Source organism: Plecotus auritus (genome assembly GCF_963455305.1).
Source record: "Plecotus auritus genome assembly, chromosome: 5".
Taxonomy (NCBI): domain Eukaryota; kingdom Metazoa; phylum Chordata; class Mammalia; order Chiroptera; family Vespertilionidae; genus Plecotus; species Plecotus auritus.
In genome coordinates this window covers 88417742-88561920 of record NC_137776.1, presented here as the reverse complement: position 1 = coordinate 88561920, position 144179 = coordinate 88417742, and the positions used below count along the sequence as shown (strand labels likewise).

Below are 144179 nucleotides of genomic sequence, written 5' to 3'. Positions count from 1 at the left end.
CCCCACCGCCCACTGCGACCACTCCCCCTCCCTTCTCTAAACCAGAGCATCACACTTAAATGCGAGGAGCCACCAATACCTGTTTGAGGAGATGGCATTTAATTAGCACACTCCAGCTGCCATTAACCCCAGTCCTGTCCCCCCCTCCCCCTCCCTCCCTCCCAGCGCCCTCTCCCAGCGGCCCTGCTCACCCCATCTATGTAAAGAAGCCATAAAACCTTTCTCCAATCGCCTTCTCCAGTTTATGCAACCCCCAGAACACGGGTTGATTGGAAAGGTCTCTCTCCTGGATAACAACAATTCAATGTGCCCTGACATTTTAATAGCCTGCCATCCTGGTGAACACAATCGAGCAAGGCAGCGAAGCAAAAATCATTAGGTAAGCAAGATAATCTAAGCGGAATCTGCCGCCTGCACTCACATCTGGGGCAGGCTGCACAGCTGGGGCCGCCCAGAAGCCGGCTGGTCTGCCCACCCCTTTGTATGATTGCACCCACACAAGCACTTGGGGGGGGGTGGGGGGGGGGACACGCACCTCTGCAAACAGGGTTTGGGAGATAAACACACTCAGGCAAGTACAGTCTCACTGAAACCCCAATATGAAATAACAGCTTGAGAGCACGTGAATCAAAACACCTGCCACACACGAAGCCACCACAAATTAAACGCACTGCCCCGGGCTTGCTGCAGCGCTGAGCTCAAGGCCAATATGTGTTTCCACGCACGTGTTCATTTATATAAAGGTTTTGAATATAATGCCATGCTTAAGCATATAATTTAAATATAAAGATATGATATAAAACATTTATGCCTAAGGTATGCAAGACACTGTTATAAATGCTTAATCTATGAGCTCATTTCATTCTTAAAACATCTGTAAAACCCATTTTACAGATGAGGTAACTGATCCACAAAGAGTTGTAGCCACTTGTCCAAAGTCATCCTCCAATAAGTGGTAGAGCCAGTATGTGGATCCAAGCAATCTGGCTCCAGGGTGATATGGTGTCTCATAAATAATAAATCACACGAATAAGTATAAAATACACTGCCTGTCTTTATGAGGTCTGCATTCCTTCGGGAATGTGTATATTTCACACACGCAACACGTACTTATGTGGATACTGAAAAGGTGCCAAGCAGTATAAACTGACTTCTTTTCCACACTAATACCTGCATTTATGTATGCAGCCATATGCCCATATTGAGCATCTTGTGAGTCCCAAGATCATGTGTTGGTACTGAGGATATAACAATTAATTAAACACCACTGCCGCCCTCAAGTAGCTCATAGCCTCTGGGGAAGTCAAACCAGCAAACACATGCGTGACCTTGCGGGTGAGAGGTTAGAGAGTGACATGGAACTGCAGAGGCTGAGAGGACCCCCACCTCACCCATCACCTGCCTCACCTGTCCCCCCATCCCAGAGTCTTCTTGGGAAGCCATACGCCTACTCCCATGAGGTTGCCATCACTCACAACACCTGGAGAGCTCATTTGGACATTGCCTTCAAGACCAGTTTATAAGCTGCCCAAGAAAATGAGCCTTGTTACTTAATAATTACATAGCGCACAAACTCACACCCCTTTCTTAGGAAGGAGGCAGGAGTGACATCACAGAACCCGGGCCAACAGATGTCAGAAAATTCTCCTGGTGGATCCCAGCCCTCCCAGTCATCCACGCTCCTCCCTGCGGCGCGGAAGTCCCCACATAGATCGGTTTCCCCGGGCGCTGACTTGCCAAGCTATTCGCTTTATGAATATGACCCTCAGAGGGGAGAGCCCCTCTCAGTAGCCCCCGAACTATGTTATCACCGTTATTAAGGAGCTTAAAGAGGAGCTGGGAGGACGAGACACCATTGGAATTGCAGCTTGATTGTGATTGATGTGTTCCTATTAGCGCCTCAGTGTTATCTCTCTGGATGGCAGGAACAGCCAGTGGCTTGTAACACAACAGATTACCTGAGTTCTCAGCCTTAGAAGGATGTTTAAATAAAATATAGTCCCTCTTAGCAAGAGGCTCATTTTCTCCACGAGGCTCCAAGACTATTTCATGTCAGCTCTGATTCGCTGCGACTCTCCTCAGTAAACATGTCTTATCATTAATAATTCTTTACAAGCACAATCTCCAAGAGTCTCTCTCTCTCTCTCTCTCTCTCTCTCTCTCTCTCTCTCTCTCTCTCTCTCCTCTCTCCTCTCTCTCTCTCTCTCTCTCTCTCTCTCTCTCTCTCTCTCTCTCTCCTTCTCTCTCTCTCTCTAGGTGGCTGGACTCAGACACATCACGCCCCAGTTTGGGTTCCAAGGTGCTTCTCTCCGGATTTTCACCTGCCTTGCCAAAAATGATTGATTACGCCGGGCCGACTGGGTGTCCAGCAATACCCAACAAATGACTTTGGCCCCTAACAGCAGGCCTTGGCCAGATAGAAATCAATATTTCACCATTAAAATCTATCAAAGAAGAGTTAAGGCACCATCTGTCCCTGCCGCCTCTCTATGGTGTGTGAACATTAAACCCGACACTTGTACTACACGGGTGATCAATATATAGTGGTTCACAGATCATTTGTGGTTCCCTTTTAGCAGTGATGGATGTCTGGAATCATAGTGATTCATTTTGTCAGACCATTAAACAGGATTCTGTCCAGTTCCTTCCTGATTTCATTTAGAGGATCATTCTTCACAGTTCATAAGAGGGAAACGGTTTTACCAATCTGCTTCTATTTCAATAAGTCACTTTATAGAGATTTTGTGTCCTCCAGACTGTAAAAATTCCGGAGAGATAGTACAAACAGACCTCTAAAACTATTCACTGCATGACATATGCATAAAGTGTGAAGAGAGGAATGTAAATATGTTTACCTCTTTATCTGCAAATGTTGGTTTTAACCCCCTCCTAGCTGGCGTGCTGGCCCAAGGGCGCTCTGGGAAGAGTTTGCCTGCCACAGAGGCAAGGCTGGTGACCAGGACTAATTTACAGAGGCAGGGGACATCCCCCACCCTCTGTGGCATGGCTAAAAGCAGATGAGAGTGGCTGTTCCAGAGGTCACCTTTCGGAGACTTTGATTTCTATAGTCAAGATGAGTTGCCTCTTCCCCAAATGGTTGGCAATGCCTGTCTGTGCTCCCCTCCCATGCAGCTTGCCCGCCCAACAGAAGAAACACTGGTCATGCCCTTGAGGGCAACTGTGGATGAACATAAGCCCCTGCATGACAGTATCAGTTACCATTGGTGAATGCCCACCTGTGCCAAGTCTCATCCTAAATAATTTTACGAGGCAGACACCATTCTCCCCACTTCCCAATGAGGAAACTGAGGCTCAGAGAAGTTAAATCACCTCCTGAGATTACTCTAGCCAGGGACCGTGAGAGTCAGGGCCCAGGTTTGTCACCAGAGGCCACATGACTGTGGTCAGCTCTTGGCTGGTGGTTATACTTTATGGATGATTTTGTTTTAAATCAAGTGAATTTCCTTCTGTCCTCCTGGGAGTGCCCCCACCCATCAAGGCACTATTAGAAAATAAATGTTTATTTTATTATTATTTTAAGTAAAACTACAGGAGTCACTAAATAATGCTCTCCAAAGGCAAATAATTGACATTAATTTATTTTTTGTTTTTGGATTATTGAGCAATATTACTGTAGCAGATATTAGTGTAGATAAGCAGATGTTTATTTAAATATTAATAGAAGCATATATTAGTATATGTATGTATATATACAGATATATGCACATATATACTTTATACCTAATTATTATATTATACAATAATATATAACTTGAAAAACTTTAAGATATATATATATTTTTATTCATTTTAGAGAGGAAAGGAGAGGGAAGGGAGAGGGAGAGAGATAGAAACATCAATGATGAGAGAGAATCTTTGATTGGCTGCCTCCTGCACGCCCCGTGCTGGGGATTGAGCCTGCAACCCAGGCATGTAGCCTTGACTAGAATTGAACCTGGGACCCTTCAGTCCGCAGGCTGATACTCTATCTACTGAAAGACTTTAGAGATAATTAGCTTTTTTATCTCTCCCTTCCTTTTGAAATTAAGTAACTCAAAAAACTGAGTTTCAGAAAGAAGAAAAGCTGGTCCTGGGGTAAAAATCTTGCTTCCTGACTTCCAAAGGAAAAAAAAAAACTGTAAGTAATAAAGTGTTACTCAATTGTTTTTGGGTTTTTTGTTTTTGTTTTTGTTTTTGTTTTTGGTGCTATATTTGATAAGGACCAGATAAGAGTAGTACCAATTTTTCAATTGAGCAGTGGGGGAAACCTGCAACTGCTCAATTGCAGTGAAATTCCAATTCTCTAACCACCATGACCCTGCCTGAGGTGAGCATTCCTTACAGTAACAGCAGAAGGTAAGGCATGACACACCACTTCAGACCCAAGGCCATCTGGCCACGGCCATGCTGGACAGCAGCACCCAGGGAATTTCCAGGCAAAGACACTATTCAATGGGGTATGGCAGAGCAGAGAGATCTTGGAGTTAGGCTCCCTAAAGACTAGGTAAAAATCCATCTATGCTGCTAATTAACTTTGTCACTTCAGATAAGTCACCTAACCTCTCTGAGCATCTGTCTCCTCATCTGTAAGAGTAATTCTAATCACACCTACCTCCCAGTAATTCTAATCACACCTACCTCTCATTGTGAGGATTCAATGAGACAAACTTGAAACTTCAGCACAGGCCCTTCCTAGCACAATGCATGTTAGTTAGCATCCTTTTATCCCTTTCTTCTTCCCTTGTGTTCTCCTTGACATTGCTCCATAAATTTGTATTATACTATATTTCAACCTCCAATAAGAACTTGTAATGGGATCTGCCACATAAGAATTTATTTAAGTCCTTCTTGATTCTAGAAACATAAAACCTAGGGATTAAATAGAGAATTGAGAGGTCTTTGGTCCAACCATTGACCCAGTGAATCACATTCACTACCTGCCTGGCAATTCATTTTCAATGACCAAGAACTCACGATGTCACAGGAGGTCTGCCTCATTGCTGGACAGTCTTTTTCTGATAAATTTCCTGCTAAACCTGCCTCTGTGTAAATCCCACCCATTATTCCCGGTAATAATTCCAATCCATAATCACCTCATGTTCCATATAGTAATTTAATAGAATGAAAAGAAATGTTCCTTTTAATTTGTGGTAGAACTACCTCTTGAAGCATTTTGATTATTGAACTAAAATCCAAGAGGCTTGTGAGTGTACCCAAGTTGGCTTTATGCATGTCTTTCAATTTTAGCTCTGAGCACATCCCAGCTCATCTTGAATGTAGTGAAGAGTTGTGGTTTTTTTTTTTTTTTCTTTTTCTTTTATGAATTCTCCGTAATCCTTGTAACTGACTGGGTTTTCTGTGTCTCTGCATTTCCATTTTTTAAAAAATATATCTTTATTGATTTCAGAGAGGAAGGGAGAGAGAGATAGAAACATCAATGATGAGAGAGAATCATTGATTGGCTACCTCCTGCATGTCCCCTACTGGGGATCAAGTCTGAAACCTGGGCATGTGCCCTTGACTGGAATCGAACCTGGGACCCTTCAGTCTGCAGGTTGATGCTCTATCCACTGAGCCAAACCAGCTAGGGTGCATTTCCATTTTTGAACATGAAACTCAGGACTGCACAGAGCACTCTGATTCAATTTATACTTCAGGTTTCATCTACTCATTTCTCCCTTCCTTCTTTGTTCCTCTTATCCACTTTTCTTCCATCTACCTGTCCTGGCATCCATCCATCCTTCCATCTCAAATATTTCAGTCACAACAGGAATGTACACCTTAATAATGGACTGTGGTAAACTCCAGAACTAATAGCAATGGTGGCCTCAGTAGCTGTCGAAGCATCTGCTGCCCACCTTCACTAATAATCCAGATATTCGCATAGGCATGAGAGGGGGGCAGGCTCACATCCATGCCAGGGCCTCAGGTCATGTCATTATCTCTCAACTGTTCCCACCATTCACACACTCCAAAATCACAGAATCAAAGTCAACGATTCTATATCAAGCATTACTAAGTCAGCCACACTTATCTCTCCTGGTCATTCAAGCCAGAGTGGCCATCGAGAAGGCCAACAGGCTCTCTCTGCCAGATTGCCCAATTCTGTGAGCACTCCTGTCACACTAAGGTTAATCTTGTAGGCCCCACTCAGGTCCCATCCCTCCAGGTAGGTCCTACTCCATGCTAATGTGTCATGTCCCAAATGTTATTATCTTGAAATGCCCATTTTTTGCTGCCAGATTCTTTGCCTGTGTACAGACCTCTGAGTCCAGCATCTCCTGACAGCCTTGGGCAAATACAAAGTCTTTCTTTTAAGTGTGACCTTATTAGAAAGATGGGCCTCAGCACTGGTTCTCTTAACAAGGTCTGCGCATGTCAACTTGGGTCAAATTGCATGGTACTTCCTTGACCAGGGGGTTCTGGAGCCATGGGCAAATTGGAAGCCAGCCAAACCCACGCTTGCCTGCCTGGCTCATGCCTGTGCCCATCAGATGTGCAGTGGCAGGTGAGGACCAGCCGTCATGTACAGTCATCTGAGGTAACCTGGCCTCGCTCCCTCTGTTGGGGTAAGCCAGGATTTTCAACCTTTTTCATCTCATGGCACACATAAACCAATTACTAAAATTCTGCAGCACACCAAAAAAATTTTTTTTTGCCATCTGACAAAAAAAAAAAGTATAATTTTGATTCATTCACACCAGATGGCTATCTATGGCTGTGTTGGCTGTTGTCATTTTCATTTTAAATGTGATTTTATTGATTTTAGAGAGAGAGAGAGTGGAAGGGAGAGGGAGAGGGAAACATTGATGTGAGAAACAACCATCGGCTGCCTCCTGCATGCCCTCTACTGGGGATGGAGCCCTCAATGGGGCATGTGCCCTGACCAGGAATGGAACCAGCAACCTTTTGGTGCATGGGACAATGCTCAACCAACTGAGCAACACTGTCCAGGGCCTGTTGTCACTTTTTATTTTACAATCTAAGGGGAAAAAAGTCAGTGCCCCTGGCTAAAGAGTCAGGAATTGTATGTTTTAAAGATTCTTGCATCACACCAGTTGAAAATTCCTGGGTTAAGCCATAGATTTCCAGGAATTGCAGACATTCTCTTACTCTTTATTCTAAGGTAAAGCAATACATAAATTCAAGCTATTTTTTCAGAGCTAACTTTTGCCTATCTTGCTCTAATTTAAGCCCATTTTATGGGCTTAAGATTTTTGTCTTTTCATAAGCTATTGTCCTTCCTAATAATAGCACCATTAATTGCAAATCTACCATCATATTGGCTGCTTTGTGATCTATTTTTTTCTCACAATAGCACTCTGCAAAATCGGTTTTATTTTCCCCATTTTCAGATGAGAAACTGAGGCTGCAAGAGGTTTAGTAATTAACATAATATCATGCTGCTGCTAATGACAGAAATCTGATTCAAACCCAAGCCAGACTCACAGCCAAAGCTACCAAATATGGAGCTACATATCTACCAGAAATATATAGTTTAATATATTTACCTTATAATTGTAGTGGTATTAAAAAAGAGTTCTGAAAGCAGAACCTAGGTCCAAGTAGTTACTCTTATAGCTACTAAACACATCTGCTTGACTTATCCCCCAAATCGTATCCTGCTGTTTAAACATCAATACTTTTTCTTTCTTTTTAAAATTTTATCTATATTGTTGAAAGTATTACAGATGTCCCTTTTTTCCCCACTAAACCCCACCACCCAAATAATATTTTTTCTAATTCCACTTTTGACTTCTGAACACAGCCTATAAGATCCTAAAAGAAGGGACACAAGACTTAAATCATCCTTTTCAACTCAGAACCACATGCGAACAGAGGATCAAGGAGAGGTCAAGGCATTTCACCGCTTTCCAGTTGTAAGGTCCCTTGGCCAGCAGGTGATGGACAAGGATTTGGGAGCCAAGCTGGTATCTGCCACCCGTGGTAGGGGAGGAAGGTGGGTGAGTGGACCAGGCTTCTGTCACAGGTCATCTCAGACCATCAGAGGTTGTTTCCAAAAAGGCATCCTGATTCCTGGACTCCCACACTCTGGAGAAGGGGCTGCAGAGAGCCATTGAGGGATGTTACAGCTGAGGAACTCAGCCAGGGGTTCTCAAGTGGAGTGGGGAGTGTAATACCTCCCTGGGGCACTCAGAAATGTGACAATGAATTGTTGCAGTGACTGAGGTGCTGTGGGTAATTAGTGAGCAAAGCAGGTTATGCTAAATGTGCTCTAATGTGTGAGACAGTCTCATGAATGACAAATTGCCCATTCAAAATGCCAGTGATACTCCACTGACTGAGTCTAACTTTCTCACTTTACAGATGAGGAAAGATTTGAATGATCTCCCCCAAAGAGACCGAGAGAGAACATTTGCTCTTGCTGTCAGTGTCTATTCATTCAGCTCCCCGAGGAAAGAATTTCATGAAGGCTGCTGCTTCTCCTTAAACTCATCAGTGGGGGCCACCATCCCTAGAAATGGCAAGGGAAGTGATATTCAGTGAATGGACCAAATCCGGAATTAAGTGCATTACTTAATCCAGATTATCTCATTTCTTCTCTGAAAAACAAACAAGAAAAAAAGTGGTACTGGAGGAAAGATGACTGAGACACAGAGCCATTAAGTAACCTGACAAGGTCACAGAGCTCATTCCTGCCAGAGGCAAGATTCCAACTCAGTTCTCTCTGCCAGAGAAGTGCTTCCTCAGAACCACAAAAGCAGCAGTACCCGCCCCACCCCACCCCCAACCACCACTACCACCAAACCGTACCTCTCTCTGGACACAGCAAAACGCACTGCAGGTTTTCTAGAGACTTCACCAACCTGGAGAGGCCTACTTCATTTATTTATGATTAATTGATTAATTTTAGAGAACGGAAGGGAAAGAGAGGGGGAGAGAGAGACATCCATTTGTTGTTCTACACCTTTATGCATTCATGGGTTGATTCTTGTATGTGCCCTGACCGGGGATTGAATTCACAAACTTGGCATATCTGGACAATGCTCTAACCAAATAAGTTGCTGGGCCAGGGCTCCCTTCTCTCCTTCTCATGTGTTTCCTTCAACCAAATCCCTTCACCACCAGAATAAGCCAGGAGAAGCTGGTATTGGGTTATTGTTGCCAGGAATATTTGCTTTTTATAAGTAGAACATCTATATTAATAAAAGGGTAATATGCTAATTAGACCGGACAGACCAGACGTCTTCTGGACATCCTTCTGGACAAAGCCACAGTGGTGGGGCTGAGGCAGAGGCAGTTAGGGGTGATCAAGCAAGCAGGCAGAGTGGTTATGGGCGATCAGGCTGGCAGGGGAGCAGTTAGGGGCATCAGACAGGCAGGCAGAAGGGTTAGGGGCGATCAGGCAGGCAGGCAGAGATTGTTAGGGGCAATCAGGCAGGCAGGCAGAGGCAGTTAGGGGTGATCAGGCAGGCAGGCAGGCAAGTGGTTAGGAGCCAGCAGTCCCGGATTGCAAAAGGGATGTCCCCCGAGAGGTCCTGGACTGGAGAGGGTGCAGGCTGGGCTGAGGGAACCCTCCCCCACCCCGCGTGAATTTTGTGCACCAGGCCTCTAGTTCTATATAATAAAAGCCTAATGTGCAAATTGACCAAATGGCCAGCTGGCAGGAGGGCAGGGCCAGAGAGCAGGTGGCACCAGGCCAGCTAAGGTGGATGCTAGTGGGAAGAGGGAGGTGTCAGCAATGAAGAGGTGGTGACCAGCAGTGGTGGGGTGATGAGGGGCAGGGCCAGTCGCTTGCTGGCAGGCACCATCCCTGTCATCTCCTGCAGAGGCAGGCCACCAGTGGCAGCAGTGGGGCAGCAATGGGGGGCAGGGCCATCCTAGCAGTCACCTCCTACAGAGGGAGGCAACCTGTGATGGTGGGGCAGCGATGGGGGGCAGGATGACGATGGGGGACAGGATCGGCAGCAGAGGGAGGCCAGACTGCAGCTTAGGCCCACTCTCCATGGTCAGTTCGACATCCCCCGAGGGCTCCCGGGCTGCAAGAGGGCACAGGCCGGGCTGAGGGACCCCCCACCCCGAGTGCACAAATTTTCATGCACTGGGCCTCTAGTAATGATATAAGAAAGGAAGCTCTCGTGGTTGAATATGAATGGAGAGAGCAATTAGTGCTAAGAAGTAAACATCTTTCTAGAACTGTGGCTGCCACAACTTTGCCTTCAGTAAACCAGCCTTTGGGACCTGCTACAGAAATAAACAGGCTTTTGCCTGGTGCTTCTGACCAACTCCAAGGGATTCCCTTTCTTTCAAATTGACTTTGACCCATTCAGTACAGGGAGGAGGGGAAATAATAGTGAAAAGAGAAGCAGAGAAGGTAGGGGAGGTGGCAACTCAGGCCCTAAGACCTGCAAAGGACCAGGCAAATGGGAAGGCACAGCAGTGCTAATAAGACAATGACCCATCTTGGCAAGTTTTGAAATCTTTATGTATTGACTCAGAAAGTGGCCAGACTGGGATCCCCATTCCATCACTTCTTAGGGTGTGAACTGGGCAAATGCCTTAACTTGGCTGAACTTCATATTCCTCATTCATATAAATGGGGGTCACTTCCACCTCACATTAAGAGTGAACACACTAGGCCCTCAGTAAGTGGAAGCAGCTAGGACTGATTCACTGGAAAACGGAAGGCATAGGATGGATTTGGATAGATGGGTGCAAAAGAGTTCATCACCTCCAAAGCTCTGACGTTGCTATTGTCAACCTCTTTTTTCTCCTAAAGAGTGGGCAGGGGTGGGGGAGCAAGGAGAGGAGTTCAGGGTAACAAGACTAATCAGGATTTCACCATCAAAGCAAATACATCCAATTAACAGCTATTAGAGAAGCATTTTCTGGCACCGTGCACAATGAAGGCCATGCTACCTAGTGGAAATTAATCTTAATTATTGGTACCTGCATACATACGTGCAAAAGGAAGCAACTCACATTAATCTACATTAAACTTAATAGCAGTCCGTGTATTATCTATTCTGAGTCAAAATTGACTGCTGGCCCCTGCACAGATATCTGCAGTGCTAACTCAAGTAATTACAGCGCAGTGGGTCTCAAAGACACAATTTGTTCCCTATATAATAAATCAGCTGCTAGGGCTTTTATAATTAAAAACCAAAAGGAAAAAAAAATAGAACTGTACATGCAAATGTCATTCTCTTCTGAGGGAAATTAGGAAAAAAGGAAATATGTCTTCCTGATGCTTAGTCTGAAAGGAGAAGGAACACCCACCCCTGATGGAATCCCAGACAGAGAAATAAATACAGTGGTAGGTTTTCAGAACTGTGAAAACAATGTTTTCAGAACCTCAAATGTAAGGTGTCTAAGAGGCCTTCACTTCCTTTCCATGGAGACTGGTAAGGCTGTGTGAGAGAGATGTCTTATGTTAACTGGAATTTCCAATAGCCTGGGTTGGGATAGAAGGCCAAGTTGGTTTTATTAAATTCAACTTAAGAGGGACCCCCTTTCTCATTAACCATGAGAAAAAGGGAAATGATGACTATGTTCTCCCTTCATATCAGGGCATCGAGAATTTATTCAATAGATCAATTTTTAGAGGTAACCTGCCCTTCTGTAGATCTCCTTCACTTTTGTCATTTCTGTCTCCAGAGACCATGGTCCTCCCTCTACCTCGACTACTCCAGTTAGTTAGGGCTTTTCTTAGTTGCCTAGAATCATACACCTACTGGTGTCCCGCGACCTCCGAGGCTAGCGTTTCCTAAAGTGGGGCCTGCACGCCACCACTGGAATGGGAAGATTAAGTCATGCTCAGGTAACACAGTGACTTCGCTTGCCAGGTGCCGACCACAGGCACACGTTCCACATCAGTAGGACGGACCATACAACCTCTGCAGTTAGGAGATAAGCTCACCCAAGCCAGGTATTCCCAGACCTGCACCCCACCCCCATCATCTAGACACCAGCTCACCCCAGTATAGGACCCTTCCTAGTCCCTACCTCCTCCCTGCCCATTCTCAACTCTCACTTCTTGGTGCCCCTAAGCCTTTCCTCAGCCCGCCTAGACCTCTCCTGAGTTCCAGCCAGGGCTGCCACATCCAGCTATTGAGATTGTGCATAATGAAAGGTGCCTTCTAGAACCATGTAACGCAGTAGGCCTGACAACCACTTGCCCGTCACCAGCATCTTGCTTCAGTCCCAGCTCTCGGCCCTGTATGCCTCCTCTGGCCTCCCCACTCCTTTGCACACAGGTGCTGTCCTGCTCTCAGCACCCAGGACTCCTTCTCCAGCCAAAGCCATTCCTTACCCTTCAACTCCTCATTGTAGGACATCAAAGTCTGTCTTTGACCCCACACTTGGATCCTTCCCCCCAATCCCTGGTCCAACCTTTCTCAGGCTGAACTCACTCTTGGATCACTGATCTCCTCACTGCCATGGTTTTGCCATCTCTGCTCTTTAAGTCTGAGTGTAGCTCTTGCTGCTCCCTCCTTCCTCTCACACCTGTCTGCTTTATGCCCCATTATCAAAGAGTGTCATTTAACACAATTTTTAAAACAAAAACCATGTATATGACCCCAGAGAAATTTTAGAAAATAAAATAGAAAAAATTTTAAAAGTCAGCCTCTTGGTGTTTACTACTTGTTTCTTTCTATAGATATATAGCATACATTCTAATATATAAAATGGGCACATCATTAATACTGATTTTTTAAATTATTTTTATTATTTTAATAGGCAATATATGCTCTGGTGTGTCAGCATTTCACTCCAGAAGCTATTGTTATTACTTGCTTATTTTATATTTTCTAGTAATAGTATATATATATATATATATCACAAGTGATGGGATATTTCACTTTCTGACATTCTGTTACAACTTGCTACTTTTGCTTAATGCATGTTAGAGATCTTTTATATTATAAGTGTAGATCTGCATTAGCTTTCTTTTTAAATATATCTCTTTAATTAAAACAGTAACTAAATAATAACACATTAGAGTTAAGATATAGAAAAAATCATGAGAGAGGTATTTGCAAAATTGAAGTTTAGAGCAGATTGTTCTGCTCTGTAAATGAATTCTGTCACCACCCCTGACCACCCAACCTTACCCATAAGTGACCCTTGAACCTGCTTGAATACCTCCAATGATGGGGAACTCACTTCCTTAAGAGGTAGCCTTAGGTGGTGAGATTCTCATCCTGAGCCTTCTCCTCTTTTTATTGACTGAAATCTCTCCACCAGTTTCCCAGATCCCTTAAACCCAGTGATCTCACCTTATAGGAATTCCTTAGCATCTAAAGTCTATTTCATCCATTTGGACACCTAAAAGCTATTGTTTGGCAGTGTTTCTTAACTATATCACAGGAAGCTGTCTTGCCCTTCAGCTTAATTTTAAGCTTCCAAGAAGCAGAGAATGAGGCTTGTGTTTCTCTTGTGTCCCCATCCAGTGCCTCCCACAGTGCTGCCCACACTGCCCTTAGAAAACAACTTCTCTTCCAGGCCTCAGCGGGTCACCATTTCTCCAGAAAGCCTTTCTCAGCACTCCAGCCCCAAAACCTTTCCAGTCCCTAACTGTTTGTGATCTGTATTCCCAGTGCATGTAGCAGAGCCTGTCATTGGTTTTAAGATATATATATTTGGCAAATAAATAAATGGACATATGAATACTAAGAAGGTAATCAACTATATCTTTTTCTTGAAAGACAGCAAATAGCATAGTGTTAAATTACTCAGGGTTATCTTGTAGCATTCAAGTGCTAGGGACAGTGTCCTGCAGGACCCCGGAACACGAATGGGGCTACCTACCACTTGCCATGCTGAATAGTCCCAGGTGTTTACGAAGCACCCAATCATAACAGAAGCTTCAGAAATACAAAGTAGAAAGCTACATTTCTAGGCCATGCAAGCTTCAGGAAACCAGGTCCCTTGGAGGGTTCTTAGAGAAATTTCATAAAAGTTTTTGAGGGCCATAGAGAAGAGAACTAACATTTATTGTGCCCCTGTTTTGTGCCAGAAATGGAATTTGTGGTTAGAGACAAACTTTTTCTCTTGCAGGGATGAAGGGTGGAGTCCTGGAATGAGCCCTAAAAAATACTCCCCTTTCCTGCCCCACCTCACAGAAACTGCACCCAGCTATAAGTTAGAATTTTCAGTAAATCTACCAGCAAGCATTTCCTGAAACTACCCCACACACACACACACACACAAAAATGACCAGTTTCACATCTCAACACTCTAGGTAGCAATATACAGAGCATTTGCATAAAGAGCTAAACAACCTTGTAAATAAAATGCTTCTTAAAACATTCATGCAAGATTACTGTGGAGGCAGGAGCACAGGGCTCAAAGGACAAAACATCTGAATCCTGGCTTTGCCACTGCTCAGCAGTGCGACTTGGGAAGTTCTTCAGCTTTCTGAACTTTACCTCTGCAATTTATGTATATAAAGGCCTAAGCAACCATTACAACCTAACGACCGAAATGACTGGAATGACTGGAATGACTGGTCGACCAGTCGCTATGATGCACACTGACCACCAGCGGGCATACACTCAATGCAGGAGCTGCCCTCTGGTGATCAGTGTGCTCCCCTGCTCAGCTAGAAGCCCAGCTCATGGCTGGCAAGCACAGCTGTGGCGGCAGGAGCCTCTTCCGACTCCCCGGCAGTGCTTCTGAGTGGCGAACCGAGATGAGCTTAAGTGGCACGGACCGGCTCGGACTCCTCTCTGGCCGCCTGCAGCTTGGCACACTGCTACAACCCTCAGGGGTTCCGGATTGCAAATCCATGCACTGGGCCTCTAGTGTAAGTAATAACGCCGCCTCACAATTGATAAGATTACATCCAGGAGGAAATGCACATGAAATCTACAGAGTGAGGGGTCGGAAGTAGGGCACAGAAGGAGAGGTCATCTGTGTGGTGCGATGAAGGACCCTTGGCATCCTTTTAGTCCTGTCGCCCACAAGTGTTCAATGAGCATCTACAAATGGTGAACTAGTCAGACACGAGCTCTGCCCTCATGGAGCCTGCAGTTGAACAAGGACACAGACACAAAGAAATGACTTGAATTCAATGGGTTCAGTGCTCCCAGATGGGAGACTGTGTGTGAAATGGGAGTGACTTCTAATCCAGGTAGGTGAGTGAGGAGAGACTCAGTAGAGGGAGGTGACATCTCAGCTTTCAGAGGCAAGTAGAGTCCAGGTGGGGTGGAACAAGGAAGAGGGGTGGGAGTGGAAGGTTCTAGGGAGAATGGAGGCTGAGATCTGCACTCCCTCAGAGAGTGTAAGAGAAGTGACCAGAAGACAGAGTCATGGTAATGAGTTTGGACCATATCATAACAGCCAATATAGGGTTTTAAGCAGGAGAGTGGCACTCGTGATCATTTTAGAAAGCAGAATGGGTTAGAGCAGAGCAGGATAGAGATGGGGAGACAAGTTAGAAGAGAGTTGCAGGAAATTAACTAAGGGAAAGATTATAGGGGACCAGGGAAAACAGAGAGATGTTTAGAGAATATGATTCACAGCATCCATGAAAAATTGGCATGTAGGTGAGGAAAGGGAAAAGTCAACAGTGATCAGTTTCCTTCCATAAATGCCCAAACCAGGAATTGAACCCGAACCCACAACCTTTTGGTGTATGGGCTGAAACTCCAACCAACTGAGCCACCCAGCCTTTTTTAAAAATCATCCACAGATACCAGATATCCAAGTGCTGTTGTGAAAAAACAGATGACTATGCGGTCCCAAATCAGTAAGGTTATGGGTCAGAGACAGAAATGTGGGAGCATATGGATCATAAATGGCTGTGCATGAGATTTCTCAGAGAGTAGGAGAAAAGAGGAAGAGAGGAGAGCTGGCAGAGAACCCTCTTCGAGAAAAGGAAGTCAATACAAGAGACAAAGTCAGCTGGAGAGGTGAGAGGAAGCCCCACAGAGAGTGCATAGTTACAGAAAGCCAGAAAAGGAGAGGCGTCACCACAGTGAGATAAGATTGGAGAATGATTTATTGGGCAGGGCAAGATGACCTGGGAAAGTTCCAGGGAATGCAGACTGCCAGTGGGGAGGTGGAGAGGAGACAACTAGTGCAAGCAAAACTTACTGGGAACTTCCTATGACAGTAAAGATGACAGGCAGGGAAGTACTTGGAAGGGGATGAGCATAGGGAGGATTTTGGAATAATGTTGTTTTTAAAGGTGGGAGAGTCTTAAGCATATCTCAAGAGTCAAAAGAAAAAGCCAATAGGAAGGAAAAATTTAAAAAATATATAGAAGAGAGGAAGGAAGCAATGATAGAGGAGACTCTGAGGGAAATGGATAGAGACAGGATCTAGAAGGTATTTCACTGGAACAGGATTGAAGAAGATGCTGTATCTGTTAGAAACTCTCTCAGGATCAAGTAACAGTACATCTCTAGGATCACAATCCTCTAGGATTGTGACTTGAATTCAAATTTTAGAAGTCAGGAGGCAGCTTTTTGTACTGTTAGAGGCAGAAAAATGACACCAGGTATTAACCTCAGTTCCGCAGCCTCAGTCCTTGAGTTCTGGCTAGGAGAGAATTCAGAGTCAAGACTCAAAGTATAAGAGAAAGTTTATTCAGAAAGTCACAGAGGTAGAAGAAGTGAGCCATAGAAGAAACAGGCTCAGGAAACAAGTTAGAGAAAAAGAAGGGCCCTTGGAGCTAGCGGGGAGGGAGAGAGACAGAGAGGCCTTGAGAGACAAAAGAAGGAGGAAAGGTTCCATAGAGAAAGTTTTGCAGAGTCCTCCAACCTGAGGGCTTTTGTCTGGAGGTCTCAGGGGAGGATCTCAATAGAACATTCATCAACTTTCCAGGTGTGTCTCCTCAGGGTCATGGTCTCCACTGATTGCTCAGCACCAGGGCAGGGGGTCATTAGTCATTGCAGCTGGTCCTGATGTCAGCCATGGTGTCACTCAGCCTCATTTTACTGCTTTTCTGGTCCTGGAGCTGAAACACAGCTGAGGCCTAGATGTCATCTCCAGGGGTTAATGCTTAAGGGAGTGGTCATACAAGAGCTTATAGCTTTGCCAGTTGCCAGGCACTGAGTCTCCACTCTGGGACCCTCTGCATCTGGCCATTGTTCCTGCTCTGCTCATGCTAGCCAACTGCCTACTACACTACCGTTAGTTAAGCAGTACAAGGTTGGCAGAGCTCAGAACAACCTTTGTGATTTGTTTCACTTTTGCCTCATGCTTGCAAGATGGTTGCAGCAGCAAAGCCCTCTAGCAGACTTCTTGATACATCACATCACCTAAAATCGGCACTTAAGAGTCCATCCCTACACCAAAGCTAGGCCCACTTCTCTGAGATGAAGACATCTCCACTCAGCACCCAAGGAGAATCAGGACTCCACTGGCAAATAGGAGTGGTTTAGGTTAGAAACAGCAGGGTCTGTCTCAGAGGTACAGATAAAGTAGGTTAGTGTGTTTCGGGGCAGAAAGCTGAATGAGTTCTCATCAGGTGTATTGCGTGCTTTTTGTGTGTGCATTTTTGTTTTGTTTTGTTGTGTGTGGTTTTTGGAAGCTTGTCATCTTCTAAGAGCAACAGGACAGAGCTATTGGGATGTGGGGTCTGACAGAACCTCTAAAATAACCACTGTGGAGAAGGGGAGAGGGAACTCATCGAGAAAACATCTACAATCCCAAGGAGGTCCTCAGCAGCGAGAATGCTTAGGGAAGAAATCACAGACCAAGGAAAGCGGAGAGGCACAGAAGATTGGCTAAGTGATAGCTCTGCCCAAGTACTCACCAGGGTTTCCCAAGCTCGGCACCATTGGCATTCTGGGCCTATTCATTCTTTGTTGTGAGAAGCTGTCCTGTGCATTATGTTTATCAGTACCACTAGATACCAGTCACCCCCCCCCCCCCGCTCAATGTCTGACAACCAAGAATATCTCCAAACATTGCCCAATGTCCCCTAGGGGTAAGGGGGGATGGTCTTAATTGAGAACCACTATTTTATTTAATCCTATGGAGCCAGGATTGTGGTTCTGCTTTCAGGGATAAGATTAAATGCCAAAGGACACACAACTAAGAAGAGATGGAACCAGCGTTCAAACAGATGCTAATTGGAGACACTCCTCCCTCAGGCCCTGAGCTTCCAGCCTGCAATGCACAACTAGCAGCACCAGTAAATGAGAACTCCGTACCCTTGGCCCTGGCCTCAGCCTTCCCACTGGGCTCTTCACTCATAGAGTCACTTTGAGCAATGATCTGTTTTTCCGGAAAGAATTAGGAAACTCATAAAAATTAAATCTTTACAGGACCTCTGTATACTCTTTTCCAGAATGTCAATTATTTGGGTAAAAAAAAAAATGTGGCAACATTTTCCCAAGAATAGGAGGAGGAAATCACCATCTAGAAAGGAAAATCTTTCAAACTGGAATGTGCTCTAGGCTGCCTCTTTAAATGAAAAAAACACAACATTATATGCTTGGGAAACCTTATATCTGCCAAAGCAATATGAGGGTCTCGCTGTAATAATGATAGCGTCAACTCCATGCAGCCTTTCATCCTCTAGACTCCAAGAGGGCCTTAAAGATGAAATTTTATACAAGTGCACACAGACACACACACACTCTTGGAAAAATTCACACATATATCACTTTGTCTACCTCTCTAATGAAGGTGGAATGCAGTGGCAGATGTTTCACAGCTGCCAGACCCTCACCCTCCAGCAGTTTAGGACAGGAAGCCAAGGACACTCGATCCAAGAGGGATTGCAGGGAGAGTCCAGGGAGGTAAAATCCAATCCTGCAAACTGGGATTCAGTAAATTCATGGAGTACCCCCCACATCATTGCCTCTTCCCTTTCTCCAAGAGACTGGATGGATAAAAATGGCAGGCAGGCATCCTTCTACAGCAGAAAGGCCACGCTCTCCCGGTGAAGAGATTGGAACTAGAAAACATCCCTAACACTTGAGGCATACATTCGGTACACACAGCCCATAGCCAGCCCAATACAGTCATGGTTGTAGGTTTGATCTCAGGTCAGTTAGATATCATTACTCTCTTGAGTTGCCATTGGCTGCATTTCTATTGCACAGGTAGCTGACAGCCCCATTGCAGGATAAATCCTTTTGTAAAGAATCATGTACAGCGGTAGGGTAGAAGAGGAGGTGGGGTAGTATCTTGTCTAGAAAGGCCAGGCAATATGAGGTGAAAAGAACTAATATCTGTGAAGCATCTAGCTCAGGTCAGCCCCTGAGCAAAGAGCTTTGCCTATGTCATCTCATTTATCCTTAGAAGGTCTTATTATCTGAACTTTACTAATGAAGAAACAGATTTTGAAAAGGTTAAGAAGTTTGAGGCTTATACCCCTAATAAGTCAGGATTCAAGCTCAGGTCTGCCAACCCCAAGTGAATACATCTGTATTACCACCCCCAGGACTTAGAATATTGCTGGCACCCCAGAAATCGCCTTTACGCCTTTTTCTCTAGGGAACTCCTTCTATTACTATAGATTAATTTTGCCTGTTTTTTGGTTTTTTTTTAATCCTCACCCAAGGATATGTTTTTATTGATTTTGAGAGAGAGAGAGGAAGGGTGAGAGAGAGAGAAACATTGATTGGTTGCCTCCAGTGCATGCTCCAACCAGGAATGGAACCTGCAACCTTTTGGTGTATGGGACGATGCTCTACCCAACTGAACTACCCATCCAGGGCAGTGGTCGGCAAACACATTAGTCAACCGAGCGGCAAACCGCGGCTCGCAGTTTGCCGACCACTGATCCAGGGCTAAGTTTTGCCTGTTTTTTGAACTATATGAGTGGAACCATGTAGTATGCATTCTTTGATTCTGACTTCCTCTACTCAGAGATTCATCCATGTTTTTGTGCATACAATAATTTATTCCCATTGTTATATAGAATTCTACTGTGTGAATATATTATTATTTATTTATCCATTCTACTCTTCATTGGCATTTAGTTTGTTCCATTGAGGAATATTATATATGAACCAGGGGCCCAGTGCATGAATTCGTGCACCTTGAAAGGAACTGTGGGCCGTGAGGCTGCAGTAGGCACAGGGGTTGGTCTTGTTCCCCTGTCTGCCGGCAGCCCCACTTCTGCCGTCGCTGCTCCCACACGCTAATGGTGCCAGCCCCGCTTGCACTGCTGACGGTGCAGAGCGATTGAGGCTAGTGCCAGCAGTGGGTGAGAGTGGGGCTGGCACCGTCAGCGGGTGCGAGTGGCAGCTGCTGCCCTGATCACCCTTGAAGAGCAGGGGGAGGTGGAGAAGCCCTCAGGGGCAATCAGGGATGGCAGCTGCCACTCGCACCCACTGATGGCGCCGAGTGATCGGGACCAGCACCGGGCACTGACAGCAGGTGCGAGCAGCAGCTCTGGCACCAGCAGCAGGTGCAAGCACTAGGCAGGACTGCAGTGTGCAGGAGCAAAGAATTTTCAGTAACTACCAGAGGCTCAAAGAATTTTCAGTAACCTGAGGCTCACCCCAATGACAGCGACCAGCACCCTGCCTTGGTCTGGCACCCCTGCTCACTTGCTCCACCAACCCACCATGGTCAACGCTCGCCATGTTCCGCACACACACCCTGGTGGTCAGCACACGTCATAGCGACCGGTTTTTCGGTTGTTCCAGTTGTTCCACTGTTCAGTCTATTTGCATATTAGCCTTCTATTATATAGGATAATGTTGCTACAAATATTCTCTTGACATTTCTTTTGATGCCCACATGTTTGCATATGTACACCTAGGAATAAAATTGCTGAATCACAGAATATTTATTTATTCCCTTTTAGTAGATAATGTCAAATAGTTTTTCAAAGTGTTGTACAAATTAACACTCCCACCAACCGTATGAAAAAGTTCCATTTGTCCCACATTCCCCAAAATTGGTATTTTGAGTTTCATGTTAAATTTTAACCATGTTGATGACTGTGCAGTTGTATCATGTTGTGGTTATAATTTCCTTGAAAATATATTTATTAGCCATTTGGACCAGTCACTTGTTCGTGAAGTAATTGTCTTTTTTTGTATATTAGTTTATAAGAGTTCTTTATATATCTGTACAAAAGTTCTTTGTTGGATGTATGTATTTCAAATATCTTTTCTCATGATGTGGCTCTTTGAAGTTTTTAGTTCTTAATTTTAATGATTTTAATAAAATCCAATTTATCAACATTTTTGTTATGATTTTTTATCTGGCTTAAAAATATTGCCCAGCCGGCATGGCTCAGTGGTTGAGAATCGACCTATGAACCAGAAGGTTGAGGGTTTTATTCCCAGTCAGGGCACATGCCCAGGTTGCAGGCTCGATCCCCAGTGTGGGACTTACAGGAGGTAGCTGATCAATGATTCTCTCTCATCATTTATGTTTCTATGTCTCTCTCCCTCTCTGAAATCAATAAAAATATTAAAAAAAAATATTTGCCACCCAAAGTGATACAGATATTCTTCTATGGCTTCAGAAAACAAGTTCTGAATTGTTCTCTTTTTCTCTAATTTCTAGAAGAGTCTGTGACTAGTTGATCTTATCGTGTCTTTAAGTAGTTGAAAGAATTCACTGGTGACACTCTCCGGGTGTGGTGTTTTCTTTGTGAAAAGGTTTTTATTTGCCTGGAGGAAAAACAAGAGAAAGAAATAGATAATAGAAGTAGATCCATAAGTAATCCAGATATTAAAGTTATTTGTCACATCCTGAACTGTGGTCAATCTGTATCCATTAGAACACATGGGAAATTCTCCACTTTATTCTTTGTTTTCTAGTTGTCCCATTTCTTCACTCATTTTTTATTTTCCCTTTCTCAACTCCTTTTGGACTAACCAAATATTCTTATTATGCCATTCTCCCCCTATATTAGTATTAGGCTGTTAGTTATACTTTTTTTTTAATTCTTCTTTCAGTGGTTATTGTAAAGCAGTGGTTCTCAAACTTAACACACAACAGAAACATCTGAAAGACTTTTGAAAATGCAGGATTCAGGGCTTCACCTCAGATTTTCTGCCTCAGCATGTCTAGGGGAAGACCCAGTATATTATCCTATATAATAAAGAGCTAATATGCTAATTAGACCAAACAGCAGAATGACCATCTGGACAACATTCTGGAAGACCGTCCAGGCAACCTTCCAGACGGAGCCGGGGCTGCGAGGGCTGAGACCCTTGCATGAATTTTGTGCATTGGGCCTCTAGTACTTCTAATACATTTCCAGGTGATGCTGATGCTGCCTAAGAGATTGCATTGCATACCCTTGATTTTCTAGAGCCTACTATAGATTGATACTTTTACTCTTGCCCAGATAGTGCAACAACCTTAGATTTATTTAGCTCTCTACTCTTATTTCTATTTTTATGCTTTAATTTTCATGTATTGTAATTCTTTTTTTTCTTTATTGATTAAGGTATTACATATGTGTCCTTATCCCCCCATTACCCCCCCCATCCCCCTACTCATTCCCTCACCCAACTGGGAAGAGATTACCAAAGATCTTATATGCATACTAGAGGCCCAGTGCATAGATTCATGCACCAGTGGGGTCCCTTGGCCTGGCCTGTGGGTATCGGGCCAAAACCACATCTAAGATCCCCTGAGGGGTCCCAAATTGCAAGAGGGCACAGGCCAGTCTGAGGGATCCCGGATTCGTGCACCGGACCTCTAGTATTGTAATAACTATATATGATGCCTGGTGGGTACTGGACTTATTGGGGGGATCACTTAATAAATTAAATGCATGTCTAACTATTATACTATATACCTGAAACTAATATAATATTGAATGTCAACTGTAATTTTAAAATAAGTTTTAAAATTTTAAATATATATACATATTTAAAAGAAATAAATGCATCAGAAAATATTGAGCTCAAATTTTCCCTAGAATCTTGGACCTATAAGGCCTGGCTGCTTGGCTTATTCTCCAGTGCCTTCAGGATCTTTTTTGTCCTTTGATAGAGATTTCACAGTTATCTTCACTGATGAGTACATTGTCATACAAGCTATTCAATTATAGCCAGAAGTGGAAGTTGGTTGTTTGTTTTAAAGTCTATAAATGACTCTAATCTGTGATCATAGTTAATACCCACTGACCTGACTTTTCACACTTTCTCATGTGTGTACATGTAAATTCTTCTGCCAGGAACATCATATCACATCCTCTACCTGGCTAACCTTTAGAGGTAGCCTTTTCTTACCAATGGACAGATGTGATTAGTGGCAGTTCTACATAAGCCTACAAAACATAATGACTACTCTATTTTATCTCTTATTCCACTTTGCTCTAATCTGCACTTACCTTCTGCAGCAGATTGTGAGTTCCTTGTGAGTAGGGGCCATCTCATTTTTTGTGGCATTTTGTAAATGTTTGAATAAGTGATTCTGAATATATAGTGCTCTTCAGTCCTCGCTGTTCTCAAACAATAGTCCTCTCTCGCCCTCCTGATTCCATGGAACAGCTTTTGGATCCATCCCAACATATCTGGCCTTTTGATCCTCTGAGGCTAATTCAACTCCTCACCTTCACTGTCATATATGCATAGCATTATCTTTCTGCTAAGTATATATATGTATGCTTTTTTGGTGTGTATTAATTCAATTAATCAATAACTATGTATGAATTTAGGTACTAACATATGCACCAGCTGTGATAGAAGCTGTGATAGAAGGTGTGATAGATTTCATTATTCAAAGCTTAGCTCAAAAGTCATTAGTTTTGGGAAATTTCTGTCTGGGTATGTTATTTTGGGGGATGACAATGCTCCTCTATCCAGAGTTCATGGCCTGGTTGGAAAAGCAAAATGACCCCATCCTTCCATTCAGAAGAGGATGGTAATGCTTCCTGCATTACCCTGAATATTTAGCTGACTGCTGAAATAGTGATACCCCATTGGAATTTTTAAGATATATCCTGGGAGAATGGTGGAGACGATGATCAAAAGATGTTGACAGCCCAAAGAAAATATCTTCCCACCAGAGCAGCTGTTGCTAGGTTTAGTTAATGTGTGTCCTGTCAGTGAGAAAACAGGAGCCTTCCCTAAACTGTCTTTTTTGTTTGATTGCTTGCCTCTTCCAGCACTGATTAGCTTGTTTTACAGGTGCACAGTTTGCAAGAGGTGTGTGTGTGTGTTTGTGTGTGTGTGTGTGTGTGTGTGTGTGTAAATGTGAGGAAGAGCATCTTTCTTATAGTTGTGACTCCCACTAGGCTCCTTCAGTGTCCTTACTACATTTTCCCCAATGCCATTGCACTAGTGCTGTGGACAGTAATGAAATGGTTGTGGAAATATAGATCCTGGGACCACTCCACGACAATCTCTCAGAAGTCAACCTTAGATTCAGTAAAGATACCCTGGTAGAGAAACCTACAAGATTTCAAAAGGAAGGATCTGAGCAAGTAGTATATTTCTCCTTCCAGAAAGCAGGGACACAATTTATTTACTTTTGTATTTCTCGTGGTACCCATTACAATGATTTCCACTAAAATAAAATAAAAAAATGGGAAACAAATCCAGACAATGATAGAGATCAACATAGATTGTCATCTGTCCAAGGGGGTTTGATTCTGACCAGAAGTAGGAGGATGGAGAATATGAGCTCCTAGATTCCTTTCGGCCCTGAAAATGACAATGAGTAACCCAAATTCCCTGTCACACTTCACCTATTTTTCTCCCTCTTAATGCTCTGTATTCACATTTTTTTTTGTAGATTGACACCAACAACCATACTTCAGACTAACTTCTTACCCGTGATTGCAAGTATAAGATACCTTTTAAATGACAAAAAAACATTCTCCTTACTCATGTATGTTAGAAGCTGTACTTTCAGAATCCACTGGTTGAGAAAATACATGACAAAATCAACTATGAATTAGGTACTATTTTTGAGAGATATTTAAATTAGTATAACATTTACACATCTGTAAAATTAAGAATAAATGTTTATGTGTTTGATATTATACATTAAGCACCCAGACAATATTTGATGGATTTTCAATATATCTGAAATAACTCCCACTGTTTGTTTTCTAAACCTTCTCTCACCACCCCCTGCTCACACTTCCTTCATCCTGTGACTCTCTTTCTCAAGGCTCTCATCCTCCTTGCCTTTGCACTGAGCCTGTCTCCCTCCTTTGTCAGGCCTGTCTTCTTGCTCCTTTTCAATAGCCATTGCTTAGCCATCCCTTCCTTTAAAATCAAATTGTTTCCTGTATTCTTGTGGGGACTTCTCAAACTTCATTGGCCTTGTACAAACTTGGCCCTACTCCGGGCCATCAGCATCTCTCATTCACCTTGAGTCAACTGAACACAATAAAAGGTTTTCTTACACCGTGTTCCTTATTTGATTTTGCTTTCCTGTTCTGTCTCTAATTGGTTTTGCTTTGTAAGTACCTTTTTTTAAAAAAAAAAATTATTAATGTAAGAGCTTTGTGAAAAACTCAGATCTAGACCTTGCAGCTTGGAGGGATCCATAATATTTGTTGGAAGGGTGACATTATAAAGTAGGTGCCATTTGTATTCTCAGGTGTGCCCTATTTACAAAACCTAACTAATCTATGCAAATTAGATAAGAACGTTTTTGTTACCTACAAGGGAAACTGCCTTGACCTTATTATCTAGGCCAACACCAGGCCAAGCCAGAAGAAAGAGCAAGATAACAAAAGCCTGTACTTTGCCATCCTATTATCTTTATTCCTATATTTTTTATTTTGCTTCATGGATCCTACAGAATAAGCCTGACCCCTCTTTCAAAAGACAGCCCTCCATAAATTAAATGGCAATTTTTCTGTTCCCCCCCTTGTCTTCTCACTATAGGTTAAACTACCCCAGTTCTTCTTACTGTTCCTGGTATGACTGCTTACCTGGTCACTCCCCTGCAAACATACCTTCATTCATCCTCATCCTTCTTAAAGCATAGTGCACAGAATGGAACATGCTACCAAGATGCAAAGAGGTGACACAGAGCATGAGGAGCCATTGCCTCCCCTATTCTGATCACTGTGGCCTAAATCCACACCTCAGCCTGGAGAAGCAGTGCTGATGTCCTGTCATGATACTTGTCATTTATAATCACCTATTAGTTGGATGTCTTTGAAGAGAATTTCTAACTTCTCAAGGCCACAGATTTCCAACTAAAAAAGTGCCCAACTTCATTTGTTACTAGGTAAATGAAAATGTGAAGTCACAGTTCAGTACACTGAATCCACCAGGAAAGTTAAAATGACAGAGAGACAATACCAAGTGATGAGGAAGACATGGTACAATAAGAATTTGCATACCTTGTGGGGAAGAGTAAATTGGTACAACCATCTTAGAAAACTGTTTGACAGCATGTACTATAGCTGGCCCAGTAATTCCATTCCTAAGGAGAAACTCAAGAGACGTGAGTGTACAGGTTCACCTAAAGACAAGTTCAAGGATGGTCAAAGAAACATCTATATATATAAAAGCCTAAGCGACCATCGCAACTGAAACAACTGAATGGACGACCAAACAGCCTGCATGGGGTGACCAGTCCGGCAGGGAGGTTAGTGAGGGACGACCAAATGACTGAGCAGCGGGCTGTGTGGGGTGACCAGGCCGGTAGGGGGGTTAGTGAGGGATTGACCAAACGACCAAACAACAGGCTGCGTGGGGGACCAGGCCAGTGGGGGGTGGGCAGTTGGGGGGGACCAGGCCAGCAGGGGGGGACAGTGAGGGGCGACCAGGCTGAGGGGGGGGGCAGTTGGGGGTGACCAGGCTGGTAGGGGGTGCAATTGGGGGTGACCAGGCCATCAGAGGGGGCAGTTAGGGGTAATCAGGCAGGCAGATGAGCAGTTAGGAGCCAGTGGTCCCAGATTGTGAGAGGGATCGGGCTTAAACCGGCAGTCAGACATCCCTTGAGGGGTCCTGGATTGTACAGGGTGCAGGCTGGGCTGAGGGGACTTCCCCCCGCCACCCCGCCCCATGCACAAATTTCATGCACCGGGCCTTTAGTTATTCATAATATCCCTAAATTAGAAACATCTCACATACCCTCCAACAATAGAGTGAATATACTGCTATACCCACACTGTGGAACACTTTAGACATGTATTCATAATAAGTAAACTTGAAATACAAGCCACAGTCTGGATGGATCTCACAAACAATTGGTGAGCAAAAGAAACCAGACACAAAAGAGCATTAATTTACGATTTTATTTACATATAGTCAAAACAAGTAAAACTGATCTCAGGTGTTAGTAGTCAGAAAGTGGCTGCCTACAGGGTAGGAATTGCTCTGGTCTTGATTTGGCTGCTGGTTACATGAGTGTGCTCCAGTTGTGAAAATGTTAGTTGTCTGCTTATGATTACTCACTTTTCTATAAGTATGTTATACTTCAACAAAAATATACATAAAATGCAGGACAATAACAATAGCGATAAAAACTAAGACTGGTAAAACTTCTGTAAAACTACCAACAAGTGAAAAGGGGAAAAACAGCTAGTGCACATCCACTCAATTTTTGCTCTAAGAGCCTGGGCCCAGGGCTAAGTCCAAAGGGACCATCTCTTTCTTAGGCTCCACCATCAGCCAGGTCAGTTTTTCACCTGCTCTGTGGGCTCAGGCTTCCTCAGATTCATATCTGCTCTGCCTTTGAAGGGAGGACATTATATAGTGGAAAGCATAGTCACTAAAACATATTAAGCACTTACTGTGTGTTAGACAAGGGATTTAGTTAACATTAGTAGAGGCCTGGTGCATGAATTCGTGCACAGGTGGGTTCTCTCTGGGTGACGTGCAGGGATCGGGCCAAAACCCACAGTCCAATGTCTCCTGCAGCTCCTACCTGCCGCTCCCACTCATCCTGGCCCCACTGTGCCTGCTGCTGGCTCGTGCCCAATTAGTCCCGATTGGGAGAGGCTCCCACTGCAGTAGTAGCACTCACCAGCTGTGAGCCCTGTGTCTGGCACCCTCCCAAGGGGAGTGGCCTGCGGGATCAGGCTAAAACCTGCTCTCTGACATCCCCCGAGGGGTCCCAGATTGCAAGAGGGCACAAGCCAGGCTGAGAGACCCCACCGGTGCACGATTGGGGCAGGGAAGGGATGCAGGAGGTTGGCCAGCCAGGGAGGGACTGTGGGAGGGCTTCAGGGTGTGTCTGACCCATCTCACTCAGTCCTGATTGGCCAGATCCCAACAGCAAGCTAACCTACTGGTCAGAGCGTCTGCCCCCTGGTGGTCAGTGCATGTCATAGTGAGCAGTTGAGTGGCCTTAGCATATCATTAGCATATTATGCTTTGATTGGTTGAACAGTCACCAGATGACCTGACACTTATCATATTAAGCTTTTATTATATAGGATGTTATTGTATCCCCCCAATACCTCTGTAAGAAAGGTGCTTAATATCTACTTTACAGATGAGGAAAGTGAGAAATATTAAGTTGTCCAAATAGCCACTGGATTAGGATCTGGATTAGGGCTGGGACTGACACAATACTTTCTATCACTAGCCTTTGAATAGGGTCATGACACCGTATTCAGGTTGTTACGTGGACCTCTCTCAATGGTTTGCTTTACCCCCACATATCTGCTGCCCCTTCAACATGCATGCTGCCTCTCTGGTTGGTGATATCCTACCTGCTCTGACCTCTAGCAATGGCAAAACTCCAGAGTCCTGGCTGGATAATCAGAATGGCTGCGTACTTCCCGACAATGTACTGGGTGTTCTGATCCTGACATCACCTGGTGGCCTCTGCTCATGGATCTGGCATTGACAGAATCCACTATGCCAACCAAGGAACCAGATGAAAAGAGAAGGTCATGCCCTAAAAGAAGGTCTATGGATCCAACAGGAAGTTCCAAGTTTAAATCTGCAAATCTCGGTGGGGTTTTCACCCTTCATGGCTGAGTCCAGAGAAGAAAGTGGACTGACAGCTGAAGACCACCTCTTGATAAAATATTTTGTTTTAATATAAAGCAAGTTCTCAAGTGATCCTACTTTTGGCTTTTAGCTGTATGGTATTTCAGAGATTTCTTGTTATTCTTAAAATCTGTTAGCAATCTGATTTCTTGTTATTCTTAAAATCTGTGAGAATCTACAAACAGGCTTTGGAATGGGCGGGGGAGTGAGAAAGATTGTTTCGGGAGCAATCCCTCTGTAAGAAAAGCCAAAACCTAAATTGGATACAGCTGAAAACATCTCAATCCTGCAAGATTGGTCCTGACACAGCCCTGCAGCAGAAGCATTCTGCATGTTCAAGGAATTACTCCAAAGGTTTGTCTTTCCTTATCGAAACTTCTTTTTCTGAGAAGCCCTCTTCTGCAACATTGTGTTTCACACTAATGCAAAGCCTTTGGAGTTATCATCCTATTCCAATGGGAGACATTTTGCTGGGGCCATGAGTAAGCAGGCTCCCTGGAATCTAGGCTGACCGGGGCGGCGTGGGGCCTCAACACTTCAAGACCCAGCCCCAGCCAGGGAAAGTGACACAGTGAAACAAAAAATCACACGCATTAAGACTGGTCACTTTGTAAGTTATATAAATGTCTAATCACTGGGTTGTGCACCTGAAACTATACTGTACCTCAACTCTAATTGAAAAATAAAAAATATTTAAAAAAAAAACCTGAACAGTCCCTGGCCAGCATTGCTTAGTGATTAGAGCGTTGACCTGCACACCAAATGGTTGTAGGTTCAATTCCTGGTCAAGGGCATGTACCTGGGTTGCAGGTTCGATCCCCAGACCCACATCGATTTTTTTTCTCACTCTACCCATCCCCCTACCTCCACTCTCTCAAAAAAAAAAATCAGTAGAAAAAACGTATCTATCCTCCAATGAGGATTAACAAAAAAAAGAAAAGAAAAAAACTGAATGGGACCTATTAAATTATTGCTTTGTCCCCCACGGAGCAGTCCTGGTTTCCAGCTTCACCTCTTTGGGTGGTGATGGTCTAATACCAACCCCTCACCACTTCCTCTTTGAAGCTGCTCCAAAAGTCAGTGTTTTGCACACAGGGAGAACGTTTGCTGGGTCTTGATTCAGGTCAATGGAATGATCTATCGACACTCATTCTCAAGAATCTTTGTTCTTGTCTCTGTTTGGGTGTCAGTTTTCCTGCTTTATAAACAGGCGGACAGCTCAAATAGATTTCAGTGGAAAAGGAGAGAAGTGGAACTTCAGTCGATCAGGCAGAATATTTGCTCTTATTTCAAAGGTCTGGTCATACTAGTGGCCTGACAACCAAGTGGGCTACAGGACATCAGCAAATGAATAAACAGTGTCTGGAGACCCAGTCAAACTCTGACATTTCTACAGGGAAAAATGTTGGTTCACTTCTTCCATACACCACCAAATTGAAATTTGCGAAGCCAGCCAGATCTATCTGAACTCTCCTGTTTGTCCCAGCTATCTATAGTTACTGTCCTCCTCCACAGGGTCCGTTCCTTGGGCACATTCTTGAGGGGAGTCATATAATCTATTGGCATAATATACCTTTTTCAAGAGAAGTATTCCATTTTAATAAAAAAGTGTACCACCATATTTAATCAATCAGGCTGATTGACAACAGCAATATGCAGCAGATGCTTCTGCTACCTCATTCTTATTCCAGTTTCATTTCTCAATCAAATCCATGTGTAAAAAACATAATGTGCTGCCAACACAACGTAATAAAACCTCAACTGAAATGCACACCAGCACGACAAAAACTGATAACTCCAAGTATGGGAAAAGTTAACTTCAGAAAAATCACTTCTGACACCCAAGTATTCAAGTTTTATGGACAAGCGATGCATCGTCTCACTATAGCTAACATGAAGGGGCCAAATTCATGGATTTGTCCTAAAACAGAAAATAATAATCTCCAAAGCAACCTTTTCCAAAAGCTGGCAAAAGAAGCCTTTTAAAAAGCCCAGAAATCATCCTAAAATTGGCTGAGTTTGTTTGAGATGAACCATTTGTGTCATAGAGCAATAAATTAGTACTTGAACAGCATTTTTTCATGGTGGTGCACACTGGTTAAAGATGATGTATCACTGGTTGTCACAGGTCGAACCAGCAGTTTTTAAAGTTAATGATTCAGAGAGGAATAAAGGTAACCTAATTATAGCAGTACCAGGGACAGAACCCAGTTACTGTACTCACATTCTGAACTCCTCCAAATTTCAGACTTGGGGAATTGTAGGCACCTCTGAGGGACTTTATTCTTAGAAAGGCCCCAGTTAGCAAACAGAAATAGGGGTGCCTGGAAAATGAAATGGATCCACAATCTCGCAAACTGTAAGCTCACTGGGTTGACTAGTGTCCCCCCAAAATTCCTGTCCACCAAGAACCTCCACATGTGACATTATTTGGAAATAGGGTCTTTGCAGATGTAATTAATTAAGAGGAGGTCAGACTGTATTAGAGTGGGCTCTATCTACACCCAATAACTGGTGCCCTTGTGGAAAAGTCCTGTGAAAACATAGACACACACAGAGGAAGACAGACATGTGAAGACAGAGGCAGAAATTAGAATGATTCAGCTACAAGCCAAGTAATGCCAAGGATTTCCAGCAACTATTGGAAGCTAGGAAGAAGCAAAAAATGTATTATACAATTCAATAATGCCAATATTTGAGCAATAATGTGGGAAGAATTTCCTTCAAGGAGATCATTCATAATTGGGCTCAAAATGGTCAAATCATCCATGTCGCAAAAGGATTTGGCATCACAGAGTGGCTATAGGCACAGGTAACATTTGGCAATGAAATGCAGGAAGTCTGCAGGAAAAAAAAATGTTTTTTAGTAATGATGGGAGATTTATAAGGTAGCACTCAACACAGGAGTTGTTCCAGCCAAAAGTGAGGGAAATCCACAAAATTATTGCAGCAGGCCATGCACAAGAAGGCCACATGTAGACATTGCTGCAGGCAACTGCACTTAGAGGATTTGCTCAGCTCCGCACATGCCTAGTGGAGCAATCACAGCGAGGGCTCCAGGACACGGCTGTCTGTGAGGCACTCTCTATCCCCATCTCAAGCACTTGCAGCCGGGTGAGGAGCCTGTGCAGTCAGCACATAAACTTTTACAGAGGCATTGACCAGCCCATTGTGAACTGACCTGGTTCCACATGGGACGATGTAGAAGAAAATTCAGGGGAGGCACACTAAGAATTATATAGGATTGAGTGAGGCTCAATGGCAGTTAACCGCTGCCGTAGTCACTTTTGCATCTAGTTACTGCACATGTGTACTATCTAAAGCCCATTGTTAGCAAATTAGCCAGGGGTTTGTCTCGACTCAATATTTCTCTTAACTTTATGAAGTCCTCAGAAAAGAAGCCTTTTAAATGTGGTGAAATAAAAACAACTGCCTCACAGTTCAGATGATAACCACAGTCAAGACACCCACGGTTCAAGCAAGCAGACCTTTGAATAGTTTGAGGAGTATAGGTGTTAGTTCCTCTTTGAATTTTTGGTAAAACTCCCCTATGAAGCCGTTTAGACCTGGGCTTTTGTTTGCTGGGAGATTTTTTTTATTACTGCTTCTATTTCAGCAGTTGTTATTGGCCTATTCAGGTTTTCTGATTCTTCCTGATTCAGTTTTGGGAGATTGTATTTTTCTAGGAATTTGACCATTTCATCCACATTGTCCAGCTTGTTGGCATATAATTGTTCATAGTATTTTCTTACAATCCTTTGTATTTCTGTGGTGTCAGTGATTATTTCTCCGCTTTTGTTTCTGATTTTATTTATTTAGGTCCTCTCTTTTTGTTTCTTGATGAGGCTGGCTAACGGTTCTTCAATCTTATATATCCTTTCAAAGAACCAGCTCTTGGTTTCATTAATTATTTTTTCAGTCTCTCTGTCATTTATTTCTGCTCTCATATTTATTATTTCCTTCCTTCTACTTACCCTGGACTTTTCTTAATGTTCTCTTTCTAGTTCTTTAAGTTGTGGGGTTAGATAACTTATTACCAGCCTTTCTTGTTTTTGAGGTATGCCTGTAGTGCTTTGAACTACCCTCTCAAGACTGCTTTTGCTGTGTCCCAGAGATTTGAGGTTGCTGTGTGTTCACTTTTATTTGCTTCCAGGAAGTTGTTGATTGCTTTCCTGATCTCATTGGTAACCTATTCATTGTTTAATAACATGCTATTTAGCTCCATGTGTTTGAATGTTTTTGGGGTGTTTTTACTGTAGTTGATTTCCAATTCCATTCACTGTGATCTGAGAAAATGTTTGATATGATTTCAATCTTCTTGAACTTGTAGAAACTTGTTTTGTGTCCTAACATGTGGTCTATATTTGTGAATGATCCATGTGCACTTGAGAAGAATGTGTATTCTGCAGCTTTGGGGTGAAATGTTCTATAAATGTCAATTAAATCCATCTGATCCAGTGTGTCCTTTAGAGTCACTGTTTCCTTGTTAAGTTTTTGTCTGGAAGATCTATCCAGTGAAGTCAGCAGGGTATTAAAGTCCCCTACTATGACTGTATTGTCATCGATCTCTCCCTTAAAGTCCTCCAGAAGTTTTTTTATATATTTAGGTGCTCCTATATTGAGTGTATATATGTTTACCAGGGTTATATCCTCTTGTTGGATCTATCCCTTTAGTATTATGTAGTGAGCTTTGTTGCCTCTTGTAATGGCCTTCATTTTGAAGTCTATTTTGTCAGATATGAGTAGTGCTACACCAGCTTTTTTTTCTTTTCCCATTTGCATGGGAAAAAAATTTCCATCCCTTCACTCCCATCCTGTGTGTGTCTTTTGTTCTGAGCATATAGTTGGGTCCTGTTTTTGTATCCATTCAGCTACACTATGTCTTTTGATTGGAGCATTTAATCCATTTACATTTAAGGTTATTATTGACTAGAGGCTGGTGCTTGTATTCATGCATGTATTCACAGCCTGGCAGGCGATCGAGGCCAATTGGGGCCAGCCAGGGGGAGGGGTCATGGGAGGTTGGCCAGGCGGGCAGCGGGACCGCAGGAGGTTGGCTGGCCATGGGAGGTTGGCTGTGGGAACACACTGACCACAAGGGGGCAGGTCCTATGTTGAAGTGTCTGCCCCCTGATGGTCAGTGTGTGCCATAGCAACCAGTCATTCAGTCGTTCGGTCACTTAGGCTTTTATATATATAGATAGGTACTTATTTATTGCCATTTTAATTCTGTATACCTAAGTTTCTCTCTCTCTATTTCTTCTTCTCATTACAGCAGTCCCTTTAGCATTTCTTGTAATGCTGGCTTGGTGGTGATGTATTCCTTTAACCTTTTTTTGTCCAGGAAGCTCTTTATTTCACCATCTATTTTGAATGATAGCCTTGCTGGATATAGTAATCTTAGTTTCAGATCCTTGCTTTTCATTACCTTGAGTATTTAATGCCATTCCCTTCTGGCCTGTAGAGTTTCTGTTGAGAAATCAGGTGTCAGCCTTATGGGAACTCCTTAGTAGGTAACAGTTTGCTTTTCTCTTGCTGCCTTTAAGATTCTCTCTTTGTCTTTAATTTTTGTCATTTTAATTATGATGTATCTGGGCATGGGCCTGTTTGGGTTCTTCTTGTTTGGGACTCTCTGTGCCTCTTGAACTTGTGTAACCTTTTCCTTTACCAGTTTAGGGAAGTTTTCTGCCATCATTTCTTCAAACACATTTTCTATCCCTTCCTCCCTTTCTGCCTCTTCTGGCACACCTGCTACTCAAATATTGTTATGTTTCACATTGTCCCACAGCTCCCTTAAGCTGTCCTCCTGTTTTTTAATTGTTTTTTTTTTTTTCTTTTTGGTTCTCTGATGGAGTGATTTTTTTCAACCCTGTCTTCTAAGTCACTGATTTGATCTTCAGCTTCCCCTAATCTGCTATGTATTCCTTCTAATGTGTTCTTTTCTCCCTCCCCCTATCCCTTCAATATGATATAAAGGACTTTTTAATGACTAATTTAATAATAGTAAAGAGAATAGGAGGGGTGCTGTCTTTGAGGGAGAAATTTTGACAGATTTCATGAAGACAAATTGTCATGGTAGAATGTGAATGCAGTTGTCCATAGTCTTAAAGCTCATGAAGTGGGTGACAATGGAGGACAGTGGAGAAAGAAGTGCATCTCCAGGCAGGACTTCAGGCTTAAACCCAGCTCCCAAAAAAGTTTTTCATCTAAAGATCCCAAAGCAGGGCCTTCTTGTTTAGGAGGGGTAACCTGAGAGCAGCTTGCCTATTGATCTGACCTGCTCCCATACACTGAAACTGAGAGTGATTCTGTTCCTCCTTCTTAACAATGAGTTGACAGCTGAATGTGAACAAATGTTTGAGGGGAAAAGATTGACAAATTATAAAACAGCGTTTTGATGTATTCATTCTTAAAAATTAATGGACAATTAAAAATGAACAGATATTTGAGAAAAATAGAAAAATACACCATAAGAGGTAGAAAGAATTCAAGAAAACAAAGACTTGAAGAGACATTATATCCATAAGGTGAAACCAGGGTTTTTTTGTTTTTACAACAATGTGTACAGTAAATACTTCTGAGAAATTAAATAGCCAAAATAAAAAAATAACTAAAAATAATAGGAAGATCAGAAAATATAATTGAGAAAATTTCTGATAACATTAAGCAAAAAGAAAAAAAAAAAAAAAAACAATAGAAAAACAAGAGGCATGGGGGATAAATCCAGGAGGTTTTAGCCAATTAAGGGAAGTTCAGAAAGTAAGAGAGAAATCAGAGAAGGAAGGTACCAAGAAACAATACAAATAATTCCAAGAGCTGAATAGAAACACAAATATTGATCAGAATCAGTTAAAGGAAGAGCATGACCTTGACATACCATGGTACACATATAAAATCACCCAGGAGAGCATTGTTGAAATTGCATGGGGAGAGGGGAATATAAAAAAGTAACTAAAAGGGAATTTGAATCAAAATGAATGAGACTTCTCACCAGCAATGAAGGATGTTAGAAGACATAAGCATAAAGTTTTAAAAATATGAAGGTAAAATTATTTTGGACCTAGAAATATATACATGGAGTTCTAAAGTAAAGAATGAGGAAGAGACATCATTTTTAGACATTCAGATGTTCAGAATATTTTGCCTCACCCATACACTTTCTAAAGAGTTTATCTGAGGATGTACTCCCCAAAAAGAGAGTAGATAATGGTAAAGTGGGAAAAACCAAGAAAGGGAACTGTGAAATATAAAAAAATTTAGAGCTAACAAGGATTCCTATGATAAGAAGCCTCTGGGGAGTAATTTGGCCACAAGTCTTGAAAGCAATTATCAAAAGTCATTGAGTTTCAAGAAGATTGTCTTAAAGAAGAAAAATAAAAAGGATTCCAGGAAATTAATAAGATGACTACAGAACTATATATGTGGAATATAGTAAGAATGTATGTGGTTTTTCTTCCTACAAAAAAAAAAATAAAAGTCAGAAGTTAAGAAAATAAAATTTGTACAAAATAATCACATCCTAAATAGAAAACAACCCAAAATATGGCACAATTTTAAGCAACTTGGAGTGGAGGAAAATCAAAAACACTTTTTACTCTCCTTCTGACCCCTCATCTCCTGCTGATACCTCTTACTGGCCAAACCTAGAACAGTGCTATCCAGTACAGGAGCCACTGGGCTTATGTAGCTATGAAATTAAATTAATTAAAATTAAAAATTCAGCTCCTTAGTCATATTAGCCATACTTCAAGCACTCAATAGCCACACATGGCTAGTGGTTCTCATATTGGACAGAACAGATATAAAACATTTGCATCCTTCCTAGGTTCTAATTGGACAAGGCTGATAAAAGGCAAGAGAGGGCCACTGTCCATGAAAGTCAGCCTCTTGGGAACACAGTGAGGTGGAGAAGGATGGGAAGTGGATCTGGAAGAGAAATAGGAGATATAAAACATTTTCAACATTTCCAAAAACCTGTTTTGCAAGATACTCTGTATAAAAATATAATAAAAGTTTAAGGGCGGAGGGTCAGTCAATGGTCAAATAAATTTGATAAGCTCTACATACTATTTTGTTCACGTGGAAACTCAAGATTACATCGGCCTAGTCACAGCTCTGAGAAAACCTGCACATCTGCTTACCTTTGTTTAAAAACATGTGTTCTTCAAACTCTTTTGGCTAAGAAGACCTCTTTTCTTTTCTTTTCTTCTTCTTTTTTTTTTTTTAATGGGAAGAGTTAGAACATCTTTCACAGAGTTCTTTTTATGGTGGACATTTATAATTTGGACTTCCAAGATCCAATTAGTCTTTTTATTTGGGGTGGGGCATCCTGAAAGAAATAAGAAGTTTAGATAATTGGCCTGATTCAGACGCTGTGACTCAGGAGAACAATCAGATGCCCCCACCCATGTGGCAGCTGTGAAAAGGCCTCACTCAGACCTGTTGCTCTAGGGCAGCCTTGGGCAAACTACAGCCCGCAGGCCGGATCCGGCTGTTCTATCCGGTTCTCTTGCTCTCCCCTCCACTCCTTCACTTTGAATTTATATTAGTTCACACAAACACTCCATCCATGCTTTTGTTCCAGCCCTCCCGTCCAGTTTAAGAACCCATTGTGGCCCTCGAGTCAAAAAGTTTGCCCACCCGTGCTCTAGGGAGACTAATTGACTGCCAGCTCCAGCTGTGGCCTGTCTGATCCAGCCTTGTGTCCATGCCACACTTCCCCTGGGCCACACCTCACCATGGACTGACCCATATTAGTGCAGGTCCATTCCTGCTGACAAGGGACTCCTTTAAAAACATATTTGGCTTGAGAACTCCTCATTGGCCTGGCTGAGACTTTCTTGGGACTTCCTTACATCCTGACACTCCTTCTATGCACTCCCTCTTCCTCTCCTGCCCCCAACTCATTTCCAAGGTGTCATACCTGTATCTCAGTCTTAAGACTCTGCCCATTTATTCTGGCTTTTTGTCTCTTTTTTTTTTTTCACAGGCATATCCCAATAAATCTCTCTGTTATGTGCCTAATACTTAGAGGCTGCTTCTTGGAGGACCTGAACCAACACAACTCAAGATTAGAATCTTAAGTAGTGTCTCAAAGATATGGGAACACGTAGTCCGAACATGGAAAACTCTTGGACACATTTTATATGACAGGCCCAGTGTTCTGTTTTAAGTGAGTCAAAGTGCCTTTATGTGCTCTACCCAAACCCACCATTTGCTATGAGTGTACATTCATACCAAATAAGTTGTCATATGACCTGCCTGGCACATGCAGACATTTGAACTTGGAATCTCTAACTTTATTTGCCGAGGCAGTAAGAAATCATGCCAGATCACTCACAGCTTTTCTGAATCCTAGTCCAGGGACCCACTGACTCCTACTCTTTACCCCACTAATCTACCCAGATTTAGAGACCATTATTTCCTAAGCAACTTATTAGCTCCAGTTTCCTTTTGCTCTCTTCATTGGGCCTATCCTGTCAGCTCTTTTGTCATATTAGAGATTCTCTTTTGAGAGGCCTCTAAATGCCCCTTACCCTTATGAAATTATGCCCTCAGAACCTAAGCCCCAAGCGCACATCTTTTCAGTGTCCAAGCTCTAAATACATCATTCCTAAGTATCTTCCCTCTCTTCTTCTCACCACATCCCATCCATGCTGCCTAGCTTAAGTTGCCTTATTGATCCGCCCCTTCAAGGAGCACTTGCCAATTACCTTTACCACACCATGGCCATCTTGTATCTCTTCAGCCCTTAGTGTGAACCCTAACAACCTGCCTGCATTCTTATATCAGTAATCTTTAAGGCTCTTTGCAGGGTTGGATATGATCACATGTGCTGGAGCTTGGATATCATATTAAGCAACATTGAATCATGTGAGAAAACAATTTCTTTTTCAATTCTGATTATACTAAAGATAAAGTCTTAGTTTGGTGTTAGTTTGGTGGCTAGAATACCAATTTATCTCTAATTTCCATTTTCAATACAGAGCAAGTTGACTTCAGATTCAGAGGTTTGGGTCAACAACATTGGCCAGAATTTAATCATTTTTATTGTACTTATTTTCAGCATTACCTCCTTATGGCAAGAGACATGATTTTCCTTTCATTAAAATTTCCTTTTTTTTTATCCTGATACTTTGCTGGTTACATTTATTAGTTCTAACAGTTTTTTAATTAAGTTTATTGAAGTAACATTGGTTAATAACATTACATAAATTTCAGCTGTACAACTTTATAATACAACATCTGTAACTCTGTTGTGTGTACAACTTTATAATACAACATCTGTAACTCTGTTGTGTGCTCACCACCCAAAGTTTAGTCTCCTTCTGTCACCATATATTTGACCCCCTTTACACTCTTTGTTTTCCCTGTACTTCCAGTCCCTCTGGGAATCACCATTCTGTTCTCTTTATCTATGACCTTGGTTTTTGTTTTGCTTGTTTCTTTGTTGCTTTTTTATTTATATCCCACATATGAGTAAAATCATATGATTCTTGTCCTTTTCCATATAACATATTTCACTTACCATAATACTCTCAAGATCCATTTACGTTGTTGCAAATGGTAATATTTTATCTTTTTTATGGCAGAGCAGTATTCCATTGTATATATGTACCACATCTTCTTTATCTCTAATCATCTGCCGAAGGACACTTAGATTATTTCCATATCTTGGCTATTGTAAATAATGCTGCAGTGAACATACATATTTACAAATAAGTGTTTTTAAAATTTTCAGGGTGATACCCGGTAGAGGGATTGCTAGGTCATATGGAAGCTCCATTCTTAACAGCTTGAGGAATCTACATACTGTTTTCATAGTGACTGCACCAATTTATATTCCTACCAACAATGTACAAGGGTTCACTTTTCTCTACGGTTTCTCCAACACTTGATATTTCTCCTCTTATTGATAACTAGTGGCCCGGTGCACAAAATTCATGCACATTAAAAGGGGATTAATTCGAGGAAATAATTTAATATTGCTATTTGCCCTTTCTCTATAATAGAAGTGTCAGAGATGAAAGAAAATTAGTAAAATGTATATGAAAACCTTCCTCCTGTCAGAGTCTGGGGTGCACCATGGGACCCAGAGTCAAGTCCCTGCCCACCCACATGCACCTCAAAATCGCGTGAGACCCAGACCCGGCCAGCCCCTGCCCCATTGGGCTAGATCCAGACCTGGCCAGTCCCACCCTTGTCAAGCCCCGCCGGGCAGGGGACATAGCCTCAGGTCCCCTGGCACGGCGCCAGGACGGGGGGCATGGCCTGAGGTTCCCCAGCCCAGACTGGGGCGGGGGGCATGCCTTGGGGTCCCCCGTCAAGCCTCACCAGGTGGGGGACATGGCCTGAGATCCCCTGTCAAGCCCCGCTGGGTGAGGTGCATGGTCTGAGGTCCCCCATCAAGCCTCGCCATGCCACAGGGGAGCACAGCCTCAGGTCCCCCATCAAGCCCCACTGGGCAGGGGGTGCGGCCTGAGTTCCCCTGATCCAGCACTGGGGGTTCACCTTGAGGTCCCCTGTCAAGCCCAGCCAGGCAGAGGGGTGCAGCCTCAGGTCCCCTGGCCCGGTACTGGGGCAGGGGGGCACAGCCTGAGGTCCCCCGTCAAGCCCCGCTGGGCAGGGGGTGCGGTCTGAGGTCCCTCGGCCTGGTGCCAGGGTAAGGGGTGCGGCCTGAGGTCCCCCAGCCTGGCGCTGGGGCAGGGGGAGCAGCCTGAGATCCCCTAGCCCAGCACCAGGACAGGAAGCGCACCTTGAGGTCCCCCATCAAGCCCCGCCAGGCGAGGGGCATGGCCTCAGGTCCCCTGGCCTGCGCTGGGGCAGGGGGCATGGCCTGAGGTCCCCCAGCCTGACACTAGGGCAGGCAGGGCAGCCTGAGGTCCCCTGTCAAGCCCTACGATGGCAGGGGAGGGCGTAGCCTCAGGTGCCAGCTGATTGCTCATTAAGGCTCCTTATGGGAACTTGGCTTCAGCTGTGGGTGCAGCTATCTTTGTGATGGAGTGATGGTCAATTAGCATATTCCCTCTTTATTAGATAGGATAGCCATTCTAACACGTGTGAGGTTGTGCAAAAGAATGAAACTAGACTGTTATCTGACACCATACATGAACAGTTAACTCAAAATGGATTAAAACTTGAATATAAGATCTGGAATAATAAAATACATAGAAGAAAATGTAGGCACTAAACTAATGGACCTCGATCTCAGAGGGAATTTTGTGAACTTGACCCCAAATGCAAGGGAAGTAAAGGCAAAAATAAATGCATGGAACTAATCAAACTAAAAACCTTCTGCACAGGAAAAAACAACACTACAAAACAAAAAAAGCAACCGACCGAATAGAAGGTATTTGTAAAGGATACCTCTGATAAAGAGCTAATATTCAAAATATATTTTTAAAACTCATACAACTCAACAACATTAAAAATCTGATTTTTTTAAAAGGGGAGATAACCTCAAAAGATACTTTTCTAAAAATGACCAACAGATATATTAAAAGATGCTCAACATCACTAGTTATAAGGAAAATGCACATCAAAACCATGCTGAGATACTGCCTCACATCTGACAGATATTTGGTAGAATCTTTCAGGCTTTTACATGTAAGATTATATCATCTGTGAACAGGCTGATAATGTTACATTTTTATTCCAATCTGCGTGTATTTTATTTCTTTTTCTTGCCTAATTGTCTGACTAGAACTTCCAGTACTGTGTTTAAAGAAATGGCAAAAGCAGGCATCCTTAACTTTATTCTTTGTCTTTTGTCATTGAGTGTTATACTTGCTGTGGATTTTTTAGATATGGCTTTTATTATGCAGAGGTAGTTTATTTTTATATCTATTTTATTGTGTGTTTTTATCATGAGTGTTGAATTTTTTCAAATGTTTTTCTGCATTAAATGAATCATGTTTTCTCCCATTTTATTGATGTGGCATATTACATTAAGTGATTTTCATATATTGAGTTATCTTTGCATTCTAAGAATAAATTGCACTTAATCATGGTGTCTAATCTTTTTAATATGTTGCTGAATTTGATTTATAAATATCTTGTTGAGGATTTTTGTATCAATGTTTATAAGGAATATTGGCCTGCAGTTTTGGGGTGTTTTTTTTTTGGGGGGGGGGCGGTAATGTTTTTGTCTGGCTCTGATATCAGGGTAATGCTGGCCTCATAGACTGAGTTAGGGAGTGTTTCCTCCTCTTCAATTTCTGAGAATGTTTGAGATGGATTGGTATAAGCTTTTGTAAAATGTTTGCTAGAAATTCCAGTAAAACCAGCAGGTCCAAGACTTTTTGTTGAAAGATTTTGATGACAAATTCAATAACTTTACTGATTACAGGTCTGTGCAGATCTTCTAATTCTTCATAATTTAATCTTGATAGGTTTTGTGTTTCTAGTAATGTGTACATTTCATCTAAGTTGTTTAGTTTATTGGAGCATAATTGTTCAGACCACTCTATTATTAATTTGATTTTAGTCATTTGATCTTCTCTTTTTTTCTTAGACACATCTAGTTAAAGGTTTTTTGTTAATGTTTTTCAAGAACCAATTTCTTGGTTTTGTAGATTTTCTCTATTCTATTTTGATTTTCTATTTTATTGATCGTGATTCAACCCTTCTTTATGCTGGCTTTGAGTTCAGTTTTGTTTTTTTTCTAATTCTTTAAGTTATAAAGTTAGGTCATTTATTCAAGATATTTCTTGCTTTTAAATAGCTATAAATTTCTTCCTTAGTACCACTTTTGCTGTGTTCCATAAGCTTTGGTATGTTATATTTTCATTTTCATTCATCTCTAAGTATTTTTCTATTTTCTTGGTGGTTTCTTCTTCAATCTGTTGGTTCTTTAAGAGTATGTTATTTGATTTCCACAATTTTATAAAATTCCTGTTCCTTTGTTATTGAATTCTAAATTAATCTCATTGTAGTCAGAGAAGATACTTTGTACACTATCTATCTTTTAAACTCTATTGGGACTTAATTTGTGGCCCAACATATGGTCTGTCTTGGAAAGTGTCCCAGGTACTCTTAAGAGTGTGTATGCTGTTGTTGTTGGGTAGAATGTTCTGTATATATCTGTCAGAACTAGTTGATGTGTTGTGTTGTTTAAGTCTTCCATTTTTAAATTTATCTTCTATTTAGTTGTTCTATTCATTTTGAGAATAAGATTTTGAAGTCTCCAATTATTAGTATGAAACTGCCTATTTCTCCCTTCAACTCTGTCAGTTTTTGTTTCATATTTTTGATGGTCTGTTATTGAGTTCATAAATGTTTCTTCTTGCTGTATTAAAATTTTATCCCATATAATAAAAGGCTAATATGCAAATCAACCAAACAGCAGAACAACTGGTCGCTATCACACACACTGACCACCAAAGGGCAGACGCTCAACACAGGAGCTGCGCCCTGGAGCTCAGTGCACTCCCATGAGGCGGGGGAGGACACCACTTAGCCAGAAGCCAGGCTCATGGCTGGCGAGAACAACGGTGGTGGCAGGAGCCTCTCCCGCCTCCTTGGCAGTGCTAAGGATGTCCGATTGTGGGGAGCGGGCTGAAGCCATCAGTTGGACATCCCCTGAGGGCTCCCGGACTACGAGACGGTGCAGGCCAGGCTGAGGGACTCCCCAACTCCCCAAGTGTATGAATTTTGTGCACCAGGCCTCTAGTTAATATATAAGGTCCTTCTTTGTCTAATAAACTTTTTTATTTAAAGTTTTTTTTGTCTAATATTAGTATAGCCACCCCTTTATCTTTGGGTTACTATTCTAATAAAATATAATTTTCCATTCTTTCACTTTTGACCTATTTGTGTCTTTATCTAAAAAGAGTTTCTTGTAAACAGCATAGTTGGGATCATGTGTTTTTATTCATTCTACTAAATTGACTGGAAAGTTTAATCCATATACATTTAAAGTAATTACTGATAAAGAAGAACTTACTTCATGTATTTGCTATGTTTTTTCTATATGCCTCATAGCCTTTTGTCCCTCATTTCCTATACTACTGTCTTCTTTTGTATTTGGTTGATTTTTTTAGTGAAATGTTTAAATACCTTACACATTTCCTTATGTGTATATTCTACAGATTTTTTTTTCTCTTACCATGGGAATTTCACTTAACATCCTAAAGTTATAACACTTTAAATTTAATTTTATCAGTTTAACTTCAATAACATACAAGAATTCTGCTCCTTTATAGCTCTCTTCCCAATCCTTTCAGTTGTTAATGTCACAAAATTGCATATTTATATATTGTGTACCCCAAAACATAAACTAATACTTTTTATAAATGTGTAGTCTCTTAAACCACATAGAAAACAAAATGTGGAGTTACAAATCAATTATAATAATACAAGCTTTTACAATTGCCTATGTATTTTCCCTTATTGGGATCTTTATTTATACAAATGACTTCAAGTTACTGTCTAATGTTTTTCATTTCACCCTGCAATACTGCCTTGAGCATTTCTTGCAGAGCAGATCTAGTGATAGTGAACTCTCTCAGCTTTTTTTTTTTTTTTTTTTTTTTTTTTTTTTTTTTTACCTGGGAATGTCTTAGTTTCTCACTTTTAAAGAACAGTTTTGCCATATTTAGGATTCTTGGTTGCTGGTTTTTCCTTTTAGCTCTTTGAAAATATAGGCCTAAGGTCTTCAAAAAAAAATGTATACACACTTTAACAGCTGATAACTCACTTAATTTTCACTCCTTTTCAGGTTTAACTGATTTGAAATAATAGGTGGAGCCAGACTAAGCTTTGAACAAAGAAAATTTATCCTAAAGTGCCACTAGACTTTTTTAAATGGGGATACATAAAAGATAAAGTTTATGATACAAAACCATCAACAGTTGATGAATTGAAGGCATACAAATATCAAATGAAATGACTCTTGATATTGTGATTCATTGCTTCATGTTATTAACAGTGCCTGGACCAGAATGGTCATCAGTTTGAAAATAGGCATTGACAAAAAAAAAAATAATTCATTATTTTAAATTTTGAAAATGAACTGTATGTTAATAAACACTGACTTTATAATCATTCAAAGTGCATATACATTTTGGAGGAACCCACCGTATTGGCTCACTACTGTCAGGCCTACAAGGTTTCTAATGAGAAATCTGCTGATAATCTTAGAAGAATTTCTTGTATGTGATAAGTCACTCTCTCCTGCTGCTTTCAAGATTTTCTCTTTGTATTTAGAAAGTTTGATTATAATGTGTCTCAGTGTGGATCTCTTTGTGTTCATCTTAGACTTAATGGGGCTTTTTGGATATTTATATTAATTTCTGACATCAAATTTGGGGAAATTTTCAACCATTATTTTTTCAAATATTCTTTGCCTTTTTATCTGCTCTCTCTCCTTTCTTTCTCTCTCACAGTATACATGTTGGTCTGCTTTATGTTGTCCTGCACATCCCTTCAGCTGTGTTCACTCTTCTTTGGTATTTTTTATTTCTGTTCCTCAGACTCAAAAATGTCCATTAGAAAACTAATATTTCTTTAGTGTGATTATGTGCTAGTCATTGTGTTGGGTGCTTTAATCTGTCATCATAGTTGATACTCACAACAATCTTATGGGTTAAATACTTTTTACTCCAATTAGAAATTAAGCAACAGAGGTTCAGAGAGTTTAATTTTATTAAGGCCACTCAGCAACTAGCCAAGCTAGGCTAATATCCAGATTGATTAATGGCCAAACTCATGCTATTAGGCAGCTAGGATTGAGACCAGTGGTAAAATAGGATGAGAACATCAATGTGAATATGGTTTATAACATTTTAGGTCCTATGAAGGGCATTCAAGAGGAATTTATGAACAAAGGGAGAATTATGTAAACAAAGTTGGTACATGGCACAATTTCACTAATAACAATATTTCTACAAAACTTCAAAGAGAGACAGTAACTAATTAAATCTGACATTTGTTTGCTGGAGACTAATAGACAAAGAATTTATAATAACTTTTCCCAAATGAATAGTGAGATACATGATATGTACATGTTGGATAAGAAAAGTATTTGATGCCTTGTTTTAGTTAACATTGATCTTTAACACTAATTATATGATAGTCCTTCAAATACAAATAGCAAGTGAGGGATAGGAGAGGAGAGGACAGACAAGAAAAATCCTGATTAGTTGTACAGACCGGGGTAATTTGTTGATCTAAAAGAGGAACTCTTTTACATGTACTTTCTTTCTACTGCTATTTATCACCTGGGAACACTTCTATAATCACAAAGCTTATTTGAAAATCTGACCTTGTACAAGCAAGATCTCATACCAAAAGGACCAAACCTATAAACACACTTATGGTGAACTATTCATAAGGACTACTCATGCCCCAACCTGCCTGTGGGTTCTCAATCCCATTACTATTCCAAGTGATATGACACATGGTATCAGGTATCATGTAACTATTGTTGTGTAACAACAACAACAAAAGAACACAAAACCTCAGAAGCTAAAACAACAAACATTGATTTCTCACCATGATCCAGCAATAGATTTCTCACAAGGGCCCAGCAATGATCCAAACTGGGCTTGACAGGACAGTTTTGATGCTCTCAGTTGGAATCTCAGCTTGGTTAGGGTTTGGTGGATCAAGGCTGCCTTTGAGTGACTCAGCTCTGCTTCATGTGTTGCTCATCCTCCTCTGGAATCAGTGGGGCTGGCTCAGGCATGCCCTCAGAATGATGGAAGCAGTACCAGAGGAAAAGTGAAATATGCAAAGGGTCTTGAGCTCCAGTCTCAGAACTAGCACACTATGCTTTGGCCAAAATAAGTCACAAAATTGAGCTCAGAGTCAGAGTAGAAAAGCATTACAGAGATGCGTGGCAATGGGTATATATACAGTGGGAAGATGGGAACCATTAATGCAGTCCACCACAGGCCCCAATCACACTGATCTGCCAAAGATTTGGCTCTCAGTTTGGCTGAAAAGAGGTTTCTTGAGGGCAATAACCATATCCATTTTCATCATTTTGTCTTTACAATTACTCTGCAAAACATTAATAGGGTCTTCATTTTATAGATAAGGATATCAAGGCTCAAAAAGATTAGTTGATAATTTCCAAAACTGCTTAAAATGATCTGTCCGTTCTCATCGGATAGCCCTGGGAAACTGAACTCTTAACACCAGTGTCAATTGCTAACATGCTGTAACCATGACAGGAAAGCACCAGTGCCTCATTTGTGATCCACAGCCTGGCTACACATTACCCTCATGATTATACTGAGTGAGACGTTCCTGGTTGAGGTCACTGAGACTTGTAGTCTATGGAGAGCCAGACTTTGAGGAGAAGAAAATATTATGAATACAAAGCATTTTCTTTGTTTCCTAAAGATAGATCATATCATAGAGTTTGAGGACATACATTTAGCATGAAGGCTCAAAAGGGGTTGCCAGCCTTTTGAAAGGACAAAGCACATTTTTCTTTTCTTTTTTCTTTTAGAAAGATGGGGGTGAAGGAGTTGCACTGACAGCTGCTCATGGCTACCTACAGCAAAACTACCTCAAACCTACAGATCTTCCTGTGGAGGTGGAGGCCAGGATGGTGCTAGAAGGTGGGAAATGGGGGTGTGTCTTGCTCTTCCCAGAGGTGCCATCGTGGTCTCCCTGGGGAAGGTTGAGAAACTATGGGAAGAGTTGAGGAACAAGGCCCAGGAACTTCAATGGTGGGATCAGATACGAGGGAGGAGTCCTGGCCAGCCCCTCCCTTCCCCCCCCCCCCCCCGCCACATCCACAGTACATCTATACCTATGATCCACATCATATGCCACCCTGTTAGCACACCACATGCTGAAGAAAACAAGTTTCAGGTAATTTTAGTCCCATTACCTTCACAGGCCAGTGCCATACTAGGCATGGGAGATACTGAGATAAATCATAAATGGTCCTGCCTTTAAAGAGCTCACAGAGTACTGAATACACTAGAAAAAGAGAGAAATGCCATGGGTGGCACAGATCACACAGTTGGGGCAGCAAGCAAGGGTCAGGGAGGCTCCCCAGGAGCAGTGACTTTGAAGCTGAAAATTGAAGTACAAGCATGAGTTTGCCAACCAACATCTGGAAAAGGAACTTCTAGACTAAGAGAAGATGCTGACCAAATCTCAGCTATTGAAACACCCAAATTCCAAAAGCATGAGTCTTAAAGTCAGAATAATTGGTTTGAATTTATCTCTATTGTTTACTCCTCCAACAAATTGGTCATCAGTTCAGCACCAGGGCCTCGTATGGAGATGGAGGATTCAGAGATGATTAAAGCAGAGCCTTGCCCTCAAGCAATCACAGTCAAATAATAATGGTGTTATTATTTTGCACCACACTCTGTCCCCAGACCTCTCCATATATTGACTCATTTCATCCGCACCACAACTTGAGAAGCAGGCACCATGATTATGCTCTCATTTTGCAGGTGGGGAAAATGAGGCACAGAGGGATTAAGAAACTTGTGCCAGGCCCCACAGCTGATGGGTGGTAGCATCAACATGTGAGACGTGAGGTGGCTTTGGAGCCCCCACTTTTCAGCACTACCTCATACAGGGAGCTGGACAGGTAGGTAACCATAACCCAATGTCATAAGTGCTATGATACAGTTAGTGTATTTGATGTCTGGGGACAATAAAGGCGAGTAAGTTGAGTGAGGGGTGAGGTGTTCTCAGCAAAGGTTTCTTAGAGATGGTCCCTGAGCTGAGTTCTGGTGAGGAGGTAGGGGAAGGTATGCCCCGCAAGAGGAGCATGTGAGAAAAGATGCTGAGGGGTGAGAGCAGAGTTTCTGTCCTGTAGTATGGGAGGGACAGGGAGAGAAAAATGGGAGGGAGCAGGATGTGGTTAGAGGAATGAATAGGACCCAGGTCCTGAAGGGCCTTGGGCACCATGCCTAGGGACCCTGACTGTCATCTGAGGACAGCAGAGACTGTGTCAAAAGGGTCACGCTGACTGCAGGGTGAAGGGCATATTGGGAGAGGGGATGGGTGGTAGCTAAGAGCAGAGAGACAGTTTGGGGCCACCAAGGAAGTCTGGCTGCAATTACTAGTGTCTGAAAGTAGACTGAGCCAGTGGGGATGGAAAGTCTGAGAACTATTAAGATTCAGAGGAATGAAAGAGAAAGAAGAGGAATCAAGAGTGACTTCTGGAGAAAAAAAATGGCGGCAGAATAGACAGACGTGTCCCGAGCCTTGTCCCTGAGCAGATAGAAAGAACAGCTGAGGGTCGCACGGGGAGTCTCTGTTGGTGAGTTGAGGGACAGCTATACTCCAGGAGAAGGTGGGGGACTGCTGGACGGGGCTCCCCTGACCGGGCAGCCCCCACTGCTGCTGGGTTCCCTCCCGGAGCCACCGGCTCGGATGTGGAGAAAGGGGAAAGTGGATGTTATCGGAAGCCTAAAAATCTACAACTGCAGCACCCACCGAACAGCTGAGAACCCCAGAGCACCGGTCCCCAATTGGCGCAAACACGCGGATTCAGAGGAGCTCTATACTCCACCACAGAAAGATCAGATTTCGCCTGGGATAAGGTGAGGTCTCTGGTCCTGGCAGGACAGAGAAACGGGCTCACTGCGGGAACTGGAGAAACTGAGAGAAGTCTGCACCTAGAAGAATCCGTGGCTGTTGGGGCTGGCGTGATCCGTGAATGTGGAAGGGGGTCCTCAGAGCTGCTAACAGAGGGGATCTCTAAAAAGCAACCCATTTTGATATGATGCAGAAGGACAGCCTAAAAATTTTAAAAGTGTGCTGGTTGCTTGGGGGTGGGGGGGGCAGAAGGGGTGGGAGAGGAAGGACTGTGCAGACTTGCATGCAGCCCCAGAGTTCGCACACTTGCGCTTTCTCCTCTTTAAACCTTGCTTTTGATTGCTAAGCCCAGTGCATGGGATCACCCAGTTGGGGACACCCTAGAAGACTGCAGGGGAAAGTTGTTTTTCTGGAACCTGGGGATCAGAGCGGGGAGTGACCGTCGGAGAACCAGCTCTGGGGCAGCCCACTCCCACAAACTGGTATTTAGTGCCACAGGGATAGCAGGATCTAAGCACAGGCTAGAGAGGACCTATAGACCCAGAGGTCAATCCAGAAATACTGCCACCCAGGGGTTGAATCACAAATTGACTCTTGTTTAATCACAAATAAAGGAATACAAGAAAGTAAGACACATTGCCTGCTTAAAAATCAGGACTGGCTTACAACACTGAGGAGCAGTGGAATGCAGGGAACTGAAATACTGTCCTGACTGGGAAACAGGCGTGCCAAACAGAATAAAGGAAGTGAATGACCTTCACTACTGCACATTTTATTTTTATTTTATTTTTTATTTTTTATTTATTTTTATTTTTTTATTTTTTTCATATTTTACTTAAGAAACTAATTTTTCTTCTTTTTTCCTCACTTGATTTTACCTTTTTAATTATTACATTTTTACTTTCAATCAGTATTATTACTACTACTATTTTACCTTTTTTTTTAAAAAAAGTGTCATTTTATTTTCTCTTTATTTGACTTTGAGATTAGTGTTCTACATTCTATTTTCATCTTTCCTTTAGCATCATTCTACTCTATCTCAACTCTACCTTTATGCCACCACTCTCTTCCTAACTTTTCCCTTTTTGTTGTCCTGTTTCTCTTACCCTTCTCCTGCTTTAGATTTTCCCTATTCTTTCTTTTTACCCCCCGTCAAAATTTCACCCTACTTATATATCTAATTTCCAATCCCCTACTCTGAGTTCATACACACCTCTCTCTTCTCTGTCTTCACTATCCATAAAAATTATTTTTCTCTCTGTCCTTTTGTTGTTGTTTGCTTGAATGTTGATTATATCGATTTTTTATGCTTGTTTGTGTGATTGTTTTGCTTATTCTTTTTTTTGTTTTTTGTTTGTTTGTTTGCTTTGTTTTTGTTTGATTTTTGCTTCTGTTTTTCCTCGCCTCGCTTGATATTAGTGGTTGTTTGTAGTTTGTATTCATCTCCAGGTACTTGTTGCTGGCATTTGCTGGGATTAGTGGTTGTTCTATTGGAGTTTTCTCCCCATATATATAGTTTGTTCCCCTTTTCTTTCTTATTCTCTTTCTTTTCTCTCTTTTTTTTTCCTTTTCCCAATTTCATTTTGGCACTCTTTTCTTTTTTTTTTTTTTTGTCTCTCTCTTCTGCTTTCTCTCCTATCCCCTAATTTGCCTTTCTCTGGTGCTCACCTTTATTTGGAGTTATTAATATCGTGAATACATTTCTATTCAGTTCCTTGTGTGATGCACCTGGTTGTGTTGTATTTTGTGCCTTTAAGTCAATGCAGGAGAGAGAAAACTACATAACGAGACACCCGGAGAAGAGAGACCAGGGGGGGACAAAGAAACAGCCCACATATGAAAGAAAAGCAGGCATCACCAGAAAAGGAAGTAAACAAAATGGAAGCAAGAAACCTGTCAGAGAAAGAATTCAGAGAAATGGTCATAAGGTGGATGAAAAGAATGGAAGACAAATTTGACAATATGAGTAAGAACCAAAAGGAAATGAAGAAAAACCAAGAAGAAATGAAAAATGACATTGCTGCTGTAAGAACTCAATTAGAAAGCATCAAGAGTTGACTAGAAGAAGCAGAAGACTGCATCAGTGAGCTAGAAGACAAGGTAGGAAAAAATACCCAAGTAGAGCAACTTCTAGAAAAATAAATTAAAAAGCAGGAAAGAGCCTAAGGGAACTTAGGGGCAACAAGAAACAAAACAACATCTGTATAATAGGGGTTCCAGAAGGAGAGTACACTGAGCAAGGAATAGAAAACCTGTTTGAAGAAATAATGTCAGAAAACTTCCCTGATATAGGGAAGAAAAATCCCACACAAATTCAAGAAGCTCATAGAGTCCCAAGCAAAATGAATCCCAAAAGACCGATGCCAAGGCACATTATAATTAAACTGGCAAACACCAACGACCAAGTAAGAATCTTAAAAGCGGCCAGAGAGAGACAGAAAGTTACATACAAAGGAACCCCCATCAGACTAGCAACTGATTTCTCAACAGAAACTCATCAGGCCAGAAGGGAATGGAATGAAATATACAAAGTCATGCAAAGGAAGGGTCTGAATCCAAGAATACTGTACCCAGCAAGGCTATCAATCAAAATTGAAGGTGAAATCAGGAGCTTCATAGACAAAAAAAGACTAAGGGAATTTATTACCACCAAACCAGCAATGCAAGAAATGCTAAAGGGTCTGCTGTAAAAAAAAAAAAAAAAAAAAAAAAAAGAAAAGAAATAGGAAGCAAAGAAGGAACACAGGGGTAAAGAATAAAAATGGGGACAAATAAGTACCTATCAATAATAACTTTAAATGTAAATGGATTAAATGCCCCAATCAAAAGACATAAGGTAACAGATTGGATAAGAAAACACGACCCATATATCTGCTGTCTACAAGAAACCCACATCAGAAAAAAAGATGCACACAGACTGAGGGTGAAGGGATGGAAAAAGGTTTTTCAGGCGAATGGAAATGAAAAAAAAAGCTGGGGTAGCAATACTTATATCTGGCAAATTAGATCTCAAAGTGAAGGACATAACAAGAGATAAGGAAGGCCACTTCATAATACTGAAGGGAGCAATCCAACAAGAAGAAATAACTCTGGTAAACATATATGCACCCAATACAGGAGCACCCAAATACATAAAAAAATTCCTGGAGGATATCAAAGGAGAGATTGACAGCAATACAATCATAGTAGGAGACTTTAATACCCCACTATCACCATTGGACAAATCCTCTAAACAAAAAATCAGCAAAGAAACATCAATCCTAAATGACTCACTAGACCACATGGAATTAATTGACATCTTCAGAACATTTCACCCCAAAGCCACAGAATATACATTCTTCTCAAGTGCACATGGGTCATTTTCAAAGATGTTGGGTCATAGGCAAAGTCTTCAAATTCAAGAAGATAGAAATCATATCAAGCATCTTCTCAGATCACAGTGGCATAAAACGGGAAATCAACTACAATAAAAACGATCCAAAAAAATCAAACACATGGAGACTAAACAGCATGCTATTAAATAATGACTGGGTTACCAGAGAGATCAAAGAAGAAATAAAAAACATCATGGCAACAAATGACAATAAAAACACAACAATCCAAAATCTATGGGACACAGCGAAAGCAGTCTTGAGAGGGAAGTTCATAGCTCTACAAGCCTACTGCAAAAAACAAGAAACAATGGTAATAAATTACCTAATCCTACAACTCAAGGAGTTAGAAAGAGAGCAACAAGAAAAGCCCAGTGTAAGCAGAAGGAAGGAAATAATAAAGATCAGAGTGGAGATAAATGACATTGAGACCAAAAAAAAACAATACAAAAGATCAACAGAACCAAGAGCTGGTTCTTTGAAAGGATAAACAAGATTGATGAACCTCTACCCAGGCTCAGCAAGAAGCAAAGAGAGAGGACCCAAATAAACAAAATCAAAGAGGTGAAATAACAACAGATCCTGCCGAAATACAAAGGATTGTTAAAAAATACCATGAACAACTCTATTCCAACAAACTGGACAACCTGGAGGAAATGGACATATTCCTAGAAAAATATAACCTTCCAAAACTCAATCAAGAAGAATCTAAACATCTTAATAGGCCAATAACTATGGAAGAAATTGAAGCAGTCATCAAAAAGCTTCCAGCAAACAAAAGCCTGGGGCCAGACGGCTTAACAGGGGAGTTTTCCCAAACAGTCAAGGAAGAACTAAAACCTATCCTACTCAGACTATTCCAAAAAATTCAAGAGGAAGGAACACTTCCAAGCTCATTCTATGAAGCCAGCATCACCCTAATACAGCCGTGGGCAAACTACGGCCCATGGGCCGGATCTGGCCCGTTCGGCTGTTCTATCTGGCCCGCAGAGCTGAAAGAGCGGAGGGTTCTCTTGCTCTCCCCTCCGCTCCTTAACTTTGAATTTATATTAGTTCACACAAACACTCCATCCATGCTTTTGTTCCGGCCCTCTGGTCCAGTTTAAGAACCCATTGTGGCCTCGAGTCAAAAAGTTTGCCCACCCCTGCCCTAATACCAAAACCAGATAAAGACAACACAATGAAAGAGAATTACAGGCCAATATCCCTCATGAACATAGATGCCAAAATCCTCAACAAAATTCTAGCAAATCGGATCCAGCACTACATCAGAAAGATCATACACCATGACCAAGTACAATTTATCCCAGGAATGCAAGGATGGTACAATATCCGCAAATTGATAAAAGTGATACATCACATAAACAAACGGAGAGATAAAAATCACATAGTCATATCAATTGATGCAGAAAAAGCATTTGACAAAATCCAACACCCTTTCTTGATAAAAACTCTCAGCAAGGTGGGAATAGAAGGATCATACCTCAACATAATAAAAGCTATATATGATAAACCCACAGCTAACATCATACTCAATGGGCAACAACTAATACCATTTCCCCTAAGACCAGGAAAAAGACAGGGATGCCCACTCTCACCACTCCTGTTCGACATAGTACTGGAAGTATTAGCCATTGCAATTAGACAAGAAGAAATAAAACGCATCCAAATTGGAAAAGAAGAAGTAAAGCTGTCCTTATTTGCAGATGACATGATATTGTACATAAAAAAATTGAAAGACTCCGTCAAAAAACTAATAGACTTAATAATAAATGAATTCGGCAATGTAGCAAGATACAAAATTAACGCCAAGAAATCTATGGCATTTCTATACACCAATAGTGAACTTACAGAAAGAGAGACTAAAAAAGCAATCCCATTTACCATCGCACCAAAAAAAATAAGAAAAAATAAGATACTTAGGAATAAACTTAACTAAGGAGGTAAAAGACCTATACACGGAAAACTACAGGACACTGAAAAAAGAGATAGAGGAAGATATAAACAGATGGAAGAACATACCGTGTTCATGGATTGGTAGAATCAACATCATCAAAATGTCCATTCTACCCAAAGCAATCTATAGATTCAAATAAATCCCCATTAAAATACCAATGGCATATTTCACAGACCTACAAAGAACTCTCCAAAAATTCATCTGGAATAAAAAAAGACCCCAAATAGCCACAGCAATCCTGAGAAAGAAAAACAAAGTAGGTGGGATCTCAATACCAGATTTCAAGCTGTATTACAAAGCCACTGTTCTCAAAACTGCCTGGTACTAGCACAAGAACAGACATACAGATCAATGGAATAGAATAGAGAATCCAGAAATCGACCCAAATCACAATGCTCAATTAATATTTGACAAGGGAGGCATGAACATACAATGGAGTCAAGACAGTCTCTTCAATAAATGGTGTTGGGAAAATTGGACAGATACATGCAAAAAAATGAAACTAGACCACCAACTTATACCATACACAAAAATAAACTCAAAATGGATCAAGGACTTAAACATATGATGAGAAACCATAAAAATACTAGAGGAATCCACAGCCAGAAAAATCTCTGACATATGCCGAAGCAATTTCTTCACTGATACTGCTCCTAGGGCAATGGAAACTAAAGAGAAAATAAACAAATGGGATTACATCAAAATAAAAATCTTTTGCTTAGCAAAGGAGACCATCAATAAAAGAACAAGAAAGCCCACTGCATGGGAGAATATATTTGCCAATGATATCAAGGATAAGGGTTTAATCTCCAACATTTACAGGGAACTCATGCAGCTTAACAAAAAGAAGATAAACAACCCAATCAAAAAATGGGCAACTGATCTAAATAGACACTTCTTGAAAGAAGACAGAAGGAAGGCCAAGAGACATATGAAAACCTGCTCAAAGTCACTAGTCATCAGAGAGATGCAAATCAAAACAACAATGCGGTATCATCTCACACCTGTCAGAATGGCTATTATCAACAAATCAACAAGTGACAAGTGCTGGCGAGGATGCGGAGAAAAAGGAACCCTCGTGCACTGCTGGTGCAGCCACTGTGGAGAACAGTATGGAGTTTCCTCAAAAAACTAAAAATGGAACTCCCATTTGACCCAGTGATCCCACTTCTAGGAATATATCCCAAGAAACTAGAAATACGAATCAGAAAGGATATATGCACCCCTATGTTCATAGCAGCATAATTCACCATAGCTAAGATTTGGAAACAGCCTAAGTGCCCATCAGCAGATGAGTGGATTAAAAAACTGTGGTACATTTACACAATGGAATACTACACTGTGGTAAAAAAGGAGTTCTTACCATTTGCAACAACGTGGATGGAGATGGAGAGCATTATGCTAAGTGAAATAAGCCAGGCAGAGAAAGATAAATATCACATGATCTCACTCATTTGTGGAATATAATGAACAACATAAACTGATGAACAAAAATAGATCCAAAGACAGAGAAACATCAATCAGAACGTGAAACCTCAGGGAAGGTAGGGGAGGGTGGGGGTAAGGGAGAGAGATCAACCAAAGGAGTTATATGCATGCATATAAGCCCAATCAATGGACACAGACACGGGGGGGGGGGCATGAATGGGAGGTGGGGGGTAATGGGGGAATAAGGACACATATGTAATACCTTAATCAATAAAGAAATTTTACAAAAAAGAGTGACTTCTGGGTCCTGGTCTGGATAGCGGTGGGTCAGAGTGGATGCAGCAGACCCTGAGGAGGAAGACCTGGAAGGTGCCAACATTTAAGAAAGGGCATAGGAAGCAGAGCCCAGAGGCAACTGACAAAGGTTGAGCAGAGAGAAAGGAGGAAAACAGCGAGTGTCTGCCCAAGGAGCCAAAGCAAGTTGAAGGTTAAGGTTTTAGGTCAGACACCAAGAATTTCCTCCCAACAGAGTCCTAAGTCCTTAAACCCAAGCTTAGATATCTAAATGGCGGTGCTGTCCCTTGTGACTCGGTCTTATTTTTTCCAGCCTTCATTTTCCAAGATTTCCATTTCACTACCCACTCATTTAGTATGTTCAATTAACTTCTCAATATCTTTGTTTACTCATCACTGCTCCCTGCACACATAGACATAATAGGATGAAGGAGGAGGCTCTGTTGATTGGTATTTGTAATGTGCTGAGGCTGATGAATGAGCCAATAAGCACACCATCACCATCACCAATAATAATAGCAACCCCTATTATGAAATGAGTCTCCTCTCTTGTTTATTGAGCAGCTATTATGTACCAGGTGTTGTGTTATGAGTTTTACACACATGGCCAATAAACAGAGTAGACATGACATTTTTCTTTTATAGAGGGAGAAACTAAGGCCTGAGAAGTTAAGTGAGCAGCTGGAGATCAGGCAGTAAGTAAATAGCAACTGGGCTTATGTGCACTACCCGCCAAGAGGAGAGTCTTCAGGCAGCCCTTTGAAATGTGTTTGCACCTGAACAACCGACTCCCTTGATATCCTTGCTATGGTTTATGGGGAGAGGAGAAGTTCTGTGTGGGGAGTAAAGAGTAGGGAGGGAGCAGAGCAAAGAAAACAAAAATAATTAAGTGGACTCAGGTCAGGGTATTACTGTTCCCAAGTATTTTAAGTTTAGTCCTGCCCTCAAACACTCTGCCCCACATAGTCCCTTTTGGAAATGAATAAGCACACGAAGAGTTTTCTTGCTTGCCAGAAAGATTTATCCCAAGAAACAGGACATGCTGAGGCAAAACTTCCTGGCCCACTTTCCTTAAAGAACACAACTTACAACTCATTTATTCATTTAACAAATCTTTACCAAGCAACAACTGGATGCCAAGGAATGGGCAAAGTCCTAGGGGTGCGTGGCGGACATGATCAAGCACACGAGCCTGGGTGGGGCAGAAGGGCAGAGGGTGCCCTTCTTGAATTGTCATGTGGAGGGGACTTGAGGGCTAGAGTGGTCTGAGGGGAGGTGGAGGGCCTTTCCACCAGAGGGGAGGCTTGAGCCAAGCCCTCTTGCTCTCACTCTAGGTTCTCAACACTTCTCCCTGCCTCTTTGTCTTGCAGCTCCAACTTCCCCATAAAAACTTGGGAAAGCTTGGCTTGCTGGAGCTCCCTGGCTGCGTCCCCCTGTAACTTTTGTACGTGTCTGCAGAAGCAGGTATTAGTAGGTAGCCCAGCCTGTGTCCACTTCTAGTCTGAGCCTTCTGCAGGAAGGGGAGGAGTCATTTAGCTCTGTGTCCCTGGTGCCAGGACAGAGTAAGTCTTTGATAAACGCAGGGCAATGCCTATAGCATGCTGGAGTGGGTTTCTAAGGACCCTTTAGATAGTCCTGAGCAACACGGCCCATATAACCTCTTCACTGTTCCTTTCTAGGAAGGTAGCTGCGTGAATAGAAAGATTGGACACTGCATGGGAGAATGTATTTGCCAATGTTATATCCGATAAGGGCCTAATCTCCAAAATTTATAGGAACTCATACATCTTAACAAAAGGAAGATAACAATCCAATCAAAAACTGGGCAAAGGACTTAAATAGACACTTGTCAAAAGTGGACATACAGAAGGCCAAGAGATATATGAAAATATGCTCAAAGTCACTAATCATCTGAGAGATGCAAATCAAAACGACAATGAAGTACCATCTCATACCCGTCAGAATGGCTATCATCAACAAATTGACAAACGACAAGTGCTGGCGAGGATGTGGAGAAAAAGGAACCCTCATGCACTGCTGGCTGGTGGGAATGCAGACTGGTGCAGCCACTGTGGAGAACAGTATGGAGTTTCCTCAACAAATTAAAAATGGAACTCCCATTTGATTCCACTTTTAGGAATATATCCCAAGAAATCAGAAAGGACATATGCACTCCTATATTCATAGCAGCACAATTTACAATAGCTAAGATTTGGAAACAGCCTAAGTGCCCATCAGCAGTGAGTGGATTAAAAAGCTGTGGTACATCTACACAATGGAATACTACGCTGCTGTAAAAAAGGAAGAACTCCTACTATTCACAATAGCATTGATGGACATGGAGAGCATTATGCTAAGTGAAATAAGCCAGTCAAAGAAAGATAAATATCACATGATCTCACTCATTTGTGGAATATAATGAACAACATAAACTGATGAACCAAAGTAGAGCCAGAGCCAGAGAACCATTGAACAGACTGTCAAACTTCAGAAGGAAGAAGGTGGGGGGGGTGGGGGGGGAGGAAGCGGGGGGTGGTAAGAGATCAACCAAAAGATTTTTATGCATGCATATAAGCATAACCAATGAACACAGACACTGGAGGGGGGGGGAGAGAGCATATGCTGGGGGGTGGGAGTGGCTGGGAAGAGGTCAATGGGGGGAAAAGGAGACATATGTACTAGTAATACTATATGCAGTGCTTTAAACAATAAAGAATTAAAAAAAAATTGGAGGCCGGGCTGTGCCAGAATGACTTGAGTATATCACTTAGGGCTTCGTTTTCCTCTCATCAAAGACAGGAGAGACCAGCATTGTGGACTTGGGACTACAGAGGACTTATCAAAGCCCACGAGCAGGATTGTTTGTGCTAAAGCAAGAACAAGGTCAGCCTACATCCTGTGGTCAAGATGGCACAGAAAGAGACAGTCTAGAAGGGGAGTGATAAGCACATTTGGTCTTTATTTTGGTTACCTCTGACCTACAAGGGATTCACTGGAAGCTTCATTTTTCAACAAAAACACAGTTCAAAGTGCCTGGCATAGAATTCAAGGGTAGCAAAAATAATAATATTTGTCAGTTACAAAGAACTCTAATTTTCAAATGGCTAAAAGGATCACATGGCTCCAAAAGAAAAACGATATAAGAGGTACACTGAGAAACTTGCCCACTCATGCTTGCCTCTGCCCCATTTCCTTCTCCTGCTCTCTGCCTCATGATCACCCATTTCATTAGTTTCTCAACTGTCCTCCTAGTGTTTCTTTATGCAAATACAAGCATGTGTGGATTTTTGTCAAATGCACCTTCGGTATCTATAGACATGATCATATGATTTTTCTCCTTAGATCTATTTTGGTGAACTGTCTTTTGTTCTTAGAATAAGCGGCACTTGATCATGAAGTATTATTCTGTTAGTGTGCTGCTGCATTCTGATTGCTAATATTTTACTTGGGATTTATGCATCAATATTCATGTGTGAGATTCATTCATCATTGCTTCTTTGTACAGCATCAGTTATCAATGCTATCTTTGCGGGATAAAAAGAATTTGGAAGTTGTTCTTCATTGTCTATGTTCTGGAACAATTTAAATAATGAGCTCATCCAGTCTTTAGGCTTTGGTTCAATTTGCCTGGGAAACTTCTAGCCGTGGTGCTTCTTAAAAATTAATTCCTTTACAATTTTCTCTTCCTTTTTCTATGAAAATTAGCTTATTTAGATATTCTGGAATTGGTTTCAGTAAATAATATTCTCCTGGAAAAGTATCCACTTCTTTCAAATAAAGTTATGCAAAATTGTCTTTAAAATTTCTTTGCTTCCTGCATTATTTCCTTCTTGTTATTTATTTATTTACTGATTTATTGCATTTGTTCTCTCTTTCTTGGTTTCTGAGAATGCTTACCTATTTTACTGATTTTGCTTCAAAGATCCAGGAATTCATTTATTTACTCTGTCTCCCCCAACCCCTATTATCCAACTCATTATTCCTTTTATTTATTTATTTTTTGTTGTTCATTTTGCTTTCCTTGGATTTTTCTCTTTTTTTTTTGCTAATTTTTGAGGTGATTCTCAGTTTCATTCCTTTCATACCTTGTATGACTTTTTCTTTTCTATTTTAGCCCATGACATTTTCTATGAGTGTTGCTTTAGTTCTAGCCTCTAGATACAGAACACACTATGTAGTCTTTTCATTATCAATTTAATTTACAGATTTTTAAAATTCTATAATTTGGATTTGTACTTTCCCTTTAACCCAGAAGTTGTTTACATGACAACTTTCTTAAAACTCTGATTTTTACTTTATTTTTAAGTTTACTGCACTCTGAACAGAAAATGATCTCTAGTTTTGAAATTTATTGTGGTTTCCTTTGTGGTGGTCAATGGTCTGGTCAATTATTGTGGTTGTTCCATGGCACTCAAAGCAAAAAATATATTCCCTACCTTCAGGGCACATAGTTTGATTTATATTCATCACATATACCTTTATGTTCATGTTGATGTTGTCTTTTGTGTCCTTAGTTAATTCAGGTTTAACTAGTCTGAGAAAATGTATTGCCATCTCCTGAGATGTGGAAAGGCTGATCAGGAGCCAGTTCCAGGGGAAGGGGGAGTGGAGAAATCATAAGGTCTGTTGGGTCCATTAGATCATCTCCAACCAAAATTCACTCTTACCATAAGAAAAGGGCTCCCTTAATTTGACCAAAGACTATATATTTTTTATTTTTATTAGTATTACTTGAAAGGAGGAAGAATAAACTTTTAATTTAATTAGATAATTTTGTAGTTTTCTAACTTTTTCAGGCATAGATGTGGTTTCTGAAATCATGTTGGAAAAGCCAGTCCTTTTATATATTTCCATGGTTGGCAGGACAAGATCCTTTCACGGGTTGGAGGGGTTTTAGATGGAGATGTTGCTAAATAACATTTTAACACTTTCTGTGAGCTAAAGATCTCTTCTAGGTGCTTAGATTATATAATGTCTTAAATTATTTAATCCTCACATCAGCTCATAATATCCTCATTTTATGGGTTAAACAACAAGGCAAGTGGAGATAAAGAACTTGCCCACATTCAACCTGCAATTGAGTAGCACAGTCAGGATCCCAACCTTAGTCATAATGCTCTGTTGCTCTTTTAGAGACCAGTGGTTTCATTTTAGAGGTGAACTTAAGTTGTTGAGTCAGCCAGCAAACTACCAGCAAAGCTAAAAATAAAACTATATCCCTGATAGTTGGACCTTTATTTAGAGCCTTCCCACCATACAGCTCTGCCCCTCACTATGCATAGAAGCAATATCTTGTAATTTGCTGGATGATATGGGCTAATCGCTGAATACCAACTCCTGCCCGCTTAATTTCATAGGGCTGCAGGGCTAACACCACAGTCAATGCAGAGATGTTTTAATCTAGTGCTACCTAAATAGAGTATACATTTTTTAAAACAATTTCTTTTTATTTTTCAATTAGAGTTGACATACGATATTATATTGGTTTCAGGTGTCCATCCCAGTGAGTAGATAAATCTCATACCCATCTGACACCATACATAGTTATTGGAATATTATAGACTACTAGGGGCCCAGTGCATGAATTCATGCACCTTGAAAGGAACTGTGGGTGGCGAGGCTGTGGTGGGCACAGGGGCAGGACTCAGCCCATCCTCCACACCCCACCCGGCCCCTCCCGCTGCGGCCCCCAGTCCCCTGTCTGCCAGCAGCCCTGCTCACGCCACCGCTCCCATGCACAGATGGCACTGGCCCCGCTCACACCCACTGACGGTGCAGAGTGATTGGGGCCAGTGCCAGCAGCGGGTACAAGTGGGGCCAGCACTGTCAGTGGGTGCAAGTGGTGGCTGCTGCCCCGATCACCCCTCAGGTGCAGAGGGAGGTGGAGAAGCCCTCAGGGGCAATCAGGGCTGGCAGCCGCTGCTTGCATCCTCTGATGACACTGAGCAATCAGGACCAGCTATGGGGACCAGCAATGGGTGCGAGCGGCAGCTCCGGCGCCACATGCAGGTGCAAGAGGGGCCAGTGCCGGCAGCAGGTGCGAGCACCAGGCAGGACCATGGCACATGGAGCAAAGAATTTTCAGTAACCACCAGAGGCTCGCCCTGATGACAGTGACTGGCACCCCGCCTTGGTCTGGCACCCCTGCTCACTCGCTCCACCATCCCACCGCAGCTGATGCCCGCCATGTTCCGTGCTCTGCTGCCTGCTGCCCACGCCCTCCATGTTCCGCATGCATCCCCTGGTGGTCAGCGCATGTCATAGTGACCAGTTGTTTGGTTGTTCTGCCATTCGGTCTACTTGCATATTAGGGTTTTATATATATAAATATTCCTTATGCTGTACTTTACATCCCCATAACTATTATGCTTACCACCAATTTGTACTTCCTAATCCCTTCACCCTTTTCACCCAAACCCCCAACCTGCCTTCCATCTGGCACCATGAAAATGTTCTATCTCCCAGATGGCATGCCTCAGTGGTTGAGTGTTGACCTATGAACCAGGAGGTCATGGTTTGATTCCCTGTCAGGGTGCATGCCTGGGTTGTGGGCTCAATTCTCAGTGTAAGGTGTGCAGGAGGCAGCCAATCAATGATTCTTTCTCATCATTAATGTTTCTATCTCTCTCTCCCTTTCCCTTCCTCTCTGAAATCAATAAAAATATATTTTTAAATATTCTATCTATCTATGAGTCTGTTTCAGTTCTGCTTGCTCATTTATTTTGCTTTTCAGATTCAATTGTTGATAGATATATATTTATTGACATTTTATTGTTCATATTATTTGATCTTGCTTTTTTTCCTTCTTTTTCTTAAAGAAAATCCTTTAACATTTCATGTAATACTGATTTGGTAGTGATAAACTGCTGTAGCTTTTTCTTGTCTGAGAAGCTCCTTATATGTTCTTCAATTATAAATGACAGCTTTGCTGGGTAGAGCAATCTTGGTTGTAGGTTCTTGCTTTTATTGCTTTGAATATTTCTTGTCAATCCCTTCTGGCCTGCAAAGTTTCTGTTGAGAAATCAGCTGACAGTTTTATGGGAGCACCCTTGTAGGTATCTAACTGCTTTTCTCTTGCTGCTTTTAAGATTTTCTGTTTATCTTTAACCTTTTACATTTTAACTATAATGTATCTTGTTGTGGGCCTCTTTAAGTTCATCTTGTTTGGGACTTTCTGTGCTTCCTGGACTTGTATGTCTATTTCCTTCACTAGGTTAGAGAAGTTTTCTGTCATTATTTTTTTAATTGATTTTCAATTTCTTGCTCTCTCACTTCTCCATCTGGCACCCCCATATTGCTAATGTTGGCACACTTAAAGTTGTCCCAGAGGCCCCTTATACTATCTTAATTTTTTTAATTCTTTTGTTGTTGTTGTTCTGATTGGGTGTTTTTTGCTTCCTTATATTCCACATTGCTGATTTGATTCTCAACTTCATCTACTCTACTGTTGATTCCAAGTAAATTATTCTTCATTCCAGTTAGTGTATCCTTCATTTCTGACTGGTTATTTTTTATGGGTTCTGTAGGGAGTGGCTATAGGGTCAAGCCTCGGACTGACCTGTGGCAGGGCCACAAACAAGTCCCAGCTTGGAGGGCAGAGCCTTCCTGTATAATTAAGCTCAACCTTATAGTCCTCCCTTGTTCCTTCCTAGGTAGCTAATGGGCTATGTGAGGTGCAGCAAGTGCTGCCAAAACAAGGTGAAACTTGCAAGAACATTGTAAACATGTTGACCACTTCCCTTGTTTTTCTTTGTGTGCTCTGACTATAAAATAAAGCTTCAGCTTACAAGCTGGGTCTCTCTGTGTCCTCATCCAGACAAAAGTGATCCACCTAGCCCCAACTGTATTCTCTTGTGTGTCTTTTTTAATGCTTCACCACCCCTCCTCAGGTTCACCCCTGGCTGTGCTGGACATGTTTCAGGATTCCATGTACTTTTTCATGCTGTTGAAGTTCTCACTAAGTTCCTTCAAATTTCACTAAGTTCCTTGAGCATTCTTATAAGCATTGTTTTTTGTTCTTTTAAAATATATTTTTATTGATTTCAGAGAGGAAGCGAAAGGGCGAGATAGATAGAAACATCAATGATGAGAATCATTGATTGGCTGCTTCCTTCCTGCCCCCTACTGACAATCGATCCTGCAAACTGGGCATGTGTGCCATGACCAGGAATCAAACTATGACCTCCTAGTCAATGGGTCACAATACTCAACCACTGAGTCATACCAGCTTGGCCATAACCATTGTTTTGAAGTCTGTAACTGGTAGTTTGCTTGCCTCCATTTCATTTAATTCTTTTTCTGGAGATTTCTCCTGTTCATTTGTTTGGAACCTGTTTCTTTGTGTCTGCATTTTGGCTGCTTCCCTATGTTTGTTCCTATGTATTCAGTAGACCTGCTACATCTCCCAGATGTGGTAGAGTGGCCTGTGTAGTATGTGTCCTACAGGGTCCAGTGGCACAGCCTCCCCATTCACCCAAGCTGGGTACTCCAGGTGCATTCCCTTGTATGGGCTATGTACACCTGCCTGTTGTAGTTAATCTTGGATTACTGTTGGCATGTTAATGAGAGAGATTGACCTAAGGCCAGTGGGTTGCAAGGACTGGCTGCAACCACTGTGGAGGATCAGCTGTGCAGAGGCCAATCCCATGGAGTAGGACTTATTTCAGTGGGTCTCTGGTGCCCACTGAGTCTGCCCCTTGAGTGTGTTGCTTGTGGAGGTGCTTGGGTAGTGCTTCAGTGTGATCTGAAGCTGTCCACCAGGTGTATGGGCTTTGGGGCCTTTCAGGAGGTGCAGGCCAATGTCAGCCACCCTTTGTGTTCTGCCCGGGACCACCTGGCATGAGCTACAAAGCTATCTACAAATGGCTACTACTTGTGCTGGGCTTGTAGGTGCCCAGGAGAGGCCAAGCTACAAACCAAGGCTGGATTACACTAGTGCTGGGTCTGGGGCCACTTAGAGAGGCTACAGGACACATCAAGGCCAGATGCTCCTTGTTTGAGAGATTTGAGGAAAGTCTGAAGCATGAGCCAAGACAGGCCATTAGTATGAAAAAGCCACTGAAAACAGCTTGGGTGGGCCCCCAAGTTGGTGGATCAGCGTCTCAGGAAATCACCAGGGTGGGGATAGCAGTGATAGCCAAGTTGATAAAGACTCAAATATGGTACCCATCTGCTTGCTTTGTAGGAAAAGGGGCTCAGAAGAGAAACAATGGCCCCTGCCAGCACTTCTGTCTGGGATAAAGCTGTCCCTCCAGCTCTCTCCCTGATGTCAGACATTTCAGTACCTCCCTATATGTCTCTTTTGAGCTGCTGCCCAGTACTGGAACTCAGGGAGTGAGTCCAAATAAGCCCATGAGTGTGAGCCTTTTAAGAGAAATGTTTGTGACTCCAGCAGCCTCCATCTCCCTCAGCCACAATCACTGCTATTTTTATTATTATTTATTTATTTCAGAGAGAGAGAGAAACAGCAATTTGTTGTTCCACTTATTTATGCATTCATTGGTTGCTTCTTTTATGGGCCCTGACTGGGGATAGAACCCGCAACCTTGGTGTATCGTGAGAACACTCCAACCAACTGAACTACCCAACCAACCAGGGGAGGTCTTTTCCTGGCACTGAAACACTAGGATGAGGGGCCTGATGTGGGACTAGGAGCCCTCACTCCTCAGGGGTACCTTCACATATGAAATATCCCTTCCAATTTTTATCTACCTCAGGTGGGTGTAGGACCAGCCTGTTCAGCATCTCCGCCCCTCCTACCAGTCTCCATGTGGCTTCTTATTTATATCTATAGTTGTAGTACTTCTGTTCAGCTAGATTTCAGGTGGTTCTGAATGATAGTTGTTCTGTAGTTGTGTTGTATTTTTATGTAGTTGAGGGATGATATGAGTACCACATTTACCTATGCTGCCATTTTGACTGGAAGCCAATAAGGTATACTTTTTAATTCCTGAATAAATCATGCAGCTAAAGAATAAGTTCACTTTTAATATGATTAAGATATTAAAATGACAGAAAACTAAAATTCTATATGGGATTAATCTTTCTTGGAGGCTGTATTTTTAATAGGCATCTCCCATGCACATGACCTTCATTATTTGTTTATGGGTCATGGGTGTCAGGCGTGGAAACAGGCACTTTCCCAGGACAAGTAGAAACTAAAGATAGCCAATGGAAAAGAATACTAATCAATCCTCAGGGGAGAAGATGATCATTAAAAACCAACACATAAAGGGGTGAGATTCACATATTTCTTGTATCTAAGCCCAGTTCTGAGAGCCTCTCTCTCTTGCCAAAAGTGATCTAACATCTCCCTACATAGCTTGGCTTCAGATGGCAAGATTTTTTTTTCTTTATTCCATACTTATTCCAGTAATTATGAAAAGAGAAAGTAGTTTATGACATTTGGAGGGAGACTGACCCAGTCTATCAACTTTACTAAGAAAGGACATAATGGTGTTGGCAAGATAAGAGAATTTCATTCTGAAATTGTAAAGATGTCTTATCCCAGTGAAATTATTTGGCTTGCCAAAAATCAAAGTTATATAACTTGCTAGGGCAGGGACCTAAGCCATATGACTAGATGTGGTATTCCTGTACAACTCCACACAGAGGCTTTCGAAAACTCAGGTTAGGGAACCTGATTCTGATGTTAGAGCTAGTGTTGTTCCACTTGGTTTCATTCATGATGAGCAAGCAAGATGGGGTCAATAAGCAGCCCTGGAAATCTGTCCTCTAGTTGTACGGAATCTCTATGAAGAATGAGAACAGAAACACTGATCTTTCTCTAAAATCAGGGCATCAGGAAAAGATTTGTCCCACCAACTGCCTACTTTGGGGTCTGCAGCTAAAACTGCATAAAATGCATTCCTAGCATCTTAATGAGCAAATTGATCTTCCAAGCTTTCCAACCTAGAATTTGGTAAATTCCAAATAAGGATAATTGCAGGTGAAAAATTGGGATCAATTTCTTGGAGAATTTCTCACCTTCCCCAATTTTCCTAGTTTTCAAGAGATGGAAATGATTTGGTTGTGGCCTAGCTCAGGTTCAAGGGAATTGCTTCAATGGTGTCTCCGGGCCCACTGACTAAATGTTCTTATTTGCAAAAGAAGAATCTATTTAGAAGGAGATGTGGGCAATTCATGCTTTACAGCATAGGTTATCAGGAGCCTCCTCTTCTACCAAGTGAGAAAGTTGAGCTGGGAATTCTCTCACTTGGTTTAAATTCAAGTCATAAATGACAAGGTATCTGATAAAAGTGATGGAAGTATTAAAAAGGGTGAATTTTGCATGAAACTGAGTGTAGATATATTCTGAGAACCAAACACCCTCAGAACCACAGGTTTCCTGGGGCCTCCAAGACCATTTAGTTCAAACCATACATCAAATTGCTCCAAATAATCTTTGGATGCTTTAAACAGGCTTCTCTTCCTATTGAGGAACACAAGTTATCTGTAGGGCATCTATAATTTACATATTACCCAGAATCCATCCTGACGCAGTAGAGGGAAAACTACCTCACTATCTTAGTTTTGGTTATTTAGTTAAAAGAACAGAAAACCAGTGAGTTTAGATACTTTTTATGGGATTTATTGGAGCGAAAGCATAGGTTTCATGGGAAGTAGGAAGATATCAGATGGTTTTTCTCTCTCTTCTCTTTCCTTATAGTCTCTGATTCTCTCTATAATTAGCAACTTTCTCCTGCTTTTGCAGCTTCCACTTCAATATTACTTTTTGGCTCTGATAGAGGACACCTTTTTTTATATATATTTACCCTTATTTTTGTCATCATATCCTATCTTCTCTGTGGAGAACCAGCAATGGTGATTGATTTGGCATTGGACCTGACCTGACCAGAGCCAATAGATATGATGAGACTTTTGCAGAGACTACTGAGAGATGGATGTGGATGGGAGAGCATCTGAGGCTGGAGCTGCCTACACCATCCTGCCTCTGTGAAGCCCAGACAAATGCCAATACAGCAAATAGAGCAAAGGGATGAAAAGAAGCTGAATCCTGATGTCAGCTTCTGCAAACTGAATCCTAGCTATAATGTGAAGCCAGTCCTGCTCTTCAGTTTCAAGCCAAAAACTTTCTTTCTTGCTTAAGTCATTTATGAACCAGGGATTCTGTCATGCATAACCCCTAAGATCCCAACTGATAGAGCTACAATAGGTCAGTAGGCTTCCCACTGAGCCAGCCGACCCATCCCTCCACATGGCCTGTGCCTCTAGTCTCCTGATTGGCCTAGTTAGGAAGGGCGTGGCTAGGGAGGAGTGAAGTTTCATGTGGTATGTAGGACTTTCCTTTTTGGATATAATTGTAGGGCAGAGGGAGAGGAAATAATTAACCTCTCGCATTTATATTCATTAATTAGAGTTCCCACTCTGATAATTAGCCTAATCATATTTTTTTCTGTCTTGCCTTCATAAAGGTCATAAACTTTAAAATATAAGGAATAATATGCAGCAATTACTTCCAATTTCATCAATAATGTTTGTGATTTTTTTTCATATGCAATTCTAATGGGAATTTAGAAAATAATTGGTCTATTTCATTATTATTTTCTTGTGGACATGCTAACAACACTTTAATGTTTTAGATATGCCAACTTCAGTTTTAAAATTGAAGAAGACAGAGTGGCATATTTAAGTCATAAATGAAAATGTATCTGCTGCTTTACATCCTACTTCATTATGAGAATATTTAACCCAATTCCTTGATTTTAAAATATCTCTACTTTAATCTCATGATGCAAATAATGAGGGCTCACACCTCTCTTTTAAGACATCCAACTTATTTCAGCAAAAAATAGTGATTCTCAGGCTCAGAACCTGTTGCTTAGCCAAGAGTTGTACAGTGAAGTTCATTGCTCCAAATGAAATTAAAAATTGCTTAGGAAGGGCAAGGGCATGATTTTCACATATATGTTTAAGCTCCACATCCCATTTCATAGGAATAAGCCAAGTTCCACCAACGTACTCCTGTGTTGACATCACAAGCAGTGCAGGTGCAGCCTGGGGACAGTGCGGGCTGGCTCCCTCCCCAGCTGTATTCTCCTGCGTGACATCGGCAGGTTACGTTTGATCTCTGTAGTTCTGTTTCTTTACATAGAAAGGACTGACTTTATACCTTACCCCATAGTTTAAATGGGTTATTAAATCAGGTGGTATATGTAAAGCATATAATAGATACTCAATGTTATTTACCAGTTGTAACTTAAGGTAACAAATAATTGTCCTTCATAATAGAAACATTCATAATTCATGAGTGTTCATTGCCTACCAGTTGTCAACATTGCCATAAATCTTCCATAGTTATAAAATTAAATCTACCTTTTTCATGAATTGAAATGTTAATGCCCTGTTAAAGCGACTAAAATGTCTCTTTCTGCCACTAATTGGCTCTGTGACCAGGGACGAGCACTCAACCAATGCCATTTGCAAAATGACAAGACTGGGTGGCCCTGGGTGAATTTAGGGTCCCTTTCAGCTCTACCAATCTTCTCTGTGAACCTTACAATTCATTAAGTGGCTATGTGACAGATATGAATCGGCATGGGATCACTGCATCCTGACACTACATGAATCCATAGTCTTCTTAGAAGAAAAACGGCTGCACTTTAAAGCCAGTCTCCCAAACAAATATCAGCCTCAGAAATATATATATATATATATATATATATATATAGAGAGAGAGAGAGAGAGAGAGAGAGAGAGAGAGTTGCTAGCTTAAGAATTCATATGTTCAGATTTCATAATTTTGAAAATCTCTAAAAATTATTTCTCAAAATTTAAAGATGTATTTTGTGGCATAGGTGTAGTTAAAGCAAAGTGTGTTGCAGGGCCTGGTGGGCACTTATCCATTAGGTTTATAATCTGCTGCACATAGAAAGCTCCAAGCCCAAGTTGTCTCAGTTATCAGAAATCCTAATGACTGGTATATGTCTATTTTTCTGAAACTGCACAATGGACTTGTCTAATTAACCATTCCTTTGGTATTTATTTTGAAACCAACCGCACATTTCTTGGCCTCTTCACATACAAATAATGCCAACTCCTACACAGTTCCATGGAATTCTTACTCAGTTCTCACTCTGCCCAATTTTTTTATCCTCCCCTCTGTTACCTCATAAATGGTGAACATTTCAGAAATGATGATCCCATTAGAAAGAGGTGTCTACATGTTCGTCTGTAAGGCATTGGAGGAAAAATTCAAAAGATGCCTTCACCCAACAGTAGGGAAAAGGGGCACATAATGAGGTGTCTAAGGGACACAGCAACAGAAGAGATCGCTGTGTGGGAAGAGCCCGGATTCTCTCTGGCAGGCGGCACACAGTGCATGCTGCTGGCTGGGCAGTTCTCGGGGGTTTGCTCCATTGCAAATGCAGAAACAATAAAACTGCTTATTGATTTTCTAAGAGATCTGTAATCAAGTATGACATTCTAACAGACAAAGGTTTACCAGGGCAGAACAGCCGGATTTAAGGGGTCTTATAATGGGATACTACTTAATTGATACAAATGTCATCCCTAGGATGGCAAAACTTCAGGGCTCTGACGTGTGTGTGTGTGTGTGTGTGTGTGTGTGTGTGTGTGTGTGTTTATGTCTGTGACTACACAAATGTGCACAATTAGTTCTAAAGTGTTAAGTGGTATGTGCCCATTTGAAATTGCATCAAGCTTAGAAAGGTAAAGGTCGCCCCCTTACATTCAGCTGCCTCGGGCGAGCAAAAATATATCTGTCAAGACCCAGGTCTCACTACTAAGGCTGGAGTTGAGAAATGCCCTCCGAATGCCTTCAAGTCAACATTAGCTATGACAGAAGCAAGACTATTATTTAACAGTAGCAGCAAATGTCAAAAACAAACTGTGCCTGGCGTTTTGACAAGGCGCTATTGAAAGAGAAGCACTTCTTCCGTACTTGTGTAACCTGGGAGAACTTGACAATTACTATCCTGAGGTCTGGTAATGGGATGCACGGGATGCTTGGTGGTTTCCTTCTGATACAGATGAAAGGGGTAGGCAGGTGGCGGACATGGGCAAAAGGAATCCGAACTGCTGAGGCCTCAAGGAGAGAACTGATGCGTTAGAAATCGGGTACCTTAAGGCTAATTAAAATGTAACTCTTCCTCAGGACACTGCACTCTCACCGTGGTGCCATTGTAAAGTATGAGGACAGAGCCATCATCCCTCGTCAAAAAGAAGATGCTGACAAAACCTATCTACTATTTCCCACTCCTTCCTTTCCTCTGGTGCCCTCCTGCCATCCGGTGGCACCTTGCCTTCCCCTCCCGGGAAAACACCCCGTCCCTCCTGGCCAGACCTCCAGCCCAGTTATCAATTACTCAGCATAACGCCACCAGCGAACCTCCCTGAGACTAACCTGAGTGAAGCAGCTGCGCCAGGTGGCAGAGGGCACAGTGGACACAGGCGCTGCGCCGCCTTTGACTTGGACAGAAACATCAGGAGGATCCGCACAGAGGAAATGCTAATGTGCTCTAAAGTAAAGAAACAGCGGCAGGAAAGGAACTAATATTTCACTGATGTCCGTTTATATATTATCACATTTAACGTTACAGCCCTCAAAGAAAGGTGGTAGTGTGTCTCCATTTTACAGAAGAAACGCTGAAGATTAGAAAGCTGGGGAGACTCGCCCAAGTAATTCACCGGCTGTTCAGGTCTGGAGTCCGATTCCAGGGCCGACTCTCTCCCGACTCTGCCCAACTTCTGATCACATGCTGATCAGCTGCTGGCTTTCTTTCTCAGTCAAAGTCTGATACCAACGTTAATCGCGGGAATGCTGTGGACTGTGGTCATGCGGCAGCCCCGACTTGCAGGCCTCCTAAAGGGAACCTCAGGGCCGGTCTGTACGCTGCCTAAGCAGAAGCACGTCTAATTCTAGGCTTCATGGGAACCAGTGAAATGCCCCAAGAGAAGTAAATCCCCTTGCAATTCCTGCCTCCCGCTGCCTCTTCCCCCCTCGCCCCCCCCCCCCCGCCCCCGCCATCTTCACCCCTTCAGAGTGCGGCCACCTGTCTGTCTATGTGGTTTCCTGTCCTTCCCACCCAGAGAGCAATGCCCTCAAGTCCTCCAGCTGAGTCGGACCCTCCCTTCACAGCCGGTCAGCACCTGTGCCCAGCCTTTCAGAGGCCGGTCCTGACCAGCATCTTACACTTCCAGACCTCCACCTACACGCCCATGTGCATGGACCCCACAAGGCCAGTACTCAGGTCTTACCGGGCACATCCAAACTATACCACCCGGTACAATAAATCAGACTCTCTCACACTGAACTTTTCAAAAGGTCAGAAGTCAAAGCCTGTTTAAAAAATTTATCTCCTTCTATTCTGTCTGATTTCCATATGGGACTGTGCCTGTGGAGGCTGCAGCAGAACATCAGTTATGGGGAGGCGGGAGGCCCAAGGCCCGGCATTCACCGAGGGCTGAAGTTGCTCGGCTTTCTAAGAATGCTGTCATTAATTTCTAAAATCCAGACTCCATAGCATATGTCTGTGAAGTCGGGGTGTATGTGTGTCAGCAATGCCCACAGTGCCAAGTCTCTCCTTTTAGCGACAGCCTTGGAAATGTGTTGGAATTGCATGTGAGAAACTGCTTGCAGGAACTTGCAGAGACGGTACAGTGTGGGGACAAGGGGAGTCCTGGGTCACTGCAGTGAAGTCAAACTAGAGTTTGAAACCCTGTCCTGCCATTCAGAAAAACATCAACATTGGCAGCTGTAAACTCCCAACATCTGCAGCGTCTGGGGGGGGGGGGGGGGAGGTTCGTAGGAGACACCAAGGAAATGCTTGAGTCATTCCTGCCCCTCACTTCTCCTTTCAGAGGTAAAAAAAAAAAAAGAAAGAAAAAAGGCGAGTGAGCCCCTTCCTTCCTTCCCACCACTCCAGGACTGGAGTACAGATTATAGTTTATGTATTGTAAAGACTGTAATTTTAATTTTACCACCTAAAACTATACTTTATTTTCTTATAGTTGTGTTCATCGTGAATCACTTAGGAAGAAACATATCCTCCTAGGAAAGAGAGTGCTACAAAACACCACGCCAGATGTGTGAGACATTACGTGGCTGCCATGCATGGTGCTCCTGTCCTCGGGGAAGGCCTTGCACATACCTGTCCCCTTGCAGTGAGTTTGGGGTCAAAGGAGAACTAATCCCAACAAATTTTAAAGATCACTAGTTTATTTTTTCTGGGATAAAACACTGAACCTTCTCAACTTTGCTACACCCTATATAACAAAAGCCTAATATGCTAAGTGTCTGATCGGCTATTCAACCAATCAAAGCATAATATGCTAATGATATGCTATGACATGCACTGACCACCAGGGGGAAGATGCTCCAACTGGTAGGTTAGCTTGCTGCTGGGGCCTGGCCAATTGGGACTGAGCGAGACTGGCCAGATACGCTCTGGAGCCCTCCTACGGTCCCTCCCTGGCTGGCCAGCCTCCCGCATCACTCCCCAGCCCCGATTTTGCACCGGTGGGGTCCCTTGGCCTGGCCTGCACTGTCTCACAATCCAGGACCCCTTGGGGGATGTTGGAGCCGGTTTTGGCCTGATCCCGCAGGCCAGGCCAAGGGACCCCACTGGTGCACGAATTTGTGCACCGGGCCTCTAGTATTTTATATATAACTTGGAAAGAATTACTTCAACATATGCTGACCTGCTTTCTCTTGTACATGCATATTGACACACACTAGATCTCAGGCATAGAAAATTCCACAGAGATTTGTCTTTACACAGATCTTAAACATCACCCTCCGCGTGTCAGTCTGCAGGCTCCCCAAGCCTGGGAGCAGCCGCAGCCAGCTGCTCCAGGGTGATAAGGGGCACATCGTCTCTGTAACGCAATGCTGGAAAACTCCAAGCTTTTGTAGAAGCAGAAAGAATTGTTTCAAAACAGAACTGCCACTGTCACACTTTGGTTGAGCAGACATTCCCAGAAGATCTAGGAGTGACATGTGATGAGTATAAAGGGAATAGAAAAGAGTTTCATTCAATGGCAGAAATTCCCAGGGAATGCATTTTAGAAACTTTTCTTCTAAAACAAACAGACTTAGCCCTTGAGTTCTTTCTTTCCTCTGTCTACTCAATTGCTCATCACAATGAATTGGTCCAGGATCACATACAAGTTTCTTCAAAAACTATTTCTGGAAGAGACAAATCTTGCAAATGGAACAAGCTCATGGAAACAGTAGTGCTGGGTGAATTTATCTTCAGAGCAGTAATAAAACAGATTATTTTTCAAAGGCCGTGCTTTTCCTAAGTGCTCATTACGTTTAAAGCCCCCTCCCCCCACCCCGGGGAAGCCTCAGCACCTGAGCAGTTACAAGCCCTGCCATGAGAAAGCAGAACAGGACTCAGTGGCACACAATTTCAGTTTGGAATCAAAACTGCCCCTTGTTCATGGAAATCCTCCCAGAGGCGGCGGCAGAGGCTCGGTGAAAGGGAAACATCACACATACTAGTACATGGCAATCAGTTTTGACACGGGGCTCATCAATAGCCCAGACTTTCCCAGGCACATCATTATCTATCTGATCTGCCAAATCTGATACTTAACAACATTGTCTTCAGAACAGTTGACATCCCCTGGAAAGTCTGTCTTGTAAATCACAAAGAAAGATGACAGGTCTCACAGATTTCATCAGTGATCAAAAAGAGGGGAGGCATACAGGAACAGGCACTAGTATACTTCCTGGCACAATGAACTCAGTAAGTTAAACATATTTTGGGGGCAGGGGGGAGAATCACTGCCTCAATTTTTATTGAAACCAGGTAAGAAACCACTGACTTCACCTATTAAACTCGGCTCTCAACTAAATGGACTTTTAGAAATGTAAAGAAATATGAACAGGCAGATGGCATGATTCTGTGGTATAAAGAAGTGGTGGGGAAGACTGAGTCAGGGAAGCAGACTCATCAAGCTGTGGCTCCTCTCCCCTATCCTAAATCCATAGAATGAGTAGGAAAATGCAATTTTTTTTAAGAAAAGAAATCCACAACTATTCTGCCAAATGAGGAGAAGAATCCTCTGTAGATTAGACACAAGAACTCCCTGAAAGCAAGAAAACATTGAGAGCAGATAGATGGAGAGAAACTGCAGCCCAAACACTCAGGAGAAGACTTGCTAAAAATGAAACCAGGGACATTCGAAGCTCAAGATGGTTGGTGCCAGGAGCCAGAAATGTCAAGGACAAATGATCTGGCAAGTTTGAGCAGGCTCCTGCGGAAGCAGCTCTCTGGCCAACCCTCTGCACTTCTACTGACCCACCTTGGACTAGGCAGACAGCACCGTATCTGCCCGCCAATGCTAGAGTAAGTGTGAGCACTAATGTCAGAGAGGCAGGGCAGTGTGCCCAAAGCAAACCAGGGCCCTCACACACAGAGACAAGGCCAGTCAGGTTCATCCTGCCCTTGCCCGCAATGGTTCTTTAGAAAAGAGTTTAGAACTGTAGAATGAATATCCTCAGAAAATACAAGAATGACAACACACTTACACACACACAAAAGAGATCTTGAAAATTAAAATTGTGATCACTGAAGTTAAATTCAACTGATGGTCTGAGCACTGAATGGATACAGTTGCAGAGCAACTCATGGAGCCAGAAGATCCACTTAAGCAATTCTTCCAGAATGTCGCACAACAGAAAAAAAGTAAGGGATACACGGAAAACAGGAACAAAAGGTCAAAGATCTCTTAAAGAAATGTTAGTCCTAGCCAGTTTGGCTCAGTGGATAGAGCGTCGGCCTGCAGACCAAAAGGTCCCAGGTTTGATTCTGGTGAAGGGCACATACCTCAGTTGCAGGCTCCTCTTTGCCCAGGCCCTGGTCAGGGCTCATGCAGGAGGCAACCAATCAATGTGTTTCTCTCACATGGATGTTTCTCTCTGTCTTTCCCTCTCTTCCACTCTCCCTAAAAAAAAAAAAAAAAAAAAAAAAAAATCAATGGAAAAATATCCTCGGGTGAGGATTAACAAAAAACAAAAACAAAAAAAGAAATTTAGAAACAAAAAATAGAGAAAGTAAACAAAGGAATAAAAATATTGCCCAGAATTAAAGAGATGATGTCTGACTGAACAGGATTAATAGAAAAAGACCCACTCCTAAACATTCCGTGGTGAAATTTCGGAACACCAAGCACAGTGCAAAAAGACTAAAAATAAATAAATAAAAGGAGGTAAAAAAGACTCCTATTAAAACCTCAATGCAGGCAACCTCCTTAGATTGGGCTTTACTTTATGGCACTTCACAGATACTGCATTTTCATCCATACTGAGGCAGGACCTTCCACCAACAAAAAGATTATGACTTGCTGAAGGTTCAGATGATGGGTAGCATTTTTTAAGCAATAAGTATCTTTTAATTAAGGCATTTACATTGACTTTTCAGACAAAATGCTATTGCACACTTAGTAGACTAAAGATAGTGTAAACATAACTTACATGCACTGAGAAACAAAAAATATTCATGTAACGCGCTTTGTGATACTGGCTTTATTGTGGTGGTCAGGAACCGATCCCGCACTACCTCCAAAGTCTGCCTGTACAATCAGAGTATCTGGGTATTTCACTTACAGGTCATGAGACTACAGATGAGCCCTTCCTTTCCACCTGACCTGAGTCATTCCAAGGACACTGACACTAGTATTAACAGTCACCCAGGCCCTGGCTCTCTACTCCACTGCTGTTCATCTCCACCCACTTCAGTGAATTATGTAAACATGGTTGTTAAGATCACACCCTGGACCTCAAGATCTGGAAATGTTGCACTGAATTCCTCTCTATGAGCTCCAAACTTATCAACCCTCCCATTAAAGAGGGTTTTAACCTCCTTAAGACTTGCCCTCCATTTACCTCACCCTATTCTTTTGTGCCATCAGGTCAGCTCTGCTGATTCAACTTCCTTCTCCGATTTGCCTGGATCCCATCATAAATCTCTTGATCTTTCATTGAATCCAACATTAATTTTTCACATAGCCATGTCCCATGTCTACCAGTGAATCCCCAACTAGAATCAATTTACTTCATCATAATTGGCTTAAATTCCTGGGCTACTGAGCCCACTTAGATGGGCACAACCATGTTAATTGGCTCCAAATTGATCTGATCTCTAATTTCACCTGGGTCCTCGATGGCCTCAAAACTGTCTAACAATTCTTCATCTCTAGTCATTTCCTGTGTCCATTTTTCACAGATGTTTTCCAAATCTCCACCATTCCTTCAAGATCTCTAGCTGCCCCCAGTTCCTGTCACTTGCAATAAATGTCTTACTATATGATCAGGCTTTTCTGAAATATATTTTGTAAGTTATGTGTATACAATAAAAATATATTAAATTCTTAAGATAAAATAGGTTAGAAAAAGCATTTTTCAACATAAGATCTCACCTCCGTTCTCTAAGGTAATTATTCCTTCTGACTGCACTTCATACTACCAGTTGGGCTTTGCTTGAAACACCTTCCTGCCATGGCTTTATCCATACCACTCTTCTGTTTTCCCTCCTACTTCTGACCACACCCCCTTTATTTCCTCCACTGGTTCCACTGCCAACATGCCAGTATGCCTCAGACCTCCTCTTCTCACTGTAACATGCTCCCTGGGTGACCTCATCCACTCCACTCCCACAGCTTCATTTATTACTGCCACATGCTGATGACTCCCTCATTTATATCCAATAACCCTGACTCAAATATACCACTCTTTATGACTCATCTTTCCCAGATGTCCCCTCCATATCTCAACTTCAATACACATTCAACTCATTATCTTTACCCATTCACCTACTTGTCTGCATACTTCTTTTGGCTTTCTTTCTTGGGAAAGAAAGAAAAATTAGGTTACCTTTAATACTTCTTCTTCCTTAACCTTTACACTCCAGTCACTAAGTTCAGATGATTTAACCCAAAATTTAACTCAATGCGTCCATCACTCTTCATTTCCAAAGTCACCACTCATCTCCTCTCTCTCACCCTCCACCTTATCTTATATGCATTACACCAGTCATCAGCAACCTGGGCTGCACATTAGAATCACCTGGGGAACTATAGAAAATCCTAATGCTTAGGACACACTCCAGACCAATTATATCAGTCTCTGGGGATTGGAGCCAGGCATCAGCATATTTTTATAGGTTCCATATTATTCCAATATGTAACCACATTTAAGAATCTTCCAAAACTGAAGACATGAGCCCACAGATTGAAAGTGCATACTAAACACTAAGCAAGAAAAATAAAAACAAATCTACAACTTAACAAGTCAACATGAATAACCTTGAAGATAAAAAGAAAGTCATGTAACAGTTCCTAGAGAGAAATACAGATTATCTACAAAAGAAATTACACCAGTAGCAGACTTGTCATATTAGATGACGAGACAATGAGTTAAAAATCTTCAAAGAGCCCTGGCTGGTTTGACTCAGTGAATAGAGCATTGGCCTGTGGACTGAAGGGTCCTGGGTTCAATTCCGGTCCAGGGCACATGCCTGGGTTGTGGGTTCGATCCCCAGTTGGGGGCGTGCAGGAGGCAGTCGATCAATGATTCTCTCTCATCATTGATGTTTCTCTCTCTCCCTCTCCCTTCTCTGAAATCAATATATATATATATATTTATATATATATATATATATATATATATATATATATATATATGTATTTTTTTTTTAAATCTTCAAAGAGATGGGAGTAGGGAGGAAACTGTGAGCCTAGAATTCTATGGCCTGCTAAATTGTTCTTCAAGAATGAAATAGACTTTTTCAGACACACAAAGGTAAGACTCTACTGTTCAAAGACCATTACTGAAAGAATTATCTTACAAAGATTATACTCCATTATGCAGATAAGTGAGCCAAGAAAACCAGAGAGGTATTTAATGATGCTGACTAAGTCTGGATTCTACCTAGAAAATACAAGATGTGTGAAATGTATGCATCACTCAAAGATGTCAATGACCTTAAAGATGATAATGTAGTTCAGTGCAAACAAATGTTATAATGAAAGTATTAGCAGGGTTATGGCTAATTTTAATTGTTTTCTTGTGTAGTCCCAGTTCAGCTCCTCAATTTCTATAACTTTAGATAATAAAAGCAAGAAAGCAATGCAGCAGAGATCATCATTTCACCCAGGCGCCTGTATCGATCTCAGCTCCAATTGGAGACCCGGGCAAAAACAGGGTGGAGAAGACTCAAAACAGGATGAAGATTGCTTCTGGAGTAGTTGTGTGTGTAGAAAGTTATGTAGGACCTAGGACAACAATCCACCCAAAAGTACGGATCATAGCAGAGGCAAGACCAACAGTGATTAGTGTAGTATATGGCAGGATGTAAAGACATAACAATATGCCTTTTCTTATTAAGGGCAGGCTTGTGTGTAACTAAAATGTGTGGCCAACATTTTATACAACAAAAGAAAAGTAAATCTGTAAATTATCAGAAAAGAAAAATAAACATTTTATATAAATTATAGAGGGCAGTTACAATGAAAATCCATTACTTCTCTAACTCAGGTTTACAAAATAAAGTCAACCTGTGTTATGTTGTGACCTGCTAAGAGGACATAAACACTTGGCCCTTTCAAAAGATAGTGGTCAAAGACAAAATGTTGATGTCATGGCTTGTTCTTTGTTCTTAACTGGAGTTGAGTCTCCTTTTATAGTCTTCTGTAAGTGGTGGTAGTTTGGCAAGATTTTCATCAGGAAATCCAGCCGCAGTGCCTGGGGCTGTGGTTGCTCAGTCTGCACCTGACAAAGGCAGTCTACACCATAGATCACTGTATTCTCATGGATGACGTCACATGTATTTAGCTTGCAACAAGCCCCAATAATGCAACAACTTGTCAATATTATGTTTTTACCTACACATGCTTTTGATTCAATAACATTATTAGCTCCCATTTTCAAGGCTTGGGAATAACAGCCAACTTCTTAGGTCTGGGTTCTGGATCTTCAGTGTTAGGAGTGATACTATCAGGGTTGACTTTATTTTGTAAACCTGAGTTAGAAAAGTGATGGTTTTTCATTGTAACTGCCCTCTATAATTTATATAAAATGTTTATTTTCCTTTTCTGATAGTTTATAGATTTACTTTTCTTTTGTTATATAAAATGTTGACCACAAAACTTAGTTATACAAAAGCCTGCCCTTAATAAGAAAAGGCATACTGTTATGTATTTACATTCTGCCATATACTACACTAAGTAAAAATGTTGATGACAGAAAAAAACAAAAAGAAAGCACTGCAAATATAACAATGTTAAAAGATGTTTACCACTTACTTTTATTGCAAAAAAAGATGTAATATATCTAAATACTTATCAAAATTTCAAATCAATTTTACTTTTGTCATATCTTTTCATATTTTCTAGATGATTTGAAAATAATTTAAGAACCCCAAAATGACATCATTCAATTACTATAAAACTAAACTTAATTTCCTTTCATCATATCTTAGTAAAATCAACCATACATCTTAATTTTATTAAATTAATCCTCAGTACTATATTCTATGACTTAACACAAGAAAGAAAAAAAGACTCTTAACCAAGAATATAATTATGTATTTAATACACCTTGCTTTTAGCAGCAATATTCAAAGTAAACACATAATAGACCTTATAACTTATTAAAGATTTATAGTGCTTACAAAGTTGATTCTAAAAATATACTTTTGTTCTAAATGAATAACATTATCTGGAAGATATAATAATAAATTATAGTAGTATGTTAACCACCACTATAGTTAAGATTGTTTACATTTATGCAATATGAAATCCTCTTAGGATTTTAACACTTTCAGCCTTAAAATGTAAAAAGCATATTAAAGTTTGGCATACAAGATCTCAGTCTGACAGCAATGATTTTATATCCAAAATTTTTTTTTAATTTCTAGTTAACATGTCAAAAGAGCATGGGCACATGCAAATCCATGTATGTACACACATACATTCTCTCTCACTCAGTTCAGCACATATGCACACACACAAACACAGAGTAAGCAGAAGATTTCATTCACCCTTGTGTATCAGAAAACTGCCATCAATTTCAAAACTAAAAATTGAGGGAAAAGTTAACTAAAAATATATTCAAACCATATTTAAATGACTCTAGTTGTGTTAAAAAATATGCACAAAATTGTTATCAAGATTTCTAACATGCATAATATGCCATCTCAATAAATTCTTAAACAGGTTTGAACTATTCACTAATGGGCATATGAATAGATAGGAAATTATGTGCCCATCCCAGATACCATTCCTCTGACAATGACCCAGCACAAAGAAAGTAGTTTATTTTATACAGCCCAATAGATTATGGAACCCAAGAACGAACCCAATAGAATTAGAAACTTCATTTAGATCTGTTTGGGATTTCTTAGGTGTTCCATGTGCAAAAGCAGCAGGATTCTATATTGCGAATGACAGTTAATATTACTCAACACTTTGTGGCATTGCAGAAGGTCTTTTTGTATTTCTGTAACATTCATTTATTCTAGGTAAATTCCCCAATGGCCTTTACTTTTAATTACATATACTCTTAGGTTTGGAGGAAAAACAATTTAATGCTGATAGCCTTTTCAGCTCATCACTTTTACCTCCAGTAAAATCTGCCAAAACAGAAAATTACTGTTTGCACTCTCTCCAGTAACGCAGGCTTGAAAAATGTTCTATGGACGTTCATCTTCATTATATATTAAAACGTCCCAAGTTCTCTGAAACAACATTAAAATATAGGGTTGGGCAAAAGTAGGTTTATAGTTGTGGGTATGCGAAACAGTTTATTCTTGTATTATTATTTATTAATTATTGTATCATTTTCCATATGAACAACTGTAAACCTACTTTTGCCCCACTGTGTAGAAAGTAACTACACATTAGGGCACCCATAAGTCAAACTGCTGTAATTAGAAAAATAAACAGGAACAACATTAAGCGAAAGAGAATATACCAGTTTTCCATTTGTTTTTTGGCTTTCTTCTTATTTTATTACACTAAGTTTATAATTGTTCAAAGCATTCTTATACTCTGCATGACAGTAAGAGACTTTTGGCACATCAACATTGTGATACAATATATGGTATGTTTAAAAAATTAATTTAAAAAATTCATCTATTAATCAACATTTTTAATGTAGTGCATATATATCTTACAGTTATTAAGTCAAATACACAAGGTTTATAGCTGATTTACAGAGGAAGCAATCACAGATTGCAGGAATATATGTGTATGTGTATATATATACATATACATACATATATATATATATATATATATATATATATATATAAACACAATCACAGTAAAAACTGCATCCTGGCAATTTTACAGTCTGTAGTTTCATTGGTATATCTATCATTTACATGCCCTTTTCTTGTTTTTCTATACAAAAAATATATTTTTGCCTTCTTCATTCCTGATGAGATTTTTCTGCGATCACTTTACATTCATACTGCAAAATTAAAAAGGTTAAAAGATTAACATGTAAAGGTTTATTTTAAAAAGCAATTTAAATTTAATAAATCTAAAAATTAATTCTTTATTAATCTATGCACATTTTATTCCTCAAAGAATCTCAGAGTTAGACAACTATTAGGATTAAATGACAAATGTGATGGGGGGGAAACTTCACATTCTAGAAGTGGAGGCACAGGCAAAAGCAGAGGGAAGATGAGGTTTTCGTATTACAAGCAAATAATGACAGTATATGATTCAGATGAGTCCTAGAATATGAAAGAAAGCAAAATAGGTTTCTTTGAGTGGTCAGTAAGGTAACTCAGCACAGGAAAGGTCACGAACTTAAGGATAGGACTGACACTTTTGACTGTGAATTAAGGTAATTTTTTTTTCAAATCACTTTACAATTTAAAGAAAAAAAGAACTAATACATTAGCAAAAACTTCTAGTCAAAACAATACTAGTATTTTAAAAGTACAACTATAAAAATGTACACCCACAATTCAAAATAAAGGAAACCAATGCACTTAGAATAATTGGGTAGATAATCAAAAAGACAGCTTCACAAACCACTCGATTCTCCTACTGATTAAAGTAGCAACCATTTGGTGAAACTGGTATGGCCTATGAATGTTACTTCCGGACCCTTGTCATATATGACTGGGGTTATCAACAATGTCCCTTCCTTCTCAACTAAAATGATCAAACATCTTGATTTGCTGAAGCTAATTCTAATTTATGTCATTGTAGCAACGTCATTATTAATAAAACCTCCTTTCACTCTTAAAATTGTTCCTTTTTGAAGAATAGAAACCTACAAATTAATTTACAAAAAGGGTGGAAGATATATCAGATCACCATAACACATTTTAGCTTTCCTACCCATGTTTGCATCAACTTTTAATATACTTACGATTAAATTCTTCCAAATGATTTATTTCAATGGAATCGCAGAGAGAAATCAAAGAATGCTGTCTTCACAAATCGCTTTCCCTTAAAGAAGGACTATCATTTGGAGAAAACTTGTCTCACTCAATAACACAAAAGTGATTAAATAAGCATCAGCTTACCATTGCCAGTTGTCGACCAATATTTCCCATTGTTATGCCTCCAGCAAAAAATATACATGGTAACCAAGAGCGAACATAGAGAAAATCTGGAGAAGTATATCTAGAATAATAGAAATGTTTTTAATGGTACAATACTTATTTAAATAATTACAATAGAAATAAATTGCTCTTCAGATTAACGTGGCTAACCCAATTTTAAAATCTCAGTCTTAATTCAGTTGTCATTTATCTATTTTAGCACACTAGCACCAAAAAGAACACTTACTGATAAACACCATTATAGACGAGCAGTTGAGTGACCAAGGTTGCCAAGAAAGCAATTCCTACTCCAAGGCCAAAACCAGTTCGAGATCTATCAAAAGTCCACCACAGTCCAATGGAGAGAGCAGCCAGTGTGAGAGACAACTGTATGTTGTTATCGAAGTCCACTTTCTGAGATTAGTGTTAAAGAGTCATCTTAAAACTTATAACCAAATAATATCATCTGTTCATTTTTCTAAAATCAGACATGCTACTATTAAAAAGGGAATTGCTTATTCTACAGTGCATTCAGTCTTTTAATACAATGTATGAGATTAGATAGGATTAAAATTATCTCTGGTATTTACTAAAGACACACAGAGGGCATGAGATTTCAATAGATACTACCAACGTGTAATTCCTAAAAAAAAAAAAAACCACTTTATATACATTCCCAATTATAAGATCGGACCCATTATATGAGAACTGCTTTCTTTGCTAAAAATGTTAATGGGAAGCCTCAAAACACAAGATTTACTACAGAAACACACTTTTAATAAAAAGAAAACCAATATTACTTCTCAAACAGGTTGAGAGTTAGTTGAGAATCATACAGGAACTCGAAAATAGAAGAGCTGACAGCTATTTAACAGGGTGCACATTCTCTATATGATTTACAGGCAGACACATTTTATAATAATGCAGTTCAGAAACAAGAGTACCAAGGACACAGTATCCCTTTCTATTATGTCAACTGTTCTAGTTTTAATTTGTTGAGGATAAAGCCTTGAAGTGAATATTATCTTGCAACCTGCCAAGCTATTTTGGTGCCTGAGACATTCTGGTGTAGGACAGTTAGCACAAATGATATTTTATTTCCATCACCTACTTAAGCGTCAATTCACAAATGTACAGCCCTTTTCTATTCTAAAATCTCTGAGCAAAACGCAGCTTTACACATTCAATTTTCCCATTTCTTTGCTAGAGGATTACACTAAAGGAATGAATTTCAAGTATTATTAAAAGGACATTATCTATGTCCCAAAGGCCACATCTTGGCTCTATATCCAGCTCTCCAGGGGAGACTACATATCTCACCAAACTGGCCATGCGTCAACTGGAGAGAAGAAAGCAGTTCAAAAGACGGATCTGAGACCATTTCCTACTTCCTTTAACACCCTGCTATTTACCCACTCCACGCACCCCCACCCAACCAGCTGGTATCCTGAGCACAGTGTGCTTACTTCTCAGCTGTTAGAGGCCTCTTCTTCAAGGTCGCTCCCTGTTGAGGCTAGATTTATCAAGAAACCTCCAGGTTACGAGTATGCTTTCTGAAAAAGTTTTGCTTATTCTTTATCAGACTTAATACCTCAAACTCCATGAAGGAAGCTTGTGAGCTCTGATTTCTCTATGCAAAAACATTCTTGTAAAGAGTAGACTTTGACATTAACTGAGTTCTGTCTTGCTAACTAAGTTAACTCCATTAAGAACCAAAGCAAAATAAGGAGGCTTCTATGGTAAACAGGTAAAACATCAACCTTAAAAACAGTACCATGTGATTTTATGAAGTCAAATTAATTTAAGTCTATGCTATAAATATGTAAACAATTTATGTTTGGCTTAAAGGAGGTCCAGCTAAGACTGCCATATTTTAAGTATTTGATTGAGAGAGAAGGAAAAGAAAGACCAAAGCAAAGAATTTTAATTAGATATATAAACATTTTTAAATTCTAGGAAAAGGCTATTTAAATTTCTCAACTTAAAAGTAGTTGAACTGTCTGAGTTGAAAAGGTCTAGTTCACTGTATAGAGAGCATTTACACACTTGTGGAGCTTCTGATAGGAGAATGAACATCCCCAGATTGGAGTCAGGATCTCTGGGGCCTGGTCTCAGCTGTAGGACAGCCTTACAGTATATGGAAGACTTGGCAAAGCACCTAACCTGGCTAGCTTTCATTTGTGTTATCTTAATAAAGAAAATGTGAAACTAGGTGATTTCTAAGTTTTCTTCTAGATACAATATTCCATGAGTCTATCTTTTTAAGCCCTCCTAATCACTAGGTTTGTTTACTATAAAATCCTAAATATCAAAAATTTTCCCCAAACTAAAAATGTTGGGAAATTTTTTAATACAAAAGGAAATGGAAAACCAACATAATAACAGCCACTGAGAGCCTTCCAAGTCCACAGATCTCCAAGGGCCAGAACACTGGGAACAGAAAGGCAGATGCAATGTGTTTTTAGCATAGAGGACCCTGCTCTTTTCTTGGTTCCTCTTCCCAAGCTTCTCCAAAACACCTCAATACTTCCTGCAAACGGCATAGCAATCTAGCTGCCACATGACCCACCCTCTCTCCAACCAACTACCAGCCCTGAGCCCAATGCAGAGTTACAAGAGGAAATGGTGGGCAGCATGAGTCACACTTCCTGCTCTTCCCAATACCACAGACTCCACCACAACCATTCTGTAAGTAACATCTTCTAGAAGAGGGAAGACTCAACTAGCATTTCCCAGATACTCTTCTACAAAGGAAAGTTGTGGTAGGGAGAAGAAAGTAGGGAGGATGAGAGAATGAAAGCCTTATGAGGGCAAAAACTTTTGCTCTGGGGGTAAACATTTTTTTCTGAGTGGTAGAAGAAAAGAAGGAAAATACTAGGTGTACCAGTTAATAATGCGGATTTTGTAATCAAAGAAAACATGATAATTTCAAGAGAAACATCAAAAGTGCTTTATTCAAAGTAATGTCCATCACTAGCTATACATTTTTCCAATCTTTCAGGTAATTTGTGGATACCATCCCAATAGAACTTTTCTTGTTTTGAGGCAAACCATTCAGAGACCCAGTTTTCTACTTCTTTGTACATTTTGAAGTGCTGCTCAGAAAGTGCATGTGCCATTGATCAGAACAAGTGGTAATCTGAAGGAGTAAGGTCTGGTGAATACAGCAGGTGGGTTAATACTTCCCAGACAAGATCTTTTAACGTGTCTTTAACTGGTTTTGAAGTGTGTGATGGTGCGTTATCATGAAGCAAAATTACTTTGCCATGTCTTCTGGCACATTCTGGTCGTTTCACAATCAAAGCATGGTTCAAATTGATTATTTGTTGTCAGTAGTGATCAGTATTAATGGTTTCACCTGGTTTTAGAAGCTCATAATACACCACACCTTCCTGATCCCACCAAACGCAGAGCATTGTCTTCTTTCCAAAGTGATTTGGCCTTGCAGTCAATGTTGATGGTTGATCTGGATCAACCCATGATTTTGTGCATTTGGGATTCTCAAAATAAATCCACTTTTCATTGCCAGTCACAATTCGATGCAAAAAAGACTTTCTTTCGTGCCGTTGAAGCAACATTTTACTGATGACTTTTCGGCTTTTCATTTGTCTTTCGTTCAGTTGATGTGGCACCCATTTTCCTTCCTTTAAAATCTTTCCCATTGCTTGTAAACGATCGGAAATTGTTTGTTGAGCAACATTTAATCTTTCTGCAAGTTGTTTTTGAGTTTGACATGCAGCTTCATCCAATAATGCTTGTAATTGTTGGTCTTCAAACGTTTTCGGTTGACCTGGACATTCTTTGTCTTTCACATGGAAATCATCACTTTTAAAGCATTTAAACCAGCGTTCACAAGTATTTTGAGATGGAACATGTTCACCATAAGCTTCCTGAAGTATACGATAACTTTTTCTTCAAAATAATGAATTAAAACTTCCCGCAAATGCTCTTTTTTTGGCACGAAATTCGACATTTTTAAGCGTAAAAGTATCTATGATGTTAACAACTTCAGCAAATTTGACATATGAAGTTTTGAAGCTTGTCGTGAATATAACAAAATAGCATACATATCAAATCATATATATATATATATATATATATATATATATATATATATAAAATCAACATATGTGTAACTCCATCTATTGAAAAAAATCTGCATTATTAACCGGTACACCTAGTAGAAGCTATTTGTCCTTCTAGCTAGGACACTATAAAAATGATCATTAATCACTAAATGAAATGTCAGAATTCTTAAATGATCAAACTGTAAAAATATGTCCCTGGACTGGCTGGGTGGCTCAGTTGGCTGGAGTGTCATCCCATATACCAAAAGGTTGCAGGTTCAATTCCAATTAGGTCACATATCTAAGCTGTGGGCTTGATCCCTGGTCCAGGCATGCATGGGAGGTAGCCAATCGATATTTCTCTCTCACATTGAGGTTTCTTGCTCTCTCTCTCCCTTCCTCTCTCTTTAGATCAATAAACATATCCTCAGGTGAGGACTAAGAAAAGAACACACACACACACACACACACACACACACCTCTTAGGGGGGAAAAAAGTTCTTTTTGACCATGGTCTAAGCTGTATATTTCTATTATGCCACCTTTAAGAACATTTATGTGGTTTGCTGGTGTTGATCAAAACCAATAAATAACAAACAGTCTTTTTTTTTTAATTATAGGTTCTTGAAATTCAAAACAAAATAAAACAAAAAACCAGCACCTGAAGCCACAAGTCTTTACCGGCAAACCTTAAATGAAAAAAGAGGAAAGGAATCCTTTGAAAATGTACCTGTTTCAATCCTAGATTTACCAAAACTATATGTAAGTAATTTAGTAACCTAACTTAAGAAAAACATGTAAATGTTTTAAACATGCAAATTTTCTAAGTTATATGGAAAGAATGGGATTTAAATGAAAGGCTAAATCCCACACACATAGATGCTACTGTGATGTTTTGACAATACAAAGCACATTCTTTTTATGACTCAGTGGGCATATCACAATTTGACAACAGTGAAGTTGCAAGGGGCCCTTAACCTTTCGTTTGTTGGGAGCTGCTTTGTTATTATGCATTTCATTACGGCAAAAAGGATACAGCACTGGCATGATTTATACCAACAAAGACGGCTACGCACCGCATTACACTGGACCACTCTCTTTTAAATTTATGTGGTTCTCCTAGATGCCTGTCAATGCAGGGGTATAATAACCCAATCACTGCTGCAGAAAAAAAGAGAAAAAATTATGTTATCTCCAATGTGATACTGGCGAAACTTAAGCTAAGAGTCACTACAACCACCATAAGCATTTGAAAGATTCTTTAAAAAAGCTCTTCAAGTTACTTAATGTCAATTGCTGATATTTTAAACTTACCTCCCAAAAGAAAAATAAATGAGAACACCACTGAAGCCTTATAAATGATTGTAATATAATAGACAAAACACTACTTCAGTCTATGATTCACAATTTAGCAGAATGGACTAGATTCATGCTACTTTTCTAATACTAATGTCTCTGAGACTTGAGAAGCATCAAATCATTTGGTAGCTAAGCAATGTTCTCTTTAAGCTATATTACCATGAAACATTCTATTAAATGCCACAAATCTACAGAGAAGGTAGGAACTAACCACGTACAACAAGCTCACCATACACACAATATTCTGATGGCTATGGCTGACCCGTTCCATAGATCACCTTTGCCCCTCTAGCTTCTTGTCTTAGTCTCCTGTGTCTAGCCCTTGATCTGACACTCCCTTCCACCCTGGCCCTCTAATGAGACTCTAGGTTGTCAAAGCAGAGTAACTCACAACAGAAATCTACATATAAGACTCATTCTGCACATAAAAATGGAGGAAACATGGTCTATAAGAATTACATATTTTTGTTAAAACTTTAAATTCACTACTAAAATATATCATTTTAGTATACTTCTTTTGTAAAGACATCCTTGATTGCTGTGTAATTAATAATTAATAAATATATGTAAAATGTCCATAAGTGAGTATCAAAATATTCTCACACAATTTTTAACTTACTTGTCAAACCTCAACTTTTTATTCATTTAGTTGAAGATTTGAAATGCTTAGTCATTAAAAAAAAAAAGACTTTTTAATGAACCCAAACTTTCTTTAACAAGTTATAAGGAAAATGTATTTCCACCGATTAAAGTTAGCGAAGCAAAACTGCTAGCTATTTCCTGTTAATCTTCCTAAAAACAGAATGTTTATGCTCACTAGGAAACAAAGACACAACTGTCACATCAGTTGAAAAGCATGTTTAAAATGTCTCATACTACCTTTGGCTTAGCATGAAACTGTTGTACCAAAATCTGTGTCCCGGAGGGTCAGAAGCTCTCCCTGGCCTGATTTTGGCTACCTGTACCTCACAAAAGATGCATTCAATCTTCAAGGAAAATGGAAATCAATTAGTATCAAAACTCACAGGCCAGCAGAGCAGTGGAGCAGCATGAAGAAGAGGCTGCAATAATGTACGCATTTTCTAACCCACAAAACACTTAAAGGTGCCCTTTTGAGTTAGACCTTTGCTGACTATAGATGGTTCATAGACCATCAACAGATTAGCAACAAACTTCAGTAATGCAGAGGTGCAAAAACTGCTAGTAAATTTAAAAGTTTTATATTATAACAGGTCCTTGAATAATGTCACTTCATTCACTGTCATTTCACTGTAACATTATAGGAGCTTAAACTCTTGTTTACATCAATTAGCCTATGATAGACTGAGTTTTGTTGTCTGTCATTTCAATTAAAGTTGCAAAACCTATGAGGACTCCAAATGAGAATTTACTGTATATTCCTATTTAAAAGGCTAGGCTCTAAAATCCTGTAATATTTTCAAATTGACAGCATTTTCAAATTTCTACAAAATTAAAATGGCAACAAGTATGCCTAAGAGTTGAAATGTATCTAAATGAATATTATCTCTTTTTTTTTTCCTTAAGGGGTCATGAAACTAACAGCTTGGATATCATTCCTCACTCTCATTCTTGCTCTTTCTCCTCCCTTTGCCTATTGCTAAGTAAAACCAACTAAGATCAGGCATTCCAAGTCAATTTTCCTCAGCAGCTGATGCCATAGGTAAAGAATTATCACACAGAGAAGACCAATGTGTGTGCAAAGATATAAATAAGTAAACAGACTATATTTTTATGCATGTGATGTCAGACTCACAAGTGAGAGAGAACTGAGAAGAGAGAGCAAAAACACAAAAGGAATTTAAACCACCATGCTGCCAACCTTGGGATCTGGCAGTAAAAATCAAATCCATTGAGTCTGCATGGTTTTCCATTGCTCACTGAGAGGGAGAATTCAAGGAAGCTTGTCACTTCCCATTACATATTTTCTTTCTTCTCTTGAAATAAAGGCATCTCAGAGTCTGATAGCGATGGCTACAGCACAGTGAAGCTCACTGTGTAAGAGCTCAGCAAAGGTAGGTCTGGTCTTCTTTCCCTCTTTCTCCACTTTCTTATTTCAACAAGAAAGACTATTTTATAAGTATGCCTGTGTAAAATCATAGGCAAACAAGTCCTGGTTAACCAGATGGTTCTCTGATGCAAAACCGTATTTCTTGGGAGAGCGGCATACCTCATTGTATTGGACTTTGCTTTATTGAGCTTTGCAGATTTTTTTTTCCAATTGAAGGTAAGACCCTCCACCAGCAAAAAGATTACAACTCACTGCAAGCAAAGATGATGTTTAGCATTTTTTAGCAATAAAGTATTTTTAATTACGGTATGTATATTGTTATTTTAGATATAATGCTGTTATACACTTAATAGACTAATGTATAACACAGTGGTCGGCAAACTGTGGCTTGCGAGCCACATGCAGCTCGCGAGCCGCGGTTTGCCGCTCTGTTGACTAATGAGTTTGCCGACCACTGGTATAACATAAACATAACTTTTATATGGACTGGGAAACCCAAAAATTGATGGAACTTGCTTTATTGCAATATTTGCTTTATTTTGGTAATTTGGAACCAAACCTGCAAATCTCCAATGTATGTCTATATATTTATTTCCCAGTGACTAGTTATAGCCTATCAAGACTATAAACAAAAAGAGTTTATAAAACACCAATATTATCATTACTTTTACATGGTAATGTGCTTAATGCAGTGATACACTAAAAGGAATAGCTAAATCAAACATTTTTCAAAGAAAAGGGGCTAAAAAAAAAAGAAAACCACTGAATGAGATATGCTTTCATGGAAAATGATTATAGAATAGGCCAGTGGTCGGCAAACTCATTAGTCAACAGAGCCGCAGTTTGCCAACCACTGGGATAGGCAATGTTTTCATGCCACAAATAAGCTCCTACACTGTATCTGATTCTTGGTATTTGCTGAGGATTTAAAAAGAAAAAAAAAAAAAAAGAGGAGAACCAAGATGGCAGTGTACATAAACACCTGTACTCTCCGCCTCCCACAACCACATCAAAATTACAACTAAAATACAGTACAACCATCACTCAGAACTGCCTGAAACATGGCTGAATGGAAGTCCTGCAACTAGAGAAGTGAAGAAAGCACACTGAGACTGGTAGGAGGGGCAGAGGCACAGACTAGGTTGGTCCGACACCCACATGTGGAGTTTTTTAATCGGGAGGGATATCTCTAAGGCCTCCCATGAGAAGCAGTGGGTCCCAGCCGCAAACCAGACCCCCATCCCAGGGTTCCAGAGCTGGGAATAGAAGTCCCCATAACTTCGAGCTATAAAAACCAGCAGGGATTGTGGCTGAGTGACATGGAGGCTGCTGGAGTCACAAGTGTTCCTCTTAAAGGGCCTACACACAAACTTACATGGTCTTGCTTCCTCTGAGCTCCAATGCCAGGTAGCAGCATTGGGGGGAATCCAAGGATATCCAAGGAAGAACTAGACTGCCTGATATAGGGGGAGGAACTCAGGGATGGCTTTCTCCCAGACAGTGGTGCTTACAGGGGTCATCATTCCTGTGCTGGGACCTCCCCGTTGCAGAGCTGACTGGCAGCCATATCTGAGTTTCCATCAGTATGACCCACACGGTTCCCTCTGCCCTGGTGATTCTCTGAGATGCCTCCCCATCCAGTTTACAGCCCCACCCAAGCTCTTTGCATCTGCTTTTCCATATGAATGGCCTACCCTGGCTCAGGCTTCAGATTTTCCTAAAATCTCTCAAACAAGCAGCAACTGGAGTCAACATGTCCCAAACCAATCAATAAAAGGCCCAATACTTGGCTCCAGCACCAGCCTGCCTTGCTTCACAGCCGAGCCTCACCTGGGCACTTCCAGCCCAATATAAGTAGCACCCATCTGTAGAGCTCTCTGTTGCTCCTGATAGGTGGCCCCAGGTATTGGCTGGCTTTGCACCTCCCAGGAGGCCCCTGAGCCAGAGCAACTGGTGAAAAGCTTCAGACCATACCAGATTACAACTCTACACATTCACAAGCAACACACTCAAGGGGCAGACTCAGTGAGCACCAAAGCCCTAATAAAGCAAGTCCTGCTCCACAGGGATGTCTCCTACACAGCAACTTGGCCTGAAGGTCAATTCCTCCCAATAGCCAACAGCAAACAAGGCTAAACTACAACAAGACTGTGCACACAGCCCACACAGGGCACAACTAGAGTGCCCAGCTCAGGTGATTGGGGAGACTGAGCCACTGGGCCCTACAGGACACCTAATACACAAGGCCTCTCTACCAATTCCAGAAAACATCAGCTCTACCTAATATATAGAAACAAATACAGGAAAGCAGCCAAAATGTGGAGACAAAGAAACATGTTACAAATGAAAGAAATGGAAGCAAGTAAACTACTGAATACAGAGTTCAAAACAATGGTTACAAGGTTACTCAAGGATCTTAATGAGAGCTTCAAGGGACTTAATGAGAGCTTCAAGAGAATAATGAGAACATCAAGGGACTTAGTGAGACTTTCAAGGATCTTAGTGAGAATGTCAAAGACATGAAAAAGGATGAAATAGAAATTAAGCATACATTAACTGAAATAAAGAATTCTTTCATAGGGATTCAACAGTAGAAACAAGGGTTCTGAAAAGCAAATCAACAATTTGGAATGTGAAGAAAAAAAACACCCAATCAGAAGAGCAAAAAAAAAAAAAGAATCCAAAAATATGAAGATAGTGTAAGAAGCCTCTGGGACAACTTCAAGCTTAATAACATTCTCATTATGGAGGTGCCAGAAGGAAAAGAGAGAGAGCAAGATATTGAAAACCTATTTGAAAAAATAATGACTGAAAATTTTCTCTACCTGGTGAAAGAAATAGATTTACAAGTCCAGGAAGTGCAGAGTCCCAAACAAGAGGAACCCAAAGAGGAACACCAACACACATCATAATTAAATTGCCGAAAGTTAAAGACAAAGAGAGAGAATCTTAAAAGCAGCAAGAGAAAAGCAGTTCGTTACCTACAAGGAAGCACCCATACAACTGTCAGCTGACTACTTACAGAAACTTTGCAAATCAGAAGGGAGTGGCAAGAAATACTCAAAGTGATGAATAGCAAGGACCTACAACCAAGATTACTCTACCCAGTAATGCTATCATTTAGAATTGAAGGTTGGATAAAGAGCTTCACAGACCAGAAAAACTAAAGGAGTGCATCACCATCAAGCCAGTATTACATAAAATGTTGAAGGTTATTCTTTAAGAAGAGGAAAAAGAAGAAGTAGATAAAAAAATATGAACAATAAAATGGTAATAAATACATATCTATCAACAATTGAATCTAAAAATCAAAATAAACGAACAAGAAATCTAATGAACAAAATAAACTGATGAATAAGTAGAATTAGAGGCATGGAAACATGGAACAGACTGAGGAATCTCAGAGGGAAGGGGGGTGGGGGGCAGGAAGAAAGTAAGCAAAGATCTTATATGCATATATGCATTATCTATGGGCACAGACAATAGGATGGTGAAGGCCTGGGACCGGGCAGGAACTGGCTGGAGAAGGGGCAATGGGGGGTAGAGGGGACATCTGTAATATGCTCAACAATAAAGATTTAAATTTTAAAAAAAGAAAAAGAAAAAAAGAGTAAGATATGACCACATTCCCAAAGTGACCAAAGCAACAATTAAATACAGTAATGTGTTTAGGGATAGCACTAATAGGGCCAGTGAGGTCTGTTTTCTCCTGGCATGTGCTGAGGGGAGGAGAGGTGTCAGGAAAGCTAGGGTGACAGGAAAGCTTCACAGAAGAGGTTATCCTTGAGGCAGGAGCATTTAGCAGGTAAATGGTGTGAAAAGAGCTTTCTAACCAAAGCATTTGGGAACAGAAAACACCAGTATCACCTGGAAACTGTAGGGGTTAGGCAGAAAGGGAGCTCAACATCCAGAAAGGCTCTGAGGGAGGTAAAAGTAGGCAAGGGCCATATCATAGAGACTTTACCCTGCAGATATCAGGAACCAGGAAAAATAATGCCATCACACCTGTATCCGGGAGGGAGGCTAAAGGATGATACAAAATTAGAGGCAGAAAAAGAAAAGACCTGAAAATGCCAAGCAGAGTGGTTGAGGGCTTCGCCCAAAAAAGAGACAGAGGAAAGATGTAAAACTTGGAAACTGGATGTGCGAGTCAAAAGAGAGAGGCAGGAGACTTGCAGGGCTCTCCAGAAATTGGGTAACTGACTGCATGGCTAAACAGGAAAGATTTGTTTTTCTTTTTAAATTAGACATTAGTTTCATAAGTATGAACACAATCTGGTAACTTGTGATTTTTGAGTCAACTTCTCTACTTACTTTACCCACATAATAATAGTTGTCTTTTTTCTATTTATTATTCAGAAAGATTCCTTTATCGTCCTCAATAATGTTGAAGAATTTTCTAACTCCAATTCTAATGCACTGCACATAAAGAAGTCAATCAACTCCAAACACTAATCATTATTAAACTAAAAATAGAGAAGCAATTTATTAGAGTTCTCTACTAGTTGGCCCTCCAGAAGCACTGGTAGCAAATTCTCAGCCCTATGTGTTATACAGAAAGGTAGAAATAACCAGGGACCCTTCTGCTTACATGTAAAGAACGGGGATTGCAGAGACTCTCAGTCTGTGAATACTAGTTGGACAGGAAAATCAAAGGACAATAATCAGTTTTTTTATTTAAGATGGTGAGAGCTTAGAGAGCTTTGAAAATGCATATCAACACATACACAAAATACATACATGCTACATACACATGCAGAGTCATACACATGATATTTCTTACATCATTTATTTTTTCATAATATTTTCCCTAAAATTGGGGGCAGGAGGAGGCAGCAATTATGCAAGAATTCATTTTCCATTTTTGGCAACTTCTCCAAATCTGATATCTTACCCAACAAAACCAGTAGCAGAGGTGACTGAAATCTAGATTTCCTAATGCCTCTACTTTCTTTTGCCTGGGTGCCTCATAGAATGCACTGTTTTCAGAAGAAACAATTAAGCAAGAAATGCAAATCCCCAAATGAAAAGGTGTGATGTTGAGTTTGTAAGTGTGAGAAACCTACTGGCTGGGAAAAGAAAGGAAAGCAGGAACAAAGTGAATGAAATGTAGTATTAACATTTAGAAATTTCCTTCCTAAGTGTGAGTTTGTGGCAGAAGTGCCCCCATCACCCTGTTCTCCATAACAGAGGTACAATAAAACCTTAGTTAAGTTCTCCTGCCCAAGTCCAGAAGGTGCAACACACGCCAGTGCATTCCACTCAGGCTTCGCACTTAGGAGGCTGGAGGCTTTGAAAAAGGCACCCTGAGTAGAGGAGGCCTGGGACATTTGACGCAGCTGCACCAGTCACTGGCTCTGGAACCCTGGATCCCTTAATATCCTCTTATCATTCAGCTTCCTCATTCCCCCAAAATAGGCACAATGCTCCCAAAGTTGGCCTGCAGGTCCCTGGGGTGGAAGCATGTGCCTGGCACATTAGTAGACATTCAGTAACTATTTCCCTCCTCTGACTTTCCACTTGTCTATTCCTAAAAGTCATGTTCTTCCAAGTCACCAAAAGCTTCTATTGGTGGCCAGACAGCAGTTACATGATAGTAGAAAATAACAAAGAACTAGTAAAAGTTGTTAGGAACACTTTTTCTCTTTTCAGAATTTTTACATGATACAACAGAGAATGATGAAATATAATTTGTGCTGTGTTCTCTTTGTTTGGACTATTTTACCTATTCTCTCAGAGAATAATAATAACCCTATGGAAACTAAGAACCATCACCTTTACAACTTTTCTTTTGATGTGAATGCTATAATAGTGAGACATAAATAAATACAGCACACTGAAGCCTCACCATGACAACACCCTTCCACTCATGTGATGGAATTATGTAATTGCCTAGTTAGTTTCACCAGAACATTCAAAATGCCTTATACCTAACTTCTTACCCTTCAGCCTCCAGTTTTGGATGTAAGGCAAGAACTATCTATATTACACTGTAAAATAGTCATGTATATTAAGTATGTGACACCAAACAGACATTCAAAAAAAGCAATTTTCTCCCTCATCAAAATTCCCTTCTACTACACAGTTATGGCTTCCATGACCTTATTATATAAAATATTATTAATCTATTAGAATTAGTCATTAGAAAAAGCTAAACAGCTACTCATTATGACAGATCAGCATTATCAATAAGGATTCTGAAATGCTCCACTTTATCCATTATACACTGTCCACCAAACAAAACATATGACATGAAGCTTTTAACTTGAACAAAACTATTCTGTCAGGTTTTTATCTACTTCAAAAAGAAAACCATAACACACCCTTCAAACCACACCCTTCAAACCAAACAGTGGTGATCATCATCAAAATAACCTAAAATAAGACTTAGATAAGATGGGTTGAAGATAGGAAAAAAATTAAGAGGTTGAAAGCCTCATCCTAAAGGGAATCAGGTTCTTAGGATTACATTTTTGAAAGATGTAGGACAGATAGAAATCAGACACAAAAGAGTATATGCTCTATGATTCCTTTTACATAACATTTTATTAACAGGCAAAAATAACCCAGTCATGCAAAGATCAGTGGAAGCCTGAGGCTGGGGGTGGGAAGTGGACTGCAAGAGGGCACAAGAGAATTAGTGGGGAAAGGCAATGTTCTATAACTGGATTGTGGTGGTAGTTACATGAATGTATGCAGTTGTCTAAATTGTTCATTTAAAATAGGTACATTTATTATATTTAAACTAGAGGCCCGGCGCACAAAATTTGTGCACGGGTACTGTCCCTAGTCCTGGCCTATGATCAGGGTCATCTTCCCCAGCTGCCCGAAGCCAGCCCTGCCCCGCACCGCCACCCACCCCCAGTTCCCCGTTCGCTATAGGGTGATCAGTGCCTGACGACCAGGGGAAGGGACCGAGAGGTTGGCTGTTCCCTCCCACTCACCAGCCCCGCCCCCGCCGCGGGTGGCCATCAGGTGATAGAAGACTGCCGGCCGGGGAAAGGGACCAAGAGATGGTCAGTGTGCCTCATAGTGACTGGTCCAGCGGTCATTCTGGTCGTTCTGCCATTAGGGTCAATTTGCATATTACACTTTTATTATATAGGATTACACCTCAATAAAGTTGAATTTTTAAAAAATATTGCTCAGACAAAATCCACACTCATTCATCCCATTTTCTTCCTAAGCATTACAGAAATAACCTGCACATACCTGAAGCTGTGCCACAGCACGGTGGTACCCACCATGCTGAAGAAAAGATGCTTGCAATCACATCTGGTGGGAAAAGCGTCACGTTTCTCTGAATCTGAAGTAAATTTAACACTAATGCCAGAAATACTCCAATAAAAAACAGCACTACTCCTCGAATCATCAAATTTACACTCCAGCTAGTTACTGATGAGATGTAAGGACCATGCTTTTTGAGCCCAGGTGACTCTGTCTCTCCTTCTGCCATGGTTTCATAAGTTCAGTAGGCCAGCAGAAAAAAAAAAAAAAAAGGCTTCCCAGATGAAACGACTTGTCTGTGAATCAAAGCAGATTGGCGTTTCAACAGAACCGCATCTTGCCCTGAAATAGGACCTACCAGAAATCCTGCAAGAGACAAAAAAAATTATTATGGGTCTAATAAATAATTATATAATTGTCCTGATTTTAACAGTAATTAATGTAAAAGGGCAAACAATTAAATAACAATCTTATATATTTATTTAAATTAGTTACTTACTGAATAAAAAAAGGTTTAAAAGACATTTTATATGAATTATGTAATTTTTAAAAAGTACAATACTTAACACTTAACTAGGATAGAATATGTAACCTAAGAGACTTAAAATTAAAATAATAGTAAGGACAGCTTGCTCCACATCAGAGAAAAGGTTATATGGGATACTTCCATTAGAATCTGGGAGATCAAATCTATTTCTCCTACCTAAATATTTATACTTTACAGAAAATACACTAATTTATACTTTACAGAAAATGAACACATTCTGACTGAAAATCTTGAACTGTTCACAATAAAATGTGACCTGTTCATGAGGACAACCTTCAGTGGGGAACAAAATGACATGTCTTAAAGTTTAATGCTTATATATTTGAATTTCTGCACAAAAGTGTCTTAACAAAAGCAGACCACCACTCAGTCACCTACACATACACCAAGCACAGAAACTAGACCTGACCCTTTCCTCCAGAGCCACAGCTTGCCCCACCCCTGCCTGGACCCAATCCACCTTTCTTGCAAGCATGGGAGCTTTGGTGAGAAAGCTGGAGTAGGAAGCAGAAGAAAGGAAACTAAGAAAATGAAGAATGACCTAGATTCTAATGAAGAAGCTAGATTCTAATGAGTTTTATCCACATAGATCCTGACTCCTAAAACCTAGATCTTTGCTAGTACAATCAGTGTAAGTATTTGTTCACTATAACCAAAGTCATCTTTCCTTTGTATTTAAGACAACACTTGAGGCTTTCTATGAGCTGCTCTAAGCACCTGACATATGGTCACTCATATAACACTCACAATAAGCTAAAAGGTAAGTGCAATTAATATATCCATTTTTCAGGTGAGGCAAAAAAGAGGTTAAGTGACTTAACCAAGTTTATACCCCTAACTAGAGGCCCGGTGCATGAAATTCATGCACGGGGGTGTGTTCCTCAACCCAGCCTGCACCCTCTCCAATCTGGGACCCCTCGAGGGATGTCCGACTGCAGTCGGACATCCCTCTCACAATCCAGGACTGCTGGTTCCCAAGTGCTCGCCTGCCTGCCTTTCTGATTGCCCCTAACCGCTTCTGCCTGCCAGCCTGATCACCCCCTAACCACTCCCCTGCCAGCCTGATTGATGCCTAACTGCTCCCCTGCCAGCCTGTTTTCCCCTAACTGCCCTCCCCTGCAGGCCTGGTCACCCCTAACTGCCCTCCCCTGCAGGCCTGGTCACCCCTAACTGCCCTCCCCTGCAGGCCTGGTCACCCCTAACTGCCCTCCCCTGCAGGCCTGGTTCCCCCCCCCCCCAACTGCTCTCCCCTGCAGGCCTGGGTCCCTCCCAACTGCCTTTCCCTGCAGGCCTGGTTGCCCCCAACTTCCCTCCTCTGCCGGCTTGGTCACCCCTAACTGCCCTCCCCTGCAGGCTTGATCGCCCCCAACTGCCCTCCCTTGCAGGCCTGGTCCCTCCCAACTGCCCTCTCCTGCTGTCCTGATCGCCCACAACTGCCCTCCCTTGCAGGCCTGGTTCCTCCCAACTGCCCTCCTCTGCTGGCCATCTTGTGGTGGCCATCTTGTATCCACATGGGGGCAGGATCTTTGACCACATGGGGGCAGCCATCTTGTGTGTTGGAGTGATGGTCAATCTGCATATTACTCTTTTATTAGATAGGATAGAGGCCTGGTGCACGGGTGGGGGCCAGCTGGTTTTCCCTGAAGGGTGTCCCAGATCAGGGTGGGGGTTCCCTTGGGGCGTGGGGCAGCCTGGGCAAGGGGCCTGTGGTGGTTTGCAGGCCAGCCACGTACCCTGGAGACCCAAGCGGAGGCCCTGGTATCTGGGGTTTATTTATCTTCTACAATTGACACTTTGTAGCCTGGAGCGGAGCCAAGCCTTCTGCTTGCTCCGTGGCGGCAGCCATTTCTATTGGGATTTATGTATCTTCTATACTTGAAACTTTGTAGCCTTAAGCGAGGCCTGGGATGGCCAGGGTGTACGGAAAGCTTGGCTTCCTCCATTGCCAGGGGCAACCCTAGCCTCCTGCTCTTTCCAGCTCCGTGGCTGCCGCCATTTCTGTTTGGGTTTATGTATCTTCTATCATTGAAACTTTGTAGCCTTGAGTGGAGGCCTAGGCCGGCAAGGGCAGGCGGAAAGCTTGGCTTCCTCCATCACTGGGGAAACCCAAGCCTCCCTCCTGCTCTCTGTGGCCGTAGCCATCTTGGTTGGGTTTATTTGCATATTCGCTCCTGATTGGCTGGTTGGCGTGGCTTGTGGGTGTGTCTTGTGGGTGTACCGGAGTGATGGTTAATTTGCATGTTACTCTTTTATTAGATAGGATAAGAGGGTGAGCTGGGATTCAAATCCATGCTGTCTGGCTCCAAAACCCTCATCCTAACCATGGTGCTCAACTTCCCAAATTGTTGCATATTCTTCTGTGTTTTCTATGAATATAACTATATTTTTTAAATGGGAAAATACTATACAATTTTTATAACTTACTTTTATCCCATCCAACAATAATATATCCTGGGCATGATCAGAAGTCAGCACATAAATGATGTTTTTTGAGTCTCAAAGCAGTTTATTTAAAAGTTAGGATGACACTTAAGTAGCTACCTTATAATAATATGTATAGCTGCTTTATGGATTATAAACTTTTTATATAGGTCTTATTCACTACCAAGTCTCCAGTGTGTCTATATACCCAGAAAGGTGCCTCCTAGCCCACAGTGGGAGCTCTACATATTCATATTTGTTTAAAGAAATTGGGTTAACTCTTTTTGCTTGTTTGTTTATCCTCACCTGAGGATATTTTTTTCCACTGATTTTTGGAGACAGTGGAAGGGAGGGGGAGGGACAGAGAGAGAGAAACATCAATGTGAGAGAGACACAACTGGTTGCCTCCCACATATGCCCCAACTGGGGACAGGGATTGAGCATAAAACCAAGGTACGTATCCTTGACTGGAACCGAACCCGTGACCCTTTAGTCTGTGGGCCAATGCTCTAACCACTGAGATAAGCCACTTAGGGCTGGATTAACTCCTTTTGAATCAAACTACACTGGGTTAAACAGGCCGTTTGAAAGGCAACTAAACACGTAATCATAATTTAAACTATATTTCCTCTGAGTTTCCAAGTTCCAATTTACCTTACAAATGAGCTTTGGAATAAAACTCATGTGTAAATTGAGGGGAAGGATACTGACTTTAGAAATAATCAGCATGAAAATGAGAATATTCTTAAGTACCAGCAACTTACACAGCTTACCAGTGTCATGTGATAAACACAGACAACAGACTTTTTTTTATTGAGCCTCTGCCACACCCAAAGCTCTGTGCCCAACACTCAAGGGGGGAATTCTGTCCTCAAGCTAGTCCTCACAAACCTACTTAGTCTAAGCATAACTAAGTTCTACAGCTTAGAGGACAAGAGAAAACAGTACATGTTACAACTGATTCATGGGAAAACAGACTCTAAACACCAGTTGAAATTGCCCAGAAACATCCCCTCCTGACCTTGTCTTGCAGACTAGTCCTTGCAGTAGTATGCAGCATGTCCGCATGTCATGTGTTCTAGTCACTTAGCAAGGTGTTCAGTAGCTACAGAATTCTTCTTCATCTTCTTCATCATCATCATCATCATCATGACTACCCATTATGGAGGGCCTACTCCATGACAGACATAGAGTAACTCTAATCTTCAAAATAATCCTAAAGGTAGGTGTTATTATCCTCATTTTACAAATGAAGATATTAAGTCAAAGAGATTTAGTAACTTGCTTATGGTCACCTGACATACAATATTAGAACTGGAATTTTTCCTTACATCTGACTGATTCCCAAACCCCTTCTCTTGAGTCCCATTCTAGCCTAAGTCCTCAGGCTTCTCTTTTGGCATCTGGATCTATAGAAGAGGATGACTGAAAAGATGGGTATGAGGCAGGATAGTAAGAAGCTAGGAAAATTCCTTGGCAAGTGGAATGGGGAAACTGAGACAGATGGCTGATTCAAACCAGCCTCATCCAGCACCCTAACCCACCTGTGTCCTCCTCCCTGGCACGACCACTCCTGTAAGCATTAAGCCCTCAGGGTAATGAAATTCTGACCAGTCTCAATAATCTTAGGAGCAAAGCCTTGGGTCTGCTGACCACGTAGACAGAGTTTTTGGTCAAACTAGAGATAATACCTAGGCCTCAATTGTGTTTCAGCTACAGGCCCAGAAAAGCAGCAAAACCAGATGACGCAACGCCATAACTGACATTTGGACCAGATGCAATGACTAATGAACCCCTACCCTAGCACTGACCCTAGAGACCAGGATCCTGAAAGGACACAACTGGAAAGCTGATAAATATTCTACTGAGATCCTCCCCTGAGAACTCCCCTAAAATGCCCACCTTTAGAAAACAGACACAAACCCTTAAGACAAAGGACCCAGTATGCTCTCTCTTTGGAGCATGCCTGAGCCTGCCCCTTCCTTTTTTCCCTCAGGTATGTACCTTTGCTTTCTTCCTCCTAAGCTCCAAGGCCTTTCTTTTGCCTCTATAAGTTGTTTCCTGATCCACACAACCCAGCTAGCTCACTTCTTCTACCTCTGTGACTTTCTAAATAAACTTCCTATGCTAGAGCTCTTGGCTCTGAATTCTTTCTTTGCCAAACTCAAGCTGCTGCTAACAGGTAAACATTAGAAAACAATCTCAACTATAATATATTCTCAAGGTACCAATGCCAACGTAAATGGAAGACTATATAACAACACAAATAAGTGTACAAACACCTTGAAATTTTATTTAAATGTACTAGATTGAAGAGTAAAACAAATGTTTTAAAGGAAAAAAATCATATTGCCAACTTAACACACTGCACTAGACCAGTGGTTGGCAAACTCATTAGTCAACAGAGTGGCAAACCACAGCTCGCGAGCTGCATGTGGCTCGCGAGCCACAGTTTGCCAACCACTACACTAGACCAACAGCTGACTCTTCACCTCATAAACTTCCAGTAGACACAGCAAACCCTTACTTTTGCTGTTAAAGCAGCTACTAGAGGACAAAGAATATTCAGTGGACTCTTGAACAATGGGGGGATAGGGGTGCTGATGCCCTTGCAGTTGAAAATCTGTCACTTCTGCCCCTGCCCCGAAAACTTAACTAAATTGGCTCTCAGTATCTTTGAGGGATTGGTTCCAGGACTGCCCACAGATATCAAAATCCACAGATGTTCAAGCTCCTTATACAAAACTAGAGGCGTGGTGCACAAAATTCATGCACGGGGGGAGAGGGGGTTCCCTCAGCCCGGCCTGCACCCTCTCGCAATCTGGGACCCCTCAGGGGATGTCCGACTGCCAGTTTAGGCCCGATCCCACAGGGATCTCTGCGGGATCGGTCCTAAACCGGCAGTTGGAGATCCCTCTCGCAAACCGAGACGGCTGGCTCCTAACCGCTTGCCTGCCTGATCGCCCCTAACCACTCTGCCTGACTGCCTGATCGCCCCTAACCACTCTGTCTGCCTGCCTCATTGCCCCTAATCACTCTGCCTGCCTGCCTTATTGCCCCTAACCACTCTGCCTGCCTGCCTGATTGCCCCTAACCACTCTGCCTGCCTGCCTGATTGCCCCTAACCACCTCTGCCTCGACCCCCACTGCTGCGACTTCATCCAGAAGGACATCCAGAATGATGTCCGGAAGGTGGTTCGGCTGTCTGGTCTAATTAGCATATTAAGCTTTTATTATTATAGATGGCATAGAACAATGCATAGTTGGTCCCCACATGTGTGGATTCCCAACCATGGATTGGAAATTCACGGTAGGCTAAATTTGTGGATACAAAAGCAGAAGTACCAAGAACCAATTGTATTTATTGGGGGGTTGGGGGGGGGATTCGGCATGTAAGTGGGCCCATGCAGTTCAAACCTATGTTGTTCAAGGTTGAACTGTACATACATTTTTAACTGCTCTAGTAAATCATTTGTTTATGTTCATGATTTTTTTTTCCAAAATGGAATGACTGGCAAAGGATATTTCATGTACAATAAATAATGTTTTTAAGAGAGCAAAATAACTAGTTTTAAAACTTATTTCAGTTGTGGTAGGCCCCATCTCACAGTCACTCACCAGGGGTTGTCAGAGCTTAGGCATTTGGTACTGGACAATTCCTTGCTGAGTGGACCTGCCCTAAGCATTGCAAAACACTTCCCTGGCTCATGCCCACTAAATGCCATTACATGCTCTCTCCCCAATTTGGGACAATTAAAAATGTCCCTACACATTTCCATATGCCCCCAGAGAGGCAATGCTCTCCGCTGAGAGCCAATGATTGCTGGAGACTCTTTCCTCATTCTATTTCAAGGCTGCCTGAGACTTTCTAAACTGTTTACCTTATTCCGCCACAGCTGTTTATTCAACCTTTCCTGGTAGTGCTGGTTTATAGCTTCCTATTTCACCCCAAAAGTTCTCTTTAAAAATAACATGACATTTGTTTGATGTTTATTTGAATGAGTTTTTTAAGTTAATTTTTACAAGTCCAAAAATCTAATTTTGTGACTACATAATAATACAATAGTACATATTTACTATAGGCAAAAATAAAAGTTGAAGTGCTTGAGAATCACAGTATCCTAAAATTTAAGAAATGGCAGGGAAATTGGAGATCATCTCTTCCAAGGGATATGTGAGCCTAATGCAAAAAATAAAAAAGGTGTGCATATGTGTATTTTCCGGGAAGAGAGTTCCACAGTTTACATCAAGTACTCAAAATGTCCACGAACCAAAAAAAGTTAAGAGGCAGTGATCTAGCTGTTCTCTCATTTTACTGGAGAAGCAAATGACACCCAGTGTGGGCAAGTGAAGTGACAAAATCAAGACTGTTCCCCTGGATCCTGCTACCATAAACATGTAAAGTGAACTCCTGGAAATGGCCAGACTCTTCAAAGACATAAGAAATTCCACTAGACCGTTCATTCCCTACTGTGGAACACTTAAAATTACTAAAAAGGCATGTTGTTTATAATATTAACCACACACTAGCCGTGGTTCTCAACCTTTCTAATGCCACGACCCTTTAATACAGTTCCTCATGTTGTGGTGACCCCCAACCATAAAATTATTTTCGTTGCTACTTCATAACTGTAATTTTGCTACTGTTAATGAATCGTAATGTCGCGACCCACAGGTTGAGAACCACTAGCAGGGTCACCTAAGACCATCGGAAAACAGATATTTATATTACGATTCATTAACAGTAGCAAAATTACAGTTATTTGAAGTAGCAACAAAAATAATTTTATGGTTGGGGATCACCACAACATGAGGAACTGTATTAAAGGGTCGCGGCATTAGAAAGGTTGAGAACCACTGCACTAGGGGAATGGGTTGTTTTAAAGTGAAAGTTCATGTAATAAGTATCCCCTAATTTATTTGTTTTAAAGTTTGGTTTTCTGATTATATGTTGAAATTATTTTCTTAAAACAAAGAATACCTATACCTTTAAATATTACCCTTACATTAATGATAAATTTGATTCTCCAAAATTAAAAAATAATCTATATTTGAAAAATTTAGATCACTCAAGAAATAATTTGCTGATCAGTCAAAAAGTATCTAGTATAAAGGTACCCTTTAGAGAATAATAACTCAACAGATCCTCAACAATAATAACCTTCATAAATAGGCAAGATAATCTCCATTTTATAAAATAAAATAGGCTAAGTAACTTTCTGAGATCTTAACACTATTACCAAAAAGCACCAGTATTGGCCCCAAGCACTCTGACTCCATATGCGGAACACTTCACATTTTACTCCAGGGAGGGCCTCCATCTACAAACGCTATACAAAAAAAGTTAAGTGCCACATAAGATACACTTTTTAGAGTCATGTTGATAAACTACTGTTAATACCAAAATAAGCTTTTTATTTCAACAACTGACAAAGAAAAAACTTCCACGGGACATGAAAAATTCTACCTTGAACAACACAATGCAAATAGTTTGGATAGATAAATAACAAATCATCAAAACTGAAAAGACATATGACTACCTGTTAGTGGATTAATATTATTACTTTTAGATGAATAAAAGAGGTGATCCTGGGCTTTGTGAACGAAAATCAAAGTTGGTATTTGCCACTGAAACAATTTCAGGCAATAGGCAAAAACACACACACAAACAAAATCTCCTAGTGACCTTAAGAGACATTTGCATTCTCACAATTACAACCACCCCTGAAACCAAACAAGGTCATTCATCTTCCAATCAGGCAGCATGTTTGCTGCCTCAGATTAACCTGTCCCTTCAGGTGCTTAGGTCACATAGGCTACTAAATAATAAACTAAATTAATACCTCACATCTTTTTTATTCATCTGCTCTCTTCATTAGAATGGCATTCTCAAAATAGAATAATCATTAACATTAGGAAAAACACACGTAAATCAATGAAAAAGTTTAACTCTCCTTAAATATAAGCACACACATGTGAGTCATAAGCTAAAGTCTTCCAGGAAGAAAACGATTTGCCTTGAAGACACTGAAACTCACCTTTCCTCTCAACATTTAAACCAAAACACAGAAACTATTAAGCAAGCAGCATTCACATCCCATTACTGCTTTTAAATATCAAATCTCAGTCTCTAAAAAGGTCTGTGAATAATGTTCTAATAACAATAAAAACAAGTTGTCTTTAAAATACTGAATTACCTTTTATCCTTTCCTTTTCAGCCCACCATATGGAAAAGCAACAGTTGTCAGTTTAAAAAGAATCAAACTCTTCCCCAAATGTACACGATTCACAGCTTGGTCACTTTATATCAGATATCTACTGGGAACTCTACCAAAACACACTACACAACATAATGTCCAGAGAAAGAATGAAGGTGGAAAATAGAAAGAATAATGGCTAATTTTTCTTCTGTGGGAACGCTATTAGTGGCCGCATTCTCTTCATTCATTTTCACAAAGTGGTTTGCTATCAAGGCCAAACCTAAAAGTTGGAGAATACAGTAGCCACTGCTTGGCTGCTTTCATTCCTCCTGCACCCAGGACTGGGGAGTCTTTTCCCTGCAATCCTCAGCTGTCCTGCAATACTGATCCTAGCCAGTGACAGCTGCCAAGTCCATCCATTGCTTTCTAAAGCATTTCTTCATCAAGCCTACAACATAGTAAGCTCTTCAAGATATATTTTCCTAGACTATCTGGCTAAGATCATACTTCAGTAACTTTTTTTCCAACTCTAACTGGACATGGGTCCTGGTCACTTTTTTAGCAGCACTTCCCTGCCCCCCCCCACCCCCCCACCCCCGCCACCCCTCGTCATCCACACTGCTTTCCTTTTCCGGATTGCTAATCCCCATTGACCAACTCTGAAATCCCATGGTGATAGTTATCACCAACGACTTCTAGGTCTTGACAAGTTCTCTGGCATACCCACACACCATCTCCAAAGGTTTCCAATTCCAATCCAAATGCCAAAGTCCCACTCCTCAATCCAAATCAACACAGATTTTTGTGAATTCTAAACTTACTGCAATATCCACCTTTTGGGATCCACCACCCTCCCAAGCCTGGGTCTCCCTGGTTACAAGCCTCCCAAATCCTGACAGCTCTATGCTGGACAGCTCGCCGACCTCCACCCCCATCACATCTCCAGGGTCGCCCATCCCGCCGTCCTCCAGCCTTCTTTCCTCTCGAACACTCTCCCAATGTCTGGAGAGCCTCGGCCTCTCATAAGACCTCTCCCCGACCTCGCCGTTCCCTTCCGGACCTCGCCAACCCTTCTTCAGGTGAGCAGAACCCCTCGCCCTTCAGGCCCCATCCGCAGTCCTGGCTCCCGCACTTGCCAGCAGGGTTCCTAGGATGCAAAATCACCAGCACTTCCTCTTCCCGAAAGCCACCCACTTCCTCAGACCACTTTCCTCAGCACCGAGGCACTGGCGCTTCGCAGGGGGACCCCAACTCACCCCCGCCTCCGCCATCTTCTGGGACGGCCCCGCCCCCCTCCACCTCTTCCTTTTCCCCTCCCACAACTCGGCCTGAGCTCCACTGCGCCTGTGCGGCCGGCGCTGACGCGCCCAAAGATCGGGGTAGAGGAGCTTCCGGTTTTGACCAGCGTAGTTAGTAGACCCGCGAGTCGGGGCAAAAGGGCTTCCGGTCTGCCCGAAATTAGCAGATGTTTGTAGGCGTGGACAGTCTAGTAGTAGGAGGGTGCCAGATCAGCTGTTGTTTGCTGACCAGGCGGTCAAGGGTTGTGACGAGTGCCCAGACCCTACGGGCGGTGTTAGAGATTCGTGCGCTGACACACGCACACTCTCGCACACTCTTTCGAAGGAGCAGCTATCAGCGTGCTCCTCTCCTCGCAGCCGAACCGGAGGGCTCTGGAACCAGGCCGCCGGCTTCTCCCGCCGCGGATGCTGACTGTACCTTTGTGCTTTTGCTGGGCTTTACTCATTACCTTTTTTCCTCCCCTACTGTCATCATTTCTTTTAGGGGAACACAATTGATACTTTTTGTCATCTCCATCCCACAGTACTTTATGCGGTTTTCATTGATAATCATTCACCAGGTTCGGCCACGTAACACGGTTTCATAGGAAGAGCTTGAGAGGTTTACAGCAAAGTAGAGAAAATACAGAACCGTGCAACTTATCAGAAGCAGTATTAAAATATGGATGTGGTCAGATTACAGTGGTCTTGGGGAAAGTTTTCAATGAAATTTGGGCCTAGAGTAATTGCTTAAGAGCTTTGCAGAGGATTGTCAATTGATGAAATTTCTTTTTTGTTTTTTATTTTGAACTGGTAAATGATAAAGTGGATTTTTATGTTTCTGATATTTTTCTATCGGTACATTTATTTATGAAAATTGAAGGAGGAATTAAATTGCAACAAAATGCATCCAGGCAAGTATTTATATGACCTTTCTTGTTTTCTCTAATGTTTCCTATAGCTCTTAAATTTATCTCTGTATGTTCTTACACTACAAATAATATATATATGTGTGTGTGTGTGTGTGTGTGTGTGTGTACTATATATGGGCCAATTACACTGAATAGATGAGGAATTTAAAAAATAAAGAGAAAAATCACCTAGAAAAGACAAAATGTTCTGACACCAAGGCTCTCTATAAAGCAATCTGAGTCTTTTTCATCCCACTCATGTCTGTCTCCCTATCCTAGCTTTTTCAAACACTTAGCAACTGCCTCAAGAAAAACCTTATGGAAAATTTTAGCCTCGATGAGCATTTATTTTAGTTTAAATATTTGATTGCAAGGAGCGACAAGAGCTAAAAAAGTTAGAACTATGTGGCACTGGTTCCCAAGTTTCTTACACCCAGTGCAGTCATTCCTACTGCAGTGTAAGGCAGAGTACAAAATCCTTAGGAGAAATACAAAGAGCTATTGTCCTCTTCTGGTTAGGTTTGAGGACAGTTCTCGTGCAAGATGTAGTCTTTCAGTAGGCATTGAGGGTAAGTAAGCAGATATAAGGAGAAAATGCATTCGGGTGGGAGCTCAGAGTTGGAAAAACATTGTGTGTAGACCCTGGAGTATGGAAGGATGTATAGTGAGACTTGAGGTCTGCATATCAAGTTCATGAATTTGTACTAAGTGTTTGTTATCATGAAAACATTAAAATCTCAAATTAATTGATTCCAGAAAATGAACTAAGAACTTTGAGAAATCAGAACAATTTGGATTACTTTGAAGTTGGTGTGATGTGGTCAACAGAACACTGGTGAAGGATTCTTGAAACCTGGGGCTACGACAGCAAGTGCATATTCATGTCCAATATATTTGTTTTTTAGGCTTTACTCATTTGTAAAATGAGGAATTGGTCTAGAATATTTCTAAGCTCCTCTACATAGGCAAAAATATCAATAATTTGATAAATCTGTGACTTCAGAAAAAAGTTTCTTCCATTAACCTTATATGTTGTTTGGTCTCCCAACTGAATGGGCCAAGAGGTAAACTATAAAACAAACAGAAACTCTTTTCTTAGCTAATACAAACACCCACAAGTTCATTTGCCTTGTTGAAGTGAGATATTGTTAGATTAACATAGTTGCCCAAGGGTTAATTACTAAGCCTTTAGTACGCTTTTGAGAACCTTGGACTTGGATGCTTTCCCAAATTAAAAACATCCAGAAAAAGAAAGTATGGAGATATTCATCATCTTTGTAGCACTTATCTCGATTTAAAATTGTATTATATAAAATTGTATATTAATTGTATATATTGTATGTTTACTGTGTGTTTCCCAAACTAAACTGCAAACTTCACATGAACAGGAACCTTGTTTTGCTTTCCTCCTGAGGTCCAGTGCCAAGTGCCTGGGATGTGCTAGATGTTCAGGTGATGGCTGTTAAGGGATCAGTAGATTAATAAATGACTCAAAAAAGCAAAATTTCTTCATCTTTTGTGTCCCTCACTCTATGTATGCCCTCATCAGAGTATCACGACAAAGACCAAAAACAAATAAGTAGGATTGTCTCTAGTGTTTGGGGTACTACCATGGTTACAAAAGTATTTTTATGAAGCCTTCTTATATAACTAATTAGAGGCCCAGTGCACGAAATTTGTGCATGGGGGGGTGGGGGTGTCCCTCAGCCCAGCCTGCACCCTCTCCAATCTGGGACCCCTAGAGGGATGTCCGACTGCCCGTTTAAGCTCAATCCCGGTGGGATCGGGCCTAAACGGGCAGTTGGACATCCCTCTCACAATCCAGGACTGCTTGCTCCCAACTTCTCGCCTGCCTGCCTTCCTGATTGCCCCTAACCACTCCCCTGCCAGCCTTATTGATGCCTAACTGCTCCCCTGCCAGCCTGTTTTCCCCTAACTGCCCTCCCCTGCAGGCCTGGTCCCTCCCAACTGCCCTCCCTTTGCTGGCCTGATCGCCCACAACTGCCCTCCCTTGCAGGCCTGGTTCCTCCCAACTGCCCTCCTCTGCTGGCCATCTTGTGGTGGCCATCTTGTATCCACATGGGGGCAGGATCTTTAACCACATGGGGGCAGCCATCTTGTGTGTTGGAGTGATGGTCAATCTGCATATTACTCTTTTATTAGATAGGATAGAGGCCTGGTGCACGGGTGGGGGCCAGCTGGTTTTCCCTGAAGGGTATCCCAGATCAGGGTGGGGGTTCCCTTGGGGCATGGGGCAGCCTGGGCGAGGGGCCTGTGGTGGTTTGCAGGCTGGCCATGCCTCCTGGCTACCCAAGCGGAGGCCCTGGTATCTGGGGTTTATTTATCTTCTACAATTGACACTTTGTAGCCTAGAGCAGAGCCAAGCCTTCTGCTTGCTCCATGGCAGCCGCCATTTCTATTGGGATTTATGTATCTTCTATAATTGAAACTTTGTAGCCTTAAGCGGAGGCCTGGGCTGGCCAGGGCTGCAGAAGCTTGGCTTCCTCCATTGCCACGGGCAACCCTAGCCTCCTGCTCTTTCCAGCTCCGTGGCTGTGCCATTTCTGTTTGGATTTATCTATCTTCCATCATTGAAACTTTGTAGCCTTGAGTGGAGGCCTAGACCGGCAAGTGCAGGTGGAAAGCTTGGCTTCCTCCATTGCCGGGGAAACCCAAGCCTCCCTCCTGCTCTCTGTGGCTGTAGCCATCTTGGTTGGGTTTATTTGCATATTCACTCCTGATTGGCTGGTTGGCGTGGCTGGTGGGTGTGACTTGTGGGTGTAGCGGAGTGATGGTTAATTTGCATATTACTCTTTTGTTAGATAGGATATTTGTCCTGAAGTATCATACAGAAGTTTGTCTGAGAATCTGCACTGTCCACTATGGCAGGCATTAGCCACATGCAGCTATTTAAATTAATTAGAACAAAATTAATTAAAAATTCCGTTTCTCAATCCCATTGGCTACATATCAAGTGTGTAATAGTCCCACATGGACATTTCTATCATCACATGAAGGTTTATTGGAAAGTACTGTATTAGATGATACATATAAATTTAGCTTTCTCAAACTACTGACAAGGTAAGAAAAAGAATCACAAAATAGAAGTAAAATAAAATCATTACCTACCAACAATTTGGGCACCTAAAATTTATAAGGTCTTTTAGCATGTTGGTGGCAGAATCGGGTAATGCAAAGGAGCCCAGTGACTTGAGTTTTACTTTAGGAGCAGTTTGAGTAATGGCAATCTAAGCCTTACCTGGTACCATCCTTTTCCAGAGGGGCGTGTCCATTTCAAAAGCCAGTTTGGTTTTTCAGCAAGAATCATGAATAAGTGGCTTGTGGAAAGTCTGTAGCGTGTTATGTGGGCCAGGTTATAAAGAAAAACCCTCCTGCTGAAAACAAAGTGTTGGTTGGAATATAATTTAAGTATCATCAAAGAGCTGAAAAAGTAAAGAGAGGTTACTAGGCCAAGCTTTAAGGGAAAGTAGGGTCCTAGAGAAGTGAGCATAGGAAGGAAGCCCCTCTTGCCCTGAAATTTTTTCCTGATTGGAAAATATTGAAATTCTGTTTTGACAGTTTTAGACAAGAAGACAAATATAAAATCTTTGGGCCTGCTAAACTTTAGAGTCAGAGGCCTCAAATTTAAAAGGTGGGACCCCAAAGAACGGTACCATTGGCATAAGAATAATATGAAGCAATAGTACTCCACACCCATAAGAGGGAATGAGCAAAGCAGAGGGAAGTAAAAACTTAAAAAATAAGTACCTATGAAAATGTACCACAAGCTGGCCCTCAAGCAAATTCGCATTCCAAATTCAATCCATCTCAGTAAATACAAAAACTTCCTGTCTTTAGTTTTGTTTAAAATGGCCTCATACTGCTAGAGTTCAAAATGCCTGTGAAGTGAACCCTTCTAAATGTTGTGTCCAGTCTTATACAAATACATAGCCCACATTTAATACATCTGTATGTTTCTTTAGTAACATTCACCTTAACCAAGTCCCCATCGCTTTTCACTTATTTGTCACAGACATAAAACTGCCCTTTTATATTTTCATTTCATCAATTTACAAATTTTGTATTACATTATGTAATTACAAGGACCCAACTGGCAACAATCACAACAAACTCCTAGTGGACGGACACACACCTAATTGCTGGGCCGAACGTGCATGGGGCAACTAGCCCAGGAATGAAGTAGGCTCTACCAGGGAAAAGAGGCTGCCTTTTTATTTTAAGTGCAGGGTCTTCTTACCTTTTGTCAGTGATATGAGATGGTTGAGAGAGGCTCACAGACAGGATGGATTTGCCCAATGTTTACTGGTAGTTGGGTCAAAATAAATATCAGATCTTTTGATTCCTAATCCAGTGCTTTTTTTTTTTTCTTTTAAGCAGATCTAAGGACCATGCTTTAAATTTTTTAGGTCATGGTAAAATACATTTTTGTCTACTGTATTAGTTTAATAGACTCTGAAATGGTAATGGGTAATCCTTGGTATATTTGTAGATAAAGTTTTTATACATTTCCTTAATAATATGCCCATAATATTCAATATAAGTTATTTATCATTTTGTAACTCACTATACTGAGGTCACCCATTATTCAGTAGGAGTTAACAGATGTGAGAGGACTTCATAATAGGGATACTTATCTTCTTGGATATAAATTTATTCAATGTTTTCTGCAATTGCAGACCTGATTTTAATTTTTTAATCAGTGATAAACTCTATACCACATCCAAACAAACTGAAAAAAAAAGAGAGTGTGTGATGACAGTCACAAGCAGACAAACTAACCTGAATTACACTGCTGCAATCTGTGATTATCTGTAAGATCAACACTGGTTACTGAAAAAGAAAAGAAAGAAAAAAAGAAGGGAGGGAGGGAGGGAGGGAGGGAGGGAGGGAGGGAGGGAGGGAAGGAGGGAGGGAGCGAGGAAGGGAATGGCCAAAGAGGGAAGCTGGATGGGGAATAGGAAGGTTGAACCTCCACAGCCCTGAAATGCCCTTCTCTCCTTCAGTGAGAAGGGCATTCACCTTTTAGGGGTGACCTTGGTGTACACCTTTTGGGGTGCTTTTTGGGTCTGTAAGGCAACAGTGATGACTAAAGTCAATAAATTGAATGTATATAAAGTCAATGGTCCCTGTAAGGCTTGGTATGTATTGTCAGGCACCAAATAAACTAAACAAGGCTCAAACAAGGTCACCATGGATGAGCAAGCAAATGCAGAACAATTCTAAGACAGAGTCAATGAGTTATGAAACACCGGGGTGAGAAGACAACAAGAAAGATTGTGGACTATAAAGTATTTGTCAGAGAGGCAATCATAGAGACCAAGAATGAAGAGGCAACACTAGTTATGATTATAAGGGCCCATACAATTTGAGGTCAGAAATGTAACCAGTGTCCTGGCTATGTGGTTGAGTGTTGTCCCATTCACCAGAAGGTCATGATTTCAATTCCTGGTCAGGGCACATACCTAGGTTGTGGGTTTGATCCCCCATCAGGGCGCCTGCCAGAGGCAACCAATCAGTGTTTCTCTCTCACATTGATAGTTCTCTCTTTCTTTCTCTCTCCCTTCCTCTCTCTCTGCAAATCAATAAAACATATCCTCAGGTGAGGAATACAATAAATAATCACAACAAGGTGTCATCTAAGAGATTTCTCTCATGCTAATTTACCACACTGTTGTTCCAGCTCTGTGACACTCATTCTGATTTGCCCAATGATATGTGTGTGTGTGTGTGTGTGTGTGTGTGTGTGTGTGTGTGTGTAGAGAGAGAGAGAGAGAGAGAGAGAGAGAGAGAGAGAGAAGGAAGGAAGGAAGGAAGGAAGGAAGGAAGGAAGGAAGGAAGGAAGGAAGGAAGATAGGAAGATTTGCAAAGCAGAGGCTTTCATCTGATAATAGATGAAGGACACAAATGATCAGATAGTTGAAAACTTCCCAAGAGAAATGTGTATAAGGATAGGTAATGTAATAGACATAAACACACTTATAGAAACTCCTCTGGGTTTATATTTTAGATTTCTTCTGGGACTCAGATTTGCCAAAAACTAACTAATGAAAGCGTTTTCCATAGTAATAAAGATATTATTTGAAGTGACTTTAATTTCTTTGGTATTTGAGAATCATTGCTTTTAAAATTTATTTTTTACTTTTTATTTTATTTTTTTCATCACCATTTATCCTCTCTATGCCCTATTCTACCTCCACTGCCCCACCCCCTCCCACAATCACCACACTGTTGTCCATGTTCATGAGTTCTCTATCTTTTTTTTTCTTTTATGCTTAAACCCTCCACCCCATCCCAATGTCCCCCCAACCCCTGAGCTGGAGAAGCATTGTTTGTGTGTGTGTGTTTATTTTATTCATTTATTTTTGTTAGTCCTCTCCTGAGGATATTTTTTTCGTTGATTTTGAGAGAGAGTGGAAGGGAGGGAGGAAGAGAGAGAGAGGCTTCAATGTGAGAGAGACACACTGATTGGTTGCCTCCTGCATGCACTCCGACCAGGGCAGGGATCAAACCTGCAGCCAAGGTATGTGCCCTTGACAGGGAATTGAACCCAAGATCCTTTGGTCCATGGGCCAATGATTTAACCACTGAGCAACACTGGCCAGGGTGAGCATTGCTTTCTTTAAATAAAGGCTAGGAATTAATGCTGTAATAATGATTAGAGAGAATTAAAAGGACTTAGATTTTTCAAGAGCAGATCTTAGATTTATAAAATTATTTTTAATATTGAAGTATGATAGAACCATACAAGGCATTTCAAACTGAGAAACAATATGTGTAGCTCAATGGTGGCCTGGAGAGTCCTGGTGATGTTTAATATTCTCAGAGGGGTTGTCAGACACTTCAGCTCCAGTAGCTGCTGTAGCTGCTGTTATTTTAAAGATCGATAAGCATCCTCTCAAAGCTCAGCTCTATTTTAAGAAGTCTGGGGAAGTGGAAAAGCATGTGGCCTGTTTAAAACGAGGCAGATCTGGGTTCCAAACCCTGCTCTCCATTATCAGCTGGAGATTCTTGGGCAAGCTACTTGACTTCTCTGAGCCTTCGTTTCCTCATCACTAAAGTACTTCCTCTTGTAAGTAATATGTCTGACAACGTCATAAAAGGTAATAGTTTTGTGGGTATTATTAATCACTTTGCTATTCTTGACAAATGACCTTCCTATTTCCGTTGAATGCCTCCAGGATTAGGAATTCCTCACCTCTTGGGGGAACTGCTTTCATCTTTACATAGCTCCAGATATGAGAAAGGTTTCCCAGGGGTTAGCTTTACTCAGCTTCTTTGATGCACCCACCTTTTGACTCCATTTCATGTGACAACCTTTAAATTCTTTAATTCTTCTCCCACTCTGCACTCACCACAGATTCTTGTCCTGGCTAAATATACCCCATTTCTTTAGTCATTTTCTGTATGACAGGTTCTCCACCCCCTGACCATAATTGTTGTTTTCTGCTTGACATACTTTAATCTATCAGTACCCCTCCATAGGGTCACTTCCAGAACAAACAGCAGAACTGCATCATCACATCCTTTGTTCTGGATCCTTCCTTTAGCACAACATCCCATCATGGTAGCATCTTTGGCAGCTTTAGCCCACTATTAAGTTGTATTGAGTTGTTAAATTTAAACAACTCTTAAATCCTTTTCATGTGCACAAACCCGCATTTTCTCTATCCTGTTCTTTTATACTTGTGGGTAGAAGCTGAGGGTGTTTGTATTTTTCCATTGAGGTTGAGGACTGGATGCCTAAATAAAAGGGTTTATGATTTTCCTGTAGAATTCCTTCATCTTAAACCATGTTCATAGTTACTACCAATTGAGATCTTTTTGGTGCAGATTCATTCCACCATTCAACATAATGACGAGCCCTCTCGGCTTGTGTTACCTGCAGCCTGCCTCAGCATCCCATCATGCCCTCAAACTCTAATTCCAAGTCCTTAATACACATTTAGGATAGTGCAGTTCCAAACACAGAGGCCTGTGGTGGGCTCCAGAGGCAGTCCTGCCTTTTGGTTCACAGAAATCCGTTCATCAGAAAGAACTCTCTTTACTATACACCCAGCTCATCTTGAGTGATATCATTAGACTTTGATACACTCATACAGAAATGCAAGCTAACCATTTCACATTCACTAACTTATGCTGACTTCTTTGCCAGCTTGCAAATCATGTCTTTAATGATTTATTCTAGAATATTCCCCAGATATTAAGCCCATCTCCTAAAGTTCACAGAACTCACCTTTGTTTTGAGACTAAGACATTTGTCCATTTTCAATCTTCCTTTATTCTCAAGATTCCTCAAAAATTATTGACAGTAGTTCCTCTATTTTACTCCAAAATTCAGTGTCTGAGAAATGTACCTCATCTAGGTCATGAAATTTATATGCATTTTGACCACCCAATACTTTCTTACAGGTTCCTCACCTACCTTATTTTTAAAAAGCTAATGTTAGTGCAACTCTTCCCTTTTTGACAAACTTTCAGCTGGACAAAAATAAAAATAAAATAAAGGAATTAAAGCCCTGGCCTGTGTGGCTCAGTTGGTTGGGCAACAGTCTATACACCAAAGGTTGCCTGGTGTATCTAGCCTAGGTTGCTGGCTAGATGCCTGGTAAAGGGCGTGCAAGAGGCAGCCAATCAATGTTCCACTCTCACATGGATGTTTCTCTCTCTCTTCCTTCCTCTGTCTTTAAAAACCAATAAAAACTCTTTTAAAAATAGGAATAAAGCAATTAAGTGGTTCTACTTTCCTCCTCTTCCCTTTTAACATTGTAAGTATCAGGCTCCCTAAACTTTAGGTACATTTCTATGCCACCTGTGAAAATGGGCCTCGCATGATTCACCACCACATCAGTCCCAAATCACTTCCATTGTTGTGTTCATAACTTCACCCTGAGTGCATTCCGCAGTCTGACCTGTATCCAGTCTGACCCTATAACTTGTTTTGTATCTTTTGATTCCACTTCACTCCTTAGACCTGATACTTCTCCTACTTTGACTTTTCTCCTTGCTCCTAAGCCTTGCCTATATTCCTTTGTCCTCCTAACGGTAAACGTCCCACCTCAGCGAATGGGCTCTTTCCTTTGGGCGATACTCTTGGGTCTGACATTCTCACCAGGTGTGTGTCCTAGTTATCCACTGCTGGGCATCAAACCAGGTTGCAGCTGCATCGCCTTTAAGTCATATGGCATCACGTCTACAGACTCTGTTGATAGCTGACCACTAAGGTCGGCCCAGATTCAAAGAGAGGAGACATAGTCGGCAGACAAGTTTTTAAAACACCACCTGATTAGTGAAGCCCAGCTAGCCGAGCCCAGGCATCCTGCAACAAAGGCATTTGCTACTTGTTCTTCCTTCTCCACATAAGCGTACAAAGCCTTCCTGATTGCTTATATTTTTCATGCACCTCCATTCTGGACATTAATATCTAATATTCTTACAGGCGTATATTACTATTTTATCTTTGAACATGATTACTTTTCTGTTTGCTGTTTGAATTCATCAAAGAGTGCCCTCTGAACCAAATCAGTTTATTAGGAGCTCTTCCATTGCCTCCATCCCACTATATTGCCGAAAATTAAACTTTGAGAATATTAAATTTCTTTTTTAGCTTCCTTATAAATAGAATGCTACCAATCCTTTTCTTCTCTGTCTGCATAACACACTTTAATATATACAAATACACACAGTAGATGTTTGCCTCTAGTTGATGCTTGTCATCCCTTTCTTTGGGTGAATGACCTGATTAAGAGTCAGACAGACTTAGGTTTTAATTCCCATTCTCCCTTACTAGCTATCGGTGTAATCTGAAAACATTGCTTTACTTCTTTAAAAAATAGCAAATTTTAAGTGATAAATAGGATGTTGGTGGGTTAAATGACAGATTAAATAAAAGAGTACATGTAAAGAACTTAGCACATAATAGGCACTCATTAAACAGTAGCTCTTTTTTTTTTTAATATGTTTTATTGATATTTTACAGAGAGGAAGGGAGAGGGGTAGAGAGCTAGAAACATCGATGAGAGAGAAACATTGATCAGCTGCCTCCTGCACACCTCCCACTGGGGATGTGCCCACAACCAAGGTACATGCCCTTGACCGGAATCGAACCCGGGACCCCTCAGTCCGCAGGCCGACGCTCTATCCACTGAGCCAAACCGGTTTCGGCTAAACAGTAGCTCTTAATATTATTCATCTCTTATCCTTTTAGCTGAAAACTGCAACAATCTCCTCCATTCTGTACTCTAAATCTTCATAAAACATCACCTGTCTATCTGTTTACCAGGTGACTTTATAACATCACATGTTCTTTGTGAGCTGATGCCTGCATTTCTGCCTGGTTTTATCAGCAAGTTTAGTAAGATCTGCTAGAGCAAAATAATGAGTTTGCCGACCACTGCCCTTACCCAGAAGTTTTGACTTCAGGTTAAAGACATTAGTACATTATTAAAATGTTTTTTAAGTGTTTTTCCCTAAGGCAGTGGTCGGCTAACTCATTAGTCAACAGAGCAGCAAACCACGGCTCGCGAGCCACATGTGGCTCGCAAGCCGCAGTTTGCCAACCACTGCGCTAGAGTCATGGCATCACCCATTTTTCTCTTCTTTTGTAACCTGTCTAGCCCCTACGAAGGCCAGAGGTGCACCAAGATGATATAAACTGTCCCTATGCTGGACAGTTGAATGTCAGAGCCAGGACATGCCCCAAATTTCTCTCTGCAAATAACTTTAAGACACCACCTTCCTACAGAGAACCTTGTGTGGAGGAATGCTGCTTGTCCAGGTGATTGCATTGCTGCAGGTGTATAATTAGTCACTAGTCTGTGTGTAAATACTATGTCAATTGCTTTATTTGTGAATGTGAAAAGCTCTATAGGAATACACAGTATTATAGGAACCAGGCTGAACACAGGAGATAAGGCATTGTGGAGAGAGAACAAGTGAGTGAGGTATCAGTGTGTGTCATGTATCGCTCTGAGGGACAAAGCTTATAGGTTCTCCCCCTGTGCTTTCTAAGAACACTGACTCCCCTGGGTGAATAATTTAAAGGACAAATTACCACTCTTCTGGGTACCAAAGCCAGCCATAAGCTAAAATTAAATTAAATCATAAAGCCCTACAAGAAACTGAGGGAAGAGTCAGAAATAAAAACCAAGGGAATCCAGAGCTAAGCATGAAATATTAGAGTCAGTGCAATGTCCTTGCCTTCCTGTGCTGATGAAGGGAAAACTGAAAACCACCGTGGAACAGACTTAAAGGACCACCATCAAATATCCATTGTTAAGTACTTGGCAGTGGCTATTGCAATGATTTCAATTCCAATGGGGTATTGGAGGGAGGTAGGAGAGAGAACACTAGATCAACTTCAAGTCCTTGTACTTCAGCTAAGTAGCTGGGTGACCTTGAGCCAGTCACTGCCTAATCTGGGTCTTAGTTTCCTTCATCTATGAATTGAAAAAGATAACATCAGAATTTGTGTTTCTAAAATACTTTTCCAAAATATTTGTATCAGCTCAAACGTCATAGTGCTTCAGTTAAAACATGTATGACGGTTGCCTATTAAAATATAGAAAGCTCATCTTTTTTTCATAGCACCATCCCTAGTATCACCATTAAAATTCCCTTATACCCCTTAGTAAGGGACCAGGAGACATGGGGAGCAACTTTAGAAATATCAAAGTTTTGTACTAAAACACTGTGTCCACACACTTATTTCCTCCAGTGGGAAATGAACGTTTACATGGTTTAGAGGGGTGGACCCACCCTGTGTGCAAGGAGTTAAGCAGCACTTTAAACACCCAAGATGGGCCCCTGAGAAAGGAACTCAGCATACCTGTACTAAAGTAAAACTCCAACCATCTAGCCTATATCAACAGAATGAGAACGGATTGTGAAAGAGCTCCTTTGTTCAATCAATACAAAGCAGGGACTTTGGCAACGCTGGCAGCTCTCCTGCTGCCAACGTGGCATGTAGCTCTTGAATCAAGTAACAGTCTGCAAAGCAGATGGTTTTTTCTAGGGTGCTGTGATGTTGAGAGACCTGGGATATGTCCTAGGTCCAGCCCTCAAGCTTATCATAATCACAAATAAGCCTTACCAGGATTTACTGCTATGACAGTATCACAAGAATAAGGAAATTAAATCCTAAAATGCAGTGGTCCTTTTCCTTGATAGAAAGCTGTACTTGACCTCTTGGCCTACATGGGTGAGGCCTGCAATAAAGGCCAAATATCAGGAATGATCACCTACGTGGTGGTACCCAGAACTTTGAATTTCATGATCCAGTAAAATTTCAAAGAGAAAGAGAAAGACTATCTTATGGGCCCTGGCTGGGTAGTTCAATTGATTGAAGCGTTGTCCCGATATGCTAAGGTTGCGTTTGGGTTCAATCCCCAGTCAGGGCACATACAAGAATCAACCAGTGAATACATAAATAGGTGGAACAACAAATGGATGTTTCTCTCTCTCTCTCTCTCTCTCTCTCTCTCTCTCTCTCTCTCTCTCTCAAAATCAATAAATGAAATAAAATTCTTTAAAAAGACCATTATATGAAGGCCAAATTTAATGCCATTACTTCATGAAATAGAAATATCTACTATCCATGATCATTTTATAAAATGATATTTTAACAGTAAAATGCAGGAAGGACACTGCTTACAATTACTTTTCAGACATACTTACTATAGTCCTCTTTACTTTTTTAGTAGTCATGCAGCAGTGTAAACTTCAACCTGAACAGAATGGTTCTCAGATCTGCATTTGGGAAGTCATGCTCTTTGTAAGATAACATTAGAACTAAAAAGCCTCTTTCTCAACAATTGCAGTCTAAAATTTTCTCAAGGCCAAACTTTAAGCCCCATTTCTACTTTGACATTTTCCTGATTACCTATGATGGTTTTGATGGTACTATCCTCTGAATTCTTATGGCACTTGTAATTTCAATATATAATCTCCACTTTCATTTTGTGGGGAAAATTTTTGAAATTTAGAATGTCTTATAGTTAACAGGTTCATTTTTAACTAAAAACTTTAAAAGTTTTATTACTAAGTTAGAGAACCACAAGTTAGACATCTCTGAAGAAGATCCCAGCTTAGGAAAGAAAAATACATATATAGAATCTAGAACAGATGAATTATCCATTACTCAAAATGCATCTGAAGTTGGCTAAGGTCTTTTAAGTTTGACAGTATAGAATCCAATATATTTTCATCAGTAAAGTGATGGTTGAAAATGCTCTAGTTTACATTAAAAAAGTGTTACTAAGGCTTTGATTTCAATACTGTTCCTTCTCTTCACCAAGCTAAGTAAGCATCAGGACAATTGTTCCCCTGCTTCTTGTTCCAAATGATCGCATATTCTCATTTAAATAGAATAACTGAATTCTATGCAATAGAAAATTGTCTTAGGGATTATCTAGTCCATCCCCTTGTTTAACAAATGGGGTATCTAAGGCCCAGTAAAGTAAAGTGACTGGCCCCAAATCCCAAGCAGATCACTATTAGAGTTGGGATTTCTACCTTCATGAATGATCTTGTTGGTATTTAAAGTAAAACTAGAAGCCCAGTGCATGAAAATTCATGCACTGGAGGGGTGGTCCCTCAGCCTGCCCCCTCTCACAGTCCAGGAGCCCTCAGGGGCGGGAGGCAACCCCCATCACACCTCTGCTGCTGCCACTGCCGGCAGTGCAAGCCTCGGCTGGCCCTGGTTATCTGAGCCTTGGGTGGCTGGGCAACTGCCATTCGAGGCTTGCCTGCACCTTGGGCCGGCCCTGGGTGGCTGGGGGGCTGAGGAGACTGGGGGACTCCAGAGGCAGGCACATGGAGTGGCTGGACCCGCCTGGGGGTGGGCCCAGCCATGCCGCATACCTGTCGCCCCAGAGGGGCTGAGGGGACTGGGCACCACTATCTTGTGGCTGGGGCGCCGCCATCTTTGAGGGCGTGACAGTCAATTAGCATAACACCCTCTTTATTAGATAGTATAGTTTTATATCCTCATAACTTCTGATTCCTTGAAATCACCACATACAGGCAGTAGTTTACCTTCAAAGTCAACCAGGCTCTTCAGAGTTGGAATTCTGCTTTTCTTTGATTCTCTAGCTGCAATTACCACAATCCTCCATAGTTAGTAATATTAATAAATCTATGTGACAACATAAGGAACTTTCTTCATTTTCCTTTTTTGGGACTGATGTTTACTTCTTTAAATTAAAACCAAAGCCTTAACCTTTCCACTGAACTACATTTTTGAAATATCTTAAACATTTTTAGATGTTATTATCAAAACCACTCATACCCAAACCTGGAAATAAGGACTCCCATTTCTGAAACAAATATACCATCTGACCTTTACCAATTATCTCAACTTCTCTGGCCACAAGTTTTCACATTTGTGAAATGGAAAAATTATTCTGAATAGAGACTGAGGTATTGGAAGGTTGGGACCATGCCTTTTAATCTTCTACATGTTACCATATAGAGCCTGGTCTCGGGCTTTGCCTGTGCAGACGCTCAGGAAATGCTTGCTAACTGAAGATTTTTATGATGGCTGATAGAAAGACAGCATAAATGCAAAACACGGCTTTCCCCGGCCCCGGGTTACCCAAGAGCATCATTCTCATTCAGAGATGACCACATTTCAGAAAGTGGGTCTCATAAAACATACAGTTTAATGAAGCCATCTGGGAAGATGATCGTCATATAAATGCAGGATATTGATATTATCTGGCTACTTGGGGAAATACCATGTAAATGAAGGAACAGCCCAGCTTCACAATTCAGATCAAGCATTGATGTACAAGGTCTTTGGATAATGGACTTTGCAAATCTGAGGCTACTTTTCTCCCTGCCTTTACAATTGTGCTATTTTTGCAGTAAGATTTTAATTGTTGGAAAACATCTTTTAAAAAAACAAACAAACAAAAAAAAAAACAAGAATCTATCAGTGTCAACTGGGAATCTTGAAACAGAAATTTTACATCTGTCTTTGTCAATGTTTTTTAGCTTCTCTTCTTTTGAAGCAAGAAATGATGCAAAGACACTGGCATTTCTTTCCTGCTCCAATAATTATGCAGAATGTTGTTCAGTGATTCAGCATCCCAGCTGACTCCGCTGCTTTCTTTGTGTTTTGACTCTTCTGGCAGGAAGCTGTGTGCTCCCCCTGCTATTGTCCTGAAGACTCTCCGGGAGAAGCCACTCAATGATCTGTGCTCCTTTTTAACCAATGTCACCCCCTTTCTCTGAGAGACACCTGCTAAAGCAATTTCAAGTTCAGACATGCCAGTAGTAACAAAACGGACATCCGGTGGGCTTTGGCACTCTTAGTCTTTGATGTGGTCAGGGAGCGGTGGAGCACTCCTTCGGCACTTATGATCTGCCCTACCACCTCTGCTGAAGGACGTCCTAGCATTGAGGCAGCAGCTGCCCCGCTGTGTAAACCAAAGATCCCCTGGGCTCCTCACAGTCTTTGTAGGAAAAAAATGGGATCCAGAAACTCAGAGTCCGTTTGGGCCTGGCTATCCCCAACCTCCTCTCTCATTACACACTCACTAAATACAGTCAATCCCAACACTCCTGCCAGAGGTGGCTGGATTTGTGGATGTTGTCGGTGTGTGTGTGTGTGTGTGTGTGTGTGTGTGTGTGTGTGTGTGTGGTAGGTTGGCTGGTGCCAGGGGCCACACAGAGTGTTCATCCAGTGAATGTGCATGGTGAGGAGGGGGGCAGGATGGAGGCAGAGAGGTTGTTCTACAGTTTTTGGCCAGCTGTTGACTGGGGTGGGATAGATAGGGAGCCGGTGATATTTCCTTGATCTTTATTCCTCGTATAATCACCGAAGAAACTACTTCTCCCACTGCTCATTTTCTTGCATCCCTAAACCACAGACTGGCAGCATGTATGCCCAGAGCTGAGGGCCAAGACACATGCCCTATATCCCAGGGACTAATTTGCACACTTAGAAGCAGAGTGAGAAGAATCTGCCTGCCCTTTTTCTCCTTGTGGCACTGTCACTGCCCATGCCTGATGGAAAAAGGATATTCTGGCTTCAGCTTATAAGGCTGATGGGAGGTCTGAGTGCTATGGGCCCGACAGGGTACAAGGCAGAGGGTACAAGAAGGAAGAAAACCCAATTTGTGCCCTCAGAGAGTTCTCAGTCTGGTAGGGAGCTCATAGTAAATTTGATTCTATGGATCTGTTAAGATTCTCAACATTATTATAAATCTTAAGAGCCTCCCAACGTATTTTTCATGTGGCAAAACATTAACTACATTGCCACGGTAATGGCAGAATAGTCTGCACATCCCAAGGGATTGGAACTCTGACTGCGGAGACAGCAAGTAGAGAAGCCACCCCATCCAAGAAGCTGACAGAAACATATCAACAACTGGCATGTTGAGAAAAACAGCAGATTTGCTATAAATAAAACATATATCCTGGGGAAAGCCTTTTAATTTCTCATAAAACATTAGGCAATTATGGGAACTAAACATTTATTTTTAAAAGGTGCCATACATTTATTTTAAAAAGGTGTCATTACATAGAGAAATTAGTCTCTCTGATAGCCACATGTTTTCTTAGCATTGAGAGACAGGCTACCACAACATGAGAAGACAAGGGAGTGTGATGCAATCTTTTCCTTGAGTCGCAATATTGGTGAGAAGATGAGGTTTTGTGCATGAAAAAATTAAAGGGATATTGATTCACACTGTAAAATACTTTCCAAACCTTTGCCTGATAGCTGAAGATTCTATGGAAGAAAAAGATGTATGACCATAACCAAGAGATAAAAAATGGAGTTTAGAGGCTTTTTGTAGTTAATGGGGTGAGGGTGTGGGGACAATGACAAAGGACTTGAGGGTTAGAAATCTGGGAAGAGCTGGTAAACTGTTTTTCTGTGCAACTAAAAAAGCAAAATCCTTTGTAATGATTTCCCCCAAGTGATTTTCTGTAAGCATCAGAAGCATAGGACCAATAAGATTTCATACCCTGTTGCTGGAGTGTTTGGGAAATTCTGAGTCAAATATAGATTTATTTTTAAAAAATAAATAGAAATTGTTTTCTGATTATTTTTGTCTTCAGACTGTATGGAAAACTATAAAGAGAAGAGCAAAAAATCTATATAATAAAGAGCCATGGTTCTAACCACCAAAGGCTCGACCAGACCAGAAGTCAGTGCTGGGTTGCTGTGGCGACCCAGCACTGACTGGGGCCACTGCAGCGCCCAACCCAGCACTGACTGCCTAGGGGGCTGCAAATCAGACCCAGAGAGAGGCCTGCAGAAAGAGAGGCAGGGTCTGATCCATAGCCTCTGTGGCAGCTGTTGATCAGCACTTGCCTCTCTCTTTCTCTCCAGGCCTGGGCAGCAGCCATGCCTCCATTTCTCTCCAGGCCTCCACCCGGGGCTGCTGATCAGCCCCGCCTTTCTGATCAGGCCCTGTTGATAGGCCCAGAGAAGCTGACTGGCATAGAACTGACTAATCAGAACCAAATCTGGGTGAATGTAAGGAGCCAATGGCTGCCTAGGAGGTGGAGCTTTTGACACTGACTGGCATAGAAACTGACCAATCAGAACCAAATCTGGGTCAACTATGGGGAGCCAATGGCTGCCTAGGAGGCGGAGCTTTTGACACTGACTGGCATAGAAACTGACCTGGCCCTACTGACACCTTTCAGACAGCATAGTAACTTGGGCCTGGGAATGGAAAATTCTGGGTGGTCAGGAGGCCAAGTGGCTAGAAGGAACACAAATATGTCACCACCTCTCCACTCCCTACTCAAAAACACAGAGGTAGCTTATTTGGTCTCCCTTCTAAAACTGGCTGCTTTAACTCCTGCCTCCATGCACAGCTGATCAAGGTTTGACCGCTATGGGAGCTTCCTAGGGCAGTGGTCGGCAAACTCATTAGTCAACAGAGCCAAATATCAACAGTACAACAATTGAAATTTCTTTTGAGAGCCAAATTTTTTAAATTTAAACTTCTTCTAACACCACTTCTTCAATATAGACTCGCCCAGGCCATGGTATTTTGTGGAAGAGCCACACTCAAGGGGCCAAAGAGCCGCATGTGGCTCGCGAGCCACAGTTGGCCGACCACTGTCCTAGGGTAAGGTAGCAAGCAGTCTGCCATCTCGCCCCTACAGCCCAGGTGGGAAGTAGTCACCAGGCAACTGCAGTTGGAAAAGGAAGTCACCCAACCCTGAAATGGAACATTGTGCAAGCCTGCCTTTTTCAAAAAGCCCGCCTTTTCGAGCAAGCCCACCTTTTCATGCAAGCCCACTTTGTCCCTAGATAGCTTTGTTCCCTGCTTATAAAAGCAGCCAAGCAGAGCCAGCTCCCAAGCCAGTTCAGGGGACCTTCCTTTCCTCTGTGCTGGCTCCCTTGTGCTCAAGCATAAACTTAATAAAATATGTCTGCAAATTTATCTGGGATTTTCTCTCAATTTCTATCTTGGGGAGCCCAAGAACCTTAATGCTGGTAACACCTTGATTTTGGACCTCTGGCCTCCAGAACAGTGAAAGAATAAATTACTGTTGTTTTAAGCCACCAAGTGCGTGGTAATTTGTTATGGCAGCCCTAGGCAACCAATACAATTAGCATTTTTATTGGCTGCATGGCATTTATTGTATTCCATTCCACATGGATGTACCATAGGGGCTATAATACAATGATGGGCATTGTTGATGGACATTTAGGTTCCTTCCAGTTTTTCACTATTACTACTAAATAAACCTTCTTGTCCCAACTATTGTGTACCCTTTTCTGTGGAGGGAATATAGCCTAAAGATTAACAGCGTGGGTTCTTAAGCCAAAGTCAGACTGTCAGTATTCAAATTTTGGCCCCATCACTTACTAGTTATTACCCTGAATAGTAACTTAACTGGAGACTTGCTTTTACATGGAAAGTTTTTCCAGTGTCTGACATATGGTAAGTACTAAAAAAAATGTTTTTTATTTATGATAAATTATCAGAGCTGAATAATTCTCTCAAGATCAAAGAGATGCATTTTCAAAAATCAAATGCAATTATAAAAGGCTTAGGAATAAATCTAATAAGCATCTCAGTTCACTTTTGTTCACAGGCATGTACATTTTCATAGAAAAATTATAGTGCAAAAGACTATGAATACTTAATTTCTAATATCTTTAACAAAACAAAGAGAACCCTTAGTAATTTATTTTCATTGACTTTGAAAAGGCAATTGTTAATTGTTCAGCACATAGATTTAAGTTTTACCACATCTAACTTCAACCCTGGTTCAGCCACTTTTTAATCTAGGGAAAATTACTAAATTTCTATGCTTCCTAGTTTTTCAGTCATATGCTGGGATAGCTATCTCAGTCTCAGGACTATTATAAGAGTTAACTGAGGTACTTTATACAAAATGCCTAGTACCGAACCTGGGACATAGTAAAGACATAAAGTAGTGTGTTATTATTACTAAAAAATCTCTAAGAAAACTCTGAGGAATAATTTATTGAATAAAGAAGACAAATCTTAGATATTTGCAATTACTTCATGGATGAATAATAAATACATGTGGTCTACAAAGCTTTTTTATCCTGCACCCCATAAGGAAAAACAATTGGTACCATGCACCCCCAATCTATACTAATAAAAGGCTAATATGCTAATTAGACCAGATAGACCAGATGTCTTCCGGACATCATTCTGGACATCCTTCCTGACAAAGCCAGGGGCGTGGCCAACCTGCAAACCCCTAGTGGCCCCTCACCCAGGCTGGCCCCACCCCCCAGCAGGGACCCCCACCCCTATCAGGAGCGTGGCCAGCCTGCAAACCCTCAGAGCCCCAAGCCCAGGCCGGGCCCGCCCCCCAGCAAGGACCCCAAACCCTGATCCAGGGCCCCTTTAGAGGAGGCCAGCTGGGCCCCACCCGTGCACCAGGCCTCTATTCTATATAATAAAAGGGTAATATGCAAATTGACCCTAACAGCAGAACGACCGTTGGACCAGTCACTATGAGGCACACTGACCTCCTCTTAGTTTCTTTCCCCTGCTGGCAGGCTCCAGTCTCCTGATGGCCACCCACTGCAGGGGCGGGGCTGGCGAGCGGGCAGGAACAGCCGACCTCTTGGTTCCTTCCCCTGGCCGTCAGGCACCTATCGCCTGATGGCGAGTGGGGAACTGGTGGTGGGTGTTGGCAGTAGGCGAGGCCAGCTGTAGGCAGCTAGGGAAGATGGCCCTGATTGCAGGCAATACCCGCACATGAATTTCATGCTCCAGGCCTCTAGTATATGTATAATGCTTATAAATTATAAACATCTACAATGGTATTCATATGCATGTTACAAAACTCAAAGTAGAGATTTCAGAGGAATGAAATAAAATTTTTAAAGTTCTGATATTTTTTATTCACACTCTAGTGCAAGGGTGGGGAACCGTTTTTCTGCCAAGGGACATTTGGATATTTATAACATTATTCACAGCCATACAAAATTATCAACTTAAAAATTAGCCTGCTATATTTGGTCAAACATTTAATTATCTCACCCATAATGCCTTGGCAAGGCCAGACCAAAAGATTTTGTGGGCCTTATATGGCCGGAGGGCCAGATGTCCCACATGCCTGCTCTAGTGGATCACCTTAAACATCCCCCACCCTGGGTTCACATGCTCCACTTTGAAAATCCCTGATGAAACAATATTCTCAAATACAAAAGGGTATAGGGGTGAGATGGGTTCAAGGATTTGCTGATCATTCAAGTGCACATGGAACTAACCAGCAAAATATTTCTGGAGGATGTGAATACCTAGCTGTCTGGTACATGACCACTTCCTCATTTTTCCAGATTCAGTTCCCTGCCTGAAGCTTCCCCTGGCATTTCCAGGCAGAGCTGACAACTGCTCCCCTTGGGTTCCCCTGTCTCTATGCAGATATTTAGTATAGCATCTATAACATTTGACTGCATTTATTAGCTTCGGTGACTCTCTCCCCATCTTGACGTCAGCGTCTCAAAGGCAGGGATTATGTCTTATTCTTCATTGGTTTGCTAGTACTTGTTATATAGTAGGTCCTTAATAAATATCTACGAGGTGAATGAACTGACAAAACTAGATAGCAATACAGTGTATAAAAATTAGGATGACCGGGAAGCACATGGAAGGAAAAAAAAAAAGAAAATGCTATAAAATGCTAACTACCAGCCTCTTCAACATAGAATTATGTCTCATTACATTGTAAAGTCTGACTTGTTTGCAGCAAATTTCACACCATTTCCCAGTGAATTCTCCAGATACCGCAACAGAATTCTTGGTTGCTTCGCTCCTTTGCACAGCTCTTCCTCTGCTCTGAGGAGGAGGGGAGTCGGGCCTGGATGGGGATGTTTATGTACTTGCTAATCATATGTTTGTGTTCCCTCTAAGCTCAGTCCTGCCTGCCAAGAATAGCTCAGGATGACAATCATTTTCATGCTTTCAGTCAAATAAAGGCTCCAGTAGGACATGGAAGAAGGGAACAAAGCCAGAAGTTTAACATCAACAACACGGAAAAAGAAAAAACAAGTTTAAATATCCTGCTGCTCTCCCATCTCAGCATTTTAGTGCTCCTGCTCACCTGCAATTGGAATGTTGTAAGTAGGTTGTGACAGGTAGACTTTAAATAGTTACGATAAATAAGAAGCCGCAGTTGCACCCTAACTTATATCCCTCAGTAGTCATTTGAGTTTTCAAAGCTCTCTTTCTCTCATCACCCCCTCCCTATGCTAACTTGAAGCCACAACTAGACACTGTTAGCAACATTGATATCAACATCTGTTTCCTTAAAGCATTGTTTTCCAAAGTGGGTTCTATGAAATGTTCACAGATGCTGCATGGGAAAAGGTTCTGTGGTTAAATGTTTGGGAAACTTACAGTTATACAAGTTAAACAGATTTCTTTGCAACAGGCCTTCTCATGTCCTTTAATTTTCCAATGTACCTAGTTGATGTCTAGGAGGAAGCATAGTCTGTACCACAGAACATCTGGCAGACTAGTATTCTGATTAATACACTTAAACAAACATCACCCATTTGACTTAGAGTTTGGCTTAAACTATGAGATCTTGTCATCAGAGACAGATATTCAGAGCTACCTAGGTCATTTGGGTTGGTGTGCAGTTGTTGACATCAGAGAGTAAACATCACAAAGGAATTCTCCCAAATACTCATACTCATTCAAGAAACACTCATTCTTCCTGTGAGCTGACATCACTGTGCCCTGGAGCCTGAAGTGGCAATCCTGCAGCAAGAGAGGCTAGGAAAATAGCCTGATGTAAGGGGAACGACCTAAATCGGGTTCTGTGGTTTTAGGGCTATGCATCTCAGGATCTAATTTGTGCGTTTAATCTCTTGGCAATTGATTGTCAGAAGAGAAATGCCCTTCCCTCTTGGGGTACACTCATGAAGAAGCCATTTTTTTCTATTTTTTACAGAGCTTCTATTATACATAGCCTTTGTGTATACCAAGAACATCACCTCCCTAACTCACTCCTACATAATCTTTCTCCTGCTCCTGCGTGAAGCTTCCCTTTCCACCCACTGTAACACTCCCTTATTGCTTTGGATACCCACACTACTTAATGACTATACCAGAGGTCAGCAAAACATGGTCCTCCATCCAATCCAGCCTGCCATCTATTTTTGTAAATATAATTTTATTGGAACACAGCCATGCTTCATTCCTCTACGTATGTCTATAGCTGCTTTCTCCCTACAAGAGCAAAACTGAGTAGTTGAGCCAGAGACCATATAACATTCAAGCCTCACATAATTACTATTTTTCTTTACAGAAAAAATTGCCATGCCCTGGCTATGCCATTTCTTCAGTACTTATTATACAGCCTAACTTTGTGTTGCAACTCATACTTTGCTGTTTTGTATGTCTTTTTGAGTTTTAAACTTTTAAGCCCACTAAGGGCAGGACCTATGATTTGTACTTTTTACGAATCCTTTGTGAAAACCTATCTCAGAATAGTTTATCAATAAACACTAGCTAATCATCAAATTTTTAATTGATTTTATTTGAAAGAGCACAATTTATCCAAATTTTCCATAAAATGTTCCTAATACCAAAAAGGAGAGAGTAAAAGATACCATGTTATTTTCATACCATTCAATCCTGTGGTCTGCCATGAAAGTGAGCACAGGCTGTTTAAATCAGTTAGCTTTGGGTTTCGTTTTGGGTTTTTTTCTGAAAGTAAAATAAAGCTCAGAGGGATAGTCATATATTTCTTACAGGTAGCCTGAAAAATATTATTCTTTCTATACACACATACATAATGTTAATACTTTCCTCATCTACCATAAACTGATTCCAACTACCCCAAAACAGTTACAACACACACACACACACACACACACACACACACACACACGCACACCTGAAGGTGTCTGTAATGTGGACTGGCAAAATGGATCAATACAGTTCTCTGATGCCACGATGCTGATCTTCCTGATGGCCACTTGGTAGAAGGAGTGGCCTGGCTGAGACCTGTGGTCCCAGGCAGGACTGCTAGGCAATGGTCTGCGTTTTAATACTGGAGGTTCTGCATACATGAGCCTCTGGTGGATCAAACTGGAAGAGACAAGAAGCCCTTTTCATGGCCATATTATCTGTTCTGAAAACTTTGCCGGCTAACATTTGTTAGGACAAGTGACAATCCTAAACTACAAGTGAGGAAAGGAGCCTCTTTTCAAAAGCCAACAAGGAAATCCTCCTCATTATTATCAGCTTTTATACACTCAGCTGGGGTTAAATTGGCCACTCAAAATGCTTATTTAGTTTGTTCAGTGCCAAGAAGTGGCTCCTAATATGGTGTGTACATGGTTGACACGCACATGCCTGCATTTCTCATAGCTCCAAGCCATTGCATGTGTTGGGCTAAATTATTGGTTTGTGCAAATCTACTTACAATTTGTTCTCTACCCACAAATGCAATTGCCTGAGAAAAGGAAGGGGAATCCTCAGAGCTGCCCTACAGCAGGTCTCCAGCTCCCCCGCGCTCATCAGGCTGACTCGGACTTGTTTCTGAATAAAGGGGAGGACTGGCTTGGGGTTGGATGTGATGGGATGTGATCTTCCCTTGGTCTGGCCCTGGGTGGTGGCCCAAGCAGAAAGAGTTTGATTTTCCTATTATGAAATTGCAGCAGCAGGTATGTTTGAATCTTTGGAAAGTAGCCTTTTTATAATATAACAATTTTTATAGTTATAATTTTCATGGTGCTGTTGGTTGAGAGATGATAGAACTTATTCCTGGAATTTACACTCTGGTAGTTTGATAAATATATAACATGCTGAAGGAGTTTCGTGGAAAAGTAAACATTATTCATCAGGGCTTTAGTTTCTCTTACATTATGTTTTCAGCTGAGCAATATTGTAAGTTGTTTGTTTGATTTTTATTTATATTTCATTTATTTGCCTGTCTTTCTAGACTTTACCTAATCAAATCCACATAACAACAGCACTTAAGCAACCCTAAATATGGCATAAGGGGAAATGTATATATCCTCTTCTTCATATGATCTTTTGTTCACATACTGAGGGCTATGGATGGCAAAATGTGGTGAAGTTCTATTTTATAGCATGTTTAATGCTTATCAGTAATTTTTTCCCTCTGACCTTCTGCCTCAGACAATTAATTTTCTTAAACTGCTCACACACTAGAACATTAGGGGGGAAAATAATGTTAGTACTAGTGAATATAATCTTGGAAGAAAAGCTGTGCAATTATTCAAAGACCTAATCTTATCTCTTGTTTCATTTTTATATCACAAGCCTACATTTAAAAGTATTAGATATACTGTCCCGCTGTCCCACACCTTCAAACCCCAGTAAATAAATGCTGCTAAGTGCCACCGGGAGTGAAAGAGCTTGTAATGAGAAGTGTGAGGATACGTGTGCTCCATTCATCATTCTGTTCAGTCCAATATTGAGGCTCTTGTTATCAGCAGGATTCGTGGCCGTGTCATCGCGGCTGGCATAAATCTTCTGTCAGTGTGGGTCGGACTGATGCCCTATTAAAACTCTGCTTTCAGCTAATCACAGAATGACCTTTCGATGTCTTTAATTAACCTCTGACCTAAACCATGCCAATGTCTTGTTGGTAGGTAAATCTATGGCATGACATTTGCTTATGACACTACATTTGTCTTGGTTTAATCATCCTATCTTTCAGATCATGGCTTGAATAAAATACAGTTGGGATCCCTGCTAATAGTTGGATTAATTTTTAAAAGGTTAGAACATAATATTTTCCTCTGAGCTCCCAGTGATATCTTTGCAGACATTTCCCCCTGGGGAGTTGGGGTCCCCCCATTAAAGTAAATTCAGGTGAGCCTTCAATTTCACCAATAATGTCATCTTCTCTATCCAAAGTTATTCCTTTTGAATGGTCTGGGGAGCCAGAACCATTTGAGATCCTACTAATAACCAGAGGATAAAAGATTTAAAATATGATCTATCCTTACTAGTTCAAAACAATAGAATGTAGCAGTGGCTTGGGATTGAAAGAAAAAAAAGGGATGGGGGAAAGGAGGGAGGGAAGGAGTGAGGGAAGACTTTCATATCATTTTGGAAATGTGCTTTTATTCTCTAATATGCATGTGCCTCAGGTCCTGAGACATTTTTGAATACTAAAAATCTCATTCATATCTCATTCCACCACAAGAGGAACCCTGTGGGTGACCTCCTATCTAAATTAGTAACTATTAAAAATGTAAAATATTTGTAAAGAATTACACTTTTCTTACATACTGGTGTAGTTATAAATTTATTGACGTGGTTACTAATTCATTTAAATTGAGTAGGCTTATAAAATGGCAAGTTGTGATTGGCCTATAAATTATAACATTATATGAATAAAATAAAAGTTTTGAGCTACCTAAGATTTATCTAATTTTAAACTCAATCAGAAACCCCATGAAGGGCATAGGTTAGATGTCTCTAAGGTATTTTCAGCTATAAAAGTCTATGATTTAGTGTCTCAATGTTACAAATTTCAGGTTTTTATAATCTGAATTCAAAAGGTTTTCCTGCCTTTAAAATACAACTTAAAAAGTTATATTGTAAAGATTTTAGGAGCTGGAAAGTTTTCAAGTATCCCAACTGCTTTTGCCATCTTCCCTGCCTCTTCCTCCTACCTGAGCCCTTGTTAACTCACCTGTAAAGTGAGGTTAATAACACCTACCAGTAGAATCACTTTAAAGATGGGAGAAAATATACCAATAGCAGCTAAAACAGTGTCTGGCATGCAGTGATGCTCAATTCACTGTGGGTGCTGGGAGATCTAGTAGTATCTGCAGCATTTGCTGAGAGATATTATCTCTTAGGTTGATGCACTAGCTACATATAATCTGTTGTCTTCAAAAAGTAAACAATTTAATGGTTAACAACTTTGGAATCTCTCTTGGGTTCTAGTACCTGCTCTATGAGCAACAACTTACTGGCTATGTGATCATGAGCAATTTACTTAAGCTCCCACAATGTCACATCTATAAAATGGGAAAGTAATTGTACCTAATTAATGAGCTATTGAAAAAGATAGTGCATGAAAGGCAACATGTCTGATTTTGCTCCATATTTTATCCCCATTACTTAACATAACACCAGGCACTCAATAAATACTAAGATTTAACTAATAGGTACAATTGTTCTATTATTCAATTACATTTAATATTACACATTATCATCACCATCACCATCATCAATGAACTTGTTCTATTTCTATCTCACATCTTCTTTGGTTTAGAAGTAGTAGCTACATCTTTTTTAAAAAGTGGGTTTGGGTCCTCGGCTGAAGCAGGGAAATGATATCCGCTAATGATATAATCTATTTGCTTAATCACTCATTTATTTAAGAACTATTTACTGAGCAGCTATTATGTGACAGGCTCTGGGGATAGGCAGACAGCATCTGTAACACAATACCTGCTGTTATGGTGTGAAGAGTTTGTGAGAGAGAGATTGATGTTAATCATAGAAGGACATTAACAAATAAACAATTGTACAACTTTGCCAAAGGCCATAAAGGAGAGAGACACAGTCCTGTGAGGGAGCTTTGACATGGTCAGGGAAGGGGTGGAAGTCTGAAGGAGGAAGCCTAGAGGGTAAAGAAGCCTAGCCACATGGGGGTTTATATGCCATGTCATGAAATTTTTTTTGTCCTAAATTGAATAGGAAGTAAGAGATAGAGCATATGAGATTTGATTTTCCACAAGCTTACATTGATGACCATATGGAGAACAAATCAGAATGAGACAGGGGCATAGAGGGAGATGTTAAATGCCAGTGATTCACATTGTAGAAAATCCCCAAGGGGCAGTCTCAATCGTGACTCTTTCTTTGAATCTTGGAAAAAAAGTTAGGTTGATGCCTTCTTCATAGGCACCAAAAAGATAGAAGGAGAGAGACCTACCAAATACGCAAACCTTTCCTTTTACAGTTAGTATCAATACTAAGGACCAAGAGGTACCATGTAAGACCTTTGAATTTATTCTTCTCCACTACTACTTTTGCTGTGACCACAAGAGAATAAAGGCTGTCTGTGTTTATTGCCTTATATTATGGACAGTCACATGGCCTTTAATTGGAGGGCTGCATGCCAAGCCAATGACCTAGCCTCCTAAAACCTCACTGGTTATTATACTGATAGGGCTAGGCTACATGCAATTAGAGTTATGAAACTCACCTCTAAACCTTCGTCCCAACAAGAAAAGAAGGAGGAAAGCCTCCTCTAGTTAAAGAATTCTCATGGCAACCAACCTCTTACAGAGGTGACGTAGCTAATTTATTCATTCTTCCTCCTGCAAATATTTATTCAACTTTTATTATGTAGTAGGTACCTCCTAAGTATTAAATGGGGAGCTAAGCCTAGCCTTGAGGGGACTTTGTCATGTAATTTAAAGGGAAGGGCTAACATTTATGAACCTACTGTGTGCTTGGTATTTTATAGAGATTATCTGATTTGGTCACCAAGACAACTCCACAAAATGGGAATTATGATCTCCACTTCAGGAGGTTAGGGTTTGAACCTAGAAGCATCGACCACAAAGCCTTGCCTGATATCATGCTGTCAGTCAAGAAGGAGCCTCCTTTTCAGAGATAGCTCCCCAAGAAGGGGAAGCTAGAAAGATTCACCCTCTTTAGAGTGCCCTCTCTTTAAAACCACAACACGGTTTCTAAATCTCAGTACCAATTTTTTTTTTTAATCTCAGCACTACTGACAGGATTAGATAATTATTTGTTGTGTGGAGCTGTCCTGTGCATTGTAGGATATTTAGCAACACCCCTGGCCTCTACCCACTAGATGCCAGTAGCACTCTACTTGTGATGTCCAAAATTGTCTCTGGACTTTCCCAATTATCTCTAAGAAGCACAATTGTCCCTGGTAGAGAACCAATGGTAGAGAATAATGACAAAAGGACAAAGGACTGGACCCTGAGGTCCACCAACATTTAAAAGGAAGGCAACAGAATGACATATTTCAGAGGGAAGGAGGGGGCCGGGAAGAGATTAACCAATGAATGTATATGCACATATGTATAGTCCATGGACAGACAATAGTGCGGAGAGCCTGGGGAGGGGACGGGGGTGGGGTGGAGTGGGTCAATGGGGGGGAAGATGGGGGACATCTGTAATACTTTCAACAATAAAGATAAATTTAAAAAATAAAATAAAAGGAAGGCAGAGGAAGAGAAGCAACTGTGAATAACCATGAGAGGAGAGTTTCAGAAAAGTTGAGGAAAGTCAGCTGTGCCAGAAAACTTACATAAAATACAGACAGAAAAACTAATCTTTGAATTTGGTTATGAGGAGATTTTTAGTGACCTCATGGAGGTAAATCTCAGAGGACTAGGGAAGGAGGGGGCAGGAGCCTGGAGATGGACACAAATGGAATGCATGGGATAGAGTTAGTGAGAGTGAACTTTTCTTTCAATATTCTGGAAAATACTGTGATGTTGTGCAAACTCTAGGCCCAGAACGTAAGACATTGGACGCTTCCACTTTCTATATCTTGGAGTACTCTCTCTGGGATCCCTGAGTAGCCATATAAGAAGCATGACCACTAGTCTGTGATTACAGTCTCAACTAAACAAAGCCTTCCACCCACGCTCGCCAAGTGGCAGATGTGCAATGGAAGTGATCTTGGAGCCTCTAGGCAGCCCACCCACCAACTGAATACTACTGAGTAACCTAAGTCAAAGCTACTCTGAGCAGAACTGCCCTAACCCTGCCTAGGTTCCTAAGCACAAAATGACAACATGCTATAAAATGGTAAGTTTGGGGATGATTTGTTACCCAACAATATGTACCTGGAACAGATTGCATTATTAATCCCAGTTGCCTTCTTCTAATCATGAGATTTAAGGAAAAGGGATGTTAGACTGTCATCCTGTCCCCTCTGCTCTAAGAGTAACCCTAAGGTTGAGTTATCTGCCAATAGCATGTGATGGTCAAACACTCAGACTCTAGAGTCAAACATACTAAAGCTTAATTCTTAGCTTCTCTGCCTCCTACCTGTACAAAACAGGTGTTATTAAAGATCCTAATGATAGAAGCATTGTCGAGATTGAGTGAGATGCAGTTATAAAAGCACTTACCTAGTTCCTGGCATAAGAAATGCTTGCTAAATGTTAGCTCGTATTTAAACAATGAGTTTTTCCATCAAAGAATAGCAAACTATCACATTCTTTATAAAATGACCCTGACTTCAACCTCACAAAAGCTTATACTAACTTTATGCCTCCCAACTAGCAGGATTAATGAGCTCTTCGTCCCTTAACTTCTGCTTCTTCAACCACAACCACAATTCTGTTCCTGTTGGTCTTCTTTTGGCTTCCCACCTGTGATTCTCACTATTTTACCCACAAACCTTAAACACAAACACACCAAGATAATGTCTCTAAACCACAAGTTCTCCTTTAGGAAATATGAATATTAAAGGGTTGACTTTTGTATATCTTTTTAGCAACCAGGGAAATTTCAGTTCCAATCTGTGTGCCATGAATCACTCCTGTTGGAAAAATGAAGAGAACAGGTGTTGAGAATAGAAAAGGAAGACTAATGTAGGAAAGAGAGAATGAGAGGTTTTAGTAAGGAAGCACTGGAAACTCTGAAGGAAATTGAAAAAAAAAATGAGACACCTATTTCTGCCAGGAAGTGAAGGGCTAAGCAGTGTTTGAACGGGGTCTAGGGCAGAGCTGAGGCCATAAGCCTGGCTATTGGACAGATATTCCAAATACAACAAATTAGCCATGAAAGTAGCCCAAGGCTTTTTCCATCTCAGGCACCTTGGAAACTACTCTGCATTTTTGAACCCACAGGGGACCCAGGATCTTGGAGGTGGAAGTTAATAATTCTGAGTCATAATATTAACAAACATTGAACATTCAGATAGAGTACAAGACACAGAGACAATTGCCTCCTAGCATGCATATTATCTGCAAAACAAATTTACAAGCATCTCTTTGATCTTCTCCAATAGGGAATTCCTGCAAAGTTACTCATAAGCAATGGGTGTTAAGATAAAATAAATCACACAGCGCCCATCATAACTAATTTAAATGGGTGAAATGTCACCAGATAATTGTTTAGTGTTCTCTTTATTGTTTTAACTTCACAAACATAAAAAAATGTAAGGTGAGTGACAACCTCTGACCCTTAACCTCAATTTTTGCATTGTCATAAGTGCCTTATCTTCCACTAGTGGCCCGGTGCATGAAAATCATGCACATTAAAAGGGAATTAATGAGAGGAAATATTTTAATATTGCTATTTGCCCTTTCTCTATAATAGAAGTGTCAGAGATGAAAGAAAATTAGTAAAATGTATATGAAAATCTCCCTCCTGTCAGAGTCTGGGGCGCGCTGTGGGACATAGAGTTAAGTCCCTGCCCACCACCCACACACGCTTCGAAAACGCAGGAGACTCAAACACAGCTAGCAACACCCCCATTGGGTGAGACCCAGACCCGGCTGGCCCCACCCCCATCAAGCCTGTCCAGGTGGGGGGGCGCAGCCTCAGGTCCCCCATCAAGCCCTGCTATGCAGGGGTCATGGCCTGAGGTCCCCCGTTAAACCCCACCAGGCGAGGGGCGCAGCCTGAGGTCCTCATCCCAGCCAGGCACCATGCAGCCTCAGGTCCCTGTTGTTTGGTCGTGACATTATGGTGTCCCAGCTAATTTGCATATTCCTCTATTATTAGATAGATGGGCTTTTTGAGAAGAGAACTGAGGATTGATATTAGTGTGTGGATGGCAGCAAAAGAGGGTGATACCAGGAAGAGATAGCTGGTAGCCAAGTACTCTATCAGGATCTTCCAATGCCATGGGAACAGGCCAACTTTGTAGAAACAACTTGATTTGATGCCTTTTGAGTCAAAGTACTTAAGATGTGTCTGCCCTGTTAAGAACTATTCCTTGTGACCAGAGGGCACAGAGCCATGGACCAACTGCTTTATATTTACAGTGGTTCCTCTGAGCATTCACATGACTCCACTCAGCCCTATTTAGACTGCCCTCCGCCAATCTGGGTTTTTCTTGGCAGAGGTGAAGTGTGAGTGGGGAATAACAAGGAGAGGAGCCAGATCTCACATTCATAAAGGGCCCGAAATCTAGACCTTTGACATTTTCTCCAAATAAAGTTATATTGATACTATACTTTCAGAGTGTTAAGCTATTAATTTTTAAAATGTAAACTTTTAAAATCTACCACAAATGTGTAGATGTTTTGCCATCTGTTCATTTTTACTATGTCTAAATTCTTTTAAAATGCGGTGATCTGGGTTCTTTCTGTCTCTGGGAGACCCTGCCCTACATAAAAATCACCTACAACTCTTCCCCTCAAATGCTGACACTTCTCAGATGAAAGCTTAGATAGATGCTAAGCTGGAAATGGGAGTGATAAATGAATATGCAGTGGGCACATGCAGGTCCAGAGGAAGATACTAGAAATTATCCCATTAAGTCCCACCAGTATGTATATCCCTCAAGAGCTTGGGGCTCAATCTTTCATCTCTATATCCGTAATTCATAGCACAGTGCCTAGAACACAGTAGGAGCTCAATGCATGTGAGTTAAATGCATGAATGAATAAATGAATGAACAACACTGGCCTAGACAGATTATTCTTTATGCAATATATGATACTGTCAAATTCAACTGCCTGCAAGGGAATCATTTGTCTATGGAGTAGGCAAATTTTCAGCCCGAAGCTGACTTCAAGCCATTGCTCAGACCAAGTGCCAGGCTAAAGGAACTTAAATGATTCTTAACATCGTACCAGGAAAAGCATAGTGGAAGAAGGGGATCTACAGCCAGAAAATCAGAGCATATTCTAAAATCAAAGAGAAATCCTTTTGAACTGTCAATTATTTGGGATTCCCTGAGCGTGGGTCACAGACCATTGGTGTGGATAATCAAGAATTGACTGCACATGTGGATGTAAAGCTGCTTGGACTCAGCATTCCCCAGTGGCCTGATCACAGCCTACACCACTCCCTCCACAGAGCCCAGGGTAGGAATTGAGGTATAAATCCACAGTGAGCCAGGGGAAGGGACCTTCTGATAACACCACCAAAGATGAGAGTTTTCCTAGGGCTACACAAATGAACTGGGGTTTGTTATGAACTCTACAACCAGATCAAAGGTTAACAAGAGCAAGGGTGTCCTGGAAGAGAGAATCAGGAATTGTTCAGACCAGTTGCATTTCCCAAATTACCACAACCTCAGAGTTGTCTAACCTAATACATCACATGGATTAAAAGCAGGGACCACTATGAACCAAGTTGAAGAGTGGGCAATTCTGCTTTGGGCACTGCTGCCCCTTGTCCTCACTGCTTTGCCCCTGGCACTTGGGTCCATTAGCTGCTCAAGGTCTTACCCAAGAGCTGCCCTGGGGATGATCTGCATGCCCAGCAGAGGCCCCATAACCAATTTCCTGCTCCACACTCTGTTCTGCCCAAGGCCTGCCCTCAGCTCTCAATGGCTAAAGCTGGTATTGATTTGATCAATTAACCTGGGCTTTCAGATTAATGTGTTTATGGAAACTTCTGCCAACAAGAGCTTTGAAAAGACCTTTCCCCATTTGTGTTGACCCATCTAATGCAGTGGCTCAGAATGAAGGCAGCATGAGGGGGTGTTGGGTGGGGTCAGCCAGAGGTAGAATATTTTGGGGTCTGAACTGAGAGGCTTACAAGACATTCCTGGCTTCCTATGGCTGGATCTGTCCATAGGGGCAGGTAGTACTCAGGATTTCCTATACTGGGGACAAGACTGGGATTTAACTTGTGATTTTTCTATTCCAGGGGGCTCCTGGGGGCATTTTAGAGGTTTTCCACTTTACTACTCTGGCTTCCTGAGAGTATTTAAGCAAACACCAAGAGGGATGATTTGCAAAATTATGGAAGTGTTATAGTCAATACAGAGGAAAGGACCCACCATGAACTGAAGAGTCTGTGGTCCATTCTAGTGCAGGAGGATGTGGAGAGCACAGGGACTTCTGAAGAAGCCTCACCAGCAAGAGGGGGATAATTTATAGGTTAACATTTTCTTTTAATGCAAATAGCATTTTCCTCATTTATAGTTAATTAGGTTAAGCATGCATGGGGAGCAAGGGAGAACGGCTTTTAGTGACGCTCTAAATGATTAGTAATTTGAATAAAGTAAGAAACCTCTAAAAGATGGAGCACTGGCCCATGTTAAACAGGCTTTCTTTTAAGTGCCAGAACCGGCGGCCTACACTAGCTTCAAAGACACTGTGGTAATTAAAACACTAAGATAAAAAGATACAGAATGTGCTAAGTATTTCAAACAGGTTTTAAGCCATATGTACATGTGATATAAGTGACATCAAAACAAATGGCTGAGGACTGAACATATTGGATATTTGGTACCCTGGGAGCTGCCGTGTTGAGCTTTGGCCCTTGAGTCACACCAACTTGCCAGGACCCAGGGAGAGAGTGGCAGTGATGAGCAAAAAAACATGCCATTTTGACCTTCAGGTTTCTCATTTGTAAAATGAGAATAATAATAATACCCACACACACACCCTTAGTGTGGGTATTATGATTAAAGATCATGTATGTATTTCATCTAGCGAACAGTGGGCACCAATAGGTTCATAACCAATATTCTGATAAGATCAAAACCATTCCTCCTTTATTTGACTGAATCCAACATGTTAAGCATTACTTGTCCTCTTCCTTTTAA

At 41.3% G+C, this 144179-nt stretch overlaps 1 protein-coding gene across 3 annotated transcripts; it reads right to left on the bottom strand.

Moving 5' to 3' along the window:
• Positions 1–37039: 37039 nt before the first annotated feature.
• INSIG2 (insulin induced gene 2) lies at positions 37040–109097 on the bottom strand. 3 transcript variants are annotated; one of them, XM_080667260.1, is made up of 7 exons: positions 109042–109097; positions 98603–98983; positions 89039–89163; positions 84183–84349; positions 83918–84017; positions 39343–39456; positions 37040–37143 (listed from the first exon to the last, which is right to left on the bottom strand). In XM_080667260.1, the coding sequence occupies exons 2-6, from the start codon at positions 98844–98846 to the stop codon at positions 39364–39366; spliced, it is 729 nt and encodes a 242-aa protein (XP_080523386.1). In that variant the 5' UTR covers positions 98847–98983; positions 109042–109097; the 3' UTR covers positions 37040–37143; positions 39343–39363. The 3 variants fall into 3 exon arrangements, with proteins under 3 accessions (XP_080523386.1, XP_080523387.1, XP_080523388.1); XM_080667261.1 differs by lacking the exon at positions 109042–109097 and adding an exon at positions 102607–102666; XM_080667262.1 differs by lacking the exons at positions 37040–37143; positions 39343–39456 and adding an exon at positions 80659–82842.
• Positions 109098–144179: the final 35082 nt, after the last annotated feature.

What these genes read in the sequence shown, in the direction of transcription:
- INSIG2 (XM_080667260.1), bottom strand. Translation starts at nt 98,846, where the DNA reads ATGGCAGAAGGAGAGACAGAGTCACCTGGGCTCAAAAAGCATGGTCCT. An exon ending in GTGCTGTGGCACAGCTTCAG is followed by an intron (nt 89,164 to 98,602) that starts GTATGTGCAGGT and finishes TTTTTTCTGCAG; the next exon opens with CAGTGATTGGGTTATTATAC. An exon ending in GTCTATAATGGTGTTTATCA is followed by an intron (nt 84,018 to 84,182) that starts GTAAGTGTTCTT and finishes CTATTATTCTAG; the next exon opens with ATATACTTCTCCAGATTTTC.